We start from the raw sequence: 111,667 nt of genomic DNA, 5'->3' as shown, positions 1-111,667 counted from the left end.
TTTTTTGAGCCTACGACACAAAAGTACCTGATTAAGTACACTGTAAAGCAACAAGTAGCCGCGAGCGCAGCGAGCGCGAACTTTTTTCAATTATTTGTTTGAAGACTCACAAATCAGACTGGGAATTACGTACAAATAAAAAGGAACCGTGATTAGAGCGAGTGCCATTTGTGTTCGTTGATTCGGTGCGTCAATAAAAATAATAAACAATCAGAAATACAGTACAGACATAGTCATTTACTCGCGAGCGTAGCGAGCTAGAATTTTTTCGAAAGCGAAGGCGACTTTTTTGTCAGTATCATGATACAATGTGGAACTTCCTTATCGAACGGGTGTAATTTCTTCGAAATTTCCTGGTGGTGGGGCGTCCCGCGGCGCCCCTGAGATCGAGGCGCCCGGGTTATTCGCACACCCTGCACCATAGGTTAAGACGGCCCTGCATGAGATACAATACAGCATGTAATGTAGACAACCCGGACAGCGGATTCTTAGTAACACGGTCCTGTTTCCTCCTTTTGGGTACGGATAAAGAGTAAATAAAGAATAGAGAGCGAGCGTTGCGAGCACAAATTCTTCAGTAAAACTACTCTACCTGTAACTATGTAGGTATCTACCTATTCACTCGGAATAAAAATTATCTTATACTTATAACAAAAACATAAAACATCGTGTTTAACCATTTCAATTATTGGTCCTCTTAGGTCCTGAACCTGGCCCAGGGGGGGGTCATGACCTTGTGACCTACCCCCTGGATCCGCCGTTGCCCCTGACGCTCCAAGCAAACATTAACCACTGCGCCAGGGCTCGGGATCTATTGCTCCAGGAGCCCGATTCTTCTAAGTTACATCCTCCAAGCCTTTTCCCAATCATGTTGGGGTTGGCTTCCAGTCTAACCGGATTCAGCTGAGTACCAATGCTTTACAAGAAGCGACTGCCTATCTGACCTCCTTAACCCAGTTACCCGGGCAACCCGATACCCCTTGGTTAGACTGGTGTCAGACCTACTGGCTTCTGACTACCCGTAACGACTGCCAAGGGTGTTCGATGACAGCCGGGACCTACAGTTTAACGTGCCATCCGAAACACAGTCAATGGTGTCTAAGATATACTTAGAAAGTACCTACATACAAACTTAGAAAAGTTGCATTGGTACTTGCCTGACCTGGGATCGAACCGGCGCCCTCATACTTGAGAGGTTGGTCCTTTACCCACTAGGCCACCACGACTTTCCCGATTCTTCTAAGTTACTCATGTCAAAATTGAATATGAATATAAAAACGTTAATTTAAAAGAAAAAATAGCGGAATGCCACATACGCTTCAATCGTAATTAAGTCGTGAATTGATCTCAGTCGAATGTGAATCGAATGTCGTTTAAGTGAAATTAGCAGGGGCCCGATTCTCCTAAGTTAATAATGTCAAAATCGAATAGAAATCGAATCGCAATATGATCGCAATAGCAGTTTTAACCATATCGGGCATTCAAAATCGACAAACAGAATCGACCCCAGAGCATGGTGGGGTGGAGTGAATGATCGACATCCCAGTCGTCGCCGAGCTGTATCATGTGCAACTCAGGGATGACTTTGTGTATTCAGCAACTGTTCGGTGGTAGGAGTGCCACCGAGCAAAAGCTGCCGTGGACACCCCGCCCTTTGAAACCTTCACCCGGGGGCGAATTTTATCATTCGTGGGAGTGTACTTTGCCCTCAACCTTTTCTCGCCGACCTCGCCTAGGTCGGGGGCTCCATTCTACTTTCAATTCAATGGGAGGGTTTCTTTTTGAGAATAAAAAAAAGTTCCCAAAAACAGTGCCAGATGGCGTTTTACCTAGGTACTATGTGAGTGAGCCTTTGCCAACTAAAAAAAAGAGCATTGCACCGAGCCCTTTGAGCCGGGACTCAAGAAATTCAGATTTCTTGTCAAATTGTTTTCAAAATCTCTTGGAACATTTGAATAGTTTTCTGACTGACTTCTTTTTCCTTTTCTTCTAGGGCCAGGTAGCAGGTGTTGGAGAACGTGAAGACGCTGTCTGACTCTTATTGACGAAAACCCACCATGTTCCTTCATAAGCCCTTTATGTACGTACCCAGGGCCGCTTTAACTCCTTCGAACATTTCCACAGCCCATTACAAGTAACCTTAAGTAAGTGACAAAATGTTTATGAAAACTATAGCCGGCATCACACGATTGAAACTTGTCGAAACACAGAAATAAGGAGCAAGCGGAACGCAGCAGTGACGTGCGACTTGACACTTGGCAGGCTGACATAAAATCTCCATCCCATCTGTCACCAAACATTGTCTTGTCAACGAAGCTATAATAATTTTCCTATCCATAAATATCGGAAAATAGAAGTTTAACAAAATACAAACGACTTGAGAAATACAGTGAGAGGCTCATAACTGATATAGTGAACACCGAAAATTTACCAAAATGCCATGTATTCGAAAGGACATATTTTGGATCGGTATAATATGTTTAATTAGTTTTTGTTATGGAGAACATTTGAAGTCGTCATCTTCATCGAGCGAACAGAGAAACCAGAAGTCGGTATTTTCTGAGCCACATATTAACTGGAAAGATAAAGGAAATTACAATTATAAAATTGATCATGAAAGTGAAATTTTATCAAGGTCAAAGCGTGCCAGTATACAGAACCAAAGTATGCAAAGTTCCAGTGAATCAACTGTAAACAATCAAATTGTGAATTCAACACCGAGCTCTTCTACTGAAAGTAATAATATGGCTGCAGAAAAGAATGAATCTATATTGTCAGTAGTACTTGTAAATATTTCTGCATCTGCAACTCCTAATGCCTCTGTGGTCAGCCCATCAGATGCAGCACCTTTACCTGAGAAAAGCTCTGCAGAAGATGAACACAACAGTTCTATGGCCATATTTTTTGTATTGTGCGTGCTAGCACTTGGTATTCTACTAATTCATCTTATGCTTCAAACTGGATTCTCATATTTGCCTGAAAGTGTGGTAATAGTGTTCCTTGGTGCTTTGATTGGTATGATTATAAACTTGATGTCCATTAAGAACATTGCAAATTGGAGGAAGGAGGAAGCATTTTCTCCAACTGCCTTTTTTTTAGTACTCCTACCTCCTATAATTTTTGAATCAGGTTACAATTTGCACAAAGGAAACTTTTTCCAAAACATTGGATCCATTCTACTTTTTGCAATAGTTGGGACTGCTATATCAGCATTTGTGATTGGTGCAGGCATATATTTGCTGGGGCTGGCCCAGGTAGTGTACAAATTGAGTTTTGTGGAGTCTTTTGCCTTCGGCTCTCTGATATCAGCAGTAGACCCTGTTGCTACAGTAGCAATCTTCCATGCACTTGATGTAGACCCAGTGCTCAACATGTTGGTTTTCGGAGAGAGCATACTGAATGATGCTATTGCTATTGTTTTGACAACAGCTGTTTTGGATTCTAATGATCCTCTAATGTCTACTGGCGAAGCCATCCTTTCTGCAATAAATAGATTTTGGTTAATGTTTTTTGCCTCAGCGGGAATAGGAGTCTTGTTTGCACTTGTTAGTGCTCTACTTTTGAAACATGTTGATCTACGTAAAAATCCATCTCTTGAATTTGGTATGATGTTAGTTTTTACTTATGCTCCGTACGTATTGGCTGAGGGTATTCATCTATCAGGTAAGTGTCATAATTCATTAAATCATTAGATCTACAAGCTTTAAGAATTTAAAGTACATTTTATTGTTAAAAATTGACAGTTTTTTTTTAGTAGTTTGCTATTATGAACCATTATTTTTATTTCAGGAATTATGGCAATATTATTTTGTGGAGTAGTAATGTCTCATTACACACATTTCAATTTATCTACAGTGACACAGGTTACTATGCAGCAGACTATGAGAACTTTAGCTTTTATTGCTGAAACCTGTGTATTTGCATACTTAGGATTGGCTATATTCAGGTATTGTATTTGAATTAATAAATTGCCACAACAATTAATTGATTGTCCTGAATTACTATAACTAATAAAACTAATGTTTTTGTATGTCCAGCTTCAGACATCGTGTGGAACCAGCACTTGTAGTTTGGAGCATAGTCATGTGTTTAGTTGGCAGAGCTGCAAATATTTTCCCACTTGCTTTACTCTGCAATAAATTCCGCGAACACAAGATAACTAAGAAAATGATGTTTATAATGTGGTTCAGTGGTAAGAAGTTATTTTTTTTGTTACAAATATTACATTATCTTTTTCTGAAAATGTCGGAATATTATTTAATTAATTAAGCCACTTTCGCAACCAAACTTATATTTAAGAATAAATTGATAATTTTGCAGGACTACGAGGAGCAATTTCCTATGCACTATCACTACATTTGGGTTTCTCTGACGAAACACGTCATGTGATCATAACCACGACTCTTATAATAGTATTATTTACAACTTTATTCTTTGGTGGATCAACAATGCCTTTACTTAAGTTTTTGAGAGTAAGTAATTTTTTTTATGATTAAGAAAAAACTGTTCTTGCTTAATTAAGTTCTGCCTACTGCGCAAGTACGTGTTTTACTTGTAATTGTGTCCATTGCAAGTCCAAAATATGCTCATTCAAAATGTTGTTTCGAAAACTTAATATTAATTTATAATTTTATTACAGGCTAACAAAAAAACAAAGCGTTCAAGATCCTTACGTAAGCAGAAAGAAGTAAGTTTGTCAAAAACACGGGAATGGGGCCAGGCCATAGACTCTGAACATTTGTCTGAGATAACCGAAGAGGAATTAGAGGTAAGGGAAAATATTCACTCACCTATTACTTATTTAAAATGAGCTTGGAAATTAGTTGCAAGCTGCCATTAAACATTGCAGAGAACCATATTTACATACCTACTGCATTGTTAGTAAGATAGCAATTACACTCAAATAAGTAAACTGCTCAATAGTGACTTCTTTCCGTGCGTATTTCATGGTGGGGTTTATATTACGAAAGAAATCGTAGTTACGCTGCGATTGACTTGTTTATCATAAATATGCATTTTGTTATAATTTCTTAAAATATATTTATTCGTCTGAAAAAAATTGAAATAATAATTGTATTGTTAATATCTTTGTTTGGCACGGACAGAGTAAAGTTCTTAAAATACTGAAAACAATAAAAAAATACTTTAGGTGCATCGCTCTAGAAGTTGGCGACTAGTCGATGCAGTGTTTAAGAAGTCGTTGTTTTCTTTTAAAGTTCTTGTAAAAAGTTTTTTTTGTCGTACATTCATGATATAACGTGTTAGTTGAAGTCGGTCTTCGGGAGGCGGAAAAACTTCTACTTGTTTATAAATTAAAAAATAACGAGAACAATGTTTCAGGTAAATTATTCACATGCAACCCGACTGCGAGGCTTTGTGCGGTTAGACATGAAGTATCTCACTCCTTTCTTCACCAGGAGATTTACTCATCAGGTACTTATTTATTTTATGCTTTACCCCCTTAAGCACCTCGCGCACTAGACGACCACGACCAGTGGCCGCAACGATCAGGGGCCCGATTCTCCTAAGTTAATAATGTCAAAATCGAATAGAAATCGAATCGCAATATGATCGCAATAGCAGTTTTAACCATATCGGGCATTCTGCTACTAATAAAAGACCAATCGTATTCGATTGACATTTGATTGGTGTGCGATTGGTCTGCTATTTCGGTGATTTTGGTCTATACGGTAGTTTGCTGTACAATCATTTTGCAACCGTAAATCATTTGCAGACAAAATGATTCATTATTGAATAACAGAAAAGGATATAAACGTTTATTTTAAAGAAAAAATAGCGGAATGCCACATACGCTTCAATCGTAATCGAGTCGGGATTGGATCTCGTGTGCGTTACCCTGGCCAGATGTTGTCGAAAATGGTCATTTTAATCTTATAGATAATTAGTTGTGCGGCTTCTGTAATTGTTGCGCACATTTTTAAATTTGTTGCGCTTATAGTTTTTTAATTATTTCACAAAAACATTTCCTGCTGGAGTAACGTTACCCCAGCCAGACCTTTTTCTTTCTGATGGGAATATTTAAATAAATATTACCTATAAAATTAGTTGTAAATGTTGTGCCATATTTTGTATTTGTTCTTTCTTCGGTTGCGAAGTTATTCGAGACTAGCTGTTGCCCGCAACTTCGTCTGCGTGGGCAATATAGAATAGTCAAAATACTACTTATCCCGTAGGTGCATTCTTTCACGTGACAGTATAATTAGGATTAGCACTTAGCAGTCGCATAGATTCATTGATCAAGGTTGTGTTGTGGATGTGACCATTTATCTAAACAAAAGAAGTAAAGTTTGTGACGTTGTGAATATCTCTGGATCTAGTCAGCCAATTTGGAAAATTATTACGTATGATGCGTAAGTAATTTTCACAGGAAACAGTTATAATCTATGTCTATATGCTTTAAGTCTGACAAAGCTGTCATTTGTACATTTTCTGCAGCTGCTGCGACTAATCAGAAGCCAGAAAGTCTGTCAGTCTTACCATGGATATCGGCTTGTGACTGGATTGAAGATAGGTAGATAGGTAGTCGCTCCAAGCAAAATATTGGTACTCAAACAGATTTGGTGACTGGAAGCCAACACCAACATAGTTGGGGAATAGCTGGATGGATGATAAAATGAGTCATCATCATCAGCAGGCGCATAGGGTAGGATAGTTTCACTACTGGGGAGAAACACTTGTATGACGGGGATTTTCTGTGCACTTACTCACTATGGTAAGGCTGACCCCACATTAGGCGTGCGCGATCATCGGGCGTGTGAGTAGCGCGGGCGTCGCGAGCACGCTGCATGAACGTCGCGTTTTGCTGCCCTGCGGCGTGTGTGAAGAGTGCAAGCGACGCGCTCGCGGCGAGCACGCGGCGCTCGAGTTGCGTTCTTACCCCTTCGCCCGCTATCCCCGCCGCCCGCTTAACGCCTTAGCAGTTAAACGTCAAGGAGAGCGGCGCGTGCGCGCCGCGAGCGCGCTGCAAATGCCGCAGGGCAGCAAAACGCGACGCTAACGCAACGCGCTCGCGACGCACGCGCGGCGCCCGCGCTACTCACACGCCCGAGGATCGCGCACGCCTAATGTGGGGGAGGCCTAAGCCGGGACTCCACCGAAATGTTTGCAATAGTTCACGAATAGGCAAAATGTACGTATCTGTGAGAATCCACTTCATGTGTACTTGAAACCTGCAGTTTTGCCAAGATTTTCAAAATGTACGCTTGCAATTTGTCATTTCTTGGTGGAGCCAGCAAATCGAAAGAAACATAAGTGTTGTATACTGTGCGTCACTACCGCACACCGGGAAAAATTTCGCTCTTGCGGAGGACGTTTATATACCATAGTTTGTGTCACACAGGACGACAGTAAGTATCCACCGACACACTTTCAAAGATCTGATGAACGAACAAATCAGACCTGACTTGGTCACCTGGGGCCAATCAGAGCTCTATGAAGCGATCATACGCTTTGGCTCCTACTGTTATTGTGGTTTCTGAAAATTTATTCACTTCATTCAACGATGAATGTGATTCTGATGGTACTATTAAGAACACTTGCTTAGCGCAGAAGCTGACGTTGGCAGGTCGACTCTTTTGACTTCTCGAATAGGATACCATTGGTTTTTGTGCAATGCACACCTGCAATGCATGCTGGATTAGGATATAAATATAGGTGGATAGGATTTGCAACAGAGAAAATTTCTGTCTTTGTGATTGAATGACATCAAACGTATTTTTATACAAAAGGTGTTTTTTTAGACTTTTTTAGACTGGTATGCGACGCGCAATTTGTACGTTTTCAGACGCATAAAGCATTTTACGTGTGTATGGTATTAAATCGAGAAAGCTCCCATTTCTTATCTGCACTTTGTATCTGGGCTTGTTTTTAAAGCTACAGAATCCTACATTACCTACCTACCTCACGCTTAGCAGCGCTTGCGAAAGACAGATCCTCCTTTCTTCTAGGATTAAGTTTACATATTTTGCATCAGAAAAAATAATTAAGGTCTACTTAATACTACTCACTCAAAGTAATTTGTTTTAAGGCCACCACATTAGTGGAAGATAAGCTAAACTATGTTTATGACAAAATCCTGATATGAACTCCATCTGTAACTTTAAATGATAATTAATTGTTCCACTAAAGTCATCATTTTTGACATAATGTTCAAAAAATAATTTAGATGGCACCGTTTTAAATTTGGCTGAGAACTATTAATTTTCCTTTCATCAAGGTAATAATTATAATTGGATTTTGATGTGGCACGGCAAACTGACAAACACTATTGAAAATGTCTATCGAAAAATTACACTACGTGTTAAAATATGGTGAATTACGGAAAATACACAACTCCATCTGTTGAAGTAATAATCCTCTATAAAGAATGTATTGTAATTTATTGTCATTTACCACCTCACTCCTTTGACAAATTTGATGTATTTTATTTACCACAGATTACCACAGATGGAGCTACTTTAACCTTGGCTAAACAAAATTTTCATATTTTTTTTTTCTTCCAAAGTTACTTATGAGGGTGTGATTTTCTGTGTAAAGGTTAATAATAGACCGATCAACTAATATAAGTACAACATTCAAATGTACAGTTTTGACAAACAGATTGCGTGTCGTAATATTTTACATCTTGAATTCACAAAATTAATCATATCTTTTGATAGAGTGAATCGATTTCGATGAAACAAAAACTAAGTAATACCCCAAGTTACGTAGAATTTTTGTATATAAGCATTGTCTGCATTGGATTCGTAGATTTTACGTGAATCCCGAACGAACAAACAGATAAACAGATAAACAGACAAACAGACAAACAGACAAACAGACAAAAATGACAAAAATTATGGAAATGGGTTTTGTTAGTTATCCTTTAACTTGCTGGCTATTTTTTTTTGTCAATTTCTTCAATGTACAAAAATTACTTTTCTACAGATTTATTATATGTATAGATTTTGCTGGGGTAACGTTTTCGGTTTTGCTAGATCTTTGAAATGGTTAAGCGGATTCTTATCAAATTTTGTACATGACTTCCTAGGAATTAGTTTAAATTTGTTCGGCAATAATAAAACCAAAACAATGCATATCTTAAAGGTTATTTCATTGAATGGAAAAACGTTTCAATTGGTCCCAGCACCCTCAATAAGAAGTCTAAAGACTTACTTTAAACGTCATTTTAAAGCTTGTAACTGCCTTCAAATGTATATGAAGTTTCATTAGCATCCTGTAAGTATTTAACAAGTTATGATGATATTCAGTTTTTCACGAGCACGGTCTTGATGCGCGCGGTGTTATTTGGCCACAGGATTGGATATATGAAAAAGTCGTGGTGGCCTAGTGGGCAAAGAACCAACCTCTCGAGTATGAGGGCGCGGGTTCGATTCCAGGTCAGGCAAGTACCAATGCAACTTTTCTAAGTTTGTATGTACTTTCTAAGTATATCTTAGACACAATGATCACAATGACTGTGTTTCGGATGGCACGTTAAACTGTAGGTCCCGGCTGTCATAGAATATCCTTGGCAGTCGTTACGGGTAGTCAGAAGCCAGTAAGTCTGACACCAGTCTAACCAAGGGGTATTGGGTTGCCTGGGTAACTGGGTTGAGGAGGTCAGGCAGGGCAGTCGCTCCTTGTAAAGCACTAGTACTCAGCTACATCCGGTTAGACTGGAAGCCGACCCCAACATAGTTTGGGAAAAAGGCTCGGAGGATGATTGGATATATGAACTGAATGTTATCTCAATAATTAGTTATATAGATCAGGTGTATGTCAGTAAAATTTCAGCTCAGTACATTGGACAATTAATGAGATAATACGATTAAAGTCATTAGGAAGTGAATGACCGTGGTAACCCGACCAAGTTTAGGTGGTTACGAAAAAGCGAAAACGCAGAACATTATGGTACCTTCTAAAATATGTAGTATGGTGTTACAAATTTAGTACAGACGTGTACAAAAGTAAAAAAAAACTACATGATTTTTAAAGATTTTTTATTGGCAGGTAAAATAATCATTTCAATTGAACTTTTAAAGTATACTTATACTTAAAAACAATCACAGATAGTAATTTTGCTTTTTTTTTAATTTTCTATTATTTTTTACTTAAATTATAGATTTCAGTATACACAGTTACAGTTTTTATTTAAATAAACACATATTGGAATGTGTAATGATCACAGACAATAAATAATATACAATGTTTTTTTTCAGTTAACACTAAACTTACGTATGTCTACTAGGGCACGCTCTAGCGGTGATTTTTGTTAAGTTTGTGCAACTAGATAAAAATAATATTATATTATTATTATGTATTTAACAACAGTGTACGCGTCTGTACCGAAATTGTAAGGTGTATTATACTAAACATTTGAAAAGATAGTATAATGTTCTGCGTTTTCGCTTTTTCGTAACCACCTAAACTTGGTCGGGTTACCACGGTCATTCACTTCCTAATGACTTTAATCGTATTATCTCATTAATTGTCCAATGTACTGAGCTGAAATTTTACTGACATACACCTGATCTATATAACTAATTATTGAGATAACATTCAGTTCATATATCCAATCCTGTGGCCAAATAACACCGCGCGCATCAAGACCGTGCTCGTGAAAAACTGAATATCATCATAACTTGTTAAATACTTACAGGATGCTAATGAAACTTCATATACATTTGAAGGCAGTTACAAGCTTTAAAATGACGTTTAAAGTAAGTCTTTAGACTTCTTATTGAGGGTGCTGGGACCAATTGAAACGTTTTTCCATTTAATGAAATAACCTTTAAGATACGCATTATTTTGGTTTTATTATTGCCGAACAAATTTAAACTAATTCCTAGGAAGTCATGTACAAAATTTGATAAGAATCCGCTTAACCATTTCAAAGATCTAGCAAAACCGAAAACGTTACCCCAGCAAAATCTCGAATAACTTCGCAACCGAAGAAAGAACAAATACAAAATATGGCACAACATTTACAACTAATTTACAAATAATTTTATAGGTAATATTTATTTAAATATTCCCATCAGAAAAAAAAAGGTCTGGCTGGGGTAACGTTACTCCAGCAGGAAATGTTTTTGTGAAATAATTAAAAAACTATAAGCGCAACAAATTTAAAAATGTGCGCAACAATTACAGAAGACGCACAACTAATTATCTATAAGATTAAAATGACCATTTTCGACAACATCTGGCCAGGGTAACGCACACTTGGATCTCAGTCGAATCGAGTCGAACGTGAATCGTATATTGCTTAAGTAAAATTAGGAGAATCGGGCCCAGATTTACGAAAGACGGTCGGTTTTGGTCGTGGTCGTCTAGCGCGCGAGGTGCCTTATCTCTATAGCCACATAGTAACTGAATGAGCAACCAGTCTGTCCAAATGATTTGGTTTTAGTCTATGTTCAACAGGTTACTTTGGTACTCATCCTTGTAATAATAATCAAAATATGGACCGACTCAGCTAGCTCAATCAGTGTGCGACTATTGAATTGCTCGCATATAAGTTACAGTTACACGTTGCACGGGTCGTTCAATATTTTCCGATGTATCGGATGTATGCATAAATGCGGATAAAAGCACGACTTATAGATGAAAGATATACCAGTCGATAAATTGCTTTATCAATGTTTCAGGAGTTAAAGGATTGTAAAAGCCAAATGACGGATCTTACCAACCAGTGGTATCAAGCTATTAAAATATCGAATGATCGCGAAACTGACGAAGAAGAGAGTTTACAACAAAGCTCACATTCCAATTCGCACAGCAGTCTGCAGAGAGGTGTTTAAACCATCACATATTTACGTATGTTTATATACTGAGCCTGAATTAGGTTGTACAACTTTCAGATGATTCTAAGACTATTCCATAACACGTAAACATTTGCGGTGTTACAAAAGTCAAGCCGAAAGCCGTACGCATACGCTACATTTTTATCTAATATGTAATGAGCGCAAAGAGGAAAATCACAACCAAATGTATAGATATAGAGTTTGCTTAGATATTACAAATTATGATAAAGTAGATTTTTTGGCTATGATAACTTATTATATTTTTGAAAATACTTTTGTAACGCCGTTTATTTAGCTATCTTATTGAGTGAAGTGCAAGCTTAGGGAAAGAAATAGCTGACGGAATAGTTAATAATGTGACCTGATTTCTTGCATTTTTGTGCTATCTTTTATTCTAGTTTAGTTCGCGCGTTTTTTTGTGTAGTCTTGAGCTTGCACTACTTCTACAAATTAAAGAAAATGAGATAAGTAATTTATACTATGTGTACCTATCTAGTAAATGAATGCGGGCACCTTTTTATTGTAAACATTAACGCATTAAGAGAGCGTCCTCGCCCAGACTCAAAAATCCGGGTGTCCGGTGGAAAATTGTGGATTTGAAAATTGAAAAAGACGCTGGCGCCGCGGCGCCGCGTTTGTGGGACTCTCTGATTGAACCAGCGAAAGTGGGTGCGGCAATTATTTGTCAGTTTGGGAGACGCAACAAAATGATCCACGAGCAATGTTCCCTTGGGACCGCCACCGCGCTGTATACCTACAACATTAATTCATTTTCAGCAAATATACCGATTATAAAGGATCACCGGATTATTAAATGTTCAAACATTTTCAGTATTGTCACTAATTATGTAATTGAAATAATTGTATAAAATTCGGTTACGTTAGCAATTACACAGAGTGACTATTTTTATCAAGGATTCCTATCGAGTATTATAATTTATTTTAGTCAAGAAATGTGTGATATGATTGAATGTTTAGAAAAGGATTCGACTTTTATCTAAATCGTATGTCTTTGTCTTTGGCGTGGCATGTAAATTAATTAACAACATGAGCTTGTCACAAGAGTTGTCATTGAATGGGTCTCTCAACACAAGTTATTATTTACAATCGCAAATAATACATGCTTTATCAGGCCATTGTAGTATTTTGGTTGTGTAATGTAGATATACACATTAAATGTGATTTCATAGTAATAGGTATTGTAAATGGTTTGTACTTAAGCATTGTTAACTAGCTTTAATTTTTATTTTTTCATCTCTGTGCATAAATTACATTTAGTTGAAATGATCACTTATCATAGTTTAAAATTCAAGATTGACTTTTTGATACAGTGTCAAACGTCTTACACTCAACGTTGAGATTCATGTCTCATATATATCTTGTAAATAGTTTGCGGTACAATTCTGTGCATTGCACTTAGATTTGATACATTCATTCAGGGGCCCGATTCTCCTAAGTTAATAATGTCAAAATCGAATAGAAATTGAATCGCAATAGCAGTTTTAACCATATCGGGCACTCTGCTACTAATATAAGACCAATCGTATTCCAACGACATTCGATTGGTCTGTTATTTTGGTCTATACGGTAGTTTGCTCTACAATCATATTGCAATCGTAAATCATTTGCAGACAAAATGATTCATTATTGAATGACAGAAAAGGATAAAAACGTTTATTTCACAGAAAAAAATAGCAGAATACCACATACGCCTCAATCGTAATTGAGTCGGGATTGGATCTCAGTCGAATGTGAATCGTATGTTGCTTAAGTAAAATTAGGAGAATCGGGCCCCAGATTTGTCACTGCAAATAATGGGAGTCTACATCACATGTTTCTTTCTCAGCTCTTGGTGATGTCTGCCAGTGGGTGATGCATGGAGTAATACCTTATATTGATACTTTTGAGTAGCAGACACAATTATTGTTGTGTTCTGTCTTATTATATTTTGACCACATCAGCACTATTGTAACTACGTAAATGTGGGTTTTAATATTATAGGAAAAGCGAAAGGATATAAAAACAATTACAATTGATGCAAATAAATGCACATATGTGTAAATATTACAGACAATAGATCCTTTTTCCGTATCAATTATATTATGTTAGATATGTAACGTTTATATGTGTTTTGTTATAACTGCACAACATGTGATTCTGAACTTTACGATCAGTTTGTGTTGTTGAGATTTTGTTCTAACATTACATTACGTATGGCAGGGAGATGACTTTTTGAAAAAGTCCAGTAGGTACTTTTGTGAAAACATATAGCTAGTCTAAAAAAAAAGAAATGTGTAGTTAATCTTTTATTTTAAGTAAATGTTTTGTTAAACAATAATCATCAAATGAGTACACAGCTTCATCCCAGATGGCTGAAATATTATAATAATGTTATAACTATCTAAATTTTCAAAAATATTAGTTGTGATATTTACTTAAGCAGCTGTAATATGTTTTACTAATAGCAATTATGATTATATACTTAAACCAATATATAATATAAATATTTATTATGTGGAGTGCTGTTTTTTATTAATTTAATGCAAATTATAGTTATAGTAAAAGTAAGTTAAAATTAATCTTCTTCATTCTCCAAATTTATATGACTTCCAAACTTGCCATAAAGATGGGCTTTTAATTCCCCCATTTGAGATTTAAGCTCATCACATTTAGCTTCAAGCTCATTTATTTCATTCACTTTTCGTGACTTGGCTTCATCTAATGATTTCTGAAAAATAAAAGTGATTCTTTAATAAAGTATCCCACCCAAAACAAAAATGTGAAAGGCTGCCAAGTTCGATAATATGGGAATGCTTCGCCTATAAAAGAAGTGAGATCTGAATAAGTATCAAGTTCCATACACATACCTCAGTTAAAAATAGTTACTTTTTAATGATGTTACTTGGCAAGTTTTCATACACCTTGTTATAAACCTACTAAACGCAATGAATCAAGTATTTAATTTTCTATTAAAACTTGCCAAGTAAGACTCTACAGACTAAGAGTCTCAACAGATACTAGAAATTTGATATGCGTAAATAAAATACATTTTGAGTTATAGGGGGGTGAACATTTCTTTTATCAGAGCTAGCCAGATATGTAAACAATATATAATAGTGAGATTCTACCAACCAGAATATTTGGTCAGAGTGAGCAAAGTAATACTACTGTACACGCTAAATAACCAAAAGGAGCTTGAAACATCCTTATAGTAACAGACAATACCTTCTTCAAAGGAGTATTCTATGATTCTATAGATAAAGTAAGCGTCAAAGTTTTTAATTGACTTTTTACAATATCTTAATAATAAATATACATATACAACATACAACTAACTTATACTACTTATCTTTATACAAAACTAAAAATAAAATACTATATACAAAATATATATAAACATAAAATATAAAAGAGCATCGATCAGGCGTCGAAGTATTCCTCCGCATCACTGTCCTCCGGAAACGTGCCCAGAAGACTGGCTGCATTGCCACGTTGAATGGCAATGCTAATTCTTTGCCCGAAGAATAAGCCAGCCCTCTGGTCACGCGAAGCGTCGACAAGCCTTTTCGCGATGTCCTTATAAAGTAACCGTGAACTCGGGCCCCACGGTCCGAGCGTTTCGACCCCAAACGGCTCAAAAGTATAGTTCCCAACAGAGGCGGCTTGTAACAAAATTGTTTGGGTGTTCACTTGAAAACTCAAAGTCAAAGTTCCTAATTTATTTGCTGTAAATGTGTTACAAAAGGTAAAAACAATTAAAATACATCTCGTTAGCAATACTATTTATTTTAAACAAAATTACTTATAGAGAAAATGCATACGTCTGTCTTTTTGGTGTGCAAAAATATCTATGACTTTTCTGTGAAAATCAGATATCTGATTAATCAGCCGTTTTTCTATAGATATCATGCACAACGCATTTAAACGGTCCTGTGTCATGCTATTACGCGTAAAAGTTTTCACTTTATTTAAGGTGGAAAAGCAGCGCTCACTTTCGACCGAGGTCATCGGTATTGTACAAATTAATTTTAATAATTTAATACTTTCAGCAAAAACTGACTCTAGGTTGAACTCTATAAAGTGTTGCAGTAAAGCTACCGCGCCATCCGCGTTATGGAAATCTTTCCTGCTGTAAATAACTACTAGCTCGTTTTTCAGTTTTGAGCTTTCCAAAAAATCATATGTTTTAACCACTTTTTTGAATTCTTCTTCCGGAAAGTTTTGGTTGTAGTTCTCAAAATTGCCGGTAAAAAAAAGTTTTGACGCCAATAGATGATCAGTATACACAAATCTGTCCTTTATTTGCATTCTTACTACGTCACATATTTCCTTACGCATTGCCGAATGACTGACATTATTCGGCCGGCGTTTTTTAGCGGGCGAAGGCGGCGGCACTGCGTTACGCAACTCGCTTACTATTTTTTCAAATTTGCCGACTTCGTTAGTAATTTTTATTGAGTCAATAGATCGAGTCTGTAAAAATTTAAACAGCATTTCACAATGAGGCATCAGTGTTGCGAAGAAATTAAGCCAATACAGGAAGTCGTCGTTATTTAAATATGAAAGGAGCGATTGAGCTTGGTTGAATGTGTTCGAATCACTGTTTGGCGAATCCATGATAGCTTGCATGCACTCTTTTAGGGACCCTAAGTTATCGTGAATAACTATCACTGTCCGTGTATTATAATTCCACCTAGTTTGTGGAGCGGCTGGTATCCTGCGGTTGACAATTTCTTTTAGGAATTCCGATCGTTTCGGCGAACGCGTAAAAAACGACGGAAACGCGTGTAGGTTGCAAAAGAAACTTCTTATAGCATTATTAATCCATGCCCCTCTTTCTAATATCAGATTGAGTTGATGTGCATAACAGTGCACGTAATATGCATATGGGTATATATCTTTTACAATTTTCTGCACACCATTTGAATTTCCACTCATAACTGAAGCTCCGTCGTAACATTGGCCAATTAATTTATTTTTATCAATATTTAACGAATCCAGCTCATTCAGTATCTCTGCCGCTAATATTTCTGCTGTGTGCCCTTTAGGTTGCAAATATTTTATAAATCTCTCATAAATTTTACCATCATGTACATACCTCACAATGAACACTAACTGTTGAATTGTAGAACAATCGGTAGTCTCATCTGCCTGAATAGCAACAAAGTTGGATTTTTTAATTTGTTGTTGTATTTCACATATGCAAACCTCGTAGATCGCGTCTAAAATGTCGTTTTGAATTGATTTTGAAGTACCTTTAAAAACGGAGCTGCTGGTTAAATGCTGCTTCATGGCCAAATCAATCTCGGCTACAAAATCTACCAAACCTCTATATATTCCGGGATTCAGGGATTCCGAAGACTCATCGTGGCCTCGTAAAGCAATTTGAAATGCACCACAAAATAGTACACAATCTATTAATCTTCGTAAAATATACCTGTTTTCGTCGACACGGTCATTGAACTCGCGGATAGACTTTCGGTACGCGGAATCTAGAGATTTACGAATATCTTGTCGTCCGATAGACGCTAATTGCAGTTCATTCAACAAATGGTACCGAGATTGTGAATGTTTTTTCATTTTAATTGAAAGATGAGCTAGGTCTTCAACGCCCGTTTCAGTCCAAGCAGTCTCACCTCCGCCGGCCGTGCCCGCTTCAAACAAAAGACACGGAAAACAAAATAATTTGTTACTCACATCACAACCACACAACCACGGTGTTTTCACATATTGTTCGGATTTAAACACACGCGTATATGTTTTTGTTTTTGTGGTACATTTTTGCGTAAGGTTAAGTTCAGGCCGTGGCGGTCCCTTTGCCTTCAATTCAAGCCGAATTTGTAAGGTTTTTTCACAGTTTTTAATGAACTCCACATTATAATTGTCCATTTTAACACTCACTTTAATAGTAATAAGTAACACGTACTATTTCAACACGTATGTGATTATTAATTTAAAAAATCCCGAATTAGTTCGCCGTTCGCGCGCATGTATGATCTGTCATCTGTTTGTTTATATCAGAGTGGCAACGTCGCGCGCAATCGCTGTCGGGCGCGCGTGATTGGTAAAATAGACCGACCGGCAACGTCGCGTGAGCGGCGCTCCAAAATTGGCTATTTTTGCATAGAAAATCTTTTGTTTCACGCGCAGGCCTATGGTGAAATTTCTCTTTCACTCCTGTTGGATTTCGTATTATGCAATGTATTGAATCCTGTTTCATTGGAGCGCAATCGCGAGCGCTCCGCTTCGCGCGTTACCTATGACATGATGGTGCATGCCGTATATGGTATGACGGGTGTGGGCTGTGGGATGGGTAGGTAATGTGTAAAGGTCTTTTTTTTATTAGTATTTACAGTAGTTCTTTACAATAGTTTTTGAATAAGTAATAATATTATTTATGAAAGGGAGTTCACTGCACCAGCGCTCCTTAGGGCGAGCCGCCTCTGGTTCCCAATAAGGTTACTATACTTGCGCCGCTTGGTGGTCTCTGCAGAAGCAGCAGCCGCACCAGCATGACCTGCCGTGCAGGGAAGATGCGATGGCGCCAGGGTGTCGACGCACGTTGCATCCCACACCAAGGGCCTACCCAACTTCCATGGCAACAACGTCATACCATCTGGCCTCTTTCCATCGTCACGTACCAGTCCATTAGGCTCTAACACGGCTGGCACGCCGGCGGTGGAAAGAGCACGACGGATAATGTCGTTAATGCTGGCATGCCGTGCAATACGACCAGCGCTTCTGCAGCACGACAGACCATGATGCCCGAGGCTGTCGACGGCTTCACCGCAATGGCAGCGATGCGGAGCAACACAGGGAGCGCCTAACCGTAAGCATGTAGCGATGCGGAACGTTGTGTCATCCAGCATAGTGCCTATGCTAGATGACGGGATCGCCTGTAACCAGAGGCCCGACTCCCACTCTCCCACAGCCAACAAACGGGCACGCTCAGCAGCACTATTACACGTATTTAATAGATTATTCCGTATAGTGCTACAGAGCGGCCCGTCCCATTGTCTCTGAGAGCAGCGGTTGCCGGGCAAATCCATATTGGGAGTAGCCATTTTCCAGGCATCCAGCGCATCGGTCAAACACGGTACTTCAACATCAACCAGTGCAGAAGACGACAATATCTTTCTGGTTAATGTATCAGTACCGTGAACCGAGGAGAGGAATGCCGGTAAACTAACACTTGAAATTTTGCGGACGCCGAGACCTCCCATGCGTATTGGGAGTGCAGCTTGCTGCCAGGCTCGATCGTCCAAGGCCACATTGAGGATGGAGGTGAGGGTGCTTCTGATAATTTGGTCAACTTTGTCCAAAACTTGTGGGTGCTTCCATATATGTGAGGAGCGAAGAATGTAAGTAAATTTTGGTCCAAAACAACAGTACCGAATCAAAGTGAAGGCCGAATGTATACTGATTTTGTATAATCTCTCTGAAACATCATTAAAATTTTGAATTTTCTCATTAATATAACTTGTGAAGGACTCATCGAGAATAGGTGATCCCAGGAGGCGAAGGGAACTTTTTTCTAGTACTGTCAAATTTGGAGCTATGGATTGGAATTTCGAAAAGACTTGTTGGTTGTTATCAGGGATGAAGATTTCACATTTTGATAAATTTAGTTGTAAGCCAATTGAGTCGAATTTTTGTATTAATAATCTAAAGTCGTCAGCTACAGTATCTGCGTCGCCTCCTAGGATCCCATCATCGAGGTACCACACATTAAATTTAGAATTTAGCTGTCGAATAATAGGGTTAATAGCCAAGCTGAAAATGGCAGGCCCCAGAGGATCACCTTGTTGACATCCGACGGCCGAATCTAGAACTTTGTCTTTATAGAGTAATTTAGTTGAATGTCTATAACACTGCCAAAGAAATTTATATAATTTTGGAATTTCGTTTTTAACTTCCGTCAACAAGGTATCTCTATTTACGGAGTTAAAGGCGCTCCTAATGTCAACCTTAAGGATGACCTCGCCTTTCCCGCTATTTACATACGTGGAAAGGGCGTGTACCGCAGCCTCACAACCCCCCTTCGAGCCAAAACCTAGTTGTAAGGGCTGAAATTTGGCGGCCAGGGATTCTTTGTAGTAGGCACAGCCAAACTTGGCTGCGATACGGCGATATGTGCATCCCACGGCAATGGGACGGATGCCGCCATCTTTTTTACGCAGGGCACATAAATTGGCGCCATACAAAACGTCGATAACGGCTCCGTTCACATTGCCGGAGAGCATTAGGTTAATAAGGGCTGTCAGCTCCTTCAAAAGCGACTCACCAGCTTCCCCGGCGCTTGAGCACGTCAGATCCTTAAGGTGCTGCGGCGTCAAGCCGTCGAGGCCACCGGCAGAGCCGCTCCGGAAGGAGCCGACAGCAGCGCACAATTGGTTGGCTGTAATTGATAGATTATCTGAATCTGGGGCAGGAGGGTCGGGGAAGGAGAGGTCATCCGATGCTGCCGGGTGTTTACTCTCCAGAGCTGCAACAGTCTCTGGGGAGCACGGCGCAACCACATCACTACTGAAATATAGATAAAGTTAGATTTATATTCTGTTTTAAAATTATTACTCACTAATGTATCTTCAAGTCCTTGACAAATGAAGACCTCACCAATAAGGTAAGGAATTTTTTCTCCATCATCAGCAAGACTGAGTTCTTCCACAGCTTCTTCTAAGTTTTTCATATCGTTCTGTTTAACTTTAAGTTCTTCTTTGTAGTCGTCTACTTTAGCATTTAAACGAGCAAATTTATTTATTTTCTGTTGATCTTCGAACGAAATGTGAACATCTGAGTCCTAAAAATAAAAATGTGTGAACAGACTGTAATATAACCTCATGTTATAAATAATTACCTGAACTTACTGGTTGAAAAGTTCCTTTTCCTGAATTAGCCATAGTATCTTTGGGTATAACTTTTAATTGTTAAGCAAATAATATTTAAATTTTGGTGTTTAAGGCCACTCAAGTCTTTAAACACAAAAAATTACACCATCAGAAGCCGCACGAAACAAGTATGACTGTCAACTGTCAACAATCATTCTGACTGTCACTGTCACTTGTCAGAGAACGGATTGACCATATTGGAGCAGCTGCAGTTTGATTGTCTGGTGCACCCCTAAAAGTGAGGCCACGAGCTTAGTTTGCTTATGGGCTAATAATCCACGACTGTGAGAAGCGTTGCTGTTTGTGGTCCAAGGTCTTACTGACTATAACGGTCAGTGTGGTCGTCATAGGATATATATATATATATAGATATATTTTAATTTGGCTGAGCGATCCAATTTAATAGATTCATTTCTAAATACAAGTGTAATTGTACATAATGGCCATTATGATTAGGTACAAACGTAACTAATTGGGGGCCAAAATGGGAAAAATTCAATGGTTGAGTTAGGTAGCATGTGGTGAATGTTTTTGACTTTATTTTAATCATTTATATCAATATTGCTCATTGTATTCCATTGTATAAGAAAACCATCCATCTAGCCTACTAATAGACATGTAAGTATCGCTGGGGAAATGCGCTACTTCTTCCAAGCAAAAACACATTGAAAGTGGTGAAGGATGGGTGTTTTGTGGGCTGTCTTTTGTAAACTCCGACTACAAAAAGCGCTGTTTTGCAGCCGAGTTTGAATGAATGATTTTGAGTTTTACCTGAATGGATAGGATGACCAACGAAAACGTGCTTCAAAAAGTAGGAGCCAGCTACTTACTACCTACGTAATATCAAAAACAGGCGAGGTAAAACGATTGGACACCCTGCATGTTACCGTGAATTCATTAGAAAATTAGAAACATCATCATAGAAGGGATGCTTGAAGCTTGAAGAAAAGAGGGGAGGGGTCATCCGAGGCATAGTTATATTCATCAAATCGAGGAGAAGGTTATGACTTGGGTGTTAGGAAGTATTAGAATTGGCACAAGATAATCAAAACAATTGAAGAAGAGCACCCTATAAGAAGCCCATTAGCCAAATAAGCTTCTGTTATACTTTCTGAGTTTCCTTGATTAATTAGTGAGTGAAGGTTCCTTCCTATTTTGAAATTCTTATGACAACTTGTGGTTTTTAGGATAGACTTTAAAGTGCGCTTCGACTAGCAAAGTTTTTAAATGTAGGTGCAATGTGGATCGAGGACTTATTGGTACTTGTTGCTTCAGCTTAAAAATGAAGCTTTGACTTCAAAAATAAGGCTACGCTGCCTAATGGCTTTATTATTGGAGAAAGAAAATACTCAAGAGTACTAAGTCTCTTCACTGTAGTGTTAGCAATGATCTCTCGGATCTATTGTCATACATAAGTGAATGTGCTGCGACGGTGTCGTGCGGCCCCACCACGTTTGTTACGACGACGACTGCGCCTACGCCGGGCAGTGCCGTTCACTCGCGCGCACTTCTACATCGAACGTCAAACATTACGCGCGTAACAATACTTGGGCTCTATTTTTTTTTTGTGAAGAATAAATCGCGTGATGGAGAAGGAGCATCAACCAGACTCCATGGCCACCATCACCATGAAACCGGAATATCCACCATCTGAAGTGTACAGCACGTCGGAACCACCACCGGTATGATGATATTTTCCGTTACTTCTTTGAATAAACTTTAACACATAACGTGTAGGATTGCCAGTGGCCCGTCACCATCGTGACTAGCAGTTAAAGCTTTGTATTTTACATATTGAGCCTTTGTATCATTAATGATCTTGTTTAAATAAGGGGTCTGTTCGTTTTTCCCGAACTTTGTGTTTCGGGCGCTACTAAAAGCTGAAATATAGTTTTGCTTTCTAAATCGATTGGGGTAATGATCCATTTCTCCAGTGATAAAATATAGTATAATAATTGAGTGGTCCACTGAGTGCGGGATATAACTGCGGGAAAGCGCCTTTCTCTCAGACCCACTTAGCGAGTGGCACCGAGGCCGCTGGTGCGTGGCCGCTTGTTTGTAAACATGCTTTGGTTAACGTCAATGCTAGTTGTATTTTACGGGTACAATATATGCCCTAAAAATATGTTTCCAATTGTTTAATACGGTAGGATATATCAACTGTATATTTAAGTTATCCACATTGATTTTACTGAGCTATTTTTGCGCGGTTCTGATAGAGCTACCTATTTTAATTAAATTTATTTAATATCAATTACACTATCGAACTCGCTCTTCCAGCTAGTTAATTGCATAATCCAAATCCTCTAATATCAGACTGTGAAAACTATCCCATTAAATAGAGATACCGACAATATTAAAAAAAAAAAAAACATTTTAGAGTAACCAAGTATTTTTGCAAAAAAAAGAAACTATCTTTAACTTGTAATTCGATAATTCTGCTTACCCCATCGACAGTTAAATGGGCATCAATCAATTAGCTAGGGTATGAATAATTACATGCGGGTCGATAGCAATATCTGCTATTAAGTGTGAATAAATTATAATAGAACCTGAAGGTTTTTTTTTTTAGACAGTCCTAAATAAATATCAATAAAGCCGTATTCATATCATAAAGAAACAATAAAATAAAAGATAAATGATTTTTAGATTTTATTGTTATCCAAACTGAATAATAATGGAATAACCTCCACTAGACCCAGAATTTCCCTTTCATAGGACACGCAATAACCTGGCCTGGAGGAGATTCAAAGTGTGATCGTTCAAGGAAGCCTTTAGGAAGAGAAGAGTTAAGACGTAACTTTTTAAAAGCTAGAAATAGTTTTTTGAGATAAACCTTCGTGCAGGAGAAACATATTGAATAGAGAATCCTACTACTACAACTCGAAAGTTTATAAGGACGAATTGATGTTTGGACGTGGATAGGTACGAGTGAATGTTTATTACTCTTCCAGTTAAAACCTACTGACTGGCTTTTGACGAAACTTGGATCGATATAGCTTAGGTATTTATAAAAGATAATAATATGTAGACTACTTTTAATCAGGATGTGGGAAGTAGTTCCATCAGAAAGCGGGTGAAACCGTTGGCGGAAGCAAATGATAAATAAATAAGAACATATTGTGTTGGTGTCTAGTTTGCGCCTACATATAACTTTAAGTATAAGTTCAGGACGATAGAAGATAATTAGTTTTACATTACTTTTATCATCAATCAAATGAGCTACGTATGTGTTTAGGTTGGTTGTTGAAACAGATATTTCTTTCCGAGAATTGTAATATGTCTAAGATTATGTGGGAACAATCATTGTTCTATTGTCTCTGGCCATCTATTAACATAGCCTTCGCCACTTATCATAGTTATCACGCAACTTCATCATAGCCTAGTAAATAGGTCCTTGTTTAAATAGGTGCTAGCCTAGGTAAACTGTGACGTCAGAAATTGCACCACCCATAAATAAGTAGTACTTACTTACATGGCGGCGACAATTTACTTGGTTACTTATTTGCGAATAGTTGGTGCGCATAAAACTAAAGCAGTCTCTACTATTCCATTATCGTTTTTTTAATAAATAAATTACATCAACGTAGTCATATTACGACAAAATGGAAATAAATAATTTCTCACGACTTTTGTCGCGACTGGCTCTATGCGAAAGTCTGCTATTTCAATAGTAGTCAGAAGATTTTTGTGATTTTGAGCATACTTTTAAAGTTTTATTTTAAGGCTTTGAGTCACAGAATAATGAAAGTTCCCAGAGAGAGCATTTCAGCCTGCCTGTATTTCAACTTCTACTTTTCTGGAATTATCCTTATTATTTCAGCTCAGACAAATAAATGTGTTTTAGAGTGTGTCGGAAAAATTTATATATGTACTCCAATTGTATCGAATGAGATGACTTAGAACTTCGCTATAGGTGTACTCACGCATTACTTAGCACACTTTAGTGTTCAAATCATTAAGGGTTTACCTTAGAACAATTTGAAGCTGAAAACATCACTTACCTATTTTTTAATGGTTTCTGTAACTTACCTATCTGTTGATTTGCTTACTGCAGATAGGAATTGATTATTATGTGACATCATTATTTGTATGGGGCTTGTATGTTAAAATTCTATATCTCTTATCTGCAGTTAATTGGGTTCAAATATAATAAATTTAATTTGATAGCATCCACGTCTAAAATTAGTGGCAGGTATTTGGCAACATTAATAAAAACACACGTAATCCATTCCAATTCCAAGTTTATCAACGATAACCTGTTTTGAGAATCCGTTGTCTCTAGGCGAGATTGGTTGGCATACTTCACATCTTCCCAAACAAACAACATTCTTTTGTGGTACCTGAATACATCGTTAAGTTAAGTATAGGTAAGATGACCTGAGAGATTAGGCAGGATTTATAGGAAGCCTATAGTATTTTCAATCAAAATTTTATTCTCTAATCATATAAATAAAATTGCAATAGGCAGACGGACCATCTGATACGAACTAAGATGAACATCTAATATTTGAAATAGAAAACAACTAAGAAGAATATCTTACTTAGCAACATTAACTTCAGTTTCCTTGAAACGCTCTTTCAGGAACTGTCCTACTAGGACCACCATCGTTTGGAGAATAAGGAGGCCTTGATCTACCTTTTATACTTCATAACTACGGTTTAAAAGTTTTATTATATTGAGTATCTGTAAATATAACTTTTACCTACTAGTTTCCTGCGGTTTTTCCGCCCTCGCATTAAAAGTAACCTTTGTTCTTTCTCAGACCAAATTTTATTTAATCGGTTCAGTAGCTTCTGTTTAAAAGGCGGCAGATAGACCCAGTTACTTTCGATATATGCCTAATATTAGTAAATCATCAGACAGAATAATCGGTTCTCAAATAAACATCTTCGCTGAATAATAAAACGAAGTTGAATGCAAGGTTATTGCGTCGCCTGGACAGCAAAAATATAAACAGCTACAATCTGAGTGAAATCGTTATTGGTCAGTCGAGCAAGTGGACACAATGGAGCTTGCGTCACATCCGAGCCGGACAGCTCGCAAACTAGATATTTGCACGAAATATACCTACATACATATTCATCAGGCTTATAAAAACATAATTGTTTACATGGAACTCGTGGTTAAGAATGACTGCAATGCTTCTAAGTGGAGATTCGCGTCCGTACTTTTTGTTTAGAACTTCTAGATTGTGATGGCCGGGATGTGAGTAAATGATGATAAATATAAGGTTCGCTATTAGGTAAATTATTACACAATAACATGATTGGTCGTGCCGATATGTAAGTGTAGCCGAGTGGAGTGGTTACTGCCATGTTTTCAACATAATATTATACAGATGTTTAACGTGTTTTTGTGGAGGATTAAATGTGAAATTTTATGAATTTACCGTTGATACTAAAAAGGTACCAACCTCATTACTAAAGTAATGCATTATGCTTAGTTTCCGATAGTTTTATAAATTAATCTCAGACATAATAATATGTTTATAATTTTTTTATTGCTTCATGGGTGGCCAGAAGTAGGCTGATATGATGATAATAGACAAGTTTAACATTGGAATTTGCATACGGGTACAAAGCATGTGACAATTATTATAAAATCGCGGCTGGTTGGCAGAAAGCTGCCAGGTTATAGCTGTAACGTAACTGAAGAGACATAACAATGTGTGATTACGTATTGAAGCACTCAACCCAACAACAAATGTCGTAGACATGTTTAGTTACGTTCTACAAATGAGGTTCACTTCATTTTTAAAGAATATACAAAATGCAAGAACATTTTAGTTCAAAAGCTAAAAGTTAGAACAATAAAAACATCTTGAAAACAAATGCAAAAAATGTTCCAAATAATACACTTCGATATGCTTTAACGAAGATGCGTCAACGAAATCGACATAATTTTGTGGCTCGGTAAAGATGATGGATTTCACAAATACAACAGTATAAGCACTTTCACCGTAGCTCACTGGAGATCCCCCTTCTCCGCGTCCCGCCTGCGCCGGCGGCGATTGCCCCCTGCCGACGGTTATGTAATTTTTGTGTATCTACACCTCGAGTTGTTAGTAAATCACAACTTCATTAACTACACCTCGCTAAGGACAAAGAACTCTCAGGCTATTGCAGGCGCGCTTTGCTGTAATTAATTCTCATGTATGTATTGTGTGGGAGATATCTATGAAGTATTGTATTTATGACTCAAATATGTTCTTTGTTCAAATGCACATAGATATGTATGAAAGTACATGTGTACAAGTTTTCTTTTTTATATTAGGGTTCAATTTTTAGATTGATGAATGGGAATCAGAATATTTTGGCAAAGATACCTAGTTGTCAATATTTTAAGCTGATGCGTGTTATGAAAATAGATATGAAACCGTACATCTTTCTTCGTTGGAAAGCTATACTTTCCGAGTAAAGAAGGCTTTATTTTATCCCAGTATGGGCATTAGTTCCCACTAGACGTAAGTGAAACTGCGGGAAAACGGCTAGTTTGTAATAATTCGTTCTTATTTTTGACTCGCGCTTGGGGTTTCCCCGGTTCTTACAGCCAAGGAGGTACTAAGTAACTACTTAAATAGTTGTTGTGAACAACGGCTTGGACTAACTGTGACGCCATTGTCACTTCATATCCTTTATGATATAACCGATTCATTTGTTCAAGGCCTTTAAAATCGAGCGTATCATCATCATCTTTTTAGAATTATATTATTATGATGGACTCTTACTAAATGCAGTAAAGTACTTAATTATTTATGTAGCAATAGGGGCAAAAAGATGCTCATAAAATATTAAACGAAATTCAAAGGTTAATGTTCTATTCATACAGGTTTTTATAAACAAGCAAAAATAAATCATGTAATTTATCGCGTTTTACTTCAAACATTAATTTTAATTTATTTTTTAGACATGTTACTGTCTGAAAAGAAGGTTTATGATGATGAATGGTAAACAATTGAAAAAATAAGTTATTAACGAAAACAAATATAGTAGTGTTCAGTATAATTGTTGTACAAATATACTTACGTTGTTTTTTTATGCTTTATTTAAGAAATCGATACCGATATTTTTTCTTTTGTTTCTACATCAGATAAGTAAATTATAAACCCTTCTCAACGTAATCTGGTGATCTGTGGTTAATGTGGGTCAGCGTGATCCGTGCTACAAGCATAATGTCACCTCGGCACAAAGTCACACAATTTATTTCAATTAGTCTTAGTTCGTTAAAATAAAATTAAAAAAATATCACTTTATAATTCAAGCCAGTATTAATCATAGCATCTTAGCGGTTTTCAGAGATTTAATTATATCATAAATCGAGGAATGAAATAAAGCAAAGACATAATTGTTCAATTAATTAAGCAATTAAAAATGTTTACAGTTATGAATTCAAACTATCTATTCATAGGTAAATTCTGCTGCATGCATGCGTTGAGATCTTTAGCATTCAATATTACCGACTTGCATTTCATTCACTAGATAAAATTGGAAATGCACACGATTCACATTATTTATCCAAAATAGTTTTAGTTACCTGTAGTGTACAAGTTCGAGAGTATATATCTGAGTCGAGAATCTGAACTGATTATAATGCTATTGTATGTAATTTATTGATTGCTTGGGTTTTTCATCTGCCGTGCGACATCGACCTTCTTCCTTCGTCACATAGTTATTTACATATATTTATGTATTTATTTACCTTTCAAAGATATCACGATCAGTACTAAAATAGAATGTTGATTTCCAACTGCGGCTTGATTGAACGATTCTTTGTATAAGCCAAGCTACTGTTGCTGTAGAATATAAAATAGGAGCAATAGATTAACATATGTATTATTTATTTCAATCACAATGCACCTAAACCATAAATATTTGTTTACCACATTTCTATACTTGGAATGGTTAGAACACTGATAAATTATTTACCTACTTTACGTTAATATTGGGCGAATTCAAAAAATGGTTGTATGTACCGGTTGTCAGTTCTATCTATAGATTTCAGTAAGGTATTTTGAATTTCATTAATTTTATGGCGTTTATCAAAACGAATGCTCTTCTTCCTCTTTTCTTCCTCCATCTCCTTTACATTGGCTCAATAAACCAATAAAAACGTGTATTAACTGATACTTTTTGGCTGCAGGCGTACCGGCAGAGAGTGTCGTCATCAGTACAAATAGCGAGGATCGCGGCGCTGACGGTGGTGGCTGCCTCGTTCATCCTGGGCGCGTTTATCCTGGCCTCGAGCTGGGTGGCCGCGCGCGCCTCCTGCCACCAGCTTGAGCAGCTGGATGCTATGCTCGACAAGGAACTGGCACTCGAGGGACGCGCGTATGGCAATGACGCCTTGCTGGCCGTAAGTACAAGCTTATATATTATATTTTTGGGCGCGTATATGTCACGAATTACGAAGCAATATGATGCTTCGTTATGCTGCAGTTTAGTGCTTTAGAGCACCAGCTGTTGTCGTAAAGAAGTGACTCATGTTTCTGAAACCATGTCTTCATTATAGAAATACTTAAAATAAGGTTTCGAAGTATTCAAGTGCTTTGAGCCGGAACTCATGCTTAGCAGGCATAGTATATATGTAGCAAGGTTAATTTTCAGAACTGCATTATAGCGTGGTAGGCTGCCAACCTTCGGCTATCTACTTACACATCGGTTGCTCTTTCCTACAGAGCCTTCACTTGTGGATATTATCGACACTCTAATCGTAGTTTTGTTTGATACACTAAATATAAATGTTAGACCACAAAGGAATTACAACATCTAATAACATCAGCGGTGTAAATAATCATTAAGTATTCAGATCATCTTAATAATTGAAGACGTAACATTTGCTGTTTGCGTATGATACTTAGTGGTGTGTTCTAGGTTTTATTGTAAAAAATGGTTCCATCAGAAATGTACCTAGGTACTTATGTGATGGAAAATTAAACATTTATATTGTAGGTAATCATGCGGAGCTTGTCGATACGCAACTAATGGATACGTAATAAGAACAATACAAGAGCACAAGATTTTTTACATATAATAGAGTAACATCTATGAGTATTGTTTTCACCAGTAATGTGTCTTTTGATATGTACGCACAGGTATGCTGCGTTACTAATCTTTAGCATTGAAGTGACAATGAAGATATTGACTGACTCTGCTTTTTATAAAATTAGGATAAGTCACGTTTGTCAAGTCATGCAACGCTTACGTGCATGACTTTTTGGTACATCTTTGTTATCAAGACTTTATAAAGATTTAAATATTTGCTTGAAATGACTACTGTGACTGAATTAATTTAACAAAATACTTCAAGTTGTGAAAATGAGTAAGTACAAGTACTTAAATTGATAGTTATTAAGTTGTTTAAAGAAAATAATCATTGAGATTTAAAAAGAAAATTACAATTTATCAAGTATTTAATTTGATAGGAGTATCTATCTACACAGGGTAGGCACGCACGTATATTGATTATATTATCATTCTTTATTGCACACATAAATACATTTGACACACTGAAAACGGAGACATTATGTACAACGGCGAGCTTAACCCAGTGTTGGGTTCTCTTACAGCCAACCTTAGAGTGAAAGAGTGATTTGATGGGGTAGGGCGAATGTGCAACGTTATACTAATAACAATAATATATATGTATAATATCTTAATAAATTAAATATATACCTTTTATAATTATATAAAATATATACAATATAATATATACAAATATATACACAGGTCATAATGATAAATAATGTTCCTTAACTCGTCTCTTAAACATATCCAATGATGAGCTCTCGCGTATAGAATGCGGAAGGGTATTCCACAGCCTAACAGCACGAACAGTGAATGATCCATCATAGCGACTTGAAGTGTGGGATGGGACACGAAGCAGAAGAGATAAGGAAGAGCGACAAGGTTTGCCTCTGGGAACGAGGAACTCAAAGCGTTCACGAAGGTAACTTGGAGTGACAGGATTGTGAAGAACAGAGTAAAGAAAAGAAAGAACGTGAGCGTCTCTACGCCGCCGAATAGGCAGCCACTTCAAATGGTTCCGAAATTCCGACACATGATCGTACTTTCGGAGGCCAAAAATGAAGCGGATGCACAAATTCTGCAGACGTTCGAGTTTATCAAGTAGCTCCTCAGTCGCATCAAGGAAACAGACATCAGCATAGTCTAACAGAGGAAGGAGGAGCGACTGAGCGAGAGTAATCTTTGTTGGAAAAGGCAGGAACTTCTGGAGACGCTTGAGTGATTGAAACGAGCAATATACCCTCCTGCTTACTTCTGCAATGTGTTTAGCCCAAGATAAGTTGCAGTCCATAAAGACACCCAAATTTTTAACGTGCGATGAGAAGGCTATTACTACATCGTCATACAGAAGTGGGGGGGGAGTTTGCAGCCTATTTATGAAATATCTGCCACCAATAATGAGAGCTTGAGATTTGTTCGGGTTAACTAGGAGTCCAAAATTTTTAGCCCATTGACTTATACTTTCAAGATCATTATTGATGGCGCCAATAACCCTAGAGAGCTCTTCTGGTTGACAATGCTGATAAAGCTGTAAGTCGTCTGCATAAAGATGATAGTGCGAAACAAGTGACTTTGTGATTACGTTAATAAAAACGGAGAAAAGTAAAGGAGAGAGAACACCACCCTGGGGTACACCCGCAGCCAGATCACACCACTCAGAGGAAACCTCATGAGTACGGACCGACTGCGAGCGACCCCGAAGATAAGAACTGAACCACGCACCTGCAGAAGAAGATATATTAAGTGACGATAGGATGGCTAAGAGGATGTCAAAATCAACTGAATTGAAAGCACTGCTGAAATCCAGTAACACCAACACTGTCAACCGCCTGTTCTCCATAGCTAGCCGAATGTCGTCGGTTATTTTAACCAGAGCCGACACTGTGCTATGACCAGGGCGGAAGCCAGATTGGTACGGACTCAGCAGGCTGTTTGAGGAGCGGTGACGAGACAACTGATTATTGACAACACTCTCAAGGACTTTTGATAGGATTGGGAGGATGGATATTGGACGGAACTGAGAGACTGAGGAGGGATTAGACACTTTGGGTAAAGGCAGTACATGGGCTCTTTTCCATGCTGAGGGAAAGGAGTTCCCTTTCCCTCAGCATTCGCCCTGCCGATTTCGGCTATGGTGACTGCTTTCAGTTATCATTGAGAGAAGAACTAGGATGATCATTGATTATAAGGCGCTGCTGTTCCACACGTTCATACATTTGCAATTTATTTCAACATTTATGTTCATGTCGAGTATGTATTTAACAGTAATTACACTTCTTGTCAACGTCCAATATTAATGAATACCTTGTATTATTATGTTGTTACCTTTGAATAACCTTGGAAACATCATTAAACTTAAGTTTTGACTGTCTTTGCCATAATTTGTCATTTTTTGTTATAGTTCCCGGCACGTAACTTGGCAAGAATCGTGAGATGAAAACAAGTCCTATTTTTTTCAAGCAGACATAATCGCCACTAAAGGATGTCAATAACCATAGAATAATGCACAAGCAATAACAGGGACCAGTTTTTTGTATAATTTAGTGCACTATGTGCGAGCTCAAACTTATTAAAGGTCCCAAATCCTTGCCAAGTTATATGCCGGCTACTATATATTGTTGAGAGGAAAACGCAATAAAAACTGAATATAAGCAGTAGATGTCCGTCAACCGTGTCACGTAGTTGTTTATATTTAATGTTTATTCAAGTTACGTAATCTTTGTAGAGATGGGCCGGTTCCGTGTACAGGCCGGCACTTAGATGTTGTAATTGCTGTGAAACATTGTACATACTTATATATAACAATGTGAAGGAATAACAATACTACACTTAATACCGAGATGGAAAATTAATAATTATCTGTATTAGTTAGATATTCATGTTTTATCATCACAATGCTTTTCGAGAATATTCTTTAGAGGGTGTCGTTGTCGTTCTTTTGTTTCGTTATTCTAGATTTTCTTCGTTTGCACACTGATTTGAACGGACACTTGACGCACACTTGGTTAGATTTAGTTTTTCAAATCCATGCAGACAGACATGTGATGTGTCACATTCTCTAAGAATAAGTTATTCCGATAATATAAGCTTTCATGAAACTAACATTTTATAATACTTTGTTTAGAGTAGAGTTATGATAACCATAAACACGACTAGGTCTATCTCTCATGTTTGACTGAACTGAGAGTGATTTACCATGGCTTTGTCACGGTAGTGTTCTATAGGCAATGGGATCATTAATCGTGGTGTGTCGGGAGGGCAGCTCGTGTGTAGTGGTGGACAACAACGTGACACCTACATATGATGTAACTGACCAAAGCTTCACGTAAGTTAACTATGTGCATGTTGTTATAGGTCCGCACGCGATGAGGAAATACTGTAGCGCAATATTTACTTGTACCTACATGAGTATATACATGTAACTTTACCACACATCATATACATGTTTGTAAGCTGCCTTAGTCCGTGGAACATTCAGTGAGGAGGTACCGTGTTGCGTTGCGACTGGATCACCTTGAATTTGTACACAGAATATGGAGTTGTGGCTCCAAACTAACGATTTCTGTTACTTACTAAGTATTGCGAAAGTTGATGTATCTCTAGAACCTATCCGCCATATTTTATTGACAGTCCGTCGCGAATGGTTACTTAAGAGGACGAATTGGAATTTTTGGCGCCAAGGATGTCAATTTTTCTCAGTAAATACAAAACGGATCAAAATACAACTTGGTTACCTGAAAGTTCATGATATAAGCCTTATTTTGTTAGTTGTAGAAACATGATTAGGTAACTTTTATAACAGAGAAAAATATATCAAACATACCTCTTTTTAAAAAGAGATTCACATATTATGGGCAAACGGGACCGATTTAAGCCTCTTAACTTTTTTAGTAGTTGAGTATATACATACTCTTTAAAATGGTAGTAGGAATTTTTATTAAATTATCATTTCTAAATATTAAAATTACAAAACCATTTTGTCGCTTACGACTTTTAGTTATAAGCTAGCGCGCGTATTGTTATCCTCGCCCCGCTCAGACGCTCCGACCCCTTTTGGCGCCTTAGATGCGCGTGCCGGTTATGGAATTATTGTTGACCACTTCCTCGCCTTAAGCTTTCTGTTGTTCGGCCCGAGGCTACGTTTGTTAGTTTCTGGGGCCTTTCCGAGAACTTTGATTTATAAACATTGTACAAGAATAGTCATTATTTGCAGAGTTTCAAATTGTTTACATTTTAAATAAAAATAACAAAAATGTTAACACGAGCGTTACAGTTGTGAACAACGCAAACTCGCTTAACATAAGACAGACATGTAATTTTATCTTAATTTCAAATACTTTTGGGATAGCTTGAAGTTAAGTATTTTAGCTGGAAGGCAGAATTCAAACGATCAAAGGATTGCACTGGGGTTAAGTCAAAGGTCAGCCTCAGTACCTACATCTAGAGAGAATTTATATGTAGGTAGTGCACAAATACCTGGTCGGTGCTGGTGATTATGTATTTGTAGCGAAAGCGGCTGGCAACTGGGGTCGATGAACCCATGACGCCGATGCATCACTTCGTGACATATGGCCATGCGATGTGAACTTATGAGCGTTCCGAGTTAAGCAAGAATCTATGTACATATTTCATAATCCGTAATATGATATTTCGTGTGATATCATACATACATATTTGTCTCAATTCTATTGAAATCCAGTATTGAATAACATGAAAACATAATATCATTCCGAAATGAGTTTTGGTTTCGTCATGCATGTTTTCGTTTGGCAGTAAAGTGAATGTCGCCTCTTATGGCTTACAGACAATACAAAAATAAAGCGTTCCTACATGATTTCATATTAGTCTTTGTACCACGTCAGTTTGCCGTTAGGACGGTATTGGTAATAATCTGTAAAGCAGACAAAAAGATGGACCATTTATTTAAATGAGGCTATTAGACAGTCTGCAAATTCTATTCAGATACACTTTTAGGAATTTTCAGCATGATAATGATTTAGTGCAGAACCCAGTGCGCTATCGTGTACAAGAGTAGATAACTTTTTTTTCGTGAAATTCCTGTTGACTATAACATCTATGATACTATAACAGTTACGAAAGTATCATTGATCATAAAAAGTTATTTCAATAATTTCCGCTGCATGTTTCAGTTTTTTTAATTGACATTGCCCAACTGCGTGGTAACTAACATTAGTCACTGGTATTATCTACCGTAACAACAGTTACTTACCAGTGTTATTCAGGCGCAGATCAATAGTTGCCAGTTTCAATACTTTCAATGGACTTTCTTTTCTCTTTGTTTTGTTTCTGGCCTGTAACACATTCGTAATAGTGTCGTGATGGCAACTACGGTCATATGTCCCTTATGTATTTACACCTTATTTCTTACTGTTTTCGTTAACGTACATTTTGGAGGGATAATGGGTCCTGTACTTACAAGACAGAAGATCGAACTAACATATTTTGTGTAAATATTGATGGACCTACCTATAATTCAGAGTGATCAAACTGCTACTAAATTACGCAAGTAAAATCGTCACCCGTCTTTCATCGTGAATATAAAATTAGAAGCGATTTATTTACTCGTATTATTAAATTATTATTATTGGCACCAAGGTGATTATTATTGGTATAATTATGCAGTTCTTGGCCTTGAAGTATTTCCATTTGATTCCATTACATTTTGATTAGAAAAAAATAGAAAAGATTTTGAATGACAGAAATTCTCTCTATATTTGGCCGGATACTTTCTGCTTTCTGGTTCTGACCCAATAGAAAGAGTTTGCAATACTTATTCACTGGCACAGGTCGTTGTACTCATTACATAAAATCTGTCGATTGGTTATGATTTCATCGTTGAGCATAACAGAGTTTATTGGTTTAAAGAAGTGTTTCGTGTAGCAATGTTTTTAATAATTTGTTGATGTTCGCGTTTCACGGTACTAACCTATTTTCCCTGAAGGTAGTGGTGGGTGGATAATCCCAGTATTCTTATCATCTAACCTTACTTATGATCTGCTACAGTTCAACTGAAAAATCTACTCTACCGTTTGCACGTGAAAAAGTAACAAATATTAACAATTAGTAATTATTACTGTCCTACATTTTGTATATACTCTTTGCCGATATAAAATAAAATACCTTTGAAATAAACCTACAAACAATAAACCTAATTTCGCAAAAATCAACAACCTTAATTTTGAAACTCTGGTTCGCTAGTATTTCCCGCGTTGTTTTTGCAATTTGACAGCTGCAGTCCTACAAACTACCTAATATTAAAATAATAGTGAAGTACCAAAAAAAAGTAAATTCAAATGTTTAAATTGGAAATTAAGGACGGTTAAACAGTCTGTTGATATCGGTAATTTGTCATAAAACTTCTTTTTTATTAAATTGAAATTACAAAATCAATTTAAGTATTCATAAACCTTTAATGCATGTATGTGTATACTTAATCAGAGCTACTCCTTGCTTTAATTAAAAAAGAATCTATAAACGTTTTTGCACTAGCGCGGGCGGGAAATAGCATTTTACCGTGCCGTGCTGTAGACGACGTGGTAAGTATCAATTTTCAGGCAAATGTATTGAAAACAATATTTTGATCTGTAATTAGGCTGTTACTGTGACATATACTTACGTACTCGCCAGTCTCACAAATCTTAAGTTTATTCATGTTTACTTTCTCATGTTTCATAATCATTTATCATTCGTTTTGAATATTGTTTTGTTGTCATTTGCAGTTTTTCCTTTTCATTTTCTTTTTGTTAAAATGATGATAAAAGTTAAATGATATATAAATAGTGAAGGTTATTTTTGTACCAATTCAGTTCATTACAAGGGCTCATATCTACACATCAAACCGTGTTTTACTCTGCCACGTGACAATGCTCACAATCAAGTTCGAAGAAATAGTTAGACATACTGTGCCCATGCGTAATGACGTCGAGACGACATTTTGAGACATTTCTACGTTCCTGAGAGATGAGATGAGATGAGAGCCTGGAAAATTGTAAGCCTGCTAGATGGTACTACACTTTGTATACAAAGGCTTCGGTTACGCTTCAATTCCGTAGCCTCAGGAAGCTTCACCTGCTTCTGCTTTAACGGACACGAATGCTTTGCCAACACTAGGGTGACCAGTCGTCTCTCGACTCCTGACTCCTACGGTATCTCATAAAGGGTTCAGCTTGGCGGTTGAAAATAATACCAAAAAAAAACCGCAAGAAGGAACTTCAATCAGGATTAAGTAGCTAGTACTTACTGACTTTCAATGTACACGATCTTCATAGATTAGGACAAAGTTCAAACTTAGCATCAAAGCTGGAACACAATTTGTATCTATGCCTAATTATTAAACCACAGGTACTCGATTATACATATATTGGTAAGTATTGTAGGAAGCTAGGTACTTTAAAACCTCTATGGTTGTACATGGAAGCCCCAAACGGCATGATAATACAATTATAAGATGATTGTTTTGTATCATATTATGTCCCGCTCTGATATTTACGTTGGTAATATCATTTAACGTTTAATAAACTTTGACTCACAATGTTTTTGGCAATACCGGCGGGAGTTGGAATGTAAACACTCAAAAGGCGTGAAGTCCTTGAGTCAGTCGCCGTGACCGATTGTATTGAAAATTAACATGTACTTGGTTTGCCCATTAAGTACAATGAATTTTTACATCGCACACTTGGTAACACAAAGTTAATTGTTGCAGAAATACTCTAATTTTTTTAAGCACTTTGCTTAAACGATCACATCTAACTAACTGATGTACGTAAGTAAGGCTTCTGCATCATAACAGCTCTTGTTATAAAATATACAAGTACTTCTGTGTAAAACCCTTTACGTATTTTTGTAGAGTCGCTGAAGTGTAGTAACTTGAGCCAGTAAATTATTTTTTGTTGCTATGTAGCTTCTAATTGATATTTATCTAATTATTAATGTAGTAAATTTTATACTTTCACTCTAGTCAGTTTTTATTAAAGTATATTTTATGTTTAGGTGAAATTCAGTTGTATAAGTTGGTATTTTTGTACAGGCGTCAACCAGGGAAGGATGATTTCAGACTTGGTGATCACGTGGGCACTGGCTTATCAGCAGCAGTTTTATACAGCAACCAAAATAGATATACTTATGTCTAATTCATGTGCGCACATCGCGTGTGTGTGCGTGTTGAACGGAAGCCACCGATTTTCCGCGCACGCGCACCACAATGATCTTCGTCGCATCCGTCCACCCGCGCGTCCCACCCACAGCACTGTCATCGTCTAATTATTGGCTCGCCATCGTACTTTAATTAACATTCTTTATGCTCGGGTGATCCCAACAAGTGCTTAACTTGAGAGCCGATCATAATATGTTATTACATGTAATGCTAGCCCGACTCTTAGGTGTACAGTGACGTCGGGATCGGGTAGATTATTTCATTCGAGTTTCACCTAAGTTTTACAATGTCATTCTTGAACACTTAATAAAATATCCTACTAGCACTTTATTATTCATTGGTCTATGATATGCAGATGCTGAGGAAATAACTCAATAAATGCCTTAGTCTCTATTATTGAATAATATCCATTTCATATCGCAGGCATATTAGCTTTTAATATTCCCCCTAGTTTCTTGAATCATCAAATCACACCACAATTGTAACTGGTACCGTGTTACCTATGTAGGTAATACTTAACAATTTAGTTTATTTATTAGTTATTGTAATTCATTTCTAATACTAAAATAAATCCTTGTGACAGTTTCTTACCCTGACCTTTAAAATATCTGTTTATCAAAGCTTCAAAGATTGAAAGTTTCCTTCAAAATTACCAAAAAATCTTAAACAAAATATTTTTGTCTTAGAGGACAAAGTTTGTTTCGTGTAGGCTACACGATTGAGATGAGTCATCGGTGTTTACTTTGTGTTCTGTTGAAATAAGATACAACAAAATAATAAATACTTATATTATACTTGCTAATTATACCCTCACGGTATTCTCATGTTTTATCAGAAACTTATCTTTTCAAAGTAAGTAAGTATTCCTCGACTACATTTTAATGATGAACGAGGATTAAATAATTCATTTTTAGATTTATTCCCCTCTGCCGGATATGCCTAGATATCCCTTTTTAGCGTTCCGTACCCAAAGGGTAAAACGGGACCCTAGTGTTTTCGCTCCTCTGTCCGTCCGTCCGTCTGTCACCAGGCTGTATCTCATGAATCGTGATAGCTAGAGAGTTGAAATTTTCACAGATGATGTATTTCTGTTGCCGCTACAACAACAAATACTGAAAACTAGAAAAAAATAAATAGTTGGGGGCTCCCATACAACAAACGTGATTTTTTGCTCATTTTTGCTCGATATCCATAAATATATATAGAATATTACTTTGGATGGTACGGAACCCTTCGTGTGCGAGTCCGACTCGCACTTGGCCGGTTTTTTAGAGTCCAGATTTCTGTGCCCAAAATTGATATCGATTCATTAGTTTTATCGTAAACGCGCGGCAGACGGACAGGCAGAGATCCAGTATCTTCCATCCGTCTGTAGGTACATCTTAATTTAGTTAAAATTCACTGCGTGTCCTTATGAGTAATCTCAGTTTACCTTGACTTGGAGAATTGAGGTTGTATAGACTGTATTTAGTGAATGGTCATTCGGCTCTAACGGAGACTCTTTGGAGCTCGATAAAAACATCAATATGGTCCCGTAACAAGAGGTATAAACGCTTCAAGTAATGAATAACGCTCATCAAGGAAGTGATAAATAAAACAACAAATACGAAGTATTTTTTCAATAAGAATTTAGTTGTTGGATTAATTTATTTCACTTGATAACAAAAGTTTTATTTATGTTGTGTCATTCACATGCACGAGCACCATTAGTATTCACCTGCTGACCACCGTTGCTAGCTCCTGCTTACGTATTTATAAATAAAATTGCGTATAGAATTTCAATGGTTCTGAGCAATTTTATACCATTTGTACACGCACAACATGTCATTGTGTTATATTTATATTTTGTGTTGTCAGTTTTTTCTCTGTTTTAGCCTAAATTTCTTTGTTCATAGACGATTGCTTGCTTTCTGTGTTGGCGAGAGGCGCAATTTCCTCGTTATCACGCAACGGTCGGCTCGGCAAGCGACAATAACTATTAAATGTTTAAAACGTTTCGTAAATCCAGTAAAAGTGTGGTGGGCGTAGTGCACAATGCGACAATAGCTGTCGACGTAATCGTCGTTTTCTATCAGTTGCGGTCGCAAACATTTCGCGCTCCGCTGCGCCCTGATACTTGACAGCACACACAACATCATTTACACAAGATACCTACATCTCTTTCAAAATTAACAAGCATTCCACGCCGAGTATGGAGTTCATCCTGTTCTTCAACTGTCATAATCGCTCAACAAAGCACGTACTCGTACCTTCAAACATGACTAAGCCCTGTGTGAGCCCATACCATTCAAGTACCTAATAGTAATTGTTGTATTTTCCAAGATTTCAAAAGCTTGCGTAGGTAGAACTCTCGTGGCGTGCATAATTTTGCAGTGGAAAGGCAGCTCAATAAAGACGCAATTCGTTTATATTTGCATTTAATTCCATTGATAGCCTTTTTTACTTTAAGATAGACATTCGATAGGCACCTAACATAGATATTGTTATTGAATTTGAAAATCACGAGAGAATTTTAGGAGTCGTAATAAGTTGCGGGCCAAAATTAACTTGGCGAAAAGCAAACAATAACCAGGTCTATTGCAAATTATAGTCTCGATAATTTATTTTAGTTAAAAGAACAAACAGTTGATAGTTGAACCTTCTTTGACCTTAACAAACCAATAGTAGCGTCGGCGTCTCCGAAAACAATTCGCGATTGTTTTGAAAAGCGTATCGAAACTTTGACGTAAAATAAATTTTATTGTTTGTTTTTTAACAATTGTCGACCGTTTGGCTAGGCCTGCAACCTTGCACTTTTTTACCTGCCTACATGGATGTTTTTAAGCACATTGCATGACTGATACCAGCCAACTGGTCATTATCCAATGAGAATACAGCAATTGACATGGACAATGATGAGACGCGATACCGTGTGGGTAAATACATAGGTACGTGAACATAGCCTACGTACTCAAGTTACGTAAGAGGTTGGCTGCATGCAAAAGGCATCCGCCATTTTGCGATGAGCACTTGATGGTTTTTACGCGAAAAGTGAGCGGCGAGGTCGGCAATGCTTCAAGTATAATTTGGTGTAGAAATTACGATTTTGCAAAGATTTCATAAATAACTTTGAACGGGTACAAAAAGTGGTTACGTGGAAAATAACATTGACACAGTCGTGGCTGGATTTACCGTTTCTAGAACTTACTGGTAGCCATTTTCATCGCAACACCACAATAGGAGTTAATTGTAACCTTATGTAATTTCAATAATTGATTTAGTTTTAACTTCTAAAATTATGCTTATGCATTAAGCATTGTATGTAGAGCCCGTCACAAAAATAACGTATACTTAATCAAATCTTTCCAAGTTATTTTGATGTAATATGTTGGTAGTTGGTACACCAAGTTAGGATTGATCCATGTACCTACATATTTGATACAAAATTGGTTGCGAACTATTTTGGTGTCTACGTTTAATAAATTGCAGACTTTAGACCTCTCGAACTTACTCCTGAATATTGGTTATTTTAGGATGAGCCCCTGCCCCTAAGCAACGCGCACGCACTGCACGGTGTGCCGCCGCCGTCTGTGGCGCCGGAGCCGTCTGCGCAGCCCAGCCAGCCAGTGCCAGTCCCCGCCAACCAGCTCAAAGACGACGCACTCAACCATGCAGAGTCTAAGATCGACGAAGACAAATTACAGGTAAATATGTTTTCCCACACTGTCGCCGCTTGAATACTAAGCCGCTGTCTACATTATTGTTTGTGAGATACCTACGAAGTTTATTTTGAGGATAAAGCCGACTTGAAAGTTTTACCTTGTTGCCAATTTGAATTAACGCTTTATTCCTTTCGAATTCACGCTAGTGGTAAAAGGTTAGCAAAAGTTGTAAGCATACTAATGTTTTGAGTGTTGGGTGAAATAATTCGGACTACAAACCTTCAAGTTTGTTTTGCTCTCTATTTAGGCCAATAGTCAAATATATCTTTTGTTCTATATTTTCTAGAACATACGGCAATTAGTTATATTTATTATTTTCTCTGCAGTAAAAGTGGTGACGACAAACAACCGATTGGTTAAGGCCTGCGAGTGGTTTCTCTTGGTAGTTTCACGCGTGAAAGGCCTAAGAAATTTTAAATCTTGTTAGACACAGGTCATCTTCGCTCTGAGACATTAAATAAAAAGTTATATAAGTAAATAGGGAAATCCTAGTTGATAACTTAGGACAGGTTAGGTCTTTGCTATTGACAATTTCCCTTAATCTTTTTATTTGTAATTTGTTGCAAAATATATAAAAAAAATTGTATATTTTGAATGGTCATGTTTGTAGATATGTGCATTTGTCAGTGGGTGCAAGTAGTGACGTGAGCCAGCTTTCACTTGCGGTGAGGGGGAGAGCGGGGCTTACCGCTCGACTGTTGCACCACGAACACGTGAAAGCGGCCACTTTGTATTATTTGCATTGCCCAGATATTGTCTGCAAATGCGAAATTACATGCAGATTGAAGATACCTACAATACGTATGTGGTTTCCGAGAAATATGAAGCTATTTATTTTAGATTATACCCATAAATTAAAAAACTTTTTACAAAAAAATAAAACCGACTCCCAAAAACACTGAAAAGCAAAAAAAAACTATTCTTAGGTGCATCGGCCTAGAAGTCGGTGTCTAATGGATGTAACTAAGTTTATAACGCCACCGACTTCTAGGCCGATGCACCTAAGAATAGTTTTTTTTTGCTTTTCAGTGTTTTTGGGAGTCGGTTTTATTTTTTTGTAAAAAGTTTTTTATTTTTAGCTTTTCAGTGACAAGCATAGTTGTCACTATCCGCATGTCATATCCGCAGTGGAAAGTTCTCATCAATACGAACAATATAAGCCCAAGCACGAGGTAGTTTACATATTCAATTGTCGAGTTCCCTCGACCTTCGCTGGTCTCCATCATCAGGTCAGCTTCAAACCTTCACTGTTGCAAAGGTCTCGTCAATACGAACAAAATAAGCCCAAACACGAGGTAGATTTTTACACATTCATTGTTCAAGTTCCCTCGACCTTCTCTGGTCTTCATCATCAGGTCAGCTCCAAGCCTTCACCATTGCATAGTGTTATCAGACATGCGCCTTAGTGTCAAGTTTTTACCCTACGTATGCCTACGATTTTCGAAAGTTGCCCTCGATTTCTCAGGGTTTCCATCATCAGATCCTGACCTGGTGACTATGGGACCACCTGGGAGGTAAACCCTATCAAACAAAAAAAAATTTTGCAAATCGGTCGAGGCGTCTCTGAGTAATCGGTGAACATACATAAAAAAAAAAAAAAAAAAAAAAAAAAAAAAAAAAAGATCCCGACGAATTGAGAACCTCCTCCTTTTTGGGAAGTCGGTTAAAAAGGGTCATTTGTTTGAAGTTTTCTTTTAAATTAAGATAAACAAGTTATAATGAGCAACGTTTGGTTGCGATATGAGGATGCTACTTTGGCTGGCATTAGTGTGAAGGCAGAGTAAGGCTGATGTGGAAAACAATACGTTATGCCTTATATTCTTTCGATACAATAATAAGATTTGCATAGACGTAGGCTGATTCAACGATGAGCTATCTATCCGAATGTTAGTAATATTTACAAACGGAGGGCGGTTGAACAATGGCGCGCGGGCGCATTGTCTCGCGCAGGATGTCCGAACCCATTGTACCGGGTAAACAGCACAGAACGAGATATATAATGTTCTTGTTTCACACGTCGCTTTTCCATTAAGTGTTAAATGCAATTTATCGCAGCATTTTTATGACGTTATAAAAATATATATTAAACTCTTTCTGCACACTATCTCTTTAATAAATGTCACTGCTTTCGTTTCCTTTCTTTATAAAGCGTTACGAAAGCGAAAGCTACCTGTCTAGGGCCGTTCAGGTCAAAGGCGTTAGAGGTCAAGCTAGTTCCCGATATTCTCGTGTACCTATAGCCAATACCGTAATATATTACTGCATAACAAGAGCCTTATAAGAGTTAATAGGAAATCATTTCCGTATATTCAAACTAGGATGTTACATCGGTTGTAGAACTACCTATTTACTACAGAATCGTCAGTAGGAATCTTCAAATTAACCATAGAGTAATTCTATCCCCTGGTTTAGTAAAATGATCTATGAAATTGATTGATACTTTCAGAAAATCGACGATGAGAGAAATGACTCGCCGAACTCAGCAAGTGACGACAGCTCAGAGTCTGACAGCTCGGCTGAGGAGGAGGATGAGCTCGACGCCGTCCGGCCCATGCTCAAGCTGCCCATACAGTTCGACCTCGATGAACTAGCTGGAGCCTTCCTGGCTAACAATCAGAAGTAAGTCCCACACAACACATTAATTTGACTTGCCTCGGGCTTGTGGCCTCTCTCTGATTTTTTGTATACTGCTCCTTGACATTTGAGGTTAAAAGAGAAGTTTCAAGCATTCTTCAAAATACATCTTAATCTAAGTTGGTCGCTTGCTTCATTTCATCTTAGTGTTTATGAGTGCTTCACACTGCTACTGTGTTTTGACATGACGTATAATACACACATTCGTTACAAATAAATAAATTCACTCTAGATGCACAAGTAAAACAAGCACTTATATAATTAGTTTGGGAATTACTCATTAAAACCGCGGATTATACAAGACGACGTTTAATGCGTTTGTTGTTTATTTAAAATTAAGTTCTGCTCTGACGAACAATTATGTAAATAAGAGCAAGGTCAAGATCTCCCGCGTTATAAGTATACCAAGCGTTTGTCTTAATTAAGTATGCTTTGGACACCCGAATAATTGGGCCTTAATAAGTTGTTCAGTAATCATCACCCATAGACCATACATACGTGCAGCTTGTATAAAAATAACCATAACTATTCTCGAAAGAAAAGAACTTCCATCATAACCTTTTCCTTAATTCTGTTATGGAATATTTATTAATTTTGAACATGCTTGTAAACTACCAAATAACAGTTGGCAGAATTTAAATACGAATGAGTCAAAGGAACTCATTTCCTTATGAATAACTATGGACGAAAGCACCATCATAACGGACTCAAGCCATAATTTGGCAAAGTTGTTAAAAACGGTATTAGCAACAAAAGGAGGACAACAGCGATGGTTCAATATATAAATATTTGCAGTTAGTAGCTTGTTGCACTAGTACACGGAGTTTTCCCCCGAGTGATTCGCTCCGTTCTTCCTGTGTTCTCATATTATAATGTTTTGACTAACTAGTTGTGTAACATCGAGCCGGCGCTAGGCGGAAGGAGTCGGAGAAACTTGTGTAATCACATTAATACGAGCTCATTGGTAATCCGTAGGAACATGTGTCATGTGACCCAACGCGGCTTGGGATCCACGATGCGCTATTTTGAATATTGCTGCGATGGAGCGTTTTATTTAAAAACTTAGACATATTATTAAGGTTTTAATGTAGTGATTGATGACTTACGTCACTAACGCGATTTACGTGTAGGCACTTAAGCCAGTCTCAAAAGAAGATTATGTAATGGAATTAGGTCATGTTATAGAAAGTTGCCGCCAGTGCTAAATAAAACAAAATATTTTGTTAAGAAACAAATGGCGGCACGTCATAACATCGTTAAAGCTTGAAGTGAAGCTAATTGTAGATTTTCATCACATTAATTCATCGCGAAATGAACATTTTATAAGTCTGTACAATAATTTCTGTTTCTGCTTACAATGATAAATTGGATGTAACAAAATTCTCAATTAAATGGAAACCCAGAAAAGGTTTTATAGTCAATGCCTCCATAAAAGCAGCAGCCAATCGGCTCGTCACATTTTTACTGTTTGATAAAAAACTGCATAATGAAGGTTTTTTAAGCAAAAAAATGTGTCGGATTGTAGAGATCTGTTCTTCTTGCGAGTACATGAACGGTGACCTTTTAATTTGTAGCAGGTTGTAAATGTAATATATTTTGTTTCCAGGGGCCGCATGAACTGCGTGGTTGAGAAGCGTCGCGACGATCCCATGGAGAGGCGATTCCCTTTCAACATCCTCGGCGCCTTCGCCCCGCGCAGCGCTCACGCCGAGCGCATCGCCATCATCTGCCACGGAGGCGATGAGCCCAGGTACATCACACTATTCTCTAACTAGAACATCTTAAGTTACATTCAAACCGCTGATCAATGATCTTTGTTATATTATAATCTATTCTAATCAACCAAAGAAAAAATATTTTACAATAACTAAGGCATATCATGAATAACATTCACGATTGTGGAATTAATAAGAATAACGTGTGTACTTGTAAGTACAATCGTCGAACTTTCTCGATGACAAGTATCCAGTATTCGCTCTTAGGTAACAATTCGCTTTGTACTGTTTTTGTGTTCGATTACGTTAAAGACAGGTTTGTTATTGGTTTCTGACCTTTCTGAAGTAGATCAAAGATATTATTGTGTACCCACTCGTAATGGTATACCTTGAGTCGTGTGTAAATAACAAACTGTTGTCAAGGCTGACCTCTGACTTCTTTGATATAAACATAATGTTTATATATTGTGTTTCAATAAACTGAGAAACTACGGAAAAAGTAAAATCATTGTTTAAGGTTCACTGTGTCTCCGTTACGTTCAAAACATATAAAAATACGGATTAAATTCTTTTGTCGAGTATTTTGCGTGGTTCGCATTGAAATGCGGCGGAGTGGACCGATTATGCTTGTTTCTTAGAACCTCCGAAGGCTTAGAGTTCTATTCTTCTTGCTTTATTGTCGGTACTGTGTTTTATTTTTTATGTCCTTTTACAACTTTTGTGTGACGCGGACGAAGACTTATGATATGTCACGGTATTATAAGGTCAAGCGTAGGCTTCAGTTGCGTACAAACATATTGTTAAAACTTAAATATATTGAGTCACGTAATGTGCTGGCACTTGTATTCAACATTCCATACGCTTTTACGTTACAGTTTGTTGAGTATACCTTCGTGTCACTAATCAGGTATCGCATTACGCAGTCAGTTGAGAGTGCAATTACGTCACAATCGTTTGTCTTCAATACTGATGACAAAGTGAACGGCTGGTAGTTAGCAATAAAAGGACCCTACGAGCGTAGTTGTAAAATTTTATCAGGCCGTAATACACTTGGGAATCAACGACTTGCTTACCTTCGTATTTTCCCTGTATTCCCAAACGGCAATTGTTACAAACAGCGGTTTATGTGTTCAGAATATTATATTATTGTTACTTGATAAGTTCACTGAACAGCAATACCTACTGATGTCACATATCCATTTATGGTGGGTGTATAAATTAAAATGGACATCCATTTTCTCTGGTTTTCTAATGATCATTCTAACAGTTTCTGATTTGATGGTATACATATGGGATTTGGATGCTTAAGATTGTTTTCAGCAAATTTCAGATCATCTTGTATTCAGTGTTTCTTAAGCATTTGTCCACCGACCCATAGTACAATCGCAGACAACCATTAGATACCAAAAAGCTCTGTTATCGTAAGTTTTCTTAATAAAGATGAAAAACACTTATTTTTGTCAGTTCTTCTTCCAACATGACGGTGTTCTACTTTTGTAAGCTCCTACACGTGCCGTCATTAGTAAAAGTTCATGAAAGCACATGAGTTTCAAGGGCGTATGTACAGGTATAAAGTGAATAGTTACGTTATAACTCACTCAGATCTCAATGAAAGTTCTGAATTCACCGGAAACTCTATAAGCGACACTAGGGCCAAAATAAATTTTATCAAAATACGTATATTCAGCTGTTATATCGTGCAGGCCTATTACACTTACATTTGAATTTATATCTAGTTAGGGTACGTATTTGTATGATTGTGTATAGAATTACACAAAGCGCTTCTCTGTTTGAAAGTGATAATGAATCGGCTTAGGCACGTTTCGAATTATAAGTTTGGGACGTTCAAAGCAAAAGCGGGTGTCTTGTTATTTGAAGACAAATAAGTCGTCAGCAAACGTAAGTGATGCCTTACATCTTGCCTACGCCTACGTTAACCAATTAGCTAAGTGATAGAACGCGGGATGTTAGTGGTTGCTATCGATCTGCACAGATTATCTTCATCTGATTTGTGGTTTGAATAATTAAATAATGGTTATTTATTTGCCTTTGTTTATTCATATAGGCGTAGGGGAGGCAAAGTTATTTATTGAGATTTAGTAGTGGAGTAGCTGTCCCACAGTCTCTTCGTCCTCAGGGAACATGCTTCCATGGCCGGAATGTGTGAGAACTCGATAAAACTCCCATATGACACTGAAATATTTGGCAGTGTACATTATTTCTGAGATAAGCGCTCTGCAACCAACCAAACAAACAAACTTTTCAACTCTATTAGAATAGATTAGATTGAATATATCTGTTAATTTTGTTTTATGTTGGCTACAATATCGATGAAATTGGTTTCTTTTATAGTGTCTCTGATGTCTTTCCTGCTATTTTCTGGATTTTATTCATCAATTACAGTTTTAAAGCGTCTTTAACTTAAATGGATAATTAAAAACAAGTTTAGATGTCTTGCCCAGGAGTATTGCAATCGTTTAAATACAAATAAATCGTTGTCCCGGTTTTGCTACATAAACAATGTCTGTGTTTTAATTGGTCATCAGGTTCAAGAGCGTAGTAATGTATTTTAAATTTTTTGATTAAATCCAGTAAAGAGTGGTGTTATAAAGATGAATTGTATTATTTGTTGTAGGCCGATGAACTTCCCGGAGCCCCAGTCGCAAGTGTTCGCGTTCCCGCTGACGGGCCCCGTGCGCCTGCCGCTGCGGCCGCAGCCCGAGCGCGCCGCGCCGCCCGCCGCCGGCCCCGCGCCGCGCATGCCATTCGCACCCATGACACACCGACAGGCACCTTTCCCCCTCCCAGTAAGTACCTTCATTGTACTAAATGTGTCCAACAGTTTTCCTACACTAAGATCATGCCAGACTTCTCTTTGTCTTGTTAACGATGATTAATATTCACCGTGGAAAACCACCGCTTCATGCCAACAGTTTAATATCGCAAAGAAAATCTTGTATCAGACTTAATATAGCCCCGGAAGCTGCGGTCACCTTGTGTTAAACGAGTGAGGCATTTTAATGTGTGTGTGGCATCACAAGTTTGTAATTGACCATAATGGCTTGAGTTGTCTTCCGGAGTCATAAAGAATAAAACCATTATGTAACTAATTGAATAATGTACGAGGAACGAGTCTGCACGTAATAAATGTGATGGCGACATGAAGAGATAATGCTAGGAAATTAAGTCGCAGGGTTTTGTCTGAGAGAGAAAGGGATGACTTGTGACCCTTGCATGTATTCGTTTGATGTGGCAGAGAGGCACGTAATATGAATTGCTATTTGGGTCAAGTGAGACCGTGATTGCTGGGGATTATCCTACGATCGTGTCGTTTATCGACCAAAGTGCTCTAACAGTTTCAACTGGCAGGCGGAGGCTGAACATTTCTTTTGTATCGGTAATCATGCGGCGAAGAAGACTCGTACCAAATGTATATCTTTTTGCGTTATCGAATTTAGTGAAAAGTGATTTGTGTTGGATCGAAATAGATTCTGGAGAAATCATATTTTAGCTTAGTGCTTGCACTTGTACTCATGTGTCATTTCGCAAAAGAATCGGGTTTGATTCTTGCAATACCAGGCAGCGTTTGAAAAAAACTTAAACTAGATTAATTTTCAATAGGCCGGCCAGAAGTTTTTATTTGGCAGTCAGAGAAAAATAAAATCAGAAAGCAGATTATGTGAATATGCTAAAGCGTTTGTGAATTCATTTCACACAGGTCACAGGCATCACGTCCTTTCAACGAAAGGTTTTCAGATCTTCAGTTCCTTCATATGAAAGGAAGATATTCATCTGATTAATGATGATTAATTGCGTGTGTGTAGATATTTTAATAAGGTGTGTAAGCAGTTTGACTTTGACATATTTAACACAAGTGTGACTTCGGTGAAAAAGAGTTTAGCATTGAATTTCTTTAAAAATTAAATTATTTGTTCCCATCTTTCAATTCAATTTCTAATACTTTACTTTACTTTACAAGCTATTGGTTTTGCGTTTTTAATTATTGTTTTTTTTTTTTTTTTTTGTTTTTTTGCTCAGGCGTTATAAGCAGTGTGTTGAGTTTGTTCCACTGTCCTTTTTTATGCTTAACTAGTTTTAGAAGTGAAGACTTGTAATTGGCTGTCAGTTAGTCACACAATTACCTATTATATGTACTTAGCTGTAAGTCTTCCATGCTCATAAATAAATAAATAAATAAATTAATGGTTCGTTTCTCGAACGTCGTGTAACGTCAACCGCTGTAGCACACCGGCGAAATTAAGGCTATTGTGTTCCTTAAGAGTCTGTACGTGAACTTCTTTGAGAGACGTCCGACAAATGACACCCATTGTTATTGGTGGTTCGAGCACTCGTGTGTAGATCAAATGTTTAGTCGCTAGCCAACAAAGTGCTATCTTTACTCATATTTTGAATATAATAATTACGAAACTTGATTGAGATTGTTGTCTACTTGTTTTGGACAACGCGACTTTTACGTAGAGTCAAACTAATCTGTATACGCCGGTCGGCGGCCTACAAGTCTTTAAAGGAATTGGCTATTCAATCTGAGTCCAGACAATATCACCAGCATTTAATGATAAAGGAATATTCAAAGTTATAGCAGTGTTTAAGCTATATACGCCACAGTTAAGCGCTTAGAAGGTAATAATCTCCAAGAGCACTAATATGAATATATTCGGTAGCACTATTAAAGCAATGTATTCAGGTCACAAAGCACTTGAAAGTGCTAAACAATAAAAGTGATGTGTTTCCACACAATAAGAGCTCCGTCGGCGGGAGAGCATTTATTACGTCTGTCATGTGTTATGACCGCTATAATAATTTCATTACGCCTTGTCATAACATAATTGACGCATCTGTGTAATGGTAACTTAACTGGCGCCAAATATTGTCGTTAAAACAATAGAAGTTTGGTATTATTATTGTAAGTTGTTTGCAGATGTTGCACTAATAGGTACTGAACATTTTCAAAATACATACTGAGCTTTGAAATAGTTATGGTCAAGAATTTATCTTAGAAAACCTTAAATATGTTTTACATGGATAATTTTGAAGATCCTGGCAAAGCAAGCGTATTAAGCTATAATATAATTCTTGCTTAAATCTAAACAAGAAACATATGTTTCGAGTCACATGCGGAGTTCAAGTTCGCAATAGACGTAACTTGAAGTGATTAGTCGCAGAGCATTAACATCGGCCATATCTCTCCACCGACTGTTATAACTTACGAGGCAGATAAGTACTCCATGTGTCTCTTTAATTACTAGATCGGCATGGGAATACACTGATTAAAACTGTGCGCTCGTTTCACGTAAATTGCTACTAAAGTACGTACAAGGGTTTTATCTGCAGATTTATATTGCAGCTGAATTTTCAGCAGAGTAATATTTTAAGCGTAGTTTTTCCTGCTTTTTAACAAGTAATTTATGTATCGTTTTGCAATGGTTATTTATCATCTAGGTTGGCTCAGTCAGTTGTAGTGGTAGATACTCCATTAAAATTTTAAAAAGTTGACAGCTAAATGAATAATACAATGTAGAAAAGAGCGTTATCGTATGATAAGTCTTTTATTTAGTATGGAGAGATAGAATAGAATTAGCGATTAACTTGATAACGACATGATGAGGTTGGTTACTCGTTGCGGCGAGCCTGTGATGTAATCTAATGAAGTCGAGCAATTTTCCAATCTGGAGAACTACCTACGTCGCAGCGCGGGCAGGTGAAACTCTTGAATGTTTTAGTTTTGAATTATGATTCTACATTTGTTGTAGATAAATCATGTAGATCATTTAGAAAAATGATAAACCATGTACTGCAAATGTATTGCATTACATAGAAAAATCTTTGAGAATTTTTTGATGCTACGAATCTCACAACTTTCATAACAAAAGAAAACTAGTTATGAAATTCTTAGATGTTGAAAGGACACATAAACATTTTTGCATTCAATGCAATAACAAATATTTTATATTACGTCTCAATACATAAAATTAGGCGGATGAATATCTGTTATGAGGTAAAAGAAATGCGTCTAAAATGTCCTGTTCCGGCTTATGATAAATAGCTTCAAACACTTTCTATTAAAAACAAATATAGAGGTAGCATTGGTTGTGTGAAAGCTGTGTGGACATGTTGATTAGTCGCGTCTTCTTAGAAATAAATTATGAATCATTATTGCTCTTGTATGATCGAATATGGAAACTTATACATAGTGGCCCAGAAAACTTATTTCTTTCTATATCTTAGAAGGATACTTACCTACTACCAAGACTGAATCAAAGTCAAGGAAAACATCTTAAGGAAACCTGCTGATTCGCTCAATTCTTCTTCGTGTGAGAGGTGGCCTGAGCCCAGCAATTGGACAGTTGAAAGGCTGATGATACTAACAATATTGGAGCTCTACAAGCTCAGTTCACATATAACATTTTCTTTTTCATTTCTTACGAGACCATAGAGTCCAAGATAAAAAAATTACAACAGATTAACTTATGTTATTTTTGTAATATTCGCTCTTATATTCCAGTTAATTTTAAGGATTCAATTTCAAAAGAATTTAAGGATTCAAATTTTTTTTTGTCATAATACAGGCATCGAATATTACATCCAATTTTTTCCTGATTTCTATAGTAAGCATCTATGGATCCTTCAGCACCCAGTTTTCCATCTGTTTGGTCATCAAGTGCGTGACAACTCAGCTCAAGGCGTTGCTCGTCGAAATCCATTTTAAATCAGCTTTATTCGTTACCAATTACGTTGGCGGATTTGAGCGTTGTTTTTGACGAAATTGGGGAATTTAGGCCCTTCTATTATTATTATTAGGAGCCTGTTGTACATACTCCAACAAAGCTTTTGTTTTGATGTAGAATTACCGCGGGGTAATCCTTGTCTTTTTAAAAGGATCGTGTAACAATGTCCATTATTTTCAGCACTTGGGTGTAGGGAATAGGTAAACGGATTGTTGCTGTATTCATTTAATTAGTGCACGTCGTCTGTCAGTAAAAATAATTTAATTACGAGGAAAAACACAAAGATTTATTTCTGGTTATGATTTGACCCTCTGTTTTTCCAATGGTAGATGGCAACTATAATTTGTATAATGGGTATAGGTAAACTTGAATATAGACCTATTTGAAGTTGAGTGAAGGACTTTTCCATAATATGGAGTTATAACAAAACATTAATTAACCAACAGATACAAGTACCATCATGATAACAAAGAAATCGAGAATCCGGCTCATTTGTTGTGTTTAGTTTTTTTACTATGTGAGTTACTGTGTGTTCCCTGAAAAAAAGATTGTAGGTCAAAGTAGTACTTCTAGCGAGGTTAATGATAATGCTCTACCTTTATTTATGCAGCTAGACATGTACAGTAATCGTAACAAAAATCTGTGTATTGTGGTCGAGGACATATGAATTACGATCACTTATTAAATAGTTGCCACTTACTGTGCCTACTACCATAATACTAACACACTCGTGTGTGTGCGCCGACATGCGCTCTAAGTACCAACCGATGTTAGCAGCCGGCACTCGCGATAATATACTGGATATTATCCTTCTTTATTATGTCAGTCGGGTACTAAGAGTTCTTTTGCTCCCAAAAATTCGTTTTCCGTGTACCACCGTCCCGGGTCCCCCTAAAGGTATAGGAAAGCTATGCAAAGTGAAAGGTTCCTTAAGATCCGACCACGCCTCTTGTTCCGTCGTAAATGGAAACGCTTTTTGTGTTATTCTGTATACTTATATCTGGTTTCTATGACAACTTTTTGTAAGAATCGGACACATTTTTCCTTTAAATATTTTTACGGATACTCGCTTTTATCTGATTTCTGTAAAGATATAATGTACTATTTGATATGAAATGTTTCCTGTATAAATCTTGTTATTTATGTCAGTCATAAGAAACATCAAATATTCTTCAGTTTTCCTGGAAAATATTTAGATAGCTTCCTTTAAAATGTTTCTTCTACAGAGTAACGCGATGAAACAAAGTGTTAAACCGTGTAGTGACGTGGACTGTTTGAGTAAACATGTTAGCCTTTTTGTACTGTAAAAAAGGGTATTATCGCGTGCGTCGTCCCCTGACCCATCCCGCAGTAGCAGATAGCGGACAAAGTAGACGCATCAACAATATCAGCTTATCCAATACTGGTCTACACAATAAGTAGTCTCTTACAGGACTTTATAGCTTCGATGTTGTCCTCGTGAGCGCTGAGATATGATCCAATGCCTTCATCTAATCCATAATTGCGTTAAAATATATCGTTTAATGCGGAATTGAAAAAAAGGAAGAAGAAAATAAGCCTCACTCGGTGGGATATTTACTAACGAAAAAATTCAAATAAAAAGTTTAGAGGAACATAGTGTGTTGTTTGTAATTTTACTGTAACAGGCAGGTATAAGTCAGTAAGACACGTATGTTCCAAAGCAAAATCCGTAAACTCGGACATCCGATTTCTAAAGAATGTTGACATGGTAGCATTCTGTTGGCTAAAGGTGTGTGACAATATAAGAACAAGTAAGTATTTTAAAAGGATTGCTCCCTGTCGCTGTATTGAACAAAACTAGCTTGACCGGTGTTGGTCCGATAAAAATGCATATACTTAGAGGCTACATCTACCTATTGTACCTTTAAATCTGCTTAAATTGAACCGAAATTGATTCTTATACACATACTTTCTAAGAGGTCGTTAAAAGTTTTCGTACAAATGCAGCATGACGTGTGATCGCACTTTCTTAGGAGAAAGTTATTGGATAAACAACTTTCTTTTGTGCATTTTATGCAAATAGCTCGATTAAGTTTCGAATGATTCATCGTTCCGATGGCGATATCTGCGTTATTGCTGCGTAATTATTGGTAGTTGATGGCCAAAAGACAGCATTCTTTGCTTAAGCTTTTTTTATTTATACATAATATGTTATAATGTTAATAAAATAATCAATCTCATTTCAATTTGAACCGAAAATAAATTGTCATTTCTAGTCGTAAAATAAGATATACATACCTACGTGGGTATATTCTGTAACATTCTAACAATCAATCACTTTCATGCCATTAAGCCGATGAAATTCTTGAGTAAAACACGTATAGACGGTCATATAATATATGTGTACGACGAAGTTACTCGAACATCGTCACATTTTAAAAGCTCTCGAGGCGCAGTACATGAACCGAAAATTTTGCAAAAAAATCAGGGTCGATCGGTCATCGGCCCCGAGTCCCCGACACTGGTTGCAGCGTGCACATGTGCTTATGCAATCACCAACGTTCCGGTTTTCGGCTCACTTTACTTGTTTTACCCTTTCATTTATCATTATCGAGCACAGCAGCTAAAAAACAAGCTAAAACATTAAACACGGCCGCATTGCCTCACGTTGCGTGTGACCATTTACGAAACTGCTGTAATTGACTTTATCTAGGGAACATTAGAGACATTAACATCATTCCATAGAAAGTGGATAACAAGCGAGCTACATTATCCATCTATCGATATTAATATTCACTTAATGTTTTTTGTGTTACCTACAGTTATTTACTTTTAATACCAGGAGTTTGACATATTGACATGACGTTACTAAAAATAACACAAAAGTAACCCAGAAATAAATTTTCACCTTTGGATCCATAATAGAAAAGTGGGTGCGTTGGCGGTCAAATGATTTTCTTTAGTTGCTGTTCTGTTTCCATATAAGCGTTTTTCTCTCGTATTACATTATAGCTAAGGCAAGGCTGAAAAAGAAAACCAACCCTCTTGAAAATATTCAACTGATAGGTTGCTTATGTACCAAAACGAAAATGTTTAACTATCAAGATATAAATAGAATTTATTGGTATATAATAAACTAAGTTCATAGACAACTTTCGGAACCAGTCATTTGAATTGGTAATAGGTACCTAAGTTGTTGTATTTGGAAATTGATGAATATTTCTAGAGTAACAATAAAAGTTGTGACAGAAACAGAATACGGTTGTGGTTAATTAAACCCTGAACCTGCTGTTAATGTCACATGGCCCTTTTGGTTAGGTTTGAAAGTCCCAGAATCAAAATGTTCAATTTCATATATTTGAGATTGCATTTTAGTCATTTCCATGTCATATTTTTACTATATGTAGAACTTGAAACCTTGCCCATGCTTAACATTACAATTAAACGTTTAACTAATTCCTTGTGTACAAGTTTGCAGTAGAGGTACTCTTACTATTCGAAAATATATAGTTCTACTCTATTCGAAATATATAGTTTGAGAGGTGTGGCACTTTAATCTTAATTTTCACAAGGGTGAAGATATGAATGGAATGATTCAAGTCACGCGAGTTCAAATGTGTGTTTTGCCCCATCCCTGGCGGACATCTCGCGGTGACAGGCGTTTCCACGCTTGTTGGGGGAGGCTCGTGGAGTGCGGCGCGGAGGCGTGGGGTGGGCACAAAGACATTTCGAGTTTGGCCACGGAGCGGAGGCGTGCGCGAACGTAAACAAATGTGAACGGGCCCGATCACAACAAACGGGTCTAGAGGCACAGCCTCGCGGCGGCTCTATTACACGTTCGCGGGACAGATGTTATAATTAAGTTCTCATCTTTGATTGAACACGAAGGCCTCAGTATAATACTCCGAGATTAAGTTTTTGTATATTTTATAGTTTTTGCCTGGTTATTAATTAATCAACTCGTCTGCAAATGTGTTCCGTCGTCAGGTAGATTAATAAGATAAGAAAGATGAATCACGCCTACTATAAATACATACGTATGAATAACAACTTAAACCTGCTTAAACAACGTTGTAATATTATGCTAAGGATGTAATAATATGTTACAGAAAATCACTTTGGAAACTGAGCTTTAGATTACTTCCAGTAAATAGCGCCTTAACTAACAAAATGTAATTCTTTCATGGCGCAAGTTGGTAAACAGAATCAAGAATCAACTTAGTGTGTGCCTACATTTAGATTTGCATAAATATCTTGCTTATCGATAAAGATCATACCAGCCGGAAACCAGATTTATTTATTTATTTATTTATTTATTTATTTATTTAGGCACACCAACAACTTATTTACAAATACTTTCACATATATAAGTAAACTATTGTAATAAGTCCTGCGTAAATCAGATCTTTAGATGAATACATTCACAAACCTATAAGTGAGGTTCACGTAAGGCCTATGTAGATTTTACCTTAGCTATTGAATGACAGTTACAATACCAAGACATACCATGACAGTTACACCCAATGGGCAGTCTCGACTAAGATAGCTAATGAAATAAAATTCTACACGATGTAGAAACGTATCCTAGTTCAGACAGTTTGTCACGCTATCAAACAATAGTTTCACCAAGTGTTCAGTCTGCAACTGCACTCTAATAGTTCGTACACATGTCAGTTTAAGTTTTCTCTAACTAGTTACGTATTACTTACTGCTCAAAGTAATTTCTGTGGCAATTTACTTCATCGACTCTAACTCACGTTGATATCATTCATAGATGATTACGTCCAGTTTGATTTATGCCATGAATAGGTCAGCTCAGTATACTTATATACATGTTAATACATTATTGGTGCAAAGGTGAAATATATCATTTCTTATAGATTGTTTGATACGTAATCGAAGTCCAGAACATAAAGTTGCACTAGCACGTAGGGATTTAGAGATATAACCAAAGTATAAAGTACCAAAAACGCGTTTTTGGTACTTTAGGAGGGGTATTCGATACGTATCAAATATTCTACAGGAAATTGTATATTTCACCTTTACACCAAAATAATAATAATAATTTGTTGACCAGTGTTATGAATACATTTCATATTTTATTCTGTTTTTGTAGTTGTTCGGTTTCAAGATTTATTAGCACATTTGATTGGAGTTGTTTGGGTACATCCATGTGGAATTATTTATTTTCGCGTTCTGAACATCGGACTACTATCGAGGAGCTGGCAATCATATGGATCGGACATGTTATAACTTCATCCCATTTTGCCTAACATAAACTTTCATTCTGAATTTAAAAATATCTCCAAGAGTTCTTCTTTCAGGAGGATAAAATTTCAAAGAAAATGGTATACAATGAAAATTATATTTGTGTAAACATTAAAACGAATCAGCTATGGGCCAACCTACTTAAAAACCAAATGCAATACTAGATTTTACAGATTATCCACATTCCTTTAGAATAAGGTCAAATAATACTTAAATAACCTACTTTCTTACCATGACAACATGAAAGACAAGGAAGACAAGGAAGTGGCTTTTGATAATTCTGTCAATACAGATGGCTTTGCATTTACGACCGTCTCTTGTCCTGAATGTCTGAACAAACAAAAACGTATGTTTGAAAGGAGTGTGAGTACCGCTTAGTTGGTTGTGTAGCTGTGGAATAGCGGTACTAGACTGTGCGAGTACCTACATAAGACAATAATTAGGTGTCAGTCGGCCAGACAAATCGTTCATCTCATACAGAAAGTTAACTGTACACACCGTTTTTACACGTCTGACAGCTCAACAATTGTCGAAGAGAAATAAGCGCTCACCTTTGTACTAGTATCATTGAAAGACGTAGAGACGTTAAGCGGAGCCTTTCTAAAGAACTTTCTTTAGGTACCTAGCGGTTATTTTAAACAGTATTTTAAACATTTATAATTCTTGAATTATCTTATAAATTAAGCTCTATGCCAATATGTAAATGTTACTGTGTGTGAAATCATTAAACATCCAAAGTTTTGAGATAAAAAGATCAAGATCAGTTCTGTTTTTTTTTGTGGTTTAAAATACATCAGAGGTGAAGATATATTGCTTCTTTTATATAAATTCGTTAGAACTGCTTAGCCGAATGTTCTCTTTAACTTTTAACTTACATGTTACCCTTCAAAACGTAAGTGACTTTTCCCCGATTCACTCACATTGCTACGTTATCACATAGCTTAAAGATAGTGTTTTCTTGCGAAATCACATAAGGCTATTGTGTGTATTTAACGTCTCAAGAGCTTATGTAGAAAGAATTAGAAAAAATAAAAGAAACGTACTTAGGCTTAGGGTACCTTTTAACGTGTCATCGCTGATCACATAAAACCCGTGCTTACTGAAAACAAACATTTCAAAGACAGCAACAATCTTATAAACCACTTTGCAAACTAAGTACGTTGAAATCTGTCATGGAAAATGTTAAGATGTTTATATTATTGGAGAGTTTGAGTGAAGACAGTAATTGTGCAGGAGTAGAGGGCGGAGGGTAGACGGTTATAAGCCGCGGGGTCTCGCGGGAGTAGAGTGCTGTCGGGCTAGACTGCACGCCGATGCCCTGACAACTAGTTGCCGGCCGCCACAACACCCAATAACGACATTCTAAGCATTCTGACCATCGCTTCCTAATCTCTTTGTTCCACTAAGTTCCACTGAATCGGCGCGTGGACCTCTAGTGAATACCATTCGGTAAAGTTTACATTACTGCTGTGCATTTTCGAAAACAGGATTCGGTTTGTGTTAGGTTACCGTCAAGGTTTCTTGCACTTGCAGTCGGAAGTACGCAACGAGCTCTGTATTTGAATTTTTATTAAAAAATCCAGTTGGATAGATATGACCAAGGATTTCTGTTGCTTGGTTGAATAATGCAGGCGTTTTGATTTTAACTATGCTGTTAAATATAGCTCTTGCAGATAAAATATAGTTGCTTCGTTTTCTGTTTTGTTGGTGTGTTTACCTGTGCACGTTGTAAGATGAGTCTTACTTATTTTATATATTTCTAGTATAATTTAATTGAAAAATATAAAAAAAACATGAATTGAAGTATACTAAGAAATTCTGCTGAATGAAGACTAGTTTTAGAGCCCGTTACTCTAAAAGTTTAATAAGCATTAAGCACTAATAAAGCCTAAAAGTAGGTAGCTATTAGAACAAATCGGAGTCTATTATCTTCTAGTCTACTTTCTAATAAAGATAAATTAACTAGTCTCTTTGAACTCGCGACTTACATTATTTAGTACTCTTATCAAGAATAGTCAAGTTTGAAATAGATTTGTTCTTTAGAATTTTCGCTCAGTATAATGACATTTATGTAAGTTAATGTGACTGCATAGGTAATGTTAATTATATCTAATCAGCTCGGCTTGAGTAAGAACTCTTTGAATAATTACAGTAACAATTGATGCATGGCTTCAGAAAGCAGTCAGCAGTGAAGCATAATGCCTAAGGACAGGCCTGGCTGACACCAATTGTAGCAACTGCATTTTAACCTCGCATACATTAGGTTGCATTGTTCCCATTACTAAATGATAGGGTCTAATTACTGTAATACCCTGTGCGAGACTGTTCGTGTTTACACGCGATGCCTTCATTGTATTATTGGCTATTTGCTACCTATTATATTACATCGCAGATGTCTGCCGAACACGTCGCAAATACAATTATCTATACAGACATAAAAGATTACGAATAAGTACAAAAAAAGTCTTAGAATAGGTACTACGTGACCTCCCAAGATCAATTCACAAACGTGAATCTATTTTTTTTTCTATTAGAATTCTATCGTAGCGACGAGTATTTGTCAATAGCAATTTGCATCATTGCTTCGAAATAATTTTCCTAAAAACACTTTGGTAGATGATTCGATTGAAATTAATGCAAAAAACAATAACGCTTTATTAATTAAAATGGATTTGAATGTAGAAAAGGTATAGCTTCCACACGGTGAAAAAATCAAAATGAATTAAATATTATCGTGTATTATCTAATAGTACCTAATACAAAATTTTTGATTACACTATCATAGTGCAATAACTAGATTAAATCTATTTACTCTGTCAATCGTTGCCTCCAATCCGTTCGGGTAACGGCATCACTTGAGCGTTCGATCACAGCCACTTCATATAAATAACATAAAACTTAAGTACAGTCTGAGCTTGGCACGCGCACGTCAGGGGGATGCGCCGGCGGCGCGGGGCTCGTCCTCCTGTGGTAGCGCGCAGCCTTGACATTTGCTGAAGACGCGCACCGGGGCGGCGAGCGGCCACTAGCCCCAGCGCCGGAATCTCGTGTAGTTTGGCACGGGGAGGTACGGGTATCGCGCCGGGACTCTCACGTTCTCCAGGTTGTATCCTCGCCGCCGTCGGATCCTCCCATCACTCACTTGGCTGTTCAGGTTTTTTTTTCCTGTAGACACTATACTTATCATATTTGATTCTAATTTCACATTGTCAGCCACAATGGCGTCATCGGGCCTCTGCCTGGTGATGAGTTTCGCTCTGTTTTTCTGCGAGGCTAGATAGGCTTGGTTGAGTACGTAGGAGTCCAGGGGTTTGGGCACCAAGTTGTACCTGGTGGAATCGATTTCTCGCTCGTAGCCGAGGCGGGCGGGCGCGGGCGCAGCGAGTGCGGGCGCCGCGAGCGCGATGACGAGCGCGAGGTACGCGTGCATGATGCGGTGTGTGTCGAGTGTATGAGCCGCGCTCGAACTACACATTTTTATATATACCTACCAGCTATCGATACCATTCGTGCCCAATTTGTGTAGGTTGTTATTTATTTTTTGTGATGGTGATGCGCGAGACGCTCTTGAACTTGGTAGTGTGTCGCAGAGATGCGGCGGCAGACGGCCAGGCCGCTGATGGGCCCCGCGGTCGCCGCAGCTCTCGCTTGCGCGCGTTGTTCGCCGCGATGCAATTATCCGTATAATTTGATGCACCGGTGACTACGAACGCTCATGAACCTTGTTCCACTTACATTAACCAACATTAAGTGATGTTGTTCTCACCGGTACAAGGCGACCGTTACATAGTTAAAGAGAACTTATCAGCTACGTCGTTTGTTGTAAAAAAAATATAGACCTATATTTTATTTTATTATAGATAAGCTAACAAAAACCTTGATTTCTACTTGAAACACCTTTTGATGTTTTGAATTATTATTATTATATTCAACAGGTTCTATGTAGATATGTATTAGGTATTTATGTTCAACTTTTCTTTGTTTAGTTTATTTAGGTATCTACTTGTACAAAGCGGTGTGTTTATACCAAGACTTAAAACTTAAAAGTATTTGTGCTATGTTTACATATTTAAAAGTTTAATTTGTGCTCAGAGCATAACCACCTCAAATTGCACATTTACAAACATAGAGCACGATTCGTTCAAGGATACTTCACCAACAACTGTATGTAAACATAAAAAGTAGCCACATCTCGTGGTCATTTATTTATTTAGGAAATTTTGTGTTTATTTTGTATTTTTGAGTACCTAGATTATATCAATGTGTTAAGACGATTCGGACTTTTTTAGTTTTCCTAATGTTTAGAGCGAGCAAAAATTAACGGGATGGTGTACGTAAATATGATACGACGTTTATGCTAAATTGTAAGTGCGTATTGACCAATGCCCTTGTCATTTTAATGATGCCTAGACTAAGATGATTATTATGAACGGAGGGATGCTGAATTAGTGTTTGCAGGAAGTAGACTAACGCGTTAAAAAATAACTCTTAATTAGAGCGCTTTCATAATAGTGGATTTTGTCCCGTGTGCTCGTTTGTACAATTGTCAATACCTGAAACCTGAAACCGCGTGACAGATATTTTCCCCTCGGAATGTGTCGCAAATCTGAACGTGTAGGTACGTAGAAGGGGTTATCGGAAATTGATTAGGTATTAGTAGCTTTTTTAACTAAATCGTTTAAAGCTTATGCCCTTCCTACTGAAAACATTTTGTGATACTGTGTATGATAATTTTGATTTTTCTTCCTTATTGAGTTTGACTTGTAGAAACTAACAAACGATTAATTACAGAAATCATTAAAAATAGAAAGCATCCGGAACTTAACTCACAAGGTCTTCTCCAAAACATGTGTTGGTATAGAAGACCAGTATCACCAATATATTCGGTTTTATACAGGAAATACAGAGCAAGCTGTCGACCTTCCAAGATCTGTCTTGGTCCGGTGATTACATAACACTCATACGAGTAAATTACTTGAGATAATGTAAACATACTTACGGTAAATAGAATACATTTTCTACGGTTTGTGGCAGAACTTAAATACTTATGCGCGATTATGAATATAATGTTGGACGAAAGTGGTCTGTCTGCTTTGTTCCTTAAAAAAAACATTATTTATTACATCTTTATTTAAATTTACTGGATATGTTAATTAATAGACAGATTGGAAAATATAAGAGCTTGCTTTAAATTACATTAAACTTTCGCTATTCAACACTTTTCGCTTTTATTTTCTTTGGAAAGCGGTGTTCATCTATCAAACTCATGAGAAGGTACTCGCCATAGCTGCTGCCAGCTGCCTACTAAAGTAATTATGTAGATATTACACATAAACTATTTGCACCTCAAGTGGAAGCAAACTTAATTATCATATGTAACGCGTAAAAAATGTTCTATTTATATTAAATGGTAATGAGTGAGGGAACAGGTTTCGGTTTGCTGGGACGGAAATCGTTTAATTTTAAACGGAAGCACAGTTAGCATGCGGGTGGATGTGAATGTGGATCGAAAGGTGTGGAAGTAGCCAAGGCGAGGAGTTATGGATTATACGCGCAATACGACGCATTTTTAGTTTAGCCGTAACTTCGATCATCAACTGATTGGACTGCGACACAATTTGATATAGAATACTCATTTTCACCATTCCTGAACTGACATACTTTGCGGGGACAACTTATCTGATGTTTATAAGAATTATTCACAAAATAGTACCTTTAAACCAAGTTTTTTGGTTCGAAGAGCTGAGTTCAAGTTTTGAAAAAAATACCGTTCATGTAAAATTTCATTGTTTGGCATTTTGTCACGGTGTAGGTACGATGTTTGGTTTATGAGAGAAGTAGCAATTAACCTGACACTTCACAGGCAATGTTGACTTTTGACGAGAATAGTGATACACATGACCATAATTGACCAGCGGTTGAAATACGAATAAAATATAACGTTTCTACTTACCTATGGCATTACTATTTTAAGTTTCAAATTGCTACCTTCCCAATTTTTGTACGCACTTACATTGATAGCATCAAGAGAAAGCATAATTACATTTTTATGGTCTATTAAAAGCTTACGCAACATCTATTCCATTTGAAACCAGTAAAAAGTATACATGGATGGCGAGGCTTGCTAAAGCCTGTATAATATAAATCCATCGGCGAAACTAATGACGTTAATTAATTCAATCATGCTTGATAACGAAGTGGTCAGTGCCGGTTCTCTGTGATCAATTAGATCTGACAGTGGTCACATCGCACGGGTCTGTGCGCTGCACAAAGAGCGAGGAGTCGACGCACAAGGATGAACGGACAATACTGTGCTCGTCACTGCTTCCGTGTTTTTGTCTCGTTCCGCATCAAGGCATCATCATTAGAATATTAATATTCGTTATCCTAATTCGATGTTCGCCAAGCTTCTTTGTCCACACAATTCTTGCGTTTTTGCTACGCTACATCGGTTAGCTTTGTTGATCTAACATTTAGTTTTGTAATTTCGGATAGGTATGTACCCGGATCAGAGTTCATGTTTTATTTTTGAATATTTATTTATTTATTTATTTATTTATTCTTAGAGAAGGCTTACGGACTAATCACAATATTATAAGTAACATATTATATAACTAAATTGCCAACAACAAGCCTCCACAGATAATTTCAATCTATCGATATTTACAACAAATGTCTTTGTTGATCCTACATAGGCCAAGGTGCCAATATTTTATCTTGACAATGTCTAAACTCTGCATGGTGGGTGTCTGTCTATTAGTTTTGACACATCAGTGTCTGAGTAGCGTGTCGCGAACACTTCGTCGGCTTTGTTAGAGTGGCGCGACATGTGCCGGCGGCCCGGGCGGGCTACTGACGGGCGCGGACGCGTCCTCGGGTGTCAGCGGTCATTGCTTCCTGATCACCCGACTTTATCTCTTTGAGATGTGACGCTCCTGCTGCGTTTGCGCAACGCACTACATGAATTATTCATAGCCATCGTATTCGTGCTTCCATTATCCTTTGTTCCCCGACAATTTCATATTACGATGCTAATGTACCTATAATCTGATTACTTGGAGTCGTTTTATTAGGTGACTCGATTATGGAAAGATATTTGTCGATGTTATATTCACATACCTCATAAAATATGCAATGGCCAGCACCAAGATTGAGTTCAATTGGTTAATAAACCAATAGGGATATATATTTATGAAAACGATGTTTTCTTTATAATATTGTTTTGTTTAGATGCCATGGGACTCGTCAGAGGAGCAGATGGGTAGTCCCCGTGAGATGCGCATCCACGTGCAGCGAGTGATCGCCATCCCCGCTCCCCACAACATGCCACCACCACCAGAGACCATGGGACCCTTCGCGCCTCCCCCACCACCACCACCACAAGGCCATGACCAGAACGAAGTAAGTATCACTACTTTTTTTAGGCCTTTTTAGCTCTTCATCATTGCATTAGCGATGGTCCTACGTCAATTTTGTCTAGAGAAGTACTTATAGGTAAAAATGGCAGGTTATATTTAGGTACTAGATTAAGCAAGGGGTGCTAGATAACCTGCCACGTTATAGCGCTCGTAGCCCGCCTGGGTACCTTGTGTTGTGATGGCATTATAAAAACAATCAACTGAGCGTGCAGTCAGCGCGATTGATTGTATAACACGCCTGCCTACTAAATAAACAGTACCCGACAAAATGTATCGTTAAAAAAACTTTTATTACGCGGAAAGGTCACACTAAGAGTGGTACTATGAATGTACGACATTGTACGTAGTTAAATTGAACTTACCTACGCAATGAAAATCTTCCTTTGCCATAATTTACAAGCTAAGTACTAGACTAAGTACAAATTGAGTTGACAGTCTGTAGTTAAATCGGGTTGTTAAATAAGTCTTATTAAAATTGGCTCTTAGTAGTTGATAAACATACAATTTTAAAACGCATCTCAGGAATATTAATAAATGTGGACACATTTAAATATTACACTTAGTAATAAAATGTAATAGCTGTTAGTATAATTAAGGTCTTTATCGTCGTTTCAGCACGTACTACAAAACTTAAATATAATTTTAAGGCTGCGGTTAATACGCAATGCGTACGTACAACGTACATGCATGTATGATGATGATCACTTAATTCATTAAATTACCAGTTTTATAGAAGAAGTAACGAAACTTAAATAGTTATATTTAACTTGTGGTTTTAAAACGTGGTGGTCTCAATCTCAATTCACCTTAATTCAATTTCGATAAACTAATTCCATATCACGTAGTCAGGTGTCGAAAAACTTTGTGAACATAAAAAACACTCCGTTAGCAAGCAATTTACAAGTTCAGGAACGAGTGTTGAGATGATGTTACACGGAAGCTTAAGTATATCATTATGTATGTGTGGATGTGCCTCGATAATAGCACTTGCCAATAATATCGAATAATTTAAATAAATACACTAGTATCACGTTAAGAATCGTAATTATGTAATAATAAACATGTCAGGTGTGCCAGGGTAGGCTCGTAACATCATAACTTCATAACTATATTAGAAAACGATTACAATACCCACTTACATACAAACTTAGTTTAACAAAGTTACATAAGCTCAAGAAAATGAGCTCTTATTACTAGAATAATTCAATTTTAAACAACAAAGAGCTGATTTCGAATTAACTGAAGGAATGCATAATATATTACGTGCATATACAAAAACTTAACGTAGAGATCAGTGAAGCGTTTTCTTAGCAGAGGTTAAAGAACTCGGCGACTGGGCATCGCGTGGCGGCCCATACGTGATTACATGGCTTTTTATACTAGGGTCCCTGCGATGAGTTTTGTTTCCCGTTTGAATACTTGTCAAAATAATAATCTGGTTTTTCTTCGTTACAGCAACCCACCGTGCTCCACCAGTTTGTGCCTCAGTCTGCTCCCACGCAGGAACTCGAACAACCTGAGGTAGATCTCAAGCATTTTATTTTTCAATTCTGTCTACTTGTCTATACCATCACACGTGCAGTTATTTTTATGATGACAAATGATAACATTGCTTCCCGATAATAAACAATGCGATACGGCAGTACAGATTAGTGATTAATGATGCCATTGCTCCTACGGTTAATTACCCATCGCTTACAGTACAATACCATAAACGCAGTTTGCAATGTGTTCAAACGAATGTTTGCTTGCTATTGATTCATTTAGCTGTGAATGTCAAATAGCTTCTATAAACAAAATGAAGATTTCCGTTAACAGATCTTATTTCTTTGTGTGTACATACACAATTTGCACCAGCTTGATCTCCGAAATGTAAACAACTTATGAGTTCAATGGTTTCAATCGGAGTTGCTCTAACTGCGAATTATTTAGCTGTCACAATTTTTGACACAATGTTTTTTTAATGGTGGCCTAGTGGGCAAAGAACCAACCTCTCGAGTATGAGGGCGCGGGTTCGATCCCAGGTCAGGCAAGTACCAATGCAACTTTTCTTAGTTTGTATGTACTTTCTAAGTAAATCTTAGACACCAATGACTGTGTTTCGGATGGCACGTTAAACTGTAGGTCCCGGCTGTCATTGAACATCCTTGGCAGTCGTTACGGGTAGTCAGAAGCCAGTAAGTCTGACACCAGTCTAACCAAGGGGTATCGGGTTGCCCGGGTAACTGGGTTGAGGAGGTCAGATAGGCAGTCGCTTCTTGTAAAGCACTGGTACTCAGCTGAATCCGGTTAGACTGGAAGCCGACCCCAACATAGTTGGGAAAAGGCTCGGAGGATGATGATGATGTTTATTAATTTAAACTAACATTCATTTTTTTACGGAAATACAATTAAATAATTCGTATGCAGGTATTCATCCTTATTTGGCTGGTCAAGATTTTTCTATCAACCTTACGCAAGATTACTTAACGATTAGAATAATTATCCTTTTTCGTTGTGCATCGGCACGTAATGATCTTGAGCGAGATTCCGTTAGAGATTGGAATGATTAAGAATGTAGTTGTATGTGCAGGTACAAAAGATCCCCATGGAGGGACCTGCGGTGCAGATGAACCTGCCGTGGAACCTGAGCCCCGAGGAGCTGCACATGATCCACCGCACAGCCGAGGACGCCGCCGCCAACCAGCGCCGCGACCAACAGATCGACAATGACATGCAAGAGGTACGGTAATACTTCTTTGGTAATCCGATGACGTGCATATTACCGTCAGCCATGTAGGTACGAGATATAAGTACAGTGTCAAATTATGTACAGTACAATTTAAAACTGAGTTTCAATTTAAAATTAGTAAGCTATAAATGCAAATTATTATATACCTATCTATACATATAATAAATCTGTAAAAAAACTGTGTCTGTACATTGAATATATTAAAAAAAAAATAATTGGGTGGGGTTTAGAAACAGCAATGGAGCACAAATCCAAAAAAAAAAATTATGTCTGTATGTCTGTATGTCTGTATGTCTGTATGTCTGTATGTCTGTATGTCTGTATGTCTGTTTGTTTGTACACGCTAATCTTCGGAACTACTGGACGGATTTCAGTGATTTTTTCTTTGTTGTATCAGTATTAAGCCTGGTCAACATATAGGCTATAATGTATCTTCGAAACTTGAAGACCTGATGCAGAACACCAACAGACCAACAAAACTATAAGAGATACAAAAATGATGCCATGGCAAAAATTGTTTCATGTGATGAGCATTTTCAGCTGAGATAATAAATTTTAAGATCTGGAACACCTGATGTGGAACCCCAAGAGCCCAGCTTCTCTGTACCATATACAGGTGTGACGTTTTAGCAAAAGTTGTTCAATTTGATCAGCACTTTCTATTGACTTATACAAATTGAAGATCTAAAACACCTGATGTGGAACTCCAGGGGCCCAGCTAGACAATAGCATATAGAAGTGTGACGGTTTAGCAAAAGTTGTTCAATCTGATAAGCACTCTCTGTTGACTTATAAAAATTGAAGATGTAAAACACCTGATGTGGAACCCCAGAAGCCCAGCTAGACTATAGCATATAAAGATATGACGTTTTTGCAAAAGTGGTTCAATCTAATAAGCACTCTCTATTGACGTATATACATCGAAGATCTGGAACACCTGATGTGGAACTTCAAGAGCAATACTACACTTAAATGTATAGAAACGAATGTTATGAAATCGGTGTGGTTAATCAAAAAAAGTAATTAGTCCGTCTTTTAGATAACCCTAAAATAATGGACACGCATTTTTTCTTTTCTCCTTCTCACAAACAAATAATAACGAAGAGATAACACGCTTGAATTTTGTGTTAAGTTACTGCTAAGTACAAATTTTACATACCTAGACGTTTCGTCACGAGCCCCCACTCTCCGAATTTGTTGTGTTATATCTCATTATTATTTTGTATGTCTCTTCCAGACCTCGGGACTACAGAGTTCCGAATTTATGGGAGGCAAACGTGGGGCCGAAGCCAACACGCTGAAGGCCTAACCGACGATTATCCCTTTATACATTATAGAAATGAAAATCCCCGGTGGACGTCGCTAAAAAAAAAGACAATCCCCGGTTCTGTGCTATACCATTGCTAACTGTGGATGAAAACTACTTGGGCTATTGTGATGGGATGCTAATGGACTAGGAATGGGGAAACTACGGGAACTATGGCACCTGCCGATGACAATGCATTAGATACATGTAAAAATTGCAGGTGGAGACTCGCCAGCTCACTTACTGGGCCCCCGGGAATCGGTCACTGAATAGCAACAAGAGGGCAACAGGGACATGAGCGGCTGAAGTGTGAGGATACCTCGGCTTTTAAACGCAGATTACGCGCTCCCTGTGGGTCACTTACCACGAGGCACCTATCCTTCGAGCAGGGCTACTAACCCTGCTCTAGCGACTCCACTCTGGACGGCCAAGCCAAGCCAGAGGCGTGAGACCTCCGTCATGGTTCACTCCGACCGGCCGGAGATGGGGGACAGTATACTCTCCCTGGAGAACTCAGTACATATAGCCCCGCGGGGTAGCTACTCCCCGTCATCAGCCTCAGATGTCCTGCGGTGCTTATATCTCATTATTATTGTCGTTATTATCTCAAGAGCCTTTGTCCCAATTATGTTAGAGTCGACTTCCAGTCACGATGCAACTGAGTACCAGTGTTTTACAAGGAGCGACTGCCTATCTGACCTCCACAACCCGGTTACCCGCTCAACCCAACACCCCTTGGTAAAACTGGTCAGACTTACTGGCTTCTGACTACCCATAACGACTGCCAAGAATGTTCAATGACAGCCGGAACCTACAGTTTAACATGCCCTCCAAATAACGGTCATTGGTATCCAAAATATACGTAGAAAGTACATACGAACTTAGAAAAGTTGCATTGGCAGTGTACTTGCCAAACCTGGAATCAAAGACGTACGCTCCTACTTGAGAGATTGGTTCTCTACCCACTAAACCACTAAGTCAACACGACTTTGTCATCTCAGTAACATTTAATGTTTTTTAACGTAATAATACGTGTAATATTTTTGCCACACACAACTTAAATGCGGACTAATTAGAATCACTACTTTTATCCCTATGGTCGCGTCTATTGCGGTTCAGTTCTCAGCGTTTTGTTTAGTCTGCTGTGCTTTTGCCGTTGAAGTACAAAAATTAAATATATGGAACGTTTCTAATGGCTATGCGTATTCCGTTGTTTTCAAGTCAACGGGCCCTTAAAATTCAATATCAGACGATTCAGATCTTTGATTTTGCTGACCCCGTAGTCGCTGGCATAAGGGACAGGATCCGCGTACGAAGTCGCGGGCAGAAGCTAGTATTAAATATTTTATGAATACGGACACAGTTTGATAGTGTTTTAATTATGAGGAAAAATAAGAGTCCCTTGGAGGATAACTTATATGTAGTTCATCCATATTTATTAATTAAATTATCCTTGAATTAAATGCGGTGAATGACGTGAAATATTTTTGTACTTTGGTATGTGACAAATAACAGGAAGATAACGGAGGTGCATACTGTTCTAATTTTAATATTGAATATGTAATGCATACGAAATATACAGGAAATCATCTTCTCTAAATTTGTGAAATGAAGGATTTCTGGTGTAGCATTAATTGCGCTTATTGAATAGTCGGAAGTGTTGTACCATCTATTTCAGTTTGTAGCCGTATTGTGTATCTAGCAGTTGTGTCTGACTAGCGAGGTGACAGTATCCTTTGTGCAAAATACAATTAGACGGTTCAATAGATCGGTTGCATACCTACATACTGCGAACATGCAAAACACTGCTGCTTTTGTATTGAACGTGGTAGAGACAATTGACAATTAAATATTTTTAGTACATTCCCTGTTATTTATTTGAGACAGTACCTACGGTTGCGAGATCTATTCTCATTTTTGTCTTTATTCAATGTTCATAAATAAAGTGTTATGTATAAACTTAGGTAAGATTTGTAGTAAGTTCTACTTATGAAAAGTGTGAGGGGTTTGGCATTAAGATTAAATATTCATTCTGAAAGATGTCGTTTAAAGTCACGTGTGGGTTAAACGAAGGTTTGATGTTCATATGAAGGACCAGATTTAATACAGAGGGTTTTATAAAATATGTCAAAGCTTCTTGCATGGAAAGTTTTGACGATGACAAAGAAAAATACACTTTTTAACAGTTACTCTCTACGTGGTAGACTAAAATGTATGACACAAATAAATATTGTAGGATGGACGGAACGTATATGAGCCAAGATGACAGTCCCGTTACGAACCAGCAATCAATAGCGACAAAGGCCGAGTGCAGGAAATTAACACTATTGCCAGCTCCTGCATGTCGATTCTATAAAATATCACAACTCACTTCGACATCACTCTCACTTCGACTTCGATCTAAAGGTAGAATTCCGTGGACGCGACAATAGTCAACCTTTGAAAATGTATGGCACCGTTGTCGAGGCCCGTGACAGTCGCGCGCGGCCGACGAATTTCGTAAGCTGCTCGCGGCATTGTCAAAAATTTAATTCTGGTTTTACTAAAATTCTATAGATGTTATTAAGCGCTAGACCATGTTGAGAAGCGTACGGCCGCGAGCGGCTCACGAAATTCGTCGTCCGCGCGCGACTGTCGCAGCCCTCGGCAGCGGTGCCATACATTTTCATAGGTTGACTTTTGTCGCGCGCGGCTGCGACAATCGCGACCCACGGAATTCTACCTTAAAGTTTCGTGATTGACATTGTCAAACTACACTAGCGCTTCACTATCGAGCGTGGTGACAAGTTGAACTAAATCAAAGTCGAGATTTTGACAGATTTGTCAAAATCTGTCTATCTATAGGGGAGGTAGGGGAGAGATGGGCAGTTGGGAGACATGATCAAATCAGAATAAAAGGGGGGTCCTTTTATTCTGATTTCTGATCATAGTTTTGTTTTTTTTTTAATTGGGTAGTTTACGTTACCGACTGGTAACGGTGTTCATCCATAGACTATCTGTCATTTCTGTGAGTTGTCAAGAACAAACACTCGTAAAAGTACTTAAATATTTTGTTGCGGTTTCGGATCGTTATAAAGAGAAAACTAATGAAAGGTATGTGTATTTTCTATTATTAATTATTGATTGTCAAAATCTCCAGTTACAATTATAGTAAGTCGATGCAATCCACACCTATTATACCTTTAGAAGAGAGTACTACAGCAATAGTTAATGGGCCCCACGTTTTTATTTTAGTCTAATATGACCGGGACCACCTACGTAGGTTGACAGGTAAGTAACTATTTTTTATTTTCTAGTTTTCAGTGCACATAAGATAAAACCGTTTAACTTAAAAGTTTTTTTACCGATTTTTTTTTCATAAACTAAGTCAAAAGTGTCCAATGCTCTCTATGGTAGGGAGGCTTTTCTTCGTCAAGAGGGTGAAATTTGAATTACTAAATTTGATCCAAGAATAAATAATAAAACAAACGGGGTGAGCTAAATAAAACCGTTTAAATATCTCGTAATGTTGAAACTGATTGTAATTTTTAGGAAAGCTCTTTCATTATATCTAGCCGAATATAAGAAATGGCAATAAAAGTTGATAATGATCTGTAAAATCTGATTTTTTATGCAATAAATTGTGAAAAAGTGCCCATCCCTCCCCTACCTCCCCTAAAGTATGAAATGACATTACGAATCGAAGTGAAATGCGAGTTGTTGATCGAGTTTTATAGAATCCCAGTACTGTAGACACTCGATCGGAATCGGAACGGAAAATACACACGTTTTCTCAGTATTTTAATATGAATAATGTAAATGCGAATCCTGGTTCCCTTTATTTTATACTTATAGGCCTATGTTAAGTGTTTTACTAATTAGTAGTTATGACCGGTGCTCAATACAAAATCACCTTCAGGTTTTGAAAAATCATTAGAGCAATACATAGTTTTTAATGCCAACTTGCATCAAATCTGCGAAGATACATATGCATATCAATGCCTTCTGATTTTAACATTGGAACATTTTGACGTACGTAAAGTGAAGGGTAAGACAAAAGATAAACATGTTTCATTTTAACCTGTTTGTTAAATCTAAGTAGACGTACACTTAAATATTCCCGGTTTTACATTAAGCGGATCCTTCCCGACTGCTCCCGTGGGATAAAGATGCTCATATGTATTTGGTCATTTAATATTTTATATGAAGCAGCAATTTTGGCTTAAATAGGAGCGCTTTGGTTTATGGCTTCCGTCTTTTATCTTTCTTGGGAATTCGATTTTCGGTTTGCAGGTTATTGCTAAGACAACTAAACTATGTGTGGAGTTTTCTTACATTCCAACTAGGTATGTTTCGATAAAAAGAAAGCACCGGAGCGAACCTTTGAGTAAAGGATTTTCAATACAGAAGCATTTCTGCAAATAAAAACTTAGGATTCGGAAGGTCGAGTCGGTATGAAAAATTTGTGCCATCTGGGACACGCTAGGCTTAAAGATTGCTTACTTTGTAACTATATTTTGTGGACGGTAAAAAAGTTTAACGTCTGACAAACCTTCATTTACTTCGAGTTGCAAGTATTCGGAATAATAATAAATATTACAAACAGTATATTTTCCTTTATTTCAAAGTATGAAATTGACGTAGGCATCTGGATGCGTATCTTTAACAAGAAGAGTGTCTACTGAAAATAAATTCAACGATATGAAATTTACATGGATGTATAAACCTACCCATTAAAAGAGGAAATACTTTAGCAGCTAGCTCATTATAGGCTTTAGCAAGAAAATTCGAGTCTACAGAAAGGAAAAGATACAACCAGACATTCAGTACTATAGTTAATTTTAACGTTGAGAAAATATAGGAATTTCTGCAAATAGTGTATGTTTGATGTGTATGTTCTGTTGCAGGTGAAGACGATCGTGAAGACTCTGGCGGCGGCGGCGGAGGCGGAGGCGGAGGCGGAGGCGCGCGCGCAGGCGGAGGAGCAGGGCGAGGCGCGGCCCGAGATGGCGCCGCGCGCGCCGCGCACGCTGCTGCTGCCGCAGGACATGCCCTCCGACGAGAGGCCGCACTGTGAGCACACACACTTACACTTTTAATGCTGTTCTCAATATTCGATCTATCTGCAGATTCCCTAACTAGAGATACAATCCTACGAATATTATAAATGCGAAAGTCCATTTGTTTGCTACGCTTTCACGGAAAATCTACACCATGCGGGCGAAGCCGCGAGCGGAAGCTAATTGGATGTAAAGGCGTTGGGATAAAGTCGAGTTTTTAACTTGCGTGGCTGACAAAAATAGTCGATACCTTTGTTAGCGCCCGCTGCAATTGACTAGGACAAGCAAAATAAATATATACAGCCTTTTTTATGGAAAATCATCAAATCACCCCTCCCGCTGTGAAGTGTCAGACTCTTACATCCATCTTGTTCCTTCGTAGGCCTTTTATGTAGGCACTAGGGCCGTGGTAACTCTTTTCAACAATCCCGCAGAATATATATATAAAACCTTCGCTTTCGATCCAAGTTTTTTGATCAATCAGAAATTTCAGTTATGTTTTAACATCCTTACTGACGACTCCACAGCGTCTATGGCTGTTGAAATAAGGTTTACAAAAGTACAATAGTAACGAGGTGCTGGTTTGCTTACAGCGAGGCGTTAAGCCAAAAGGGCGCTTGAACACGCTCAAGTAACCCAAGAATTTGAAAACCTGTGGTTGACTGCCTCTTAATCCGTTTGTCGAGCGTACTTCGATCAGTAGGATTTGTGGGGCTTTCTGATTCGATTTTTAGTTCCATTTCGGACACTGGATTTGTAGATTCACAAAGGTATAGTACAGGGGTATTATGAGACCGCCTATAGCTTTCTATGCCTAGGATTTTCCATTTAAACTTTAAACATTTATTGCGATCATGAGTGATACATACTTAGGTGTTATAAAATGTAGAGGTACATGGGTACATGATACCCATACCTATATTTAGTAAATAGAACAGCTATACTTTGTATGCTGTAACTGTGAAAAGTAAAACTGCACTAGAGCGTTATTTAAAGCAAACAATCATCGTCACTGGACTCGTGTAATTATGTACACGACAGTTAACGGGTGCCTGAACTTTTGAATATTACATGCAGTGAGTACACTGTCTGGCAAAATAATTCACGTAACATAGCACTATATTTTCATCACAATTTTGTAGTAGAATATGAAAGGGATCGGATGGAGATAGCTAAGTGTACTAGGATCCCGTAGCGTTACCTAGGGTACAGGCTTTTTCTACTATTATAGGTGTATAGAGAAAATTATTGCGCATCGCCGTTCACACTAAAATGAAATATGTAGTTCTATATTAAAAACAATACACAAAAAACGGCACATCTAGTAAAAATATGAATGTTTTATTTAGTATCTAACAGAACAAAATGGTTTGAAGAATAGTTCCAGTATGCAATGTTTTACGTTATAATATTTGCTTTAATGCATGATACCTGGAGGTAACACATATAAGCTCTTCTAGGACTTGTGATGGGAGCTTCGTTGATAATTATAATCAATAGTTTACGTGGAACTGGCCAGATACTTCCAGGAATACCCCGTTACTAAAGCTGGCTGGGACTAGTTGTTGCGTTTCACGACAACTTAAACACTATTCATTCGAACATCAGCTCTATATCACATACATAACGAGTAAATTCATTTGCAACCATTAAAAGCTTTACTTTATTATTACGCGGAAAACGTCCTTTCGTGTTATTGCAGTGAAATTTTATTGAATCTGCGTTCAGGGAATGTTATATGTTTGTTAGAATTGGTAAATAAATGCAGATATGAATTTACAATATTGAATTACGTTTGTATAATTTGAAATGCTATTCTTTTGAAACCAAAAATTCATTTAAATCAACGTAACATAAACGATGCACAAATTAATATCAAAAGTTTAATTAAATTAATTGTTAAAAACACAATCATGTTATCAAAGAAAAATAACTTTACTAGAGAAAACTTGGTTGAACTGTCATTAATTTGCAGCTGTCATGTCTGGTTGTGAACAATGTCTGCAAAGTTATATTCTGCACAATTTGCTAAGCTTGTTAACATTCATATAATATTGATGAAGCTGCAGCGACAAGATTAGGTTCTACTTATACAAAACTGGATATATTGTGTACAACGACTCTGTCTGTTTAGATAATGAAACAACATCTTTGACTAACAAAGTGGTCCAGTGACATGGCTAGAAGTCAATAGATACATGCTGCAGTTAATTTAAGTGTATAAAACCGATAACTGCGCAAATGAATTCCTCATAACACATATGTATTACGAGTAAACCAATCTAATAAATCTGATAGCACACTTATCTATTTTAGTGAGCAATAACATCACTTGGAACAAGTAGAATCATAGTGCTCATTCATTCAATGTTTCCTCAAACAAAATGAATGAATAGACACAATGTCTACCACAAAAACACACGAGTCACATCAGTTCTAATAAATCAGTGTCACGTGTCTATGTAACGTAGTGGCAAACTTGTAACTTTACCAACTTGTAATAGTTCAGGTGAACTTCTTGTACGAACTGCCTTATTAACACTATTTCGTACATATTTAAATACATATAACAACTATTACGAGAAATACCAGAATACATAGAGAAAGAAAAATGTATCGACTGACTTACTTACATGATGAAAATAAGGAAGTTTCAATAAATACAAATCTGATAAACATCATAATATGGAGCGGTGACAATACAGAACGGCACGTGTAAAGAGATTTTATAAACATTTTTATGCCACGTGTATCATAGAAGCAATCACGATCTGATGTTGTTTGAATTATATTTATTTAGAACGGCGCATGTTGACACTTAGCGTTTCGTGTTGATTAAGTATATCTTGTAATCTCCTTGTCGAGAGATTGCGGTCGTGAACTTTGTTAACAAGCATGGTTTGTGTAAACGGAACGCGGATTGAGATCAGAAGAATTTAGCTACGTACAACGTTTCTCTGTATGATCAATGATTTGTAATTCTTACAGGACACCGACAATTAATGTTTATTGTATTTTCCATTTAGAATTAGTCAGCATAATCGCAGTAAGTGACGATATACGTCGTAGCAGTACATCGTCCATTGACGTCTTTGCACGTAATTTCTACAGTAATTGGGTTGTTGTTGCACTCACTAATTACTCATAATTGGTAATTAATACAGGTCAATAGCTGTTTACTGACCTAGATCGTCTTAGCATGTGTTGCTCTTGATCTTGCCCTAATTTGGTTACAAGAGCGTAAAGAGAATAGGGGCGTGCGTACATGATCGTTCAACGATATTAAGATAATACAACTCATGCATGCGTGCGTGTCTAACGTCGTACCTAACTAGATTTTAACGAGACTTCAGTAAAAAAACTAATCCCTATAATATCAGATTTTTAAACAGTCTAAGCTTTAGGGTATACTTTTGTTTTTAATTAGCCTATTTTGGTATCTGTGTAAAAAAGGTGTATCCTCACTTTGAGTGCGTACAATAAGTTTGTTATCGATGTTAAACTGAATGTTGTATTTAATGAATTATTTTGTGTGTTTTCAGATTTGCAGCCGCGCTCAGTGCGCAGCGTGGACGCGCTAGTGGCGCGCGAGAAGCGCGTGAAGCGCTGCGCGTGCAGCTGCGACTAGAGCGCCGCGCATGCGCTGTGCCACACTAGCGCACAGCGGCTCTCTCCGTCCATTTTTCTATCTCCAATATTTTGTAACAGTTCATGAAACCTGTTAGTTAACATAATAACGGCTTGTCTCTAACATTTCTGTAAATAAAGTTGTTAATCCATGAGCTTCCGATGATGGTTTTTAATTACCTATCGCTGCATAAAGGTTGTATTTATGGGAAATTTTTATGTTTGTTAAATAATTATAAATTTTATAGTTCGTTTGTTTCCTGTTTCGATGTACCTATGAGTTTCTATTATCGACTGTTCACGTCTTGAGAATGCAATATGTAAGGTATAATAATAGTTTTAACATTAGGCACGTGTGTATAGGTACATATGTGCATGTTGTAATTGTGAGGGTAGGAGGAGGTCGGCGATGCAATATCCATCAGCAAGATTGATTCACAACCGCGAACACGCTCTGTTCAGCTTGTTGTTAATTGGTTTATGAGAAAATAACTCTGATTTGTTAAGATAAGAATACTTGCATTTGTCTGGGGTAATGGAAATGCATTTAGTTCTGGAGGAACTCTAAACCTTGTTTGCAAACCTTGCTCCTTTATTAACTTGTGGTGATATTGTAAAATTTAAATCAATCTTGTATTCTATTATTGTGATCCTAAATTAAATTTGTACTAGTTTTATTTGGCTGATGATTTTATTTGACACTTCGTGACTGACCCTGTACAAGGTATGAGATATAATTATATCCCATAAGTATTCTAATACTCAAACTAGAATTTGTGGTAAGTATAACGTATAAACTTCTTCCTTAGGCGCATCAAACATTTGGAACTTTTATTCTTGACAATTTCAACCTTTCTAAATGTCTTCATCCACATGAAAACCTAAGTTGAAATGATTGGTCAAATATGCACGTAAAGAAACCAAGGCTTTGTTTACTTGATTGAAAAGAAAAGGGGCTTGAGAATCCTTTATTATTACATAGTAGCTAACGAAAGAGGAATGATGTCTGTGTGCTGGAGTGGTAGGTGCCCTACATCTTCGTGCGTAGTCTTGTGACCATCACGTCATGTGAAAAGTTTCGCTATACATGTTTTAAAATTATCTATAGGTAATCTTATCGCTCATTTCATTAGTCAGCTTGCAGACCGGTCGATTTTCATGGTAGCCATTAACCATGATGTCACGATTTCATCAAAACACTTGACAAGGCTTTAGTTCTCGATGCAGTAAGCTTTGTAATGTCACCTTGGATTTAGATAATGCATAACAACACATTTTAGCATAATGTTCATGATGTTAAATGCAATTTTGGTTTCTAAATAATCAGCTGTGATTACGCACTACAGTTTTAACATAATCTGATTAATCATTCAAGATTGTAAATAGGCACAGTAAAGCATGATATAGAAACAATAGACGGATAAGTTACTGGTGTTAATTTTCTTTTAAAAATGAAAAGTAATGGTTTCACAGATTATATACCAATCGTGGTTTGAATCCCTTGCTTTACAAGGACAATTGTTGATCGATCTTACTCAGAAACAAACTAACATAATGTTACATAATGCACGTACAGATACACGCAACATTTATTTATTTTTTATTTATTTATTTTATTTATTTCTCCTCACAATGATAGGCTTATTCTAGGTTACACATTTATGATTTGTTTTATTAATATAGCAATGTGAGGAGCTGGAGTCTGAGTTAGGCATAAAGTGCCTGAATTACAAATCTCCAGGTCCCCACCCCACGGAAGAACAAATGTTATTTCTTAAATAATATCATGTTACAGTCCAATATCATCGACAAGGAGATTTATGACTTAAACATAAATACTTATAGTTGAGGGTAGAAGCTAAATTAAAATTAACAACGAAAAAGTTATTCAAGCGCTAGTGTCAGTGTGTATGTGTGTGTATGCAAGTGTGTAATGTTAGTATATAGTGTTAATGTGTAGTGTTGAGTGTCGGGTGTAGTATGCAAGTGTGCCGTTACGTTAGAGGGTTTTGGTATGGTACAAGTTATAAACTTATATCGTATTGATTTAATTTGAATGCAGTAGTCTCTCTGTACAATCATAATCGAACTTTTTTAACCACTCCGAAACCAAAGACTTACATTTGGTTGTTGGCAAGGGATATAGCGTTAAGGCGCGATTTAACTTATTATATAGGTTTGGACCCTGGTAGCAGAAAAACCGATGTGCAAATTTAGTTTTAAATGATGATAAAGAACACACTGCATGTTTGCGACGTTTGTTTTTTGTTTTTTCTGGCTCAAAAGCTGTTTGGCCATGTTGCTTTATAACCGTTCTCAGAATGAAAAGCTGCCTTACAGTTAGTACTTCCCATTTCGAGTAGAGTTCAGTAGTTGGGTAATAAAACGGCAGACACAGACTAACCTTGAGGAGCGCTCTCTGTGCTCTTTCAACTTTTAACAGATGAGTTTTACACGCACCCCCCCATGTAGTGATACAGTATTCAAGCTGAGACTGACAGAGGGCGTAGTAGGCCGATTTTATCACAGTTTTTGGTGCAGTGTTTCTTAAGGCTTTAAATATACACACATCAAAAGTGTCTAGGGATCAACATATATTTTTGCAATAACTTTTCTCCTGATTGATATTAATTAAAATTTTCTTTAAGGATTCATCAAATAAAGTGTTTTCGTTTGTCACAGTAACGATAAACCAAGTCACCTTTGCACTAATAAAGAAATTTGCCATTTTCCTAATAAAGGGATTTTTGACATTTGAAACACTAACACAAAAGTTCGAAAAAAAAGACTGAAATAACAGTTTTCTTTAAAAGTTTATTGGGTAACTTAAACAATTAATAATCCGTGTTTCTACCGCGAACACTAACAACACAAGAACATCGGTTTGGCATACTCAAAATGAGTTCATCCAAATCACGATGTGGAATGGCCGCCCATGTTCGTTGCAACAACAAAAAAAGGTCTTCTTGCGACTGGATACCCTCCATATTCGGCAGAGCTCTTCTCTGTAGCATATCCCATGCATGCTCAATCGGGTTCAAGTCTGGCGACTGAGCAGGCCAGGGCAGGACATTGATGTTAGCTGCCGCGAGAGTCTGTCTTACAACTCTTGCGGTGTGCGGTCGTGCATTATCATGCATTAACTGAAATAAGGGACCGATTTGCACTTGTAGAGGAACGATGACGTCTGATACAATCGTCTCAGCATAAATTTGAGCGTTGAGGTTGCTTCTGATCCAAATCAACTCAGTTCTTCCGCCGATCCAAATACCCGCCCATACCATGATGGTTCCACCACTATAAGGATGGACTTCCTGGCAGGATTTTAATCGCTGTTGGCGTCCAGGGGTTCTCCAGTGTCGTATACGTCTTGTATCCGGTCTCATACCAAAACGAGACTCATCAGAAAAGCACACGAAACGCCATTGTTCTTCTGCCCAATTTCTGTGTTCAAGAGCCCATTGATATCGAATCCTACGATTGTGCATTGCTATAGGTGGTACCCGTAGCGGTCTTCGGGAATGAAGGTTCACTTCATGCAAGCGGTTTCTGACTGTTTGGTCGCTAATTAAGTTCCCTGAAGAGTGATGAAGCCTCACGGCTAACATCATGGCGGTTATTGTTGGAGCTCTTCGAGTTAAGATTTGAATGTATCGGTCTTGTCTCCGTGTGGTGCAGCGATACCGTCCTCCATGGCGCTCAGCTACGGTACCAGTGCTTCGGTAACGTGTCCAAAGTCGACTGATAACACTCTGACTTGTATTCAGAGCTAAAGCCACAGTACGTTGCCGGGAACCAGCTTCTATCATTCCCACGGCTCTGAGCATTTCTTCCCTGCTTAAATGACGTCGCCGCTCCATAATAACGTTGGTTTTAATCAGTAGTAGGGAAACAGTAGCACTAATAATGTCTTCAATGCGTTGTATGTGTTTATAGGGAAAATATTGACAGCTGATTTTCATCTTTTACTCGAATTTGATTCACAGTTCCTGATTCAAATTATGAAATGCACCAAAAAGGATCCATATAAATTTATAAAATCATAAATTTATTACAAAGCCACATCTCAATCTCAAGAAATCCGCATAAAAATGCTTGATCCCTAGACACTTTTGATGTGTGTAACTATAAGTCTACGCACTCGCGCTGCTAGGAGATTAATATGATCGCAAAACTTGAGATTTCTGTCAATCATTACTCCCAAATATTTTGTAGCTTTCGTGCTTTTAAGATTGGGGCATTGGCAATTTGTGTTATTTACATTTGGGCATGAATGTGAGACAATACCCAATGAGGGATCCGGTTTGTCATTAGTTTGAATGGAAAAGGTGATGAAGGTCGTTTTTTCTACATTTAATGTGAGTAAATTCTTATTTAACCAACTAGTTACCTGGTTCATGCCTGTCTGAGCTTTGACAAAAGCCTCATGCCAGGAGTTATCACTAAAAAGTAAGGCCGTATCATCGGCAAATGCAATCACTTTCGAATTCGGTAATGTAAGTTGACATATGTCATTTATATAGACTAGGAACAGTGTAGGCCCAAGAATACTGCCCTGTGGAACTCCAAAAGTAACTGGGACCTCTTCACTAGTTATGCTACCGATTTTAACACATTGTGTTCTGTCAGTTAGATAATCTTTAAAAAGTTTTAATTGAATTCCTCGTATGCCCAGTTTTTCAAGTTTCGTTAAGAGAATAGGGACAGAGACTGTGTCAAAGGCCTTAGCTAAATCTAAGAATATTCCAATGGTTTTCCTCTTCGAATCTATGTTGTCTACTATATAATTTGTTAGTTCTGACACAGCGTCAGCGGTGGATCTCTTGGCTCTAAATCCATATTGTGCTTTTGAAAGAAGATTTTTATTTTCCAAGTACGTAACAAGTCTTTTGTTAATGACGCGCTCTAAAATTTTCGATAGGGTGGGGAGAATTGAGATCGGCCTATAATTATTAACACAGTCTCTGTCACCATTCTTATGTATCGGGTGAACCCTAGACTTTTTATAGATTTTTGGAAATATACCGGTTGTCAGTGACAAGTTACAAATATACGTTATTGGTGCTGTGAGTATATCTATATTAGATTTCAATATGTCGCTAGATATCAAGTCAAGGCCCACCGAACAATTACTTTTTAAGCCTATTATTAAAGACCTAATCTCATCATCGTCCGTAGGGAGCAGACAAAAAGAGTGGCTACAGGAGTGTGAGGTGATGGGTTCTGCTTGTAGATTAGTATTCGTAGTGATTTTTTCTGCTAGCGTTTTGCCAACATTTGCGAAGTATTGATTGACATTATTAACTGATTTTTGAGGGTCACTGGTGTTAACAAGTTCGATCGGGCTATCTTTAGGTTTAGTCGAGTATGTAATCTCTTTAACTAATTTCCAAATTTTTTTACTGTTATTCCCTGCATTTTGAAATTGTGATTTTTCATATTCTCTTTTAAGTTTTCTTAATAAGTATGAACAAAAGTTTCGGTATCGTTTGTACGTAACTTTTTTTATCTCATTGTCTGGGTCTTTCTTTGCCTTTTTATAAAGATTATCGCGGTTTCTAATGCACTTTAGAATGCCTGGGGTTATCCAAGGCTTTAGAATTCTTTTCCTGTTTGATATTTTGACCTCTTTAGTATTGTTTATGATAGCCCTATACAGAATATCATGGAAGAAATTAGCAGCGTCGTTAGCGTTTTTAGAGGTGTACAGTGTGCTAAAGTCAGCACTTTTAATTTCCGCCTTTAGAGAGTCGTTGTCTAGATAATTTATAATTTTTGCAGGTTTTTGTTTCGGAAGACTAGCCATGTACAAAACAACACTATTGTGGTCTGTGATTGTTGTTTGGAGTATAAGACAACGAGCCCTTAGTTTAGTCTTTAGAAACGTATGATCCAAACATGTTTTATTGTGCGTAGGAGACGTGTATGCAGGCAACATACCATGGAATGCCATCATATCCAGATATGCAGAACGATTGTTATCGGCACTGAGCTCGGCTATATTAATGTTGATGTCCCCCAGTAATATAACATTAGGCATAACCGAATATTTTAACAGTACCTGATTCAGGCCTTGTAGGAAGCTATCTATGTTTCTATATCCGGGTGGCCTATAAATAGCCAAGGCTACTGTATCTTTATTTAAGGTAATTATAAGACAATTTGCACCCTCAATCTCCGGTTCCTCAATAGAGATAAACAAATCGCTCCTGTAGTACACAACGACACCTTCATTCTGGGTAAGATTAGTTGTTGTGGCAAAGCTATCATATCCATCCAAAGAGGGTAAGTATGCAGTTGAGGAGAGCCAGCACTCCGTCAAGACAATGCAATCCCAATCCACCGCTGTTCTAGCTATTACCGGTAATAACCCAGGTAGGTTACATTTAACACTCCGAATGTTCTGTTGTAATATTTTAAGACATTTTTTGGAAATCAGTAAAAGATCCGAGCAGTCCTCTGCATCACAGATGACAATATCAGCAACATTAAAAGAGTCAATATCATTTTGTATTTGAGTTAACTCGTTGAATTTGGTTTTAGTGGCAATTTAGCAAGATCATATTTGTGGATTAATTTGGGAATAGTATTGTGTGCTAATATGTTTCTATTCAAAATTATGATATTACATGAATGATTGAGAAATATGAGTACTAATAATTTTGTTACGTGGTTGAGAAAAGTAATAAAACTTGTATCAGCAACGATATAATATTTTTGAGACTGTGTGACACTAAGGCGGCGTGGATGAATTATGTAAGTATAAATTAATAGAATATAGTGTAGACTAATAATAATAATCAATTGTAATGTAAGTATTAATCTTTTGTTATTATGTATGCTATGTACGTGAGTAGTGTAGTTGTGGGCGCTTATTAAATAATTTATATAAAAAATAATGCATGCAAGTGAAAAGTATACAAGCCATTTAGAGACTAAGACTAGTCAAATGTTTTTTTCTATTTTTAAAAGATCTTCTTCGCAAAAAATGCGTAGACGAGGCTGACCTTCCTTTTGTTTCAGAAACACCTTGCCAAACGCAGTCCAGCAGTATTCATAATTATGTTTCTTAGCAAATAATCTGGTTACATAGTGCAGGCGTCTGATCGAAGCAGTCACAGATTCGGCCACGTATATTGGTTTTGCTGGACCATCGATATTCAGATTTGTAGTACTCAAGCGTTTTTCACGATTTGCCTTATTATATGACCCCGTTGCCTTTATAAACTGTTCTCTCTTTAAGGTTGATGTAAAGTCTACAATTATAGGGCCTATTGGTTTGTCTCTCAGCTTTAGACGGGACACATCTCGAATATCTGAGTCCAGGATCGGAGTATTAATAATATTTCCAATCTTTTTTGCGATATCAACTAGTTCTTCTTTGTTCTCAGATACAGTGGCTGGAACATTTCTTATCTCGATCATGGTAGAACGTTCGTTTTTTTCAAAACGTTCAATTTTTGCATCCAGTGTCTTTATATGGCTCTTTAATGAACAGTTTTCTTGTTGAAGAATTTTCAATTCACTAAGAACATCATCATATTTCTCAGACAACAATATCATTGACTTATTGATTTCGGCGTTTTGGTTCGTTAGTTCCTTCAGAGATAGTTCCAAGTTGGTAAATTTAGCGTCTTGCTGCTTTTTAATTTCGTCCATTTTAATCAATAAGTCAGAAAGTGAGATATCTGCTGTGCTAGATGAATCGCTCAACCGGCGTTTGGATCGCTTTGTAATGTTCGATTCCATTTGTTGTTTTCTTTGAGGTGTATAAAGTGCAGGATCTGATCCAAAATGAGTGGGAGGGTTAGGCGTAGAATTTTTCGGTGGGGTACGTCGGACACTCATTGTACTTTATTCTAACCTTGATGGTATGCTTATGGCACTTCACAACACGGAGAAATATTTACCCGCAAAACGCTGTCGCTTATGAACTGTGACAAGCGTCAACGCGCACGTGGTGGTGTGGTGCTGCTGTGTGCTGTATGACGCCGCGTGCGCCGAGAACGATACCAGTAGCGTAGACTGTCGCTGTCCTGCTCGATCCGAGTCACCGCTCAATCGCAACCTCCGACACCGCACTGCGCGCCTAGTACTTGTGTTAATATTTTACTATTTAATTTCGGAAAATAAAATTGTATTTAAAGTAAAAACTTGACAAGGTGGACACGTCTAAGCTCGTTCGAGGTCCAGGGGGGAGGGAGAGAGGCAAACGCCGGAGATGCTCAGTCACCCATACATTGCGGCAACAGGCTTTGAGATGAATTTAGATCTCTATTGAGATTACGCACACTAACTTCAATGTGCTATGTAGATATCTATTTGTAACATACATAATTGGTAGTCCGAAATCAAACACAAGTTTGATGCCAAAAGCAGTGAGTGAATTTTTGGTTCTTTCAACTATTATGGACATTCAGTTTAAATTATCTCAGCAAGTGAAACCAATATGTAAGGTTCGGTACAGTACATAAATACTGCCGAACGTACATTTAAATAACAAACGTTAATTATCGCTACTAAGTACACAAAAACTGCCAATTCCATTTTAATTGAATAGGCGAGCGGTTGTGGCTACCGACCACTAATGATTAAGTGGTTTGAGCAGTCCAGAACTGCTGTCGGGATCAAACTGATTCCGATATCTCTAGCAGGCTATGGGCATTCTTCACCATGGGCAGGTCATTAAATATCACATACTGAAATTAAAAATTAACTTTAATAACTGAAAGTATGACCCAGTGTTCCTGCTTTTTCAAATGTTTAGACGTGTAGTGGTAACAAGGGTTATAAGGTAATCTGGTCGAGTACCCCCAGTGATAATGGATGCTGGAACACATGTGTACAGTTTCGTAGTTTTATCTAACCTGTCACCAAATTGACAACGTCTCATCATTCCTAATAGTTATTGTATTGTACGCTCATTTTATTATGTTAATCGACTCGCCAACGCACCACCACACAGGTCGACAGTCTGACAACGACTGACTCCCCACCGCTCGATCCGGTATTTATAACCGAGTGACGTATGCGCACGAGGCGTCATAATAATGACATAACCTATACAATGATGCACATGTACCTGCATACACTACATCTCTCCCTTGTTGTTTTGATTTTAACCTTGTTTCAAAAAGTCCAACAATCAAACTCATTTCTTAAAGATCTATCAAACACCTGCAGCACAACAAAACCACGCTATCAGATCAGTCCACCGATCACACTGCCATCAAACTGATTTACTTTGTTCCGTTTCCATTTCATTTCCCTTTCCATTTAAGGAGACGACAGATATCGGTGATACTGCAGGACACTACATCCCTTCCCTTGTGAAATAAACATAAATAAAAATCCGTCCCTTTGCAGACGGTAACATACCAGCATCTGCTTCAGGCTCAACAAGACAAATTCGTAGCAGTGATATCAGGCCGGCAAGTTTAACTTCAGGTTTTGTAGCCGCTGTTCCGGCCCTGTATTATATCTACACTAGAGATGATCCGTCCATTTGGCAGACATCCCGCCAATCAGTCCATGTGAAATCAAGCAAGTCTCAAATATTGCTGTACCTTCAGATAATGAGCACTCATCTTGCTTGGTTCGACTTCACTTAAAACTGATACAGAATGCATTGTTCCAAGGTAAAAGATCGGCATTAGGGTACCTCATCAATGCTTTTCACTCATTCAAAGCCGTACGAGCCGTACGAGGAAAGTAATCACATAAGATCGTCCCAATTGAATGGTGACCTAGATGGACTGTTTCCAATTTGATGATGACCATATACTTTGTCACCCATTTAATGGTGACCACATACTTTGTCTCCAATTTAATGGTGACTCCATACTTTGTCACCCATTTAATGGTGACCACATACTTTGTCTCCAATTTAATGGTGACTCCATACTTTGTCACCCATTTAATGGTGACCACATACTTTGTCTCCAATTTAATGGCGACCACATATTTTGTCACCAATTTAATGGTTTAAATTGTAGTTCTATGTACGAGTTAAGTACTTTGTGTGCCTTGTAAGCAAGAGAATGCTAACTCAACAAATTTTTGTAATATGTAGTTTTTAATTTGAGAGTGGAATATCAAAGCCTATCATTATCTCAGCAATGTAACAAACAATCTGGTCTTCAACCCTATTGATCAGCGCTGGTACTTTGCACGTTTCTGCTAGTACACTCGCTGAAATTCTGATATAGGCTTTAAATACCCTACATCAATGTATGTCCAATATCTAGTCAAGAAACTGTAAGCTTCTTAGCATTCAACACCCAACATATGAATACCTTACTGCATATAATAGTGCGATAGGGATACTTATATTTCGGTTAGGCATCCAAGAACACTATTATCACCGGACATTGCGTTCTGTAATGTTTGTTTGCTTTTCCTAATGTGGTTTTCAAAAATTTAAGTAGTCAAAGAATTATTATGCTTTGATGGTAAGCTTTTTAGTGTCATGGTTACATATTGATTATAACGAAGGTGTAAAGTAACATTACGAATCAGATTTTAACTAATTAGAACCATATTATGCAACGAACGCACTTTAACAGGTGTCACTAACTTTGCACTATATATTTTGAAGCTGTGACATTCTGCATCACCATAAAATAGAAGAGTCCCTGACCCTCAACTCATGCTCTTCTTCCTTTCAACAAGGTGACAGCAGCTCATAAACAGTTTTCTAGTCGATGCAATTTTCCTTTTGCAAAACAACCGCTAACCTTTCTAAAACATCTGTCTACACATAGATAAATGTGGGATTCTAATTCTATATCTCAATTTCATGAGCAGCTATGCTGCTCTCATGTCATACTTGACCTCATCAATTTGATGATCAGCTTTGTGCTGCTTCCATTTTTAATATTTTACGCTTTTCCAATTTCATGACCACGTATAGGTAACGTAATATTTTTTTTTTTTTTTTTTATGTAAGTATAGTTGGCTGCATAAGTATGTTTATTGTTTCGTTCAAAAGCGCTTACCCTTTATTGCAGCTGACTTTATCTACGTTGTTTTAGTTAGACAACCAGAATATAAAAATATTATTATCTTTTATAGGGACAGCACCCCAGTAAATTTTTAAACGATTTGGTGACTAAGGGCAATTTTACTTCCTATACTTTAAGGAACACTTACTCAGATTATATTTTGCAGTAGGACTTAGGAACTTAATAATATTTTAGTTATTATTAACCAAATGTCGACGCAACTGTGTAGTTTAATTAGCACAAAAGAGTAATAAATGTCGATAAATGTAAATAGTGATAAAGTTCTTTACCTCTCGTGCGATTCCAATTGTCTTACGGTAACCTAAGATTGGTGTTCTAAGATCAATTATTATTAACCCTAACGCTATGGACACAGGACATTATTTTGTTAATAGATATCCATCCCACCACCCATATGGATCTTATCTTATGGGATGGGTTGAGGAAATTACACAACTTTATATTACAAGTAGGTGTGCACTTCAAGAATATATTAATGTGATGATTTATTAACTTGAGATCAATAAATGGATTCTATTTCATATATGTTCATATATGGTTATGTTATTCGCCCCTATGGAAGCATATTCTTCCACAACTCTCAATGTACTTATACTGCTTATTGGTACTGCAATACTGTAAAACATAATTTGCAAATAACAATATTATAATGAGGGCCACTTTGTTAAACTATTTGTAAACACCAATGTAAATCAATAAAAAAGAGGCTAAGATACCAATTAAAATTCATTCAAGCCTGAATCTTGAAGGTTTTAAAAGCACACGCAATCATCAACTTTTGAGAACTTGATTGCAACAATCATCCATGAGCTAATCATCATTAGACAGTTCCCAGAGTAAGTATCTACATTGGAACTCCTTCCAGGTATCATCCTTAAAAGATTTTTTGTCACAGATGAGACGGCCCAGTTGGGTAAATGATGATGATGTCCTCCTAGCCGATTATCGGCTACGGGCGGCGGCTGTACTCACGTAAGGGGATTAGCCAACTGCACAGGACATATTATAGTGCACAAGCATTTGCCCAGACACAGGTGCACTCACTGTTCCTTCACTCTCATAACCCGATGGGACGGCAATCCGACACGACCGGAAAGAGATCAGGCGCAGGACCGACATTTACGTGCTTTCCGATGCACGGGTGTATCAATCACCAACTTCCAGGCCCGACCCGGGAATCGAACCCGAGACCTCGTGCTCAGCAGCCGCGCTTGCGACAGCTAGACCAACGAGGCAGTTGGGTAGATAAAGTAGCATTGTCAAATAAATCACAGATTGCTCCAATGCTTAGTTCCATATTCTTTTGATCTAAGAGTTTTATATCAACCTAAAGTACTGAAATTACAATTGTGAGCTAGCATGTTTACCAAAGATTCTATCTATTGAATACCAAAATTTTGATCCATATTTTCCAGCTAGTATTGCTGCTTGTATGCTGTTCTACTGTTCTGTATCTTCTGGAATATCTCTGTTGTATAACAACCTCTTTAATACAGCAAAATAAAGTAAAAGTATTGAAATTATACCTGGGGTGACTGAGCAACTGTTATAATTAACACTATTATGGGTAGGCAACCCACTAGAGGTGTTGATGGACTTGGATGTTGTGCATAGGTGAATACATACCAGTATAGCTGGGCGAGTTCTTCAACATACATGGCCAACCTACTCATACATGGTCCCTCAATGTGCTGTTTGTTTAACTAGATACCTAGCACATGTTTGTCATTTGTAGAACCGTTGAGTATATAACCCACCAGTTTGTTCTTGTAATATCCTCTATATTGCAAGCACTTGAATTAAGTTAGTTAAGTACCAGAACAATATAGCAGGTATAAGTTGTTGACTAGACTCTGAGAAGTTAAGTTTGGAAGCTTTTTATGATCCAAATCACCGGGCACAGAAAATATAAAAATTATCAAGATTTACTATTTAGTTGTTGCAGTAGTTGACAACTATCGCCAGATAATTTATGCGTGTACAGTCAATTGAATGACCAGTAGATATAGACTACTGCCAACTGTCAAGCTGTCAATTTAATGACCAGTAGATATAGACTACTGCCAACTGCCAAGCTGTCAATTTAATGACCAGTAGATATACACTACTGCCAACCATCAAGCTGTCAATTCAATGACCAGTAGATATAGACTACTGCCAACAATCAGGCTGTCAATTTAATGACCAGTAGATATACACTACTGCCAACCATCAAGCTGTCAATTCAATGACCAGTAGATATAGACTACTGCCAACAATCAGGTTGTCAATTTAATGACCAGTAGATACACACTACTGCCAACCATCAAGCTGTCAATTCAATGACCAGTAGATATAGACTACTGCCAACAATCAGGCTGTCAATTTAATGACCAGTAGATACACACTACTGCCAACCATCAAGCTGTCAATTCAATGACCAGTAGATATAGACTACTGCCAACAATCAGGTTGTCAATTTAATGACCAGTAGATACACACTACTGCCAACCATCAAGCTGTCAATTCAATGACCAGTAGATATAGACTACTGCCAACAATCAGGCTGTCAATTTAATGACCAGTAGATACACACTACTGCCAACTGCCAAGCTGTCAATCTAATGACCAGTAGATATACACTACTGCTAACCGTCAAGCTGTCAATTTAATGACCAGCAGATTTTTGGTATAGAATAGGTCTTTATTTGCTTAGAATGCAGGCACTTACAAAATAGGATTGTAAACAACATAATAAGATCCGTGTACATTTCGCCTTGTTGGCATGCAAGCACAACAATTATTAAACACAATTGATTATAAGGCAAATAGGTTATTGTATTATATCCTCTAGGAAATCCCACCACTGCTAAAGTCGTCTTGACGACAATTCAACAACCAGCAACTTTATATTGTTTGATGCAGGTTTAAGAATGAGTAAACTGATCACCAAGTAATGATTTCGTATTATAAATTACTCATTTGATAAATATTAACACCTGCAATAAATATTGCTACTTCCATTAGAATTGTAACAAGGTAAACTTAAACAAAGAATTACGTAAAAAGGTTAAAATTTGTTTGCAATTCGGGTGATACATACATGAACATAAAAGTTATGTATACTTTGTCATTCTACTCTCTTCCCTTCCTTCTTTCCTTTTGCTCTTTTTAATATGATTGAATATTAACATCGGTCAGAGGTTACTTGTTGTCAAAGCTTATTTAGCATACATTAATTTGGTATAGGCATGAATAGGACAAATTATTTAGTATAACCTTGTATATCAAATATTTTTCTGGATCACCGAACTAGTAGGTAGTTCAAAATTATAAAAATTAGATAATAGGTAACTGTTGGTCCAAACACTCACGGTTTTATCCTCGTCGCCAATGTATTGTACGCTCATTTTATTATGTTAATCGACTCGCCAACGCACCACCACACAGGTCGACAGTCTGACAACGACTGACTCCCCACCGCTCGATCCGGTATTTATAACCGAGTGACGTATGCGCACGAGGCGTCATAATAATGACATAACCTATACAATGATGCACATGTACCTGCATACACTACAGTTATGAATTCCGTACTGAAATATTATAAAATGTTTCTTAAAATAGAAACCTTTTAAAGCAGCACTTTATTAATCAAATAAAACGACAGCAGCTGGGGTAAAATAAATTATATTTCTCGAGGTTACGTACTAATTATATTCGTTACACAGTAACACAAGTTAAAATTACTCACTCACAATCCAATCACTAAACTGGAAAGGGGAATAGTTAACATTTCATAAGCATCGCTAATTGCATTCATGTAATTTACAAGTTGTTATTAGTATACGGAAGTCATTTTCAGACATTTTACAGTAGGTAAAACATAAAATTATTCGAATTTTATTTCACCTTAACATATTGACATCGGCTAAACTATAATCAGGTAATGTTCTCGAGGACTGTGCCTTATTGTTATAAGTTAATATTATTAAAATTATGTACATGCTGAGTATAAGTAAATTCATCAGAAACCCTGATATGTAACTTATTAATAGTGTCAATAGTGATTTAAAACACCACAATTCTATGACATCTTTGGAAAACAAATAAATATTTATCGTTAAACATAGGAAAAACGTGACAACAGCCAGACTTCGGGCGAACTGTCTTATTTTGTCTGACAACACTCTGTGCACGATGGCTATGTAAAGCCCCGTGCCTATGAATATTAGCGGCCACCTGAACACACCACAGATCAACAAGTTGACGTGCTGCCGACTCAACATGTCGGCCACGATGACGCTCGTCCACGCCACACTTATGGGCACTGGTATCAGCCAAGAACAAAACAAAACCCTGAACAAACTATTATGGCTTATTTTCACTAAAACTATTATTAAACTGTTGTACATATGTTTTATAAAAAAGAACACTAAAACTACAATAACAAAGTCTATATAAATCTGAAAACAAGTCAATACATGTTCAACTGTCTTACTAATTATTATTTGTTCTCGGACCTCTACAAACTTAAATGTAAAAATAATTCGTTTTATAAACCTTGCAAAAGATAACTGCATTAACATTTGGTTTCTATAATTTCTTCTCCACCGTGGCATCTTGATAGCTGCAACTATTGATATTATTAACTCTAGAGTAGTCATGACCAGTTCGATGATAACGAATATCTGAAATATTGGATACTCATTGTACAGTTCACTTTCCGGGTTTGTTATGTTGAGGGCACTGGTATCACTGATATTGGTAAACTGTCCTTCGGAAGCACTAGTCGATGATATCAATCCACTTTCATTCATCGGCGTGTCTACAGTAGCTGCCGCAATGGTCGTCATCAGGTCCGCAACACCGGTGTCGGTGACAGGTGGTACACTTTCAGTCGACATTTTGACCACATGGATGTTTTTACTATTTCAAACGTAGCACGTCTTACGCCGCGTATTCACGTTAGTGTGATGTCCTGAAGGCAGTGGACAGACCGCTGGTTATAATGATACTGTAACGGAAAACGGGAAACAACAACTTACATAGGCAGATATTATTATTCATAGGTAAATGATACAACAAGCAATTGGAATTTGCGGTTAGCAGACGTCATAGCGGTGAACACAAAATACCCGAGTGCGACTTATATCCCGTCTTTATTATGTAGATTTTATTCATTTTCAAAACGCATATTTTTCACGGCAAAGTAATTTCAGTGTTTATGATATTTATTTGGAAGCAAGCACAGGAATAAAATATTTGCTCATGTTCGGAATTTAATATCGTACAAAGTTACCTTCAATATGGGAATATTAAATGCTATTTCATATTTATCACAACTAGGTTACTGAATATGCAATGTTAAAGCGTATATTAAAATATTAAATTTTATTAAAATAACCACATTTTTATTAAACTTTTTTCATCGATATTGTTGAAAGAAGGAACCTATTAAGATGTTTCCAAAATAATTACGCATGAGATACACTAAGTTTGCGTGAAGGGAAACTTAACACAAGTCTTAAATTGTGTCTGTTTCTTGATAAGGCGGTTCTAATTGGGGTCTTTTGACTGCCGTAAATATGAATTACTTTAGATTTTGTTTCAGGGTATTTTAATAAGCTTATTTCTGAGAAAGAAGCACATTGGGTAAACAGTAACAAAGGCCTTGAAAGTAATTAATTTCTCCAAGAACACGCACAAAGTAAAAGTGAGTGTTTTGTAACCGAAATAACCTCCAGTAAAACTTGGCACTTTTCCTTAAGAATACCTCTAACTGCTCCAGATAAACATGGCTGGAAATTGCTCAGTGTGTAGGGTCCTTGCGAGAGCGGTGCGATCGATAGGTTTAAAATATGGGTCAAGCTCAGCGCGAGTCCTACGGTACAGTGCTCACCTGGGCCGCGGCACTGCACACTCCTGCTGACATTCACTGCACTTACGATACATTTGCTACGACAACTTTATATTATTAGTCAATTCAACATCTTACTCCACTATTGAAATATAGGTAAGATGCATGCGATGTTTAAAAAAATTGGATATAATTTAGGTACTAGACTTACACGACCTGTTTAGGATTTAAATTGTTTCAGTGATACTTGTTACATTATTTTTAATAATAAATATTAACTACATATTTTTCTTCTAGGGAACATCATGACAGCTAGGTTTAGGTTTGTATTTGGTAGAAGGTAATGTGGTTTTCGCTAAAGAAAAACGTCACTTCTTTCACCCGAGGGGGTTGTAATAAGCGACAGAGGGATTATCTCAAGTGGGCGAACACCTTCACGTTAACAGCGCGTTTGTACTCAGCTATGTGTAGAAACATCCAAAATTATAATCAAATACCTGAAGTATTTAGTATTTTATCTAAATGTTTGTTGATTGTTTATAGAATAAGTACTTATGTAGGCCTAGAGACGATCTATTTATACTCGTGTTATTATATAGTCTGTGGAGATAATGAACCTATCAAGTCTGTTCAGTTTGGTTTATGAACTTCCCGTTTACCGCAGTTAGGGACTTATTAGTCAATGTTATTTCAATTATGTAGTGATATTTGTTTGCATTACTCATATTGTAGTTCGGATTATCTACGCTAATCCGATACGGATTAGCACTGGTTTGCCTAATGACTGAATTTGATTTATCATTGTTATTATTCTAGTTTGCCGAATGTTAAGGAAAAGTAAAATCCAGTTTCAAAATACACAATACCGAAAAAAAATTGGCCGAAAATAAATCAACTTATGTTTTTTTCTTTAATATAGTGTTTATTACGTAGAAACAGTGTAAAACGACCTTTTGAAGCGAGTACAGACCATATGTAGCAAAATCATAAAATGTTCTTAATTGCAAAGTAATAGCTCAAACAATACACAATTTAGTACCTAGTCGTTGTAGGGGTCGTAGGGTAAACATTAAGTTGGCAGGAAGTGGGTTCTCGGCACTAATTCTAACGATCACACACTAAAATTAAAAGGCAGAAGATCTATGCCACAACAAAAAAAATCGATGAATTTTTTTTTCACATGAATCAAGCGACATATAACGTCATATCAGTTTTCACGTCATTGGTTTATCTTGAAAGCAAAAGGAATCACAATGCGACGAATTCCATTCATGGTTCGAAGGAATTAGAAAACAAACGTGTCACAACGTGGGCTGACTAACAATCGACCATTAAAGGAAGTCACGAATTTTACCTACTCACACATATGTGAGTCAAAAACATTGAACATGTTTTTTTTGTGTATTTCAACATCTCGAGGAAAGACCTTTTTTTTTTTTTTAGCGACGTAAAATCATCAAATGATTCCGCTGTAGGTTAGCAGCGGTGAGGGAGTGTCAGACTCTTACTGACTAAAATCGTCGTGTTCCGTCATAGGCCTTTTATGTACCAGGGCCGCGGTATCTCTTTCGAACAACCCGCAGCCCCGGCAGGCCTTGGCCCTGCTGGGCCCCGCTGGGGTCTCGAGGAAAGACCTCAGTTCGAAATACTTGACGTGTCGTCATTACATACGTAAGATGAGATATTATCTCAAACCAATGTTACTTCTACATTTGAAACATATTCATGTACCTACTTATTTATTCATTTTTCTATTTCAAATTCATTTATTGTTGTGCTTTTTGGTATGTTGATGGATTTTCCAAAATAACTCCTATAATTTTCTAAACGATTTATTTCTTTACATTTACGTTGCATTCGACGACAGCAAACAACTGATCCTTACCACTGCTTGTGAAAATCGGTTTGGTTCTTCTGCGGTGCAGCACAAGGCAATAGTGGAGTGGCCGTCACTCGGCGCGCTCATTTCCGGTCGCCAATCGATAATCAGATCCATTGATGTGCACTCCGCTTAGATTGGATTTGCGACCTGTGGACATACGCCTTGCTTCGGCACGCACGCTCGCTTAACGATATCATTATCCTACTCAACCTTTTAAACTTTATTGCAATCTTTTGTTACTATAGTTTAATGCATTTATTTCCTAAAATGTTCCTACTTAATTTAGTCTTTCATCATATCAACTATAAGTACTGTTTCTAAAAGCTATAAATAATTTTATCCACATCTAGATTTTTGGAAACTAGTCATATATCGGAATTAGATTCTAGGTAGATAACCAAATAAATAAGAGTAGATATTTACTCCACCATTCTGAAGTTCTCATTTCCTTAAATACTTTTAAAGTTAGTGAATTCTAAGGAATGTACCAGACATAGTTTTCAACTAGGCCGCAAATATTTTTCCTGAAAGAATGCTTTCTAGATCAAAGACTAAATATATCGTTATTTATTCGGTTGTACGTTTGTAACCATTTCGATTTTGACAGTGGTAGGAATAAGTCGAAAGCTATTTCACAAACGTTCTCCGGGGACAAAGGTTGCAGTCGTGTCGAGTTCATCGTGTTTTCCTCTTATTACTTTTTATATTGAACTGTGTGTTCTCAACATGTTCGCACTATCTACTCATTTTATCACTTGTCATGTTTGATGTGTGATAACATTCAATATGTATTTTTATCGCCGAATTGTAATAAAGCTCCATGATGAAGGTTGGTCCTGTTTATTCTTTTTCTATGAAGGTTTATCGCGTGCAATAATCTTCCTGTTGTTGCTTCTGACGTACAGCGCTCGAACACTCAGACTCCGTAACTTAATGCGTATTTTATGGCGTGTGTTAATTTACGCGCTCGTAACATCAGCGTCAGTTGGTGTCTAATGACTGTGGAAGACAATCAGAAAGCTATCTAATAGGTTGTTTACTCAAATGTGTACCCACATCCGACACAGACCCTTGTTGACATGGAATTTGAAACTTTGCATTATTATGACGGGCTATATAATTAAATTAAAAGCTTTCGCGCAAATTTTGCCAAATTATATGATGTGTACTTTGCTAACATGTGGTAAAATTGATAATTATATCTTATATTCTAAGCAAATATGTAGGTATGTATTAATGACTAGCTTCTACCAGCGGTTTCACCCGCATCCCGTGGGAACTACTTCCCGTACCGGGATAAAAAGTACCCTATAGCCTTCCTCGATAAATGGGCTATCTAACACTGAAAGGGAAGAATTTTCAAATCGGACCAGTAGTTCCTGAGATTAGCGCGTTCAAACAAACAAAATCTTCAGCTTTATAATATTAGTATAGATTCATTGTTGTTTGAAATGATGACTTCAATAGTTTAGATATACTTAGAAGTTCTAAGTTAGAACATTCTGCTAGTAACGATAATAGCTGGCCGTATCTGCAATCGATCGAAACGGATGAAGCTACGTTCAGATTAGTTGATTAATTGGATGTTGGACTCAGTAGCTGCTGGAGTTCGATAAGGCGCAGCCGAACTAGGCACTGGCGCAAACAAAAGACGGAGACTTAAGCGAGTCAGGGGACACTGCTCGGAATAATTAGCCCTCCTCAACAGATTTACTTACTTTTTATATTATTCTGGCATTGTTTTAAATGTCGATATTATAGAATTCTGTATAAATTCTTAGATTTCTGTTTCTTGTAGGTATAGCTAATGGGACATTGACATCACATACCTCCATTTACAGGATAAAGTGTCATCTGCGTTGTTGACACGTTGACACGAACCCTTTCGCCGGACCTGTCAACTTGACAAATTGTTTCCACCGACACTCGTCACGTGTTACGCTTACATGAAATTAAGGAAAACTATAGCAATATTATAGAACGCTGAAGTCTATCTTTTTGCCTTGAATTATGATGCATATATTATAGGAATGTTAAAAGTTTACCTAATTACCTAGTAATTTCGCTGTAAACATTTTGAGGAAAGCTAATTAATATTAAAATTATTCATTTCAAGGGAAAGCGGTACATAAATGATGACTAAATATTTTACTATATTATTTATATTCTTATTGCAGTCGAACTCATCCTATTTTTATTTTGTTTTGTATTTTTTTCGTTCTCGGCAGGCTAGCCACCTATTTTACTGTCCAAAGAACCCTTCTAGTGTACTTAACGTCCTCTGCGCGCTCTAGTAAACATATCTTCCATTTATTTGGATCTTCAGAGGCTTAGGCTTAGCTTTGTGTTAGTGACATAGGTACGAACAAACGTTTTTTGTTCTCAAATTGATTTGACCTCATAATTAGCTTTCTCATTTTAAAGTTAAAAAGACTTGTAACGTCAATAACATACAACGTCTTGATATATTAAGCGAAATATGAAAGTAATTTTACTTGTTTTATCGAGGGACGCCGTGGCAGTCAAAACTTTGCTAATCACCGTTCGAGCGACCACTCGCTTAAGAATAAATTACCACGAGAAACTTTTACGCGAAGTAATTAAGTTAGCACAGTTAAGTTGGCACTTGGTGAATGTACCAATACGTGCTGGAAATCGGGCTAACTCCGTAAGCTAACAAGTACACGAGTGGTTCAAGTGTTGGCCAAAGTTCGCGGAATGCAGACGGGAGCAGCCAGAGTCGTGAGTCGCTTAACTATGTGCGCTTGCGACACCAATTAACGCTCACAAAGAACACAAACGTACACTTGTGTGGAGTGTGCTTTGTGCATTTTACGATCGATATTACTCGCGAATTTAATGTGTTTCATATGTTTTGTTGATTATGCAGCGATATGATAAGTTACTACTCCTATAGGATAAAAAATGCTTACTACTACTCAAAAATATAGTTATCTACTGGTAGAAGACTTTTCAAAATCGGCTTAGTAAAACTTTACATCTTCATACAGATAAGTTCAATTTATATTTGTTCAGTTCAATTCAATTAAGGTATTTGGCATTGCTAGATACACTACCAGAAATGTACACCAAAACTTTATACAATAATACCCTCAACATATTCCGTTTTCCTCCACATACACAGAAGTCATTAAATCTTGGTATATTTCCCCTGAAAGAAAGAAACGTAGCGGCTACGCGCTACATTTGCTACGCTCGCTACGCGCTACTACGCGTCTATGTGCTACGAGCGTCTTGCTTGCAATTTTCACATTCAAACATAAAACTCTTGTTTGAAATATTAACATTTCGTTTTCATATTTTCAACAGAAAAGCATCTTATTCACAGTTGAAATATAATAATATATTTTTCTATTCGTGGGTTTCTTTGTTCCTTTCAGAAGTTGTAAAGAAAATGAACAAGATTTTCCTCAAAAATTACCTTTACTTATCTATTAAATTCTTCTGTATAAAATATATAACAGTGAATAATGTACTTTGTTGCGTAATTGTAAAAAAGCTGTTTAACTTTACTATTGCATTTTAAATTCCCACTGAACGTTACGTCAAGAAGAAATTAAGATTTTTATGTTCCAATAGCCAGTGCGATAAGCGGAATCGCCGTTATCTGCAGTTCCTAAAATCGAGGTTGAGCAGATTGCTAAAGGAAAGTCGAGGCGATGTACTATAACAATAATTAAGCTTTGAAGCAAAGGTCAACAAATCAATAAAGTGATAGAGTTGTAAACAGAAATGAGTGATTAAAAGAGGTTTAAGATCACCTGTCGCGTACACGATCAACAGGAAGGGATCCGGGCGAGGCTCGGGCAGGACGAGCCAGAGGACGTCAGTCGCCGCCCAGCCGCCCGACGCGCGCCACGCACCCTCGCGCCGCCGCGCCGCCCCTCCACCGACTACTCGACTCACTTACGCTTCATCACGTACTGAATTCGGGTTTTGCATATTTGAGCCTCGCAAAAATCAACAAATATCTCTCCCGAAATAAAAGCTTTTAAACGTCGCAAATTAAGTTCGGATATCGGAAAAAGAACTGAGATCGTTCGAAGTTTACAGAGTGCCAACGGATAGCGAAGGATTCTCCGCGCCCTCATAATGTATTTCGCTTGAGGCTAGGTAAGTTCTTAAGTAACATTAAGTGTCAACTTATATTTTGTTAATAGTTTTGTATCAAACTGTGTTTAATGTTTTGTTAAATTAAATGTTTTGTTTACAAATTCTGTTACTTTATTTTTAAATAGTATTATATTTATTTGGCAATTGACTTTTGTTATATACTTTGCTTCTTTATGTGATGTTGTGTATTGTTGTATCGGTAATGTGTGTTGTTATTTATTTTTGTAAAATATTGATAATAAACTATTTTACCACATTTTACTCATTCATTTTAACACACTTTCAAAAACCATAAGGTATACGGTAAAATGCATAACATAAAAAGCCTTACCTGAAGCATACATAATCAACACAAAGAAAATACCCACCATACACTGCGTTCAAAAACAAATAATACATTCTCTCAGCGAGGACATTTTCTTGTTTGTACTTCGCAAGTTTTCCAATGAAATTGTATAAAATACTTGTTTATATTGTATTACTTTCATGACAAGCGCGCAGTTGAACGTGCCCCGTATCTGCGATGTTCTTTAGCTTTGTCTTACAACGTAACTGTACGTAGGTGGGGGTACGCCGAAATGTGAAGGCCGGAGCATCGAGCCACTTAATTGCAGCTCTGCATTCGTTCCGCTCGGGGATGTGATTGGACACTTTAATTTGTACGTGACGGCTATAAGTCAACACGTTAACATTGTGTGACGTTTTGTGTGCTCAGACGAAGATGATTGCCTAGTAATGTCCGTGAAGACATGCAAACGTTTCTTATAATTAAACATTTACAAATATATATGTAGTCTAGTTGGCCGCGAGGCTACGGTAAATATATGTACTCGACGAAGGTTTTGTAAAGCTCGTTTTAAAGCTGTTGCATAAAATCGCCGATGGAACCAAAGTCCACAGCAGCGCTCTTTTTAATTATTCGTCTGCCGTTTCCAATGTTGACTATTCCCATTTATGAAACACGTCGGAACGGTGACTGACTGTCGGAAAACTCGTAATTTCGGAGCTGGACTCTCAATCTGAATTCGTGGCTAAAATTCAATTTCATTTCAACTTACAATGGACGGAAAACGTATTCTTTATGATTACGTGTACCATAATCGTTTCGATTTTACAGCTTTTCTAGTATGAATAATATTATTGTAAGGTCTTAAACTAAATCTTTATAATCTTGGGATTATTCTACAGATCTTGAGTACAACCGTGTGGCTCAGTTTAGGTAAGATGGTACTAAATTAGACACTGCGGTTGAACCTCATTATGTTTCTGAAGTGGGTGAGAAGGGAGTTAGGTTAGTATTTATTTACGAGCAATATTACTCTCACTGTTCAATTACCACATTTATAAATGAAGAGAGATTTTCAGTATACTCTTGAAACTGTATCAAAATGTTATGGTCATTAGTTCTTTTAGTAGATGTCGTGTTTCTTAACTCTGTCTAAAGTTGTAAAGCAAATAATGAACTGCAAAGTACTCTTAAGACAATATTGTAGCACTATTCAGATTCATACATGACATGTTATGGCTCATAAAGTTCAATTCCATACGGTTATCTTAACGTTACGATATGAAATTTTCATGAAACTAGACTTACTAAATTATAGCGATCGATCTATAAATATAAGTACCCAATCTAATTTATGCGACCATCTTGCACCTGAAATTAGTCGTTTTTCAATGCTTAGGCGAGCATAGTATTTAGTAGATTAGACTGTTATAAAAATAAAATAGGTACTCAAAATGTTTGATTGAGATTTTTATATTCTAACTACCTAAAACACGGGCGACACAGTGGATTCCCGTAAAAGATTTAATAAGTTCATTTTCATCGGAATTAGTTTACATAGGTCTACAAAAATCTACTTTTAACGGAACATGGGCTGTCTAATTTTGACAATTACTGCTGCGTTTGAATTCCGACAAGACTCACGCGATAGTCTTCAAAGCATGCAATAACGTAAAAATATTCTCGGAAAGATCTTTTATACAGTAGCGAAACAGGCATTACGCTTGCTCAAAAATTGCTCCCACTACACCGCAGACTTTACGTGTGTTATGTAAAATACTCAGCTCTTTTCGGAACAACGTCTTGTAACTTCATTAGTGTATCCGACCTAACCTATAAGAAATGTACGAAGACTTTTTAAATCTTTGACAAGAAATGCCCAAGATTTTCATAAAAGAGGACGACATTCTTTTTGTCTCGGCCGAAGAATTATGTCATCCGACTTTTTGTTTAGGGCTAAGCGATATGATATTATATTTTTCAAGAAATATTTTTTAATCACGTTTCAGTATTTTTCTTCGTATCGTAAAGGCTAAGATTTATTCGGTAATCTTTGGCAAAATCCTACAGGATATTTTCATTTCATGTAATCTAATTTTCTTTTCCTCATGGGATTTTGACGAATTAAGTTTCGACAGTTTCTGTTTGTATGATTCCTACGTGGGCGTGCTTTTCGTCAGTTGGGAGTTAGCAAAAATATTATATGTACTTACGTAGAAATAAGTAATTTTGGTCTCTCACAGAGTGTCAGAAGTCCAAGCTCAAGGTTTGCCAAAGAGCAATGGAGCGTAGTATTTTAGGTATCAGGCGGATGGACCGAGTACGCAATACCGTCATACGCTCCAAAACAGGAATCTTCGATGTGGGCCAAAAAACAGCAAAATTAAAATGGGACTGGGCTGGGCACGTCAGCCGAATGCATCCAGACAGGTGGGCCAATGTTGTTGCTCAGTGGATACCACAGGATAGCCACCGCAGACGTGGTAGGCCCCGGAAGAGGTGGCGTGACGATCTGGACGCCTACAACCCTGACTGGTGGGAGAACTCTAAAGATCGAGAGGTGTGGAAACAAAATGGGGAGGCCTTTGCCCAGCAGTGGGACAATAGGGGCTAAGAAAAAAAAAAAGTAATTTTGGACCCGTATAGTTACTTAAGTTGTTCTTTCTTCTAAGTTCATATTATGGCGTACGCTGTTGATGTATTCTCGAGTGTTGTCTTATTTTAATCACAATAAATATTTCAGTAAATACAAAAGTGATCTTAATATTTTGTAGTATGGTTTTGACATAACGTTGTTATGAAATATTGCTTCATCATTTGATTGATCACGTAATTAACTGGCGAGTTAGTGGCGGCCCATTACAAGTGGTCCACTTGAACTTGTGCTGTAATTTATCAACACAATTGCTATATTACGAAGTAGCGGAACTCATTAGGTAACCAGCGCCGGGTACAAAAACTGCGACTAAATGTCACGAACCGGTAATGTCCCCTTATGTTTTACGATTTTGCATAAAGGAAACTTGACCCCAGAGCAGAAACTATCTTATAATGAGTAGCCGACAATTTGAGCACTAGAATGAATTTATGCAAGAACCTCAAAATGTTCGGTCGTTACTGAAGGATCCTTGGTATACATAAATAAGGAGATTTTTTCTAATCAGGTATGTCAACAGACCGTCACTTACTGTCAGTGAGGCGAGGGCAAAAGCAAGCCTTAAAATATTTATCCTTAATAATATAAAATGCAAAAAGTCTGTCTGTTTATTGCTCATATTGGTACACAAGATAGCCTGCCTGAGAAAGATCAAATTCCACATTTTACCTAGTTTCGGGAAGTGGTTTTCCCAGGACGTGGAAGAAACTGCGAAGAACAGCTAGTAATAAATAAAACTTAAATATTGAAATATGGCAATTTTAAATAAAATCCAGTTTAGATGACATTTAAAGCACCTAAACCGAATGAAAAAGAGGCAGAGGAGATGGACGTCGCAATTTGCATGAAAGTTTATTTGCCAAGTCTGCGTCCGACGTGAAGTAGAAGCTTTAATTAAACGAACCACAGGAAGACCCAGCTGACTCAAAAGATTATTTTGTAATTTATTTTATTAATATATTTGTATTCAGTTGTGCTGTTACCGTTTCCTTTATTTCACGGAGCCTCTTTTTATTTTTGGCGTGAAACTCGATGTGGTTGTGAATGAACATCAGCCCCGCGGTAAATCATTTTATTCTATTTTTGCTTTCCCTGTGTGCGGGTCGGCTTTGAATCGGACCACATGATTCTGCATAAATGTGTTCTCATTCCTTATGAAAATTACCATTTTCAGCTATTTTTGGCCTCATTACAATTTAGTCTTAATCCAAATCAACTTAACAATGATATTTTGATACTTAGTTTTAATATTTCCCTATCATAAGATCATTTGTAAAACTATTGAATAAATGTAGAAGTGTTTTATATACCTATGAACACCTTGTAGAAGAGTTTGATATACTTAATAATGATTATATAGTTCTAAAGTTTATTACGCGTTTATGTTTTTCACCAGTCTTATATCATTATTACCGAAGTGTTTTTCGAAGCAATTACGAAGCGGCCTTTGTTTACTGCACCTGCATTTACTGATAATTAATTTGTTGTGCTCCAATTTACATGAGCGAGGCGAGTATTGTTTTTTGACGGACAAATAAATAATGTGTGTTCATTCACGAGTGTCAACAAAAGAGTGTTACCACAAATGTTGAAGTGTAATTAAATTGAATTGTATTTACGAGTACGTGTCAAATAGTCTGAAAAATATAATGACTGTCCATTTATACCGTCATCTCATAAAATATGTGACCCTCTTAGCTCAGAGTTCTAAAGTCCCCTCTAAATATTATAACAGTTTCACCTCCATAAGGTCTTATTAGTGTCAAAAAAATTAAACTGTATTACTGTTAAAGAGGTGTATTTGAGCTATTAATTCCACAACTACATGCTAGATATATAGACTTCAGAGAACATAACGACAAGCTGTGGACATGTTTTGGAGGAAAGGCACAATGTAGATATAACACTGGTGCCTTTTCATCCCGATTATCCTGAAAGCCGACCTCAGTATAGTTGGTAATGGGCTAGGCCTGATCGCGATGGCTGATTAGACAGAACCATCTTTTAATGAGATGTAATCGCGTATTAACCTATTCATATTCAGTCAGGGTTGGTTTTAAAGGTAGCAGGTACACAAATTGATCTTTCATTGCTTTAACCTAAATGATTAATTAATGAAGCCAAATTAAAGAACAAATTAAAGCGTTCAAATATTTCAATGTAAACGCTTAGCTAGCGTTGTCTTCAATGCGTTGAATCGCTTGGAGTTACGTTTCCGAAGCACACCTTCGTTTTGTTTTACGTAATAATTAATTCTATTGTTCGATCCACGGTTCTGAGAATGACAATTTCGTTACCTGTACGAAGTGTAGGTCCTTTCTCGCGAAATTGTATTATAAATAGGAAAATAAATTTTGAATGTTACAGGAAAACAACCTGAGACTGGAATACTAGAGATTTGTTTTGTGGATCATTTCAGAGTTGGTATTTGCTATAACAGATATATTCTTTAAATTGCAAAAGTCGATTTTCTTCCTGACTTTAGAGATGAAAAAATGGGACAAAGCGATTGATTCAATGATTATTGCTTTTCTTACAATTTGCTGAAATTCGTTCCTACAATGTTTTCGATGCCGCTTTATTGATACGAAAAAAGAAAAAAAAAACCTTTCAACAGATTAAGCTTGTATTTTTTTTACAAGCAAGTAAAAAATGAATTTATGAAATTCCAATTACAGAAATTCCTGCAAACAATTAATTGAAACTGAGAGTCGATCCAGTCTGTCCAGCTTTCAGTCTGGTTTTATAAAATTGAATATTTTCATTGAATAAATCCAATATCAACTTTAAATGAAGTTTGGAAATTGTTTGTACAGCTTCATAATAATATACTTAGTTTTGATGTAAAAATATATTGATACAATTTTTTTTTGTTTGTTTGTCTATACTTCTGTCTAACAATAGTTAGAAAGATGAATAAGATTGTTGATTGACCGTGATAATCTCGGGAGCATCTTTAGTATGAAACAGCCAATGTATTAGTCAAAGCTACTCTGATCGTTTTAGAAAAGTTTTATCTGAAAGTTTCCAGGTAAAATAGACATTTTAAACATTTTACGAATGTTGGTAACCAGATAATTAAACAATTGAAAATAGCTTGCACTATGTACACATTATGAATTTAATAAGAATTAATTCACAAAAATACTTGGAATTATTTTCGATTAAAAAACAAACAAGACAAGAGTTACTTTAGTCTAAAATATTTAAATTTAAGATAAGATAAGATAAGATAAGATAAGATAAGATTCCTTTATTTATAAACATGAGTAAACATACATTAGCATGCAAGATCTTATAATATTAGGGTAGGTAACAGTCATGTTTGGCCTTTTAGGCATATAAATTTAGTAATTATACAATGGTAATGTCAGGTACAAGCAGTCAATTTTACTAGAAATGTGTGAGTAGTCATAATATGTCAGCTAAAGAATACAGTCAATAAAAATATAGATGAGTGGTTAGTTACAAATTGTCAGTTAGAAAATTATTAATGTCGTAGTAACACTTATCCGCTAATAAATCTCGCAATTTTATTTTAAACAGTTTAATATTTAAATCTTTATATGCCTGAGGTATTTTATTGTAAATAATTGGTGCCATACAGAAAATGCTTTTTCTCATTAAACTAGTTTTTGATGTGTGAAGGCGAAGTCTGTCTTTATCTCGTCTGTTACGCACTACGGTATCAGATAATCGTGGAAACAGCTCAGGATTTAATTTAACAAAAATGGCGGTTTCAAGAATATATAGACATGGTAACGTAAGTATTTTAAATCTTTTAAAGAAAGGCATACAGCTATCTGTTGTTTTTAAATTAAACATTGCTCGAATGCATCGCTTTTGTGCTTTAAATGCTACGTCCTTGTGTGATGAGTTTCCCCAAAACATAATTCCGTAGCGTAGTAGCGATGCCACTATCCCATGATAGGCAGTTATTAATGCATCTGAGTTGAGCACTGGGGATAGTCTGTATAATGCGTATGCGGAAGAACTTAATCTTTTACAGAGTTTCTCAATATGTGTCTGCCAGTTTAGCTTTGAGTCTATTATGATTCCTAAGAACTTTGTTGATGCAGACTCACAAATTACTGTATTATCGTATACAACATTAATGTCAGGTGTAACTTTGGTCCGTTGTTGAAAATGAATAATATTAGTCTTGTTTAAATTAATGTTTAGGTTGTTGCGATCTAGCCATGATATTATTGATGTCAAAGTTTTATTAATGTCATAATTATAAATGTCTTTATTATTGCATGATATAGTAACAGTACTATCGTCGGCAAAGAGAGTGATTGGGTGGTCAACTGTTCTAGGTAGGTCATTTATGTACAAAATGAATAGTAAGGGCCCGAGAACGCTGCCTTGGGGGACACCAAAGAGAGGCGTCCGTTCCTTTGAGAGGTACTTTTCTTCTGATTTTTTGTCAAAATTTATTTTTGTAACTTCTGTGTACTGTTTTCTATTGCTGAGATATGATTTAATTAGATCAGAGATGTTGCCTCTAATACCGTAGGCCTCCAGTTTCCGTATTAAAACTTTATGATCAACACAGTCAAATGCCTGTGTCATGTCGCAGAAGATAGAGCAGACTGGGACTCGTGCATCCACATTATTTGTTACCCTATGCAGAAACTCATATATAGCCTGATTAATTGACCTTTTTTCCCTGAAACCCTTCTGTTCGTCGTTCAATATACATTTCTTCTCAATATATGCATATAGCTCTTGATATATATATTTCTCGAAAATTTTTGAGAACACGGGGATAAGCGATATTGGTCTGTAGTTATTAATTTCTTCCTTACAGTTTTTTTTATACAATGGTTTTATTATTGAAGTTTTTAAAGCATCAGGAAAAATACCTGCACAAATACATAAATTTATAATAAAACTAAGAGGCGCACTGATATATTCTGACACATATTTTATGACCCTTGTAGCAATTCCGTCGTAGCCTACGCTGTTTGTATTTTTTAAGGATTTTATAATTTTATTTATATCTGTTTCTGTGCAGGGTGCAACAAATATTGAGTCTCTACGGCTAGAGATAAGCTCTGTAGGATTAGATCCAGACCCTGGAATGGGTTGAATTTTATCTACAAAGTAATCATTAAAAGTATTGGCTATATCTTGAGGGTGACTAATAATTGTACCGTCTACTTTAATATTGTTGATAGGTTCTTTGGGGAGATTTGGTTTTGTGCTATTGATGATGTTCCATGTTGTTTTTGGTTTATTAGTGGACATTTTTATGTTATAATTATTTTGTGCTTTTCTTGTTAGTTTTATGATTTTTTTAAGTCGTTTCGAGTAATTTAGAAGTCTAGTCTTGTTTGTCAAATTGGGTTGTGACCTGTAGCGCCATAACATATCACGTTTTTTTTTACTGCATAATTTTATGCCTTTTGAAATCCAATTGGATGTTTTAATAACTTTAACAGTTACTAATTTGAAAGGAAAACAGAGGTCATAGAAAAGTTTAAACGTTTCAATAAAATTATCATATGCAGCATTCGGATCATTAATTTCATATAAGTCAGAAAAAGTTAATTCTTTAATGGTATTCTTAAATTTAGTCATGTTATCTTTATTGTAATCTCGTCTTTTTACACGCCAGTATTTTAAAATATTTAATTTATCTACAGGACATTTTAACACTTGTGCTGTATGGTCAGACAAGGCAAATTCAAAAACTTTTCCTTCACACTTAACTTTATAATTATGTGCAAAATTGTCAATACATGTTTGAGATTGAATTCTGGTTGGCACCTTTAACGTCAATTTTAAATCGAAACTTAATAATAAACATTCAAAATCTAATGTAACGTTGTTATTTTTAAGAACATCAATGTTATAATCTCCTGCCATTACAATTTTTTTTGATGTTTTTTTACATAAATTGTGAAATATTCTTTGTAATGTTTCGTAGAATGTATTTAGATTATTAAACTTTGGGACTCTGTACATACATACAATAATAATATTATGCTGTACTAGCTCCACACCACAACATTCAATACTTCTCACAAACACGTCGCATACCAAAATTCTAGGTGTGAATTTTTGATAAAAACCTCATTTTAACGAAATTAAAGGCGAGCAAGCTGAGAGTGGCCCCGAGGGAACAACGCAGCCATCTGGGGGCCCGCCTTAATTTGTTCATTAACCCTTAAACAGGAGGCGACCTATTTGCAAAATTCGCGCTTTTGTCCACACTGCGCCTTTCCAAACTAACATAATAACTTTTGATTTAGCCTATCTGTGATCTTTAGTAGTCGGCCCCAACTAGGCGACGAGAATATTAATTTTTTGTATAGATTGACTTGTGCTTGTGAAACATGTTTTAATTATATAAGAGTAGGTATTTTAGCGCTTAATTAGTTTTATTTAAGTTATTAGGTACCCCGTTAATAAAAGCACATAAAGCTACAATATATCGATTTAAATATAAAATGTAAGAAAATAATGTACCTACCTAGTGCAATAAGTTCAATTTTATTTTATTTTCATTATATAATAGATGTACACTTTGTAAATATCTTAAACAATCGTTACGGGTAGTCAGAACCCAGAAAGTCTGAAGTAATTACCTACTAAGCATATTTTAAGATTTCAATAATTATAAATAATTAAGTATTTCTAAACTAAGATTAATAATAAATGTTTTAAAAAATGTTATAAGTATTTAGTTTTAGGCCTTAGTTTGTATACTTAAAATTGCTGTGCCCAAACAGAGTCCATAATTGTTACTTTTACCTGTAAGACTAAAACATCTATGTACAAACATTGTGGAAAGCAAATAAATGAATATGAATATGATTTATATAATAAATGGTTACCTATATCTGGATGAAATTGAAAATTGCAACAAGGTACAACGAGAAATTATCTAGGTTAAAGAATTTATGTACCTAGTCATACAAATAAACAAGCCTTCTAGATTCATCCAAAAATTCTTAAGGATTAAATCTGAAAAGTTATCTATCCCCAGGAGTAATGGATTTGATGTTAAAGACGCAATTTCCTTAAGTTGATTCATTTATAATTCAAATACTTGAGTCTAACTTTTTAATAAAAGTATCGAATGCGAGCGATCACTATGCCATCGCGCTATTACAAGGCTATTGATTTTACTTAATTGCTTATCATCTTCGATTTAGCTTCCGAGATTTGTGAATTATTGAATATTTGAACAAGTTTTAGGACCAACAGTGTTGTTGATTATATTTGAAATGAATTGGGGAATAATCGACCTAGTAACCATTGGATGTGGGAAGGAAACGTACCGGTCGTCGCTCGTTATAGTGTGGTCCGTTTAAACAAAGCCCTGCCTAATCAAACCCCAGTAGGCCGTATTGTAGCGTGCTCTAGCCGGGGGTCAATTCCCAATATTGTAAGTACTGAAGAGGCGGGATTATGGCCGAGCTTCAGGCTCCTAACATAATAGATTCACTGCTAGTAAACATGCCCTGAAACTCCTTGCTTATTTTGCTCAAGTTTGGCAATCGTAGCTGTTTGCACGACATTTTTCAGCCACCAATTACATAATTCTGGCCAAAAGCCCAATCTTAATTGTGAAAAACTTGTTATTTCAATTTCCGAAGACTTGTACCTATTTATATAAAGATTAGTAGGTAACTGTTGTGGAAAATATTGCTTTCCTTTGTATTCATTTTATCGCAACAGTAGAAATTAATCTAAACAAACCTTTACTGAACAGCGCTGGCCGGAGGGTAAATAATGAATTTTCTCAATAAAAAATCTTATAGTGTCCATAAAGTGTAACAAAAGGCATCTTTTTG

General features: G+C 37.0%; 4 protein-coding genes across 5 annotated transcripts; 2 read left to right on the top strand and 2 right to left on the bottom strand.

Annotated features, from left to right (window-relative positions):
• Positions 1 to 2,279: 2,279 nt before the first annotated feature.
• On the top strand, positions 2,280 to 13,364 carry LOC124635144 (sodium/hydrogen exchanger 8). The gene is made up of 7 exons (XM_047170947.1): positions 2,280 to 3,663; positions 3,790 to 3,946; positions 4,038 to 4,192; positions 4,321 to 4,472; positions 4,640 to 4,768; positions 5,341 to 5,433; positions 11,649 to 13,364. The coding sequence occupies exons 1-7, from the start codon at positions 2,436 to 2,438 to the stop codon at positions 11,799 to 11,801; spliced, it is 2,067 nt and encodes a 688-aa protein (XP_047026903.1). The 5' UTR covers positions 2,280 to 2,435; the 3' UTR covers positions 11,802 to 13,364.
• A 733-nt stretch (positions 13,365 to 14,097) lies between these two features.
• LOC124635147 (probable prefoldin subunit 4) lies at positions 14,098 to 20,837 on the bottom strand. Its single transcript, XM_047170952.1, has 3 exons — positions 20,672 to 20,837; positions 20,383 to 20,604; positions 14,098 to 14,532 (listed from the first exon to the last, which is right to left on the bottom strand). Exons 1-3 carry the CDS (start codon positions 20,702 to 20,704, stop codon positions 14,380 to 14,382), a joined length of 408 nt encoding a protein of 135 aa, XP_047026908.1. The 5' UTR covers positions 20,705 to 20,837; the 3' UTR covers positions 14,098 to 14,379.
• Positions 20,838 to 22,174: 1,337 nt separating this feature from the next.
• Positions 22,175 to 78,715, top strand: LOC124635145 (WAS/WASL-interacting protein family member 2). Of its 2 annotated transcripts, none has more exons than XM_047170948.1 (11): positions 22,175 to 22,374; positions 28,836 to 29,048; positions 41,405 to 41,575; positions 44,040 to 44,212; positions 45,834 to 45,977; positions 48,578 to 48,749; positions 65,148 to 65,318; positions 66,791 to 66,856; positions 67,896 to 68,057; positions 74,259 to 74,424; positions 77,954 to 78,715. In XM_047170948.1, exons 1-11 carry the CDS (start codon positions 22,279 to 22,281, stop codon positions 78,037 to 78,039), a joined length of 1,620 nt encoding a protein of 539 aa, XP_047026904.1. In that variant the 5' UTR covers positions 22,175 to 22,278; the 3' UTR covers positions 78,040 to 78,715. The 2 variants fall into 2 exon arrangements, with proteins under 2 accessions (XP_047026904.1, XP_047026905.1); XM_047170949.1 differs by having other exon boundaries at positions 22,176 to 22,374; positions 67,908 to 68,057.
• LOC124635146 lies at positions 60,636 to 61,426 on the bottom strand. The gene has a single exon (XM_047170951.1). The coding sequence runs from the start codon at positions 61,390 to 61,392 to the stop codon at positions 60,943 to 60,945; it is 450 nt and encodes a 149-aa protein (XP_047026907.1). The 5' UTR covers positions 61,393 to 61,426; the 3' UTR covers positions 60,636 to 60,942.
• Positions 78,716 to 111,667: the final 32,952 nt, after the last annotated feature.

This window comes from Helicoverpa zea, chromosome 12 (genome assembly GCF_022581195.2).
Source record: "Helicoverpa zea isolate HzStark_Cry1AcR chromosome 12, ilHelZeax1.1, whole genome shotgun sequence".
Taxonomy (NCBI): Eukaryota; Metazoa; Arthropoda; class Insecta; order Lepidoptera; family Noctuidae; genus Helicoverpa; species Helicoverpa zea.
Note: the sequence above shows the minus strand (reverse complement) of the source record. Positions and strands in the feature narration are given on the sequence as shown.

Bases quoted from the DNA above. Each gene is read 5' to 3' on its own strand.
- LOC124635144 (XM_047170947.1), top strand. From the start codon at position 2,436: ATGCCATGTATTCGAAAGGACATATTTTGGATCGGTATAATATGTTTA. The intron at 4,193-4,320 runs GTAAGAAGTTAT...ATAATTTTGCAG, and splicing joins GTTTATAATGTGGTTCAGTG to GACTACGAGGAGCAATTTCC. The intron at 5,434-11,648 runs GTACTTATTTAT...TCAATGTTTCAG, and splicing joins CCAGGAGATTTACTCATCAG to GAGTTAAAGGATTGTAAAAG.
- LOC124635147 (XM_047170952.1), bottom strand. From the start codon at position 20,704: ATGGCTAATTCAGGAAAAGGAACTTTTCAACCA. The intron at 20,605-20,671 runs GTAAGTTCAGGT...TTTTATTTTTAG, and splicing joins GAAAAGGAACTTTTCAACCA to GACTCAGATGTTCACATTTC. The intron at 14,533-20,382 runs GTGAGTAATAAT...TTTATTTTTCAG, and splicing joins AAGGACTTGAAGATACATTA to AAATCATTAGATGAAGCCAA.
- LOC124635145 (XM_047170948.1), top strand. From the start codon at position 22,279: ATGGAGAAGGAGCATCAACCAGACTCCATGGCCACCATCACCATGAAA. The intron at 29,049-41,404 runs GTAAGTACAAGC...TGGTTATTTTAG, and splicing joins GCAATGACGCCTTGCTGGCC to GATGAGCCCCTGCCCCTAAG. The intron at 66,857-67,895 runs GTAGATCTCAAG...TTAAGAATGTAG, and splicing joins AGGAACTCGAACAACCTGAG to TTGTATGTGCAGGTACAAAA.
- LOC124635146 (XM_047170951.1), bottom strand. From the start codon at position 61,392: ATGTGTAGTTCGAGCGCGGCTCATACACTCGACACACACCGCATCATG.